We start from the raw sequence: 123,788 nt of genomic DNA on the forward strand, positions 1-123,788 counted from the left end.
TGTTTGCCAGGTTACTATAAATTTCTTTTCTTCTTTACATATTGTACTCTTAAAGCAAGTTACTAAGCACAATCCATACTCGAAAGGTGGAGAGTTAAGCTCTATCTCCTTGAAGTGGTGAGGGGCGGGGGGTATCTACATAATTATTTGGGCTTTTTCTGTATAGGAGAGATGCTACCGCTCCATCAGGTCATATACACACATGGACTCATGGGTACTTACTTTATCCTTTGGGTTATAATCCTAAGGTGCATTATGTACTTTGTTGCTGAGATTTGTTTCATCTTTGGCCATTGGGCATTCTATCAGTTGGCTCCTGTGTCCCTTTCACATGCCTACATCCTTGTTTGTGGAACACTTCTTTACTTTCTGGCACTACAAGATGCCCTAGACCCAGAATCAGCCATTTCTGTAGGGAGCCCTGATTCCTTTTCTTGGAGAATGGTATTAGAAAACAAGATCTGGGCATTGGATGTACCCGTTGCTGCTGGCGTGTCTGCTGCTAGGCCCTCTCAGTGAACAGAGATATATGCCTGTGTAATAACCCAAATAGACACACATAATTGTAATTACTTTCTGAATCCTTCCGGAAAACACAATTTTTTTTAACTAGTAAAATATACATAAAACTTGCTGTTTTAACCATTTTTAAGCGTACATTTCTGTGGCATTAAGTGCATTCACATTGCTGTGCAACCATTACCACCATCTGTCACCAGAATTTTTCATCTTCCTCCAACACAAACTGTACCTATTAAACACTGACTCCCCATTCTGCTCTTCCTTAAGCCCCTGGGAACCATCATTTTACTTTATGCTTTGACTATTCTAGGTACTTAGTGTAAATGGAGTCATACAATATTTGTCCTATGTATGAATGGCTTATTTCACTTATCATGTCCTTAACTTTCATCTATGTTGTAGCATGTGTCAGAATTTGTTCTTAAAGCTGAATAATATTCAGTCGTATGCATATACCAAATTTTGTTTACCCATTCATCCATTGATGGATACCTGGGTTGTCTCTACCTTTCGGCTATTTTGAATAATAGGGCTGTAAACACTGGTGTACAAGTATCTGTAGAAGTTCCTGCTTTGAATTCTTTGGGGTATATACCCAGAAATGGATTTGCTGGATTATATATGCTAATTGTTTTTTTTTCTTTTTTAAGAAATCACCATACTGCTGTACCATTTTACATTCCCACCAACTGTGTACATGGGTTCCAGCTTCTCTATGTCCTTGTCAACACTTGTTCTGCTTTTTTGATAATAGCCGCCTTAATAGGTTTATAAAGTGGTATCTCATTGTGGTTTTGATTTGTACACTTCCCCAGTGATTACTGATGTTGAGCTTTTCTTGTACTTATTGGACATTTCTATATCTTTTTGCAAGAAGTGTCTATTCAAGTACTTTGCTCATTTTTTCAGGCTTTTTATTGTTGCAGGATTTATTTGCAAATGTTTTCTCCCATTCCTTGGGTTGCCTTTTCATTCTGCTGATAGTGTCCCTTGATGCACAAATTTTTAATTTTGCTGAAGTCCAATCTGTTTTTCCTTTTGTTGCCTGTGCTTTTGGTCATACCCAGGAAATTACTGCTAAATCCAATGTCATGAAGCTTTTCCATTTTTTTTTTTTTGAGATTGAAAAAAAAGACAGGCTGCTTTTTTCTGTCTTTTCTTGCTCCGTCGCTTAGGCTGGAGTACAATAGCGCAATCGCGGCTCAGTACAACATCCGCCTCCCACGTTCACGCAATTCTCCTGCCTCAGCCGCCTGAGTAGCTGGGATTACAGGTGCCCACCACCACACCTGGCTAATTTTTGTATTTTTAGTAGAGACGGGGTTTCACCATGTTGGCCAGGCTGGTCTCCAACTCCTGACCTCAGGTGATACACCTGCCTCGGCCTCCCAAAGTGCTGGGATTGCAGGCATGCACCACCACACCGGGCCAATAATTCTTTTTCTTCTTTTTTAAAGAGTTTAATAATTCTAGCTCTCTTTTTTCTTCCAACCTTAGTGGATGGAGCTAGTTCTTGATGGATTTTAAGTTAATATTTGTATATGGTGTAAGGGTCCAACTTTTTTTTGTATATAGATATCCAGTTTTCCCAACACCATTTGTTGAAAAGACCCTATTTTCTCCACTGAATGGTCTTGGCACCCCTGTCAAAAATCTGACTATATGTGTAAAGATTTACTTCTAGGCTCTTTATTCTATTCCATTGGTTTATATGCTAATTTTTATGCCAGTACCATACTGTTGGTTACTGTAGTTTTGTGTTAAATTTTGAGATCAGTAAGTGAAGACTTCCAACTTTGTTCTTTTTCAAGATTATTTTGAGTATTGGGGGGGGGGTCTCTTGACATTCTGTATGAATTTTAGGATTGATTTTTCTATTTCTGCAGAAATGCTGGGATTTTCATAGGGACCATTGAATCTGTAGATTACTCTGGGTAGTACTGACATCTTAACAATATTAAGTCTTTGACTCCATGAAAATATGATACTTTTTTTTCTTGGCCTCCCAAAGTGCTGGGATTACAGGTGCGGGCCACCGTGCCTGGTGAAACATACTTTTATGTCTTCATTTTGTATGGCAACATTTTGAAGTTTTCAATGTACAAGTCTTTGCCTCTTTGGTTCAGTTTATACTATTGTAAATGGTGAAAAGCACAATTGTAAAGGAAGACAGATAGGCATACCATTAAGTCAAGGTATTCATGACTTGGTCTCCTTGCTTTTGTGGGAGGCTGCCCTGTAACTAAAGATCTTTGGGACGTTGTATAAATTTTTTTTTTTTTTTTGAGATGGAATCTCACTCTGTTGCCCAGGCTGAAGTGCAGTGGTGTGATCTCGGCTCACTGCAACCTCCGTCCTGGGTTCAAATGATTCTCCTGTTTCAGCCTCCCCAGTAGCTGGGATTACAGGTGCACACCACCACACCTGGCTAATTTTTGCATTTACTTCTTATTTAGTTAGTTAGTTAACTTATTTTAGTGGAGATGGGGCTTCACCACGTTGCCCGGGTTGGTCTCGAACTCCTGACCTCAAGTGATCTGCCTGCCTTGGCCTCCCAAAGTGCTGGGATTACAGATGTGAGCCACCGCGCCCAGCCTAAATTTTTTTAAGGCTAATATTTATGTGTAATTCTAAGTAAAGTATCAAGTGACTGTTCCTCCTTATATTGTGTTACAAAGATCTTTTCAAATTAATTTAAAATTAATTATAAAATAACTTTTGCTAATTTAGGGCAACACTCCTGTAGTCCATTTTTGTGCCCCACATCATGTATAGCACCTAAAAGAGTGCTAGCTCATGTAGGTGGCCAAAAAATGAGAGTGAAGATTCAAAAAAGAAATGTTATTTAGGGTAAAAAAAAAAGACAATCAACAAACTAGGCTGGAATTACTAGATTTTATTTTTCCCCAGAACTCTTAAACTTCAGCTTCACCAAGTAACAGGCTGACTTTTGGAATAACAACTCTTTCCCAGGCTGTTAACTCTTTCCAAGAGACAGAATTTATTAAAAAACATGGTTCCAGGATATTTCCACCCCAGAATTCTAAATCAGTCACAGAATCATACCTTCTTAGGTCTTGATTAGAATGAAACAATCTATAGACACATGTAACAGAATCAAAATAGTATGTAATGTTTTTTGCCTTCTCTTGCTCAATACACTTCCCTCTTTTCCCCCAAAGAGTTTGTTCCTCAAAGATAGATATGTAAGTACAGTCAGCCCTCCATATCCATGGGTTCTGCATCCATGGCTTCAACCAACTGCCAATCAAAAATATTCAGAAAAAGAAAAATTCCACAAAGTTCCAAAAAAGCAAAACTTGAATTTACTGAACACCAAGCACTATGTTGAATCCATGCAAATGAAGTGATGTGTAGGTATTTTATTAGGTATAAGTAATCATCTTCAGATGATTTAAAGTACACAGGAGGATGTATGTAGGTTATATGCAAATACCATATAACCCATTCTCTATAATGGGACTTGAGCACCCATGGATTCTGATATCCAGTTGGGTTCCTGGAACCAATCCCCTATGGATACCAAGGCATGACTGTATTGCCCTTTTCAAGAAAGCATCTATCAGCTCTCATTCGTGACTCACTCAGAATAAGGAATTCCTTATTCAAAAAACAATGTAAGTATTCCGAGCTAACTGTTCTCAGCCATGAACAAATAATTAAACTTGGCCAGGTGTGGTGGCTCATGCCTGTAATCTCAGCACTGTGGAAGTCAAGGTGGGAGGACTGCTTAAGCCCAGGAGTTTGAGACCAGGCTGAGCAACCAATGAGACCCCCTCCCCGGCCAAAAAAAAAAAAAAAAAAAAAGCCAGTCCCAGCTACTTGGGAGGCTAAGGTGGGAGGACTGCTTGAGGCCCGGGAGAACAGGGATTCAGTGAGCTGTGATTGCACTACTGCCCTCCAGCTTGTGCAACAGAGCAAGACCCTGTCTCAAGAAAACAAATTAAACTTATTTTACTCTATATTTGACTTTGCTTTAATCAATATCTTCTATTTGCAAAAGCCAAACCCTATTTTTAAAACTTACAATTTCCATTATGACTTGGAGAGGAAGATGGAGGGAATGGGGAAGAGTTGGCTTGTTTTCTGGAAGGAGATTCTGAAAAGGGCAGTTATTTACTTTGAAGTCATAAAGTAGAAAAACAAATGTTTTTTTTTTTGATAATGAAAACCCTTGTAGGTAAAGACCAGAAAATTCTGGTCCTGAAATTATAACATATTACAATATTGTTTTTAATATATTCAGAATTTATATTACTTTTTAATTTCTTTTCCCTGAGATTGGGTTCACAGTTTGGTAGAAATACTTTAAAAAGAGGTAGTTAGCAGGGGTGAAGAGGAAACAATGTTTATACTAACAGCACCTGGAAAAATAAGTAACAACTGTCATTTTGATCTCAGCATCTACCTCTCCCCCTTGCATCTGCAAATGCTATAGAAGGAGATGATCATTTTCCTTTTTATTCTTATCTGCCTGGATTCTCTCTCCTATTAAATCCACCCCAGTATCACTAATCATAAAAATGAGTTGCCCTTCCAAGGATATGCTATAAAGCAAACCTTCAATATCAGGTTGTTTAGATTTAGAAGAGAAAGGCTCAAGTAAGTTCACTTTTATTCGTACAGTCATTAGAGAAAATGAGCAAAATTTCCAGTAACCCCAACCACTGCCTTTTCTCCCTGGACCTAGTAAATTCCTACCAACTCTTTAGTTGACTCTAAGAACTGGGCTCTATGAGATCCTGACAGCTAAAACACAGGTACAGAGGAGCCTGCATAAACGTTTTGGTCCAGGTCTTGGCCTCCAGTCTTATGATGGGCTGGTAGAATATTGCTTCATCAGATGCTTGTGACAGGGATTGCAAACTCGCTCAAGCTTGATACTTGAAGGAAGAGGCAGTTCATTTGTTGAACAGGCATCACAGAAGGTTCCGCTGCAGTTCTTACACACATTCTATGAGAAGAGGAGGTTAGGCGGGGAATAGAAGACGAGCAAGGCATAAGGATTCATGGGATATAAAAAAGCCAAATATGGCAAATGCTCAATGCCTAATCAAACAATGACTGAATGTTTACTATGTGCCAAGTAGTATCTGAACACAGGCCCAATCTACAAAAAAGTTCACAGTCTAGTTTTTAGATTTAAATGAAAAGAAGCAGTGCCATAGAGTTAAAAATAAAAACAGGTAACATACAAGTCACTTATCTTTAGAATATCCTTCACACATCTGTTCCCCATACTCACTTTGAGGTAGGTTAGTTTTAAAATTAGTTTGCAAGTACCTGCGCATACTCCAAATAAGGCAGTGAAAGAGCAATGGATTGAGTGAACAGGCTAAGATTTAAAAATGTCCAGAGTATGAACTGAAAGTATAATTCCTAATAAATACACTTATGTGCTTTATGCTTTCCTGTGGTCTCTGGTGCTCTGTAAGCACATCCACTGGGTTATCAATGCAGCAGGAGCACAACTTCCTGCATCTTGTTCATAGGGAAATTATTTTGTTTTCCTAAATGTTTTGCATCTTTAATGGTCAAGCACAGAGAGCAAGAAGTCACTATAGCAATGTCAGCAGTAAGGCTGTGATAGGGTGGTATACACAAAGCTCCAAGGGTCCTATATAAAAAGCTGTAAAGAATAATTTCTCCCATGAAGTGCTACCTTCATCCCAAATAATTCATCTTCCTGAGGTTGAGAGGAGTAGGGGGTTGCTTTTATCTGAAAGCCTAAGAAGAATTTTTGTCTGACATACAGAAGCTAATATTGCATGGCTTAGAAGAGGAAAGCCAGAATTAACAGTTTGTTCTACTTTGTAACATATTTCTATAATTGTAACTTCCAGTTCTATAAGGGCAGTTCATTTGTTATCTGATTCTGTGAATTTAAGACTAGGTCATATTATAATTTATTAAAATTTTGCATGATCACAGATGGTGCTATGCAGGTTGTGATCCAGAATTTGAGCCTGTTTCCTGTATCTCTTCCAAGCATGTGTTTCATACACTCATTTGTACATAACTTTTCTTGAGGATCTACTATGGATTGGGTACCATATTAGATGCTGGGGGATTCTGTGAACAAGACACAGTTCCAGCTATCAAGGGCACTCATTCTTTCTGAATACTTCCTTAACTCTGCCTACTCTAGGATAACAAACTGGGAAGATGCTCAGGCAGACACCCTTGAGGATCGGGTGGAAAACAAGTGGTCTAGCAGGGAGAGCTCATATCCTGTTCTGAGCAGGATAAAGTGCTGAAAGGACTGTGGACTTTGGAGTGAAAGCTAGGTTGGAAGCTGGGCTTCATCACTTATGACTTAATTTTGGGAAATGTAGTTAGCATTAGATGTTCAACGTTCTTCATCTATAAAATGACAGCTATGAAGGACATAAGCTTGACAAGAACAGAGACTTGGTCTACTTTGTTCATTACTCTTTCTCCAGCACATTCTACACAGCAGGCACTCAATATTTACTTATACATTTCTATCTGCTTATTTGCTTTATTACATAATTATTTTTGTTTATTTATTTACTTATTTTTAGACAGAGTCTCGCTCTGTTGCCCAGGCTGGAGTGCAATGGTGTGATCTTGGCTCACTGCAACCTCCGCCTCCCGGGTTCAAGCGATTCTCCTGCCTCAGCAACCTGAGTAGCTGGGATTACAGGCCACCATGCCCGGCTATTTTTTTTTTTTTTTTTTTTTTTTTTTGTATTTTTAGTACAGACGGGGTTTTACCATGTTGATCAGGCTGGTCTTGAACTCCTGACCTTGTGATCGGCCCGCCTCGGCCTCCCAAAATGCTGGGATTACAGGCGTGAGTCACCGCGCCTGGCTATTTATTTTAATGGGAATTTTCTGACATGAATTATTATGACTGAAAAAAGAACAGGTACCCAGTAAATGCTTGCCCCTTTTGCTTTTCACCCCACTCCCAGCACTCTGCATGCACTCTGCACTCTATGCGGGAAAGTCCCTGTTACTCCTGGGGAGGGACTGGGGGCTGCTGTAGACATCCCTATGAAAAGCCTGTCCGTTTCTCATCACAGTTACCTTTGTTAGGCTGCCGTCTTCCTGGCATAGCTGACACACCTGTGGCTTTTCAGAGAGCAGCAGCTGATCCTAAACCACACAGGGAACTGGTTAGTTTTTCTTAGTGCCAGAAATATTAGTACTTTCAGAATATGCATTTTTTACCTACAATATTAATATAATCACACTATAGACTATCTGGAAACTAAATAAACCAATTATAAATAGGTAGTCCTACCACCATAATACAACTCGGATAATCCTATCATTATGCTTCCAGCTCTTAATTTTTATAATAACATGATTTCTAAAAAGAAAATTCAAACACATGCAAGTATAGAGTAAAAAGTTTTAACACTATCCCATTCCTCTTGTTCACTCTACCATCAAGAATGGAAAGCACTGGGGACTGGGCCTGGTGGCTCACGCCTGTAATGCCAGCACTTTGGGAGGCCAAGGCGGGTAGATCACTTGAGGTCAGGAGTTCAAGACCAGCCTGGCCAACATGGCAAAACTCCATCTCTACCAAAAATATATATTTAAAAAAAAAAAAGTTGGACATGGTGGTGGGCGCCTGTAATCCCAGCTACTCGGGAGGCTGAGGCAGGGGAATCACTTGAACCTGGGAGGCGGAGGTTGCAGTGAGCTGAGATTGTGCCACAACACTCCACCCTGGGTGACAGAGTGAGACTCTGTCTCAAAAAAAAAAAAAAAAAAAAAGGAAAAAAAGAATGGCAAGCATAGGGCATGGAAACTCACACCTGTAATCCCAGCACTTTGGGAGGCCAAGGCGGGAAGATCACTTGAGCCCAGGAGTTTGAGACCAGCCTGGGCAACACGGTGAAACCTAATCTCTGCAGCCCTAGCTACTCGGGAGGCAGAAGTGGGAGGATTGCCTAAGCTCGGGAAGTTGAGGCTTCAGTGAGCTGAGATCGTCCACTGCACCCCAGCTTGGGCAATGTGAGTAAGACCTTATCTCCATTAAAAAAAAAAAAAAAAAAAAGGAAAGCAGTAGGACTTATTTTATTTTATAACCTAAGAGGTAAATGACAGGGTGACTCAGACACAGTAGCATTCACTGTCTTTCTCATGGGCTTATCATATACTATTAGATTAACAAAGTGTTTTACAATCATTTATGTTAGCTTATTTCTAAGTGATCAAAACATCTTTTTTCTCTCCATTTTATGTAAGGGAAAACTAGAGGAAAGGGACATAAAGTGAGCTCTCCTAGATCTTATGTCAGGGATAATTTAAAATAGGTGAGAACTGATGTTTACTTAGTAAACTGCTCAAAGCTGTGCTACTTCCTGTGTAAGCTTCAGGCAATACATATTTGTTCAGGGTATTGTTAGAAGGATGGCACACTGTATTCACTCATCTTCTGCCCATGCTACCTTATTTGCTGGCTAGGCACGGTACAACCAACTTCATAATTTATACAAGATGTTTTGAAACAGGAGGCTCTGTTACCTGTTCATCCATAGGGTGGGGTTGCAGCCTACAATGGAGAAGTAAAAAATTGTGACAAATAGGAACTTCATGTATTTTCATTTATATCATTTCAATAAAAAGCTCAGAATACAAACATTTTTTTCAAACAAGAAATACTGTAGGTCTTTTATATTACTTAGAACAACATAATTATTAATTTTGACCTCCAAGGAGAGGAAACTTTGCTTCTTAAAATGAATCACTAGAATCTGACCCTTGACTTATTATATAAGGGTTCCCATTTAAAAATAGATTTGAAGTTATATTTTACATTCCTTTTTGCTATCAAAATAGTTAGCATTTATGTTTCCCAATGTGTAAAACTCCAATGGTTCACTGGCCATATATTTTAGTAGCTTTTTTTCTATTTGATATTATGGAAATCTATCCATTATCCATTATCACATGTTGTGTATCAGTCCCAAATATTCTTAAGATGTGAGCTTTAGCAAATTAACCCAAGAAGGGGAAATGAATGAGACTGTCACCAGAAAACCCATTCAGGTTGAAATATTTCTTCATGAGGGACTAAGCTGAGCTAACTCCGATGTTCCAGCATGGACTACAGCCTAAATGAGAGGTGAAGCAAAGCCCGCTCTCGGTTACAGGGAAAATGCACTACAGATTGCAATGGTTCTTATTCTTTTCACTTGAGTAGCAGTGTGACCACCAGACATACACCATGGGGTGACCAGGTTTTCCGATGTTCCTTGCCATCATAATCCCAGGAAGCCTGGTATGTCTAACAATTGCAGCTATGGCCAGAATAAGTCCTGGAAGTTGCTAATAGGTAGTGCAGAGCCAAAGGACTTAAAAACAGTAGACATGATAAACAGAGGCAACTTGGATAAGTCACCCAGCCTCTCTGCTTCTCAGTTTTCTCATCTGTAAAGTTGCATTAGGTACTTTTGTAAGGAATACTGAATCATAAGGAGATAATAAATGTGAAACAAATTCTAAGTTGCAGAGCACAATTCAGATATAAGGAAGCACTGTTCCATATTCTCAGGACCTAAATCAGAAGTTGGCATTTAAGACACTCCTGGTTGCTCAAGTAAATGATTTAATTTTAGTTTGGAACGAGGCTGACCCTGAAAGGCACCTGGAAGCCCAGGTTAATTTTATGGCCCTTCTAGTTCCCTTCTCTTTGCTTATGCCATTCTGTAATGTGAGATGGGTGATAGTTTAAGGTTAGCTCTGGATCAAACCATGCTCTTTGGGAGCAAGGCCAGAAAGGGACATTTAGGCCAAGCACCTGCATAATTAGCTTACTATTGGACTGTGTGTTTTCTCTTCTCCAGCAGCTACTTTTGCTCCAGATGACACACTACCTCATTCTTAAGGTGACAAAGCCTGGCTAGGGACAGCTGTATAGTTCTCTCAAAACCTCACTGTGGTATCATTCCTCATCACTAACCTCTTCCTCCACCTTTTAAAGTAGACCTTTATGTTTAGAGCAGTTAGGTTCACAGTCAAATTGAGTAGAAAGTACAGAGACTTCCCACATGCTTCCTGCCCCATCCCTGGCCTCTTTGTCAACATGCTGCACCAGAGTGGTACATTTGTTACAACTGATGAGCCTACACTGACACAACATCATCACCCAGAGTCTATAGTTTACATTAAGGTTCACTCTTGGTGGTGTCTAGTCTATGGTGTGGTCAAACGTATAATGACATGTATCCACCATCATAGTATCATACAGAGTAGTCCACTGCCCTAAAAATCCTCTGTGCTCCACCGGTTCGTTCCTTCCTTCTCTTACCACTGGCAACCACTGATTTTTTTTTTTTTTTTTTGTCTCCATAGTTTTGTCTTTTCCAGAATGTCATGTAACTGGACCTCCTTCACTTTTTAATGCAGTGGCACTATGTAATATTTAATTATATTTCTAACCTGCTAAAATAACTATAAAAAGTCAGCTTCCTTGAAACTATCCTATGCTCTTCATCATGAGCAAATCAGACAGAGTTAGGATAAAGAAATGAAGTTAAGCTGTTTGAGATTCTCAAGATAAAGGAAAAATGAGAGATGAGACATAAGAGAAATCAGAGTACTTATTTGAACTTTTTTTTTTTTTTGAGACAGAGTCTCACTCTATTGCCCAGGCTGGAGTGCAGTGGCGCTCTTGGCTCACGGCAACCTCTGCCTCCTGAGTTCAAGTGATTCTCCTGCCTCGGCCTCCCAAGTAGTTGGGATTACAGGCAGGTACCACCAGACCCGACTAATTTTGTATCGTTAGTAGAGACCGGGTTTCACCATGTTGGCAGGCTGGTCTCGAACTTCTAATCTCAGGTGATCCACCTGCCTCGGCCTCCCAAAGTACTGGGATTACGGGCGTGAGCCACTGCGCCCAGCCACTTATTTGAAATTTAGCACAGAGGTAGAAACAAGTCATACTCAAATATATTTAAGAAGTTAAGAAATGCTATGTATGACTTATACTTTATTTTCCTGGGATACCAATTCAGTAAAGGTGGGAAATAACCTCTTAAGTGATAATCTGAGCTTGGGAATTAATCAGGGAAGAGAGAGAGGACAGCCTGATTGATCATCCTTCTTTCCTCTGAAATGGCCTAATGGGTTTGGTTTAATACATGTTATACGTTTTATTATTAACTTCCACTTCAAATGTCTTCCTGGCATATTAATATTATAAGTCAGTGTCTGGTCGGTGTCAATGCCAATGTATATAAAGAACTCCCTCCTTCCCACCACCCCAGAATAACTTTACATCTTAGTTAATACTTGATTAACAAACACCTGTGGCTTTCTTCCAGGGGCTTTTTTAGTTTAATATTTTCCTCTTGCATTTTGTGCTTCCCATCCTGCCAAAAGAAAACAGCCCAATTTATTAATTATTCAGAATGCTAAATAATGATATTGCAAATATTTTCTTCTGCAATGCCTTAGTTTGGGCATAAAGCTAAGTAGCTTTTTTTATTAGGGAAGGGATCTAACTTTCAAGCTATGTTTCCTCATTCTTTGCTCTAAGTAGTTTCTTAACTATTCTGACAGTTTGTGACAAATGATTTTCAAAGTAATATTTTAATTCTTGAGATTCAAATAAAATTCAGAATGTATTCTACTTACTTGCAAAGTTGGCTCCAGATATCAGTTACTTCTTAGGGAAAGTATAATTTTTTTTTTCTTTTCCCCAGACTGAGCTCTGAAAAACTGGTAAAACCAAGGATGGCCATATACAGCAGACTATAATCCTCTGGACGTTCAATCAAGTTGATGCCCCAGTGCCACAATATTTTTCTTTCTTTTTGGAGACAGAGTCTCGCTCTGTTGCCCAGGCTGGAGTGCACTGGTGCCATCTTGTCTCACTGCAACCTCTGCCTCCCGGGTTCAAGCAATTCTTGTGTCTCAGCCTCCTGAGTAGCTGGGATTATAGGCGTGCACCACCATGCCTGGCTTATTTTTGTATTTTTACTAGAGACGAGGTTTCACCATGTTGGCCAGGCTGGTCTCGAACTCTTCACCTTAAGTGATCCACTTGGATTCAAGTGATTCTTGTGCCTCAGCCTCCAGAGTAGCTGGGATTACAGGCACACGCCACCATGCCCAGCTAATTTTTGTATTTTTAGTAGAGATGGGGTTTCACCACGTTGGCCAGGCTGGTCTCGAAGTCCTGACCTCAAGTGATCCACCCGTCTCGGCCTCCCAAAGCGCTGGGATTACAGGCGTGAGCCATCGCACCCAGCCCAGTGCCACCATCTCTATAGCCTGTTCAACTCAAGGAATTTTCTACTTGGCAGGACAGATGTAAAGTTTCAAACTGCATTTCTTTTTTCTTTTCTCTTTTTTTTTTTTTTTTTTTTGAGACGGAGTCTTGCTCTGTCGCCCAGGCTGGAGTGCAGTGGCATGATCTCGGCTCACTGCAGCCTCTGCCTCCTGGTTTCAAGCGAGTCTCCTGCCTCAGCCCCTGAGTAGCTGGGATTACAGGCGCCCACCATTGATGCCTAATTTTTGTATTTTAGTAGAGACAGGGTTTCACCATGTTGGCCAGGATGGTCTTGAACTCCCGACCCAGGTAGTCTGTCCACCTTGGCCTCCCAAAGTGCTGGGATTACAGGCGTAAGCCACCACGCCCAGCCTCAAACCGCATTTCTACCAATACTCTTAAGCCTTGCCTGGGCAAATTTTATTTGTTTTGGAGACAGACTCTCACTCTGGCACCCAGGCTGGAGTGCTGTGGTACGATCTTGGCTCGCTGCAACCTCTGCCTCCTGGTTTCAAGCGATTCTCTGGCCTCAGCATCAAGAGTAGCTGGGATTATAGGTGCACGCAGCAAGGCCCAGATACTTTTTTGTATTTTAGTAGAGATGGGGTTTCACCATGTTGCCCAGGCTGGTCTCAAACTCCTGGGCTCAGGCAATCCACCCGCCTTGGCCTCACAAAGTTCAGGCATGAGCCACTGTGCCTGGCAAGGTGCTGGGCAGTTCTAAGGGCTACATTTTTTTCTGATGCACACACAACCACTGCTGCTTGCCTTCGACTGCTGCCCATGTGCATCCAAAAGTGGAATGTGTTTTCTTTTTGTTTGTTTGTTTTTTGAGACAAGGTCTCATGCTATTGCTCAGGCTGGAGTGCAGTGGCATGATCACAGCTCACTGCAGCCTCAACCTCCTGGGCTCAAGTGATCCTCCTACCTCAGCCTCCTGAGCAGCTGGGACTATAGGCACGAGCCACCACACCGAGATAATTTTTAAATTTTTCTGTAGAGATGAGGTCTTCCTATGTTGCCCAGGCTAGTCTCTTACTCCTGGGATCAAGCAATCTTCATGCCAACGGCCTCCCAAAGTGTTAGGATTACAGGTGTGAGCCACCCAGCTGAGATGTGTGTTCTTACACCACTCAAGAATCAAGGAAGAGAGGTCAATACTTATCCTCCTGGAAATGCCACTGCAGGCAACAACTGAAGACTGAAAAACTTAAAACCTCATTGGAAAAATAGGGTGAGATAGGCCAAGATTTTAAATAAACTTTTGTAAGCCTTTTAGATTTTATGTTCACTAAACTAAAATAATAAAGATAGCATGCTACACAGAGTGTTTTATTTTATTTTATTTTTATTTTTTTGAGATGGGAGTCTTGATCTGTCACCCAGGCTGGAGTGCAGTGGCTCAGTCTTGGCTCACTGCAACCTCCACCTCCCGGGTTCAACCAATTCTCCTGCCTCAGCCTCCCGAGTAGCTGGGATTACAGGAGACTACCACCATGACCGGCTCATTTTTGTATTTTTAGTAGAGACAGGGTTTCACCATGTTGTCCAGGCTGGTCTTGAACTCTTGACCTCATGATCTGCCCACCTTGGCCTCCCAAAGTGCTGGGATTACAGGTGTGAGCCACCGCGCCTGGCCTAGAGTGGTTCTTTGTACACTTTAAATTATTAGTAGTGGTACTATTTAATAAATTTCCACATACCATTGTTTTCTATTTGCCAGTAAATTAGCAGCTCACTCTCTAGAAATTTTAAATAGTTTATGAACTCTTCCTGCTTTGTTATATACTAGAGGTATTCAAAAAGTTCATGGAAAACGTGTATTATGAAAAGACTGTGCATGGACTTCAAAAATATTTCACACCAAAATAAACGTGTACTAACTTATTTTAATATATCTAATCAGGATTTGGTTTGAGTCACTAAAAAGGATAAGACATCAGTTTGAAAAGAACCCCGGGCTGGGCACGGTGGCTCATGCCTGTCATCCTAGCACTTTGGGAGGCTGAGGCGGGCATATCGCTTGAGCCCAGGAGTTGAAGACCAGCCTGGACAACATGGCAAAACCCTGACTCTACCAAAAAAATACAAAAATTAGCTGAGTTTTGTGGTGTGTGCCTACAGTCCCAGCTACTCAGGAGGCTGAGGCAGGAGGATCACCTGAGCCTGGGAAATCGAGGCTGCAGTGAGGCATGATTGTGCCACTGTACTCAGTTCTAGGTGAGAATGAGACTCTGTTTCCAAAAAAAAAGAAAAGAAAAGAAAAGAAAAAAGAGCCCCTATCAGAGTAACATGAATTCTGCTAAAATTGAAGCAAGAACAAACATCAAATTGATGGTGAAGCATGGATGGAAGAATTGTGAAATTATTGATGCTTTACGAAAAGCTTTTGGGGACAATGCTTTAGGATTGTCCCCAAAGAAGTCGGCAGTTTACATAAGGATAACTCACTTTAAGAAGGGGCCAGATGATGTTGAAGATGAAGCCTGCAGTAGCAGACTATCCACATCAATTTGTGAGGATCTTGTTCATGCTCTAATTGAAGAGGACCAACAATTAACAGTAGAAACAATAGCCAACACCACAGATATCTCAATTGGTTCAGCTTATACAATTCTGGTTGAAAAATTAAAGTTGAGTAAACTTTCTACTTGATGGGTGCCAAAACTGTTGTGCCCATATCAGCTGCAGACAAAAGTATAGCTTTCAATGGAAATTATAAACAAGTGGGATCAAGAACCTGAAGCATTTGTTTGAGAAATTGTAACAGGAGATGTAACAACTTCATAGTACAATCCTGAAGACAAAGCACAATCAAAGCAATGGCTATGAAGAGGTGGAAGTGGTGCAATCAAAGCAAAAGCAGACGGGTCAAAAGCAAAGGTCATGGCAACAGTTTTTAGGGATGCTGAAGGCATTTTGCTTGTTGACTTTCTGGAAGGCCAGAGAATGCCAACATCTGCTTATTGTGAGAGTGTTTTTAATTTTTTTTATTTTTTGGGACAGAGTGTTGCTCTGTCACCCAGGCTGGAGTGCAGTGGTGTGATCTTGGCTCACTGCAACCTCTACCTCCCAGGTTCAAGTGATTCTCATGCCTCAGCCTCCCAAGTAGCTGGGACTAGAGACTAGAGGCATGTGCCACCACACCTGGCTAATACTTGTGATGAATGTTTTGAGAAAGTTAGCCAAAGTTTTAGCACAAAAATGCCCAGGAAAGCTTCAACAGAGAGTGCTATTCCACCAGAAATATGCTCCTAACTCATTCCTCTCATCAGACAATGGCAATTCTGTGAGAGTTATGATGGGAAATCATTAGGCATCCACTTTACAGTCCTGATTTGGTGCCTCTGATTTCTTTTTGTTTCCTAATCTTAAAACATCATTAAAGTGCACCAATTTTTCTTCAGTTAATAATGTAAAAAAGATTGTATTGATATGATTAAATTCCTAGGACCCTCAGTTCTTCAGGGATGGCCTACATGACTAGTATCATCACTTACTAAAGTCTCTTGAACTTGATGGAACTTAGGTTGAGAAATAAAGTTTATATATCTTTACCTTTTAATTCCATTTCCCATGATCTTTTTGAAGTCGCCTTGTATAATATGTATACACAGAAGGCAATTTTTTCACTGTCTTTTACAGAAAAAGTTATTTTATGTTTTTCTGATTTCATTATTTCCTGGGCCCCAGAGATGATCTTACCCAATTGTAGCTCCTTCACCACTGGAGGTGCTGGAGGGGTCTCCTTCTAAGATTATTATGTAGAAATTTCTACTTTTGCTCTTTATTCTGTATTACCTTCCTTTCCTCAAGCCTAATTCCCTAATTATTCCCACGAGAAGTTCCTTAAGGATACTCAAAATGAAATCCTCATGATTTGAAAAAGGTATACAGAAGCAAATCCACATTGAGGAAAATTCTGTTAAAGGGGAATTCAGGGTTGGAGAGGGATTATTATACTATTTTATTAAAATTATTATTTAGCAGAAATCCAAGAAACATATATTTTTGTTAAGACACCAAAATAATCTTACTTAAAAAATTATTAAAAGGGAAATAGGGTCACTGTGATTATTAAAATCCCCCTTTCCAAATGAAATCAAGTTGGAGAAAGTATCCTAGAGGCAGACTCAGAATCAAGCTTTCGTTTGTTCACATAATTACTAGTTTGCTATCTACATACTTGAGGACACAGCCACTAAGTATGTGATCTGTAAAGGAAAACTGACAGGACTATCAAGGTAGCCTCTAAAATTTAAACTGAAATTAAGTAAAAGAACAAGGGAATAGCAAATATTACCATCTTGGATTCTGACTTCTGGGAACCCCTTCCTGGGATGCTCCTGTCGTTTTGTAATCTTCTTTCTTTTTCCTGTTTTAGTTCTAACTCAAGCTGGTTCCTGAGGCAAGTTGGAGAGGAAAAGGATGAAAAATTGGAATTCTATACAGACATATTCTCTAAAGAATGCCAACCCCTTGTCTTAAAGTGCAGTAATTAAGAATGGTTAAGGGCTTGCTATCGGAGAGACAGGTTTTTAAATGATAATGTTGCCACTTCTAAGCTTAACTGTGTGAATCTGGACACATTTAACCTGTCTAATCTCTACCTTTTTTTTGAGATGGAGTCTTGTTCTGTTGCCAGGCTGGAGTGCAGTGGCATGATCTCAGGTCACCGTAACCTCCATTTCCTAGGTTCAAGCAATTCTCCTGCCTCAGCCTCCCGAGTAGCTGGGATTACTGGCACCCACCACTATGTCTGGCAAATTTTTGTATTTTTAGTAGAGATGGGGTTTCACCATCTTGGCCAGGCTGGTCTAGAACTCCTGACCTCAGGTGATACACCTGCCTCGGCCTCCCAAAGTGCTGGGATTACAGGCATGAACCACTGCGCCCAGCCTTAAGCTCTACTTTAATCTGAAAGTGGAGGCAATAATATCACTAATAGGGTTGATATGAAGATATTAGGAGAGTTTGCATGTGAAGTGCCTAAAGTATCTGGCACATAGTAAGAATTCAGGAAATATTACATATTATTATTAGTGTTATTTTGGCTAATAATTACTATTTATCTGGGATCTTGGGCTCTAATTTCCTAATTCTTTAATCACAAAGCATGTTGATCGGATTTGGGGAATGTTGAAGTATGTGAAGCTTTCTGAATTCCATTTCCAGAGAAAGGACATTGCAAAGACAGAGCCAACCTGGCTGGAAGTCATGAGACCCCTTTTCTTGCTGTCTACCCTAAGAATTACCCATGACCACCCTGTCAGCTCAAGCTGCCCCCTCTTCACCGCTGCCTGGTGAGCTCCTCGACTTCCAGCTGCAGACTGTTGATCTTGTCTCCAAAGTCCTGTTTGAAGAGCCGGTTGTCCAACTCAGCAGACTGGCGGCTTCGCTCAGCCTGGCGCAATCTGGATGTGAGCCACATGAACTTGTGATAAAAAACAAAAGCCATGGTGGGGAAGAAGACCAAGTTCACAACACAAAATAAAATAACCCAAGGAAGAATGCACAGAGAGACAGAGAGAGGAAAAAAACTTTGCAGGACACAGGTGAAGAAATTATGGGGGGGAAAAGATGGAGAAGAAACAAATTCTAAAGAAAAGTAAGATGAAGGTGAACCAGGCAGAGGAAAAGCTGATTTTCCATTTTTTTTATTCTAGTACTACAGTTTACAGCCATTAGATGATAAACAATAAAACATCACTTTTTAGAAAATCCATATCCAAAGCCAACCTCAAGTACACAGTAATTTAAGTTAAATCCACTTTTTAAAAAAATTTCCTAATAGGTTTGGTACTTAATTTTTCTGTTTTACACACATAACTGGAACTTGTAAACGGGCAACTACCTTCTTATATGTGGAGTTATAGTTTTTTCTTGTCCTTTCCCCCAAACCACATATATTAAATCATGGGACATTATATATCAACCCTCACCTAGGCTTTGGGTTATTCTATAAGGAAAAGCCTTTGTCAGAGTTTGGCTGTCTCCTTCCTTTCCCATTCCCACAAAAGATGTGTGACTAAGTGGACAAAGAACTCAGCACTGGGCCTGTTTAAGACTCTGACCATATTCTCCAGAAGATTCTGATGGATGTTTTCTTCTAAATATCTTATAACTTTGCACCTATAGAGAAGCATGTTTTAGAAGGTAAAGCACTTGGGGCTTTATATAATAGAATTTAAATGCATGCTATGTGTAGGTTTTAGAAAGTTCAATTTCGGTATTTGATCACTCCTTCCAAATGCTCATAGAAAAGGCAACCCATCACCACAAAAGGTTGATGAAGAGAAGAATACAGTAGGAGCTTTGTTTATATAGGTGCAAATTATAAGAATTAAAATAAGTTCAAGAGCACAGGATCTTCCACTTCCATGAAGTTGGTCTAAACATATGTTCTTTGGACTTAATTTTGGTTCAAGTCCAATCTGTGCAGGGACCTATATAAGCACACATGGAATCTATCTTACACTCTTAATTCTGGTTTTGCCAAGAAAAAGATAAAGAATTTTAAGAGCTGGAAGCGAAGGGGTTATCTGTGTCCCCACCAAAGCAGCTGAAATGCTGCAAAGCATACCAGAATGAAAAAAAGAGAAAAAAAAACAAGTATTTTGTCAGGACCTTTTGAAGGAATGAAGGCTTATGTAAAGCCTGTCTCTTCAAATCAAAAATCATCTTAAAAAATCAAACTGTTTATAGGATTATTTACAATGTTAAAGCCTAGAAAGGGTTAGTCTGTGGTCACTTAGAAACAGAAGCCCTGCTAATATTGCTTGTGGATATCTACTGGGAATCTGTATTTTTGTACTAAATAATAATAAAGAATATAAGTTTATCATTTACTTCCTATTCTGAAATGTTTTTCTAATAATTCAATTATTAGCTTCCCAGAACCTTTAGCAAATCCCCATCTGAACAAAAAGTAACAGAAACTCTTAAGTAAATGTTTCCAGGTAAGAAATGACAGGCCAGGCAGAATATCATCATTCATGTCTATACCCTGTCCTTTTTACTCCAATATAAGAAAAGCAGGATATGAAAAATGGGTACTGCATCATTTTTTGTTAATAGGAGAGGAGTGTTTTTATTAGAATTGTTCTCTCTGAACTGCCTAAGTAGGAAGCAGAATTGCAGGAAAATGGCAGAGGTAGAAGATGACAAACATGAGGAGGGTTTCCCCAGGAGTCCACATTATTATGTTATCATAGGTTACCTAATTACTAACTTTATCTCTATGTATTTTAAAGAAATATAAGGATGCTGCTTTTTCTTTTTTTTTTTTTTTTCAAAAGTCACCAAGGCAAAAAAAGTTGCAAGCAATCTTGGTTACTGAGAATAGAAGTGTAGTGAAATACTAAGTACTATCCTTGGCTTGGGGATTAAACCTATATAACAAAAGTGAAAAGGGGTCATGGTCTAAGAGACACAGAACTATTTTAGAAGAGTTCAAGTTCACATGGTAGTTACCTCTAGTTCATCACACTGCAATGGCAGAACAGGCTTGCAGATACAGACATGAACAATGCACCGAGAATCTGGTATTATCAAGGACTGGGTTGTAAAGGCATCATTAGTATATGTACAGAGCTTCAATTCCCTAGGCTTTTTTAAAGAAAGTGGTATTTTTATTTATTGGTCAACTCAGAAATAATTTCTCAAAGTTTATTCAGCTTTTAATTAGGAACTTATACCAATTTTTCTAACCCTGGGGAGAAAACAATAAGAAAAAAACCCAACCTATATTTCCAACTGGTTTTTTAAAAGTCCAACAAATTCAAAGTCAACTTTTTGGTGACATTTTATATAGAATCAGAGCTTAAATGTAGTAACTTTCAGATTTCTTCCTTTTACAATTAAGTTGTGATATCGGACTTGCGACGTGACCAACTTAAAAATGCCTAATGATGTTTTGGGATCAGTTTATTTGCTGCACTATTTAAGGTCTTTGCCTGTTTCACCAAATCCTTTTCACTAAATAAAATAAAAATGACAATGAAGTGAAAGGGGAATGAGAAAATGGATAAACAGGAAACACAAAAATAGCAAGAGAATAAGTCAGCTTAATACTCAAAGAGATAAGTCATTATTCTCTTTTTGTTTGCTTTAAATTCCAAGTCAAAACATCATTGAAAAGAAATTTGATACATTTCATTTCAAAAGCACAATTTATGAACAGTAAAATCATTTTGTTAAATCCTAAACATATAACTGTTTATGAGCAAGTACCTAACCATCTTTCCTAGGTAGACTGATACATTTGTATTTGGCTATGTAAGAGGTTTCAGGCTTATTTATAAATTTGCCATTAAGTTTTGAGTTAACATTAATATGCACTGCTGTTCAGGACCCTTACTGGTTAAGAATCATCTGAATATAAGAAATCACCCATTAATCCATTCATTCATATATCTACTGAATGAATGCTTGTATATTCAAGGCACTGCAACAGATCTAATACGGGAACTTAAAAGATTCGTTAACTAATCTCAGGGAGCTTACACTCGCATCGGAGGAGACATATATAAAGAGTTAAAAGGTAAAGTAGACAGTGAGAAGTGCCATAAGCAGTACAGATAGATATGAATATGAAGCTATAGGAGTTCCCAGAAAGACAGATCATTTCTAGCTGCAAAGAGGTATCAGAGGAAACTCTGGGGAGGTGGCATTTGAGCCTAAACTTAAAAATGTATCTGAAGAATAAGGGAGTGGGAAGAATTAGGACATTTCTAATTGGTGGAACTATTAGGAAAGAAATAAATGGGAAAAATGGGAAGTACAGGGACCAGCAGTTTAGTTTTGCTCAAGTGCAAGAAGGGTGACAAACAGGTGTTAAGGGTAGAAACATCAAATGACCTTGGGTACCACGTCACATTCATCCTTGAAGACTCAGCCATTTCTCTTGGCTGCTGAGTTGCCAGAGAGAAAATGGTAGTTTCACATAAGCACAGAAAGAGAGTAGTATAGGAAGAAGATGTGCTTTGGGCAGACTGAATTGTAGATACTGGTGGAAGATAGCTGCCCAAAGGATGAAAACTCAAGACTGGTCTCCAGATGAAGGTAAGAGCTGGGAAAACACACTGGAGGTGACAGTGGAAGCTACAGAACTACCCAGGAGAAAGAAAAGGGAGATAAGAGAAAAGGGTTAAAGAAGGGAGAGAAAGATCCAGAATAGATCCTTGGAGGACACCTATCTCTCTCAGTGCCTCTATATCCCCTAGCATCCAAGTATTCAAAGACTTTAGTGATGAACAATAAAATCACAGAATTACATACATACATTTAAGAGTCCTTCCATGCTTTTAAGTATCCTTCCTCTAACACATGACTCTGACATGGATTAAGAGTTCTGATGTTCAAAACAGTCATAAAAGGCTGACCTTTCCTTTTTTTTTTTAAAGGCTAGTCAAGTGATTGACATTTCCTAAAAACATTTCAGTCATACCTTAGAAAACACACATAACATTCAACTGGCTTTTTTCTACCAGAATGTCTGATGCTAATTTGGAAGAATTTCATGTATTTTCTATTTGCCGAATGTACAGCACATTCTTTTCACTTCAGCACTGACAATCCAAAGTGTTTCATTAAAGAAACAGGACTTTTACCTTTGTTCAAGTTGTTTAATGGTAGCAGCCATCTGATTAGTCTTCTCTTCCAAGCGACTGTTTAGTTCACTTTTCTGTTTTACTCCTAAGTCTGAACTCTGTTATGGAAAATAACGATAAACAACCTGTATAACATAAATCCTAAAATACAACCACACATGCCTTTTGAATCTAATGGTAAATGGGAAAACAGAAATGTTCATATATTTCAATATCAGTTAATCCTGAAATGGAAAAAAAAGCAATTTATCTAAAGTTAGTATTGTTATACGCAGTGTTATCACAGTAATAGTTCATCAATGTATCACATCCCAGTGTAAAAGCTAATAGAATATATAACTTAGCTGGCACGGTAGACTGCAGAGTAGAAATTACCCTATAGGATAAAAAAGACCCTCATCCTCTACTATAATGTGAAAAGTGGCCATGGTTTTCTAGAACAGCAATACAGGATATCCCATGGTTGTCTGATTCTGAAAGTAGTTTACTGGCAGCTAGCATCAAAATGAGATGTGATTCTTTCCTCTTGTAATTAAAGTGTGATTCTGGAGGATAAGATGGGAGGAGGGGAGCCCCAGGATTTTAGAGAGCCAGTGAGTCTATTCCTCATATTTCCCCTACCTGCAGCTTAAAGGCAAGTTCATGCTTGAGAGCTCTGAGGTCATCCAGCTGCTGCCGAAGAGATACCAGGGCATCCTGCTTCTCACAGACATCCTTCTCCAGCATCTTCATAGCCAATTCCATCTCCTGCCGCATGCTGATCTGCATCTCCAGTTCTTTCTCAACATCCTGCCCCCAAAGGTAAGTAAATTGCTTACACTCTGTTCCTTCAACTAAGTACAAACCATAATATTTCACAGGAAAAAGTACACCAAAACTCTCAGGTCTGAATATTCTGGCAAAATAGCTTAAGCTACCATTCATTTTCAGAGACATTAACAATAATTAATTAATAATTAACAATAATAATTAGGATATACAATAACATTTGCCCAATAATGTACAAATCTGAAAAACCTGCTAAGCCAAAGATAGTGCTATTTAATACGTCTAAAATATATACATATTTGAGACACTTCAGTAGACATTACGACAACTGATGGTCATATCTTATTATAGGAATATACCTACAGGGTTACAGCAGTCAGCACAAAATGAAGCAGTTGCAGTCCTCCTAAATGTGAATGTTGTTGATATATTCAAGAGCCCAGGGAACCCAGAGGACTATCTGGGTCCCTGGGGTAACATCGCAATTACTGAGGATGACTAGTATGGTTACGAGGCTAACAGATTTTTTTTTTTTTTTTTGAGACAGAGTCTCGCTCTGTCGCTCAGGCTGGAGTGCAGTGGCTCAGTCTTGGCTCACTGCAACCTCCACCTCCTGGGTTCAAGCGATTCTCCTGTCTCAGCCTCCTGAGTAGCTGGGACTACGGGTGCATGTCACCATGCCTGGCTAATTTTTTGTATGTTTAGTAGAGACGGGGTTTCACCATGTTGACCAGGCTGGTGTTGAATTCCTGACCTCGTGATCTGCCCGCCTCAGCCTCCCAAAGTGCTGGGATTACAGGTGTGAGCCACCACACTCGGCCGCTAACAGAATTTTTAGTTCACTTAACACGAAACCTCTTTTTGTTTCAACCATTATTACTGCAACGTTATGTGGGTGATCGAAGATACAAAGACCTGAGGATCTTCTGCATCTGCCTTGTGCCTTGGGCTCACCTAGGACCTCGCCTACTTTCTTAGTTTCTTTCCTTCTTAACAAACATTTGTCTTACTGTGATAAAAGGATATGAAAAATTTTAAGATTTTTATTATGTGCCACTTCACTGAGATTCTCATTTTACTTGATTAGCATTATAGAAAACGAATCATACCCCTTCTTAAAATGCTGACATATATTATTTCTGCGACCTTTCTTATGAAAAGTATTATATTTTGAGATCTCATTCACAAATACATAGAAGGCAAATGCTAACTATTTTAAGGATGTCAAAATAATATCGCTTTGTTTTCAAAAAATCTGAAATTCTGGCTGGGTGTGATGGCTCACACCTGTAATCCCAGCACTTTGGGAGTCTGAGGCAGGCGGATCACAATTACAAGGTCAGGAGTTTGAGACCAGCCTGGCCAACATGGTGAAACCCCATCTCTACTAAAATACAAAAATTAGCTGGGTGTGGTGGCAGGCGCCTGTAATTCCAGCCATTCAGGAGGCTGAGGCAGGAGAATCTCTTGAACCTGGGAGGCGGAGGTTGCAGTGAGCTGAGACTACACCACTGCACTTCAGCCTGGGTGGCAGAGCAAGACTCCATCTCAAAAAAAAAAAACAAATAAATAAATCTAAAATTATGTTATATACTGTCAATTTGTTTTATATATATATATATATATATATATATATATATTTTTTTTTTTTTTTTTTTTTTTTTTTGAGACAGGGTCTCACTCTGTCACCCAGGCTGGAGTGCAGTGTGATCTTGGCTCACTGCAGCCTTAACCTCCTTGGGCTCAGGTGATCTCCCTCCTCAGCTTCCCAAGTAGCTGGGAATACAGGCATGTACTATCAAGCATGGTTAATTTTGTAATTTTTGTAGAGATAGGGTGTCCCTATGTTGCCCAGGCTGGGCTCAAACTCCTGAGCTCAAGCGATCCTCCCAAAGTGCTGGAATTACAGGTGTGAGCCATGGCGCTTGGCCTGTAATAATTTTTTAGTACAAGTTAAGTCACCCCTTATTTTCAGGCTCCTCCTTATTCTTAAAGACATTCTGGGGAGGTCCTTGTGTTTGTTATACTATCTAAACTCCAGGAAGAGTTAGTATGTGAATACCAGGGGTTATTAATATAATAACACTAGCACCTGGATAAAATCTAGTACAGGAATAGTATCCCTTATTATAAATTCTTTTTAAAAAAAGTATGACTGACACATAGTAATTTATGGTATAGAACATGATGTTTTGATAATATAAAAATTGCGTAATGACCAAATCAGAGAAATGAATGTATCTATCATCTTAAACATTTATCATTTGTTTGTGATGAGAACATTCAAAAGCCTCATTTTTTTCCAGCATAAAGAAAAGACAAATATTTAAGGTGATGGGTATACCAAGAACACTGATTTGGTCTTTACTACATGAGTATATTAAATTATCATATGAACCCCAGAGCTATGTACATCTATTATGCATTAATTAAATAAAGAAAAAAAAAAGAAAAAAAAAACCTTTCTTCTAACTATATTAAAATGTGTATTATTGTTAACTCTAGTCACCCCACACTATGCAACAGAGGACCAGAACTTATTCCTCCTATCTAACTATAGCTTTGTACCTGTTGACCAATCTCTTACTATCTCCTGCCTCCTCTCCCTCTGGTAACCCCACCTTACTCTCTACTTTTATGAGAACAACGTTTTAGATTCCACGTATGAGTGTTATCATATGGCATTTCTCTTTCTGTGTTTGGCTTATTACACTTCACATAATGTCCTCCAGGTTCACCCATGTTGCCACAAATGACAGGATTTCATTCCTTTTTATCGCTGAATAGCATCCCATTGTGTATATATACCATGCTTTCTTTATCCATTCACGTGTTGATGAATACTTAGGTTGATTCCATATCTTGGCTACTGTGAATAGTGCTGCAATAAACATAGGAGTACAGATTCTCTCTGACATACTGATTTCGTTTCCTTTGGATATATCCCCAGTAGTGGGATTGCTGGATCTTTTGCTAGACTGATTTTTAATTAATTTATTTTTTATTTTTTGAGACGGAGTCTGGCTCTGTTGCCTAGGATGGAGTGCAGTGATACAATCTTGGCTCACTGCAGCCTCCGCTTCCCAGGTTCAAGCAATTCTCCTGGTCAGCCTCCCAAGTAGCTGGGATTACAGGTGCATGCCACCATGCCCGGCTGATTTTTTTTTTTTTTGTATTTTTAGTAGAGACGGGGTTTCACCATGCTGGTCATGCTGGTCTCGAACTCCCGACCTTACGTGATCCATCCGCCTCAGCCTCCCAAAGTGCTGGGATTACAGGTGTGAGCCACTGTGCCTGGCCCGATTTTTAATTTTTTAAGACAACTATGTTTTCCATAGTGGCTATACTAATTTATATTTTCACCAGCAGTGTGTAAAGGTTCTCTTTCTCTACATCCTTGTCAACACTTATCCTTCAATTTTTTGATAGTTGCCATTCTGATTAGAGTGAGATGATATACTCTCTATCTATATATTGATATGTATTTTTTTTAATTTCTAAAAAAAATCTTAAGAATAATACTGGATGATAAATTTTCCATTTATATCTAAGACCAATAATAAATCAGAAATAACAGCTAAAAATAAAATAGAGTAATCCTACATTAATGATTCTTTGTAAAGAAAAGAGGAGCCACCACCTCCAAGAATCTTTGCAGGGATGAGGACTTAGGTAGGAGTGAGACGGCATAGTTTAAAAAAGTAGGTTCTGTATACTTAATATTCTTGTAATACAAACCATAAAAGCAAAAAAAATAAAGATTAACAAAATCTTATTGTTGAGAATACTCAGAAAAAGATTGAGAAAGTATGATAAGGAATGTGGGTTAAAAAGAGATGAACCATTTTATAGGATCTAGAATTTTTCAGAACACTACTGATATTCCTAATCTTGGTCTGTATGATAAAACCTCTAAGTGGGCAGTTACCTTTTAATATATTCCTGAACTATTAGAAATTAAGCAAAGTTTACCAATCGTAATTGTGTCTCTTCTTTTAAATGCTTTCTTGCTTCACTTAGTGCTTGCCCTTCTGCAGTTCTGTCTTGCTTGGGACCCTTGAAAAGATAAATAACATTGTACATATTTAAGGATTTAATCTATACAGAATTAGACACTAACACTGCTACTTAGCAAGAAAAAAAGATCATACTGAAGCAGGTATAATAATGAACAAACATAACAAAGAAATTGAAGTCTAGTACATTTTTAAAGGTTAAGCTGAATTGGGGGCTTCCTGACACTTTATTTAAAATCCTAAAATAGGTTACCAAACCAGATGGTAGAAGTTTTAAAAATCAGCCTCTAAAAATAACATAGCATTCATTTCAAAATATGAGTTGGGTTATAGGTTTTTTTTTTTCTTTTTTGAAACGGAGTCTCACTCTGTCGCCCAGGCTGGACTGCAGTGGCTCAATCTCTGCTCACTGCAACCTCCACCTCCTGGGTTCAAGCGATTCTCCTGTCTCAGCTTCCCAAGTAGCTGGGATTATAGGCGTGCGCCACCACGCCCGGCTAATTTTTGTATTTTTAGTAGAGACGGGGTTTCACCACGTTGGCCAGGCTGGTCTCGAACTCCCGACCTCAAGTGATCTGCCTCCTTGGCCTCCCAAAGTGCTGGGATTACAGGCATGAGCCACTGCACCCAGCCCAGGGGCTATAGGTTTAAATGTTAATACATTCAATCTCCAGAGAATTCGCAACTGGTTATCTTCAACTATCCAGCAAGATCACAGATAAAAACAAGCAGGTCATAAAAAAATTATTCTGAGCAGTCATGAAGTCCATGCATTATTAAAGTCAATCACTTTACTCATGGAAAACTGCTTTTGTACCCTCGCAGAGCCTAGTAACTCTTTAAGAACAATTTTAATAACTATGGATTTGAATTCCTAGGGAGAGTAGATTAGAAGCATGAAGATAAAAGAAAGTAGAGATCATCCTAAAGATAACACTGAGCATCAGTAAAAAGTAAGAGATGCTATTGAATACGTAAAAGACAGGAAAAAAAACCATCCACAGAAATCGGGGAATATTTAAGTGTAAGTGTCAGAAGCTCTATCAATTTCAATAGCCTCCTAAAGTGGCACTATTATAATTTAGTAGGGAATTGTCAATGTTGGTAATTATGATCCTCAGTCATCGTAAAGGGCTAAATGTATTAAATTATGTCCTTAATTAAGAAGGCTTGGAATTGTACAAAACATAAAGGTTTACAAAATTCTAATTAGACATGTATAAAAAGTTTGATACTTTAAGGAATTAAGTTATGTAGAAAATACATTTATATGGTAGCTCTTTCCCAGTGATATATAAATAAGGTGTCACTTCTTACAAAACAGTAACATGCTATAAAAGTAATAGTATGTTTAACATAACAAATTATTAAATACTGTTTGAACCATTAGTACATAAAAACAAGAAACTGAATTAGACTGTTTCTTGAAGTCTCTAAACAGATGTAGGTGGCCGTGAAGCCAAGAAGCATCTTGTAGGAAAAGGCGCATAACCCTCCCACAACCTTCATCACACAATTATGCATGGAGTCTAAATAAAAAGTGTGCTTGATACAGGCCAGCTGCTTAAAATAGTCCTTTAGAGACTCCCCTTTACCACTAACAAGTTGATATGCTCTCAGTGAATATTTTATAAATCCAGTAAGATTAACCTTCCGATTGGATTCCAGTATGTAGGAACTTTCCTCTTTAACTCGTTCCATTTCTTCTTGTAAGGTAATGATCCTGTTGTTTGCAACTGCAAGCTGTGGATAAAATTTTAAAAATAATCTTTTATCTTTCTAAAATTAACATAGTATAAGATAATTCACGATCTGCTAGGATGTAATTCTCAGGCTTGGATATTCTTAGAAATCAAGGAAGCTATAACCCAATAAAAATGTTCTTATAAGAACTCAAGAGAAATATTTTTCTTTATTTTTCTGAGACAGGGCCTCACTCTATTGCCCAGCCTGGAGTGCAGTGGCATAATCTCGGGTCACTGTAACCTCTGCCTCCTGGGTTCAAGTGATTCTCACGCCTTAGCCTCCCAAGTAGCTGGGACTATAGGCATGCACCACCACGCCCAACTAATTTTTGTATTTTTAGTAGAGACAAGGTTTCACCATGTTGGCCAGGCTGGTGTTGAACTTCTGCCTTCAAGAGATCTGCCCACCTTGGCCTCCCAAAGTGCTGGGATTATAGGCATGAGCCACTGCGCCCGACCAAGAAATATTTTTAGAGCAGTCTAAATAAAAATAAAAAATATCTCCTTGGCCAGGTGCAGTGGCTCATGCCTGTAATCCCAGCACTTTAGGAGGCTGACGCGAGCGGATCACGAGGTCAGGAGATCGAGACCATCCTGGCCAACATGGTGAAACCCCATCTCTACTAAAAATATAAAAATTAGCTGGGCGTGGTGGTGTGTGCCTGTAGTCCCAGCTACTCGGGAGGCTGAGGCAGGAGAATAGCTTGAACCAGAGGTTGCAGTGACCCGAGATCAAGATCGCGCCACTGCACTCCAGCCTGGTGAGAGTGAAACTCGGTCTCAAAAAAATAAAATAAAATAAAATAAAATATCACCTTATTGCTACTTTTATACGAAAAGTGTTAACTTAAGATTATCTCAAGGGTGTTCTTATAGATGTACACATATTTAGTAAGAAAAAATTATTTATTAATAATGTCTATTTCTAAAATGTTTAATAAAGGGGTCCTGTCACACCATGGAACCCATGTGACAAACGCTCTATAAGATCTTTTATAGATGATTTCTTAAAAGATTAAAGACATGAACTCCAAAGTTCTCATGCTAAAAGATCCCATTAAGCATTGAGGAGATTTTTCATTTCAACACCTAAAAAGATCAGGTAATGTTATTAGCAGTCAACTGCTACGGGGAAACATTTATATCTCTTTCTTAGAAGGAAAAAGTAAGGTGGAAACACTTTTCTTCTCTGCATCTACTAAACTCCCGGAGAATGTGAAGGTGCCTGCATGAGGCCGAGAGGAATAACCAAGCAGGCTCCTCTCAGCCAGGCTAGTCTCCTTCTCGATTATTATCTCCTCATTAGCAGTGGGTGCAGGCTCTGCTCAGTTCCTGTCCTAACATGGTAAGCACAGAGAAGCTCATGCTTTCTGGGGGCAGGCCTGGAAGCCCAATTCTCTCTCAGATACTGTGGCCTAAAAATGTGCACGAAACCAATTCTGGGCAAGTAGGTCTCCTCTCTAGATTCAAGTATGCCCTCAGGCAGGTCATTCCAAAATCTTGATTTAAGAGAAACTATTGGGAAACCTGATTGTGGCTGCAGATCACAGGAGGCTTTCCAATTCAGCTTTACCAATGATGAAGTAGACATTTATTTATCTATTTATTTATTTGAGACAGGGTCTCCCTCTGTTGCCCAGGTTGGAGTGTGGTGGCACAATCTTGGCTACTGCAGCCTTGGTCTCCCAGGCTCAAACAATCCTCCCTCCTCAGCATGCCGAGTAGCTGGGACTACAGGTGTGCACCACAACACCCGGCTAATTTTTTTGGTGTAGAGATGGGGTCTCACTATGTTTCCCAGCCTAATCTTGAACTCTTGGCCTCAAACGATCCTCCTGCCTTGGCTTCCAAAGGGCTGGGATTACAGGTGTGAGTCACCGTGCCCGGCCTGAAGTGGATATTTATATCTTCATCTGCTTAATTCTTCTTAGTTTGTCATTCAGATTCAAAACCCAGGAGGGGAAAAGAGGTCTGCTATCTTTTTTACTGGCCCTTTTTTTTTTTTTTTGTGAGATGGGGTTTTGCTATGTTGCCCACGCTGATTTTGGAATCCTGGCCTCAAGCGATCCACCCACCTTGACGTCCCAGGTGTTGGGATTACAGGCGTGAGCCACCGTGCCTGGCCTTACTGGCTTTCTTAAACCCAAAATGGAAATGAAAAAAGGCAGAACTAATGAGCCTCATCTACTCTCTTAGAGCATATTTTCTTTAAGAAAATAAGTGCTATTGGTAAAATAAATAAGTCAATGAATAAATATTGTTAGTATTAATATGACTCTAAGGAAGACAAGTCTTATGACTGAGGGAATAAAATTAACAACTATATTTATTGAGTGCTCATGATGTGTTAGGTACTGTTCTAAGCCCTAATCATGTATTAAATCATTTCATTCACACAGCAATCTCATAAAATGTTATTATTGCTATTTCCATGTTATAGATAAATAAATCAAGGAATAGAAGCTTAAGTAATTGGCCCAGGATTAGAAGACTAGCAAGTGGCTGGGTACGGTGGCTCATGCCTGTAATCCCAGCACTTTGGGAGGCCGAGGCGGGTGGATCACCTGAGGCCGGGAGCTCAAGACCAGCCTGGCCAACCTGGTGAAACTCTGTTTCTATAAAAATACAAAAATTAGCCAGCTGTGATGGTGCATGCCTGTGGTCCCGGCTACTCGGAGGCTGAGGCAGGAGAATTGCTTGAACCGGGAGGTGGAGGTTAAAGTGAGCCAAGATGGCACCACTGCACTTCAACCTGGGCGACAAAGCAATACTCTGTCTCAAAAAACAAAAAACAAAAAACAAAACAAAACAAAACAAAACAAAAAAACAAAAAACTAGCAAGTGCCAGAGCCAGGACATGAACCCAAGTAGCCTAACTTTAGAGATCATGCTTAATTGCTATGCTGTACTGCTTCAACATAGTAGCAGCAGAATAACAGTAAAAAATCTGTGCTGAACATTCCAAAAGCCTATGTGATAAGATTCTAAGGACCCTAAGCATAAAGTTTTAAGATATATAAAATTTAAAAATTTTTGTCCAAAAGTGAAGGTCACAGAGTTGAGTAATAAAAAAGGTATTTTAAAACTATAATAATGAAAATGTTCATTCTAAAGAAAAACTGATTAAAAGCATCTTCCTGACTAGTGCTTTAATTTGATTTTATTTAAACTAAATTCATCCCATGGGGTGTAAGGGCATCATTACAATTAGAAATAAAGAAGGTGGGCCAGGTGCAGTGGCTATGCCTATTATTCTAGCACTTTGGAAGGCCGAGGCAGGCGGGTCACTTGAGCTCAGCAGTTCAGGACCAGCATGGGCAACATGGCAAGACCCCCTCTCTACTAAAAATAGCCAGGTGTGGTGGTGTGTGCCTGTGATCCCAGCTACTTGGGAGGCTGAGGGTGGGAGATCACTTGAGCCCGGGGGGCGGGGGTTACAGTAAGCCCTTGTGTCACTGCATTCCAGCCTGGACAACAGAATGATACCCTATCTCAGAAAAAAAAAAAAAAAAAGAAAAAGAAATAAGGAAGGTAAACTCTTTGCCATCTGGACAATGTTATTTAGTATTTTTCATAAAATCATCTAATGCTATTTAAAGAAAAAATATCTGTAGCTAAGGCTTGGCAAGTTAAGGAAAAAAATATTTTTATTAGAAGTAAAACACGAGGTTATTTTTCTGTTCTTATTTTAGGGACTTTTCTAAGAGTTTTCATATTCTTATCTGATCTTCAGAGTTAATTGTGAGGCCGAAAAGGAAGTGTATTGTAAACACTCTCATTTTCCAGTGACGGAACTCAGCCTCTTGGAGGTCAAGTGGCTGACTTACTCAGGAGCACATGAGTTACATAAGCATGATTTGTAGGCAGGGATTACTGATCTTCTGACCAGTACTCTTCACCTTATCTATGTAACTGTCCCAGGAAGAAAACAAGGACATAGGCGGTGGGGAGTTTGCCAATCTGGAACATAAATCAATGCCTGGCACATATAAATATTTGTCTAGCTCTTGCACATAAACTGTGTGAAACGCTTACTGAATGAATAAATGATGAATATGCTATATGCTAAACATTTAATCTGGGCTAGCCCAGACAAAACATGCACACGAAAGAAACCAAGATACTCCATCAACCAGGCAACATGCCCCTACACAGTCTAATTGGGTAAATGAGATCCTGCAATAAGCCAACTGGGCCATTCTAGTCAGAATAAGGAGTTATGGGCCACGCGAGGTGGCTCACGCCTGTAATCCCAGCACTTTGGGAGGCTGAGGCGGGTGGATCACCTGAGGTCAGGAGTTCAAGACCAGCCTGACTAACATGGAGAAACCCCGTCTCTACTAAAAAAATACAAAATTAGCCGGGGTGGTGGTGTATGCCTGTAATCCCAGCTACTCGGGAGGCTGAGGCAGGAGCATCGCTTGAACTTGGGAGACGGAGGTTGCAGTGAGCCAAGATCGCGCCACTGCACTCCAGCCTGGGCAACAAAAGCAAAACTCCATCTCAAAAAAAAAAAAAAAAAAAAAAAAAAGAATAAGAAGTTATGTACTACAGTCAATATTATTTGAAAAGTCAAGTTCTTTCTTTCCAAAGTTACATTAAAATTATTGGTTCTACTAATGCATATTAAATTCTGTAAGTCAATCAAAGAATTTCCAAAACTTACCTCCTCTGTCAGTTTAGTGTTGGATTTTTCTAATGCATCTACTTTTGCCTGAAGGTTGTTTACAGTAGCACTATAATATAGAGAAGAAAAAAAATGTCACTTTTGAAAAACAGACAATACTCTGTACCTTCCTTTTTAAACCCTTCACACTTATCCTTCAGTTCATTGTCTAATGTTCATAATTTTTTATTTTATTATTATTATTTTTAGACGGAGTCTCGTTGTGTCGCTGAGACTGGAGTGCAGTGGTGCGATTCTCGGCTCACTGCAACCTCTGCCTCCTGGGTTCAAGTGATTCTCTTGCCTCAGTCTCCCGAGTAGCTGGAGACTACAGACATGCACCACCAAATCCAGCTAATTTTTGTATTTTTTGGTGGAGATGGGGTTGCACCATGTTGCCCAGGCAGGTCTCAAACTGTTGACCTCAAGTGACCCACCTGCCTCGGCCTCCCAGAGTGCTGGGATTACAGGCATGAGCCACTGCGCCAGGCCTTAATGCTCACAAATCTTGACTTCTAGGCTTACAAAAGGCTATTATCTTTGGCATTTGAGTTTTAATTCAGTAAGTATTTATTCAATGAAATAAAAGAGTTCATTCCCTACAGAATAAACTTTGTTTATCTACATATGATAATAACAGTCTATATGAATTAAATACTTACATGCACCAAACCCTCTTCTAAATTACGTTATTTGCGTTATTGCATTTATTCCTTTCAACAACCCTTTATGTTAGGTATTCTCATTTACAGATAAAGAAACTAAGGCATAGAAAGAGTAAATAATAGTGCCATTGTTTATATTTCATTGTTAACTGTAACCATATCTTTGCTTGGCTAACATCTCCATAGTTCATTAAAGTCATTATATTAGTTCTTGGTCCCCAGAGAAAATGTACTTAAATTGTTTTGAATTTGCTAGGTGGAACCAAGACTACTTAAAATTTTACTGACAGTAGTATAATCATATTATAAGTTTTACTTAAATTAAAAATGTCTATTTTTCATAAGAGAACTAGAAACAAGATAATTAATGAATATATTAATTATTCTTCAAAATTATTCAGTAGTCTTAACATAACAAGAACATCAAAGTACTTGAGAATACCAATAGCTTTTGGATAGCTCTTCTCAGGAGAGAGGAAACTGTTTTATGTTCTGGAAAATTCTGAAAATACAGTAGTCCTCTCTTATCTATAGTTTTGTTTTCTGTGGTTTCAGTTACCTGCACTCAACTGTGGTTCAAAAATAGGTAAGAATAGTACAATAAGATACTGTTCTCCCTCTGGGACTTCCTTGGGCAAAGCTGGGCATGTATTTTTTTCTTACATGTAAATAAGGATTTTGATAGACTCATGTATAAACGTATTTGTTTAAATCCCACATAAGATGTCCAAATCTGATTTGTGCTCTCTATGACACAAACAATAGAGGGAAGTATGAGCATGTTTAAAAAACACACATAAATAAGGATTATCCAGTAAGGACTTTTACTTCTCCTAAGATAAAAAAATAAACTGTGAACATATATACAACACTGAATTGTCGTAAGGACAGTGGCCCTTAGAAAATCTTTTGGAAATAATGATTTCTCAATGCACAAAATCTTGAAACTGGTATTTCTAATGCTTTCTTTCTCTAATTTTTGTTTTGTTTTGTTTTGTTTTGAGACGGAGTCTCGCTCGGTTGCCCATGCTGGAGTGCAGTGGCGCGATCTCGGCTTACTGTAAGCTCTGCCTCCCGGGTTCACGCCGTTCTCCTGCCTCGGCCTCCCGAGCAGCTGGGACTACAGGCGCCTGGTACCACGCCCGGCTAACTTTTTTTTGTATTTTTAGTAGAGACGGGGTTTCACCGTGTTAGCCAGGATGGTCTCCATATCCTGACCTTGTGATCCGCCTGCCTCGGCCTCCCAAAGTGCTGGGATTACAGGCGTGAGCCACTGCTCCCGGCCTCTTTAATTTTTAATTAAACTTTAATGTTTTATTCACTGTGCTCAGATATAGAATAGCCATAGTCATTTAAGGACAATAAGAAATATAAATACAGAAAACTGAAGGGGGAAAAAAACCTGAGAAAACTAGGAAGAAGAAGTTCAATGAAAACGAAATAAAAGGATGTGTTGATTTTGAGGGAGACACTACATTCATATTACTTTTATTATAGTGTATTGTTAAAGTTGTTTTATTTTATTATTGTTGCTAATCTCCTACCTTGCCTAATTTATAAATTAAACTTTATCATAGGTACATATGTATAGGAAAAAACATAGCATATATAGGGTTTGGTACTATCTGTGGTTTCAGATATCCTTTGGGGGTCTTAGAATGTATCCCCTCCACATAAGGGGGAACTACTGTACTTTGTGAATACTTGGTGAATTAACTGTAAAAATGGCAAAGAAATTCAATTTATATATTAAATTAATGCTATTAATTCAATGTATAAATGAGAAATGCAGGAAAACAAAGCATGTATCTTTTTTTTGTTTGTTTGTTTAAGACAGGGTCTCGCTCTGTAACCCAGGGTGGGGTGTAATGGCAAGACCAGGGTTCACTGCAGCCTCAGCTTCCCAGGCTCAAGTGATCCTCCTCCTGTCTCAGCCCCACAAGTAGCTGGGACTACAGGCACATGCCCGGCTAGTTTTGAGTTTTTTAATAGAGACAAGGTCTTGCTATGTTACCCTAGCTCATCTTGAACTCCTGAGCTAAAGCAATCCTCCCACCTTGGCCTCCCAAAGTGTTGGGACTACAGGCTTTGGCCCAGCACACCTGGACGATATGATTAATTTAAAGGTACTAATGTAATGAGTGGTTTACCCAAGATCAGTTCTGAAATATGCAGCTATCTCTACTAAACTGAAAAAGCTACCAATTTCAACTGTATATGTCACATATTTTAAAATTCTTAACTGAATGTATTTACGTATTTATCTATTTAATCACTAGAGTTATAATTACATACGTAATATTATATACTATGTTATTATATATTATATATAACATTATATACTGCCTTTCACTAAAGGTCACCAAAACTGTTAAATGCCATTTATTTATCTAGTGCCTAACTCAGTGCCTGGCAAGCAGGAATTCTACATATATTTGTTGAACACTGTCTGAATTTATCCTCACTGCGCATCATCTTACTCTTCCCTTCTCCTTCAACAATTCCCCAGTAAAGTAATATATTTATTCATTATTTACTTCAAATGTCTGTTCAGTTCTTCTACATAGTTCTTCTGGTCCAGAATTGCAGTAATCTGACCGTCTCTGGGGGAAGGGGAAGAAAATAGAAATAAAATAAATAACATAAGAAATACCAAGATCCCAACCCCACCCCACCCCATCTTTTCATAAAACATGAGAAAAAAATTGTGGCACAGATACACCGAACCATAAGACAGATTTGATGTAAAACCCTCTTGACATAGCAACAAGAAAGAGTCAGGAGTTTAAAAATGACAAAACCCCTCACTAATAAAGCTCTTGTGATAGCTTACAAACCTCAGTATTAATAATTTAGGTCACAGGTATGATGTTGCAATCTATTAGACGCATTTAAAGGATAAAAATTTTCTTGTTAATAGGTTTTTCAGCTTCACTAGTAGTATTTATAGTAACAACTTTCCAATTGTCATAGGACTTGAATTAAGCTCACTCTGATGTAATATAGCTGTTCTCAAGGGCTAAATATTTGTCTGTAAGTGCTATTTAACATTTAAAGTGAATGGTTAAAAAGGCTTTCACGAAGATTGAAAGTTTATTTTATATATATATATATATATATATATATATATATATATATATATATTATTTTTTTTTTTTTTTTGAGGCGGAGTCCCGCTTTGTCACCCAGGCCGGAGTGCAATGGTGTGATTTCGGCTCACTGCAACCTCCACCTCCCGGGTTCAAGCAATTCTCCGGCCTCAGCCTCCCAAGTAGCTGGGATTACAGGCACCCGCCATAATGCCTGGCTATTTTTTTTTTTTTTTGTATTATTGTAGAGATGGGGTTTCACCATGTTGGCCAGGCTGGTCTCAAACTCCTGACCTCAGGTCATCTGCCTGCCTCGGCCTCCCAAAGTGCTGGGATTACAAGCATGAGCCACCATGCCCGGCCCAAATGTTTATTATTACATGAAAAATTAAACTGTGGATAAAGAAGGTTCACGACTACAACAAACTAATCTATAGTAGACAAAAGATAAACAGCCAGATTTTTCAGCTGTAAGATAAAATTAAGGCCCCAAACCTATACAATTACTAAAAGAACAGTGAGATAATCTTAGCTCAATGTCAAAAATTAAAAATCAGACTAATTATGCTTTCAATGGCTAAATTTATAAAAAGAATAGATGTGCTTCTGATCTCTAATTACTAAGTACCATAATGAATATTTTAAAAGTGTTTAACACAATTTTAGATTTACAAGAAGAGGTATAAACGCAGCACAGAGTTCCCATGTACCTTCAATCAGTTTCCCCTAATGTCAATATTTTACATAACCTCACAGTGCATATTTCATATTGCCAATTTTAAGCAAACTGAGAATGCGACTCCTCTGGTCAAAATGACCATGTTTTTAAACCCTACTATAAGACATGGAGAATTGGAATCCTTTAGAAAATTTGTATTTTCTTTGCCCCTGAACCACATAGCAGGAAAATCATTAAAGAAACAAACAAAAAAATCCTTTTAGGGTTTAGAGGTAGGCATAATAGTCAGATATTTCTGGCAAGACTTTATTAAAGCTATATGATCAGAAATTCTTTCAGCACGTCTGTTAAAACAGTATTGTTGTAAACTTTAAGTACTACCAAAGGAAAAAAAATGCTACATCAGGAGAAAAGAAATCTAATTTTCTTTGTACGTACCCTTCAGTACCTTTACTGCTGTTCCCGTCCTTGAGATACATTGAAAAATCTATAACTCCAACCTACAGAGAGAATTTTCAGGTTTTAATATAAAATTAGATATTCTTTACAAGGCATAACACAATGTCTCCTTCTAGGCACTCAAAACAGTAATACAGTCATGACACTTACTAGAAATTTACGATTAAAAATGTACTGTTTTACTTTCAGTTTAATCAAGAATTAACAAGAGTTGGAAGTAAAGAATCAAGATTATGTCAATAAGACTAGAAGACTAGATCACAACTAACACAGTCAACAGAATACTTAATATAAATAAGGTCTAAAGTTTCTTTCTCTTTTGCTTATTTCGGGTATTCTGCTACTGAATCCCTGTTCATTTTTAGAAATAACTTTTTAAAAATTAGCACATTTCCCCTGTAGAAGTTTCAGAAAATACAGCTAAAAAAAAGGGGAAGTAATATTAAACACTCATAATCCCAACCACTGAAGATGACCATTGCTAACATTTTGGTGTCTATTCCTCCAAACTTTCATTGATGTACACGTCTTCATTTTTCAAGATTGCCATTTTACTATTTAGCTTATTTCTTTTTAAAAATCCACACCAAAGGCCGGGCGCAGTGGCTCATGCCTATAATCCCAGCACTTTGGGAGGCCGAAGCGGGTGGATCACCTGAGGTCAGGAGTTCGAGACCACACTGACCAACATGGAGAAACCCTGTCTCTACTAAAAATACAAAAATTAGCTGGGTGTGGTGGCACATGCCTGTAATCCCAGCTACTCGGGAGGCTGAGGCAGGAGAATCGCTTGAATCCAGGAGGTGGAGGTTGCGGTAAGCCAGGATCTCACCATTGCACTCCAGCCTGGGCAACAAGAGCAAAACTCCGTCTCAAAAAAAATAAAAATAAAAAAATAAATAAAAAATCCACACCAAAAAATCTTACTTCCCTTCCTATTTTACCAGAATAAAACATAACAGAAGTTTGTCATAGTATTTCATACAGAAAGGGTGAGAAGTAATTAAAGTGAAAACATTATTTATTGGGCAATTAATGTGTACTAGGCCCTGTTCTAACTGCATTACATCAAGAAATCTGAAACAACAAGAAACTAAGTAATTATAAAATATATTCAGCTAGAAAATGAGGAAGCCAGAATCCAAACCTAGGCAGTTAGCTTCAGAGCCTTTACTCTTAACTACCGTGCTTTAATGGCCTTTAAGTACAGTTCGCTCTCATTCTCAGCAAGTCCTAGAATCCAAGGACGCAGACGGCTGACTGTAAGGGCTTGAGCATTGTGAGTGTTGGTATTCATGGAGGTGCTGGAAATAATCTCCTTTGGACACTGAAGGACAACTGTACAGTTGATTCTTGAACAACACGACTTTGAATTGTGCGAGTCCACCTATATACTATATATATACACAATATAAAATATATATTTATATTTATATTATATTATTTTATTTCTGAGACAAAGTCTCACTCTGTCATCCAGGCAGAAAAAAAAAGGTTTTCCTCCATCTCTGCCACTCCTGAGACAGCAAGACCAACCGCCTCCTCTTCCTCCTCCTCCTCATCAACCTGGTTAGTGTGAAGACCTTTATGATGATCTGGTTCCTTTATGATAATCCATTCATTTAAATGAATAGTAAATATATTTTCTCATCTTTATAATTTTCCTATAACATTTTCTTGTCTCTAGCTTACTTTATTGTAAGAATACAGCATGTGAAATATACAATAGGCCAGGCGCCATGGCTCATGCCTGTAATCCCAGCACTTTGGGAGGCCGAGGCAGGAGGATCACTTGAGCTCAGGAGTTCAAGACCAGCTTAGGCAACATAGCGAAACTCTGTCTCCACAAAACAAAAAAATTAGCTGGGTGTGGTGGCATGTTCCTATAGTCCCAGCTACTCTGAAGGCTGAAGTGGGAGGATCAATTAAGCCTGGGAGGCAGAGGTTGCACTGAGCTGAGTTCACTCCACGGCACTCCGGCCTGGATGACAGTGAGACTTTGTCTCAAAAATAAAATAAAATAAATATAAATATAACTATTTATAATATACAAAATATGTGTTAATTGACTGTTTATGTTACTAGTAAGGCCTCTGGTTAATCGTATGCTATTAGTACTTAACGTTTTTAAGGAATGAAAAGTTTTAGGTGAATTTTCTATGTGGGATGTTTCTACCATGTGGAATGCCTTACTCTGTTGTTCAAGAGTCAACTGCATATATTTTAGTATACACACACATGCACACACACACACCTCATTTTATTGCACTTTGCTTCACAGATATTGCATTTTTTACAAATTGAAGGTTTGTGGCAACCCTGCGTCATGCAAGTATATTAGTGCCATTTTTCCAACAGCATGTGCTCACTTCATGTCTCGGTTTCACATTTTGGTAACTCTCACAGTACTTTAAACTTTTTCTTTATTATTACATCTGCTATGATAACCTGTAATCAGTGATCTTTGATATTACTATCAAAATTATTTTGGGGCTCCATGAACTACGCCCATATAAGATGGCAAGCAATCCATAAATGTGTATGTTCTCACTGCTGTACTTACTGGCCGTTCCCCCATCTCTCTCCCTTCTCCTTGGCCTCCCTATTCCCTAAGACACAACAATACTGAAATTAGGCCAATTAATAACCCTGCAATGGCCACTAAGTGTTCAAGTGAAAGGAAGAATTGCACATTTCTTATTTTAAAACAAAAGCCAGAAAAAATTAAGCTCAGTGAAGAAGGCATGTCAAAAGAGAAGACAGGCCAAAAGGTAGGCTTTTTGGGCCAAACAGCCAGGTTGTGAAAGCAAAGGAGAAGTGCTTGAAGGGAATTAAGTGCTACTCATGAACAAATGAATGACAAGAAAGCAAAACAGCCTTATTGCTGACAGGAATAAAGTTTGAGTGGTCGGTATAGAAGATCAAACCAGCCACAACATTCCCTTAAGCCAACACCTAATTCAGAGCAAGGCCCTAATGCTCTTGAATTCTATGGAGATTGAGAGGTAAAAAAGCTGCAGAGGAAAAGCCTGAAGTTAGCAGCCACTGGTTTATGAGGTTTAAGGAAAGTGTCTCCATAACATAAAAGTACAAGTTGAAGCAGCAAGCACTGATGTAAATAATAGAAGCTGTAGCAAGTTATCCAGAAGATCTAATTAAGATAATTGATGAAGGTGGATACACTCAACAACAGATTTTCACTGTAGTCAAAACAGCCTTCTATTAGACAATGCCATCTAGGACTTTCATAGCTATAGATGAGAAGTCAATGCCTGGCTTCAAAGCTGCAAAGGACAGACTGACTCTCTTGTTAGAGGCTAATGCAGCTGGTGACTCTAAGTTGAAGCCAGTGCTCATTTACCATTCTGAAAATCCTAGGGCCCTTAAGAATGATGCTAAATCTACTCTGCCTATGCTTTATAAATGGAATAGTGGGCTGGGCATGGTGGTTCATGCCTGTAATCCCAGCACTTTGGGAAGCCAAGGCAGGCAGATCACTTGAGGCCATGAGTTTGAGATCAGCCTGGGCAATATGGCAAAACCCCATCTCTACTATAAATAAAAAAATTAGCTAGGTGTGGTGGTGCATGCCTGTAGTCCAGCTACTCAGGAGGATGAGGCATGAGGATTGCTTGAGCCCAGGAGGCGGAGGTTGCAGTGAGCTGAGATGGTGCCACTGCATTCCAGCCTGGGAGACACATTAAGACTCTGTCTCTAAAAAACAAAAAACAAAAACAAAAACAAAACAAAAATAAAGGGTACAGCAAAGACAGCACATCTGTTTACAGCATGGTTTACTGGAGTATTACATAAACTTAGTTGATAAAGCAGCAGCAAGATTTGAGAGGACTGACTCCAATTTTGAATGAAATTCTACTGTGGGTAAAATGCTGTCAAACAGCGTGGTATGCTACAGAGAAATCTTTTGTAAAGGAAGCCAATTAATGTGGTAAACTTCATTGTTGTCTTATTTTAAGAAATTGCCACAGCCACCTCAACTTTCAGCAACTAACAAGATCAGTCAGCAGCCATTAACACTGAGGTAAGACCCTCTACCAGCAAAAAGATTACAACTCACTGAAGGCTCAGGTGATTGTTAGCATTTTTTTAGCAATAAAGTATTTTTAAGTTAAGGTATGTACATTATTTTTTACACTTACACTATCACATACTTAATAGACTACAGTATAATGCAAACAAACTTTTTATTTAAAAAAATTTTTTTAGAGTTTTATTTTGAGACAGGGTCTCACTGTCACCCAGGCTGGAATGCACAATCATGGCTAACTATAGCCTCGACTTCCCAAGCTCAAGTGATCCTCCTGCCTCAGCCTCCCAAGTAGCTACACAACCAGCTAATTTTTTATTTTTTGTAGAGACGGGGTCTCACTATGTTGCCCAGGCTTGTCTCAAACTTCTGAGTTCAAGTGATACTCCCGCCCCAAAGTGCAGGGATTACAGGTGTGAACAATCGCACCTGGCCTAGTATAAACAAACTTTTACATGTACTGGGAAACCAAAAAATGCATGTGACTTGCTTTATTATGATATTTGCTTTATTGTTGTGATCTGAAACCAAACCTGCAATATCTCTGGGTATACCTGTGTTTGTGTGTGTATGTATGTGTATGTAAATGTGTATGTGTGTGTGTGTATATGTATGTTTAACAGAGAGTACAGCCAAGACAAGAATCTGAAAAACATTCGTAACGTATAAATGAGCCAAACTGGAAGGAAAAACAATCTTTTTTTAATATTCCCATCAAAATGGAAGGAAATCCTGTTTATGACTCATAGAATATGGCCTAATTTGGTTGGTATAACCTAATCAAATCCACTTCTGAGATAGCAGAACTCAGAGTGACACCCATGGGAATGAGTCTCTTTCCCATACCTGAGAGTCCAAGTCTTCTCCTTTCATACAGAAATTGGCATCAATGACATTCAGACCCACCAACAGACCAGCAATTATGGCTCCTTCTTCTTCCATCATGAGGGCATTGGGTTCGTAGAATTCACTGTAAGAGAAATCCACAGAATTCCTTATTGTAACAAAAATCTCAAAAATCCAGAGACAAGGACAAAAATGGTTGATTCATGGTTGAATCATAGTCATCATGGTTGATTATAGCCATCTACAAAAATAGTAAAAAAAAAACTACAAAAAGAAAGGCTTTAGTAAATATTTTACTTTTAGAATAATAGGTGGATGTTGGCAAGTGGCACTGGAGAAAAAATTTTTTAAAAGAAAAAAATAATAGGCGCATGAATAGATTCTTTAGATAATAGGCTGGCAGAAAGACGTGATTGAACAGTATTGTGGTTGAAGCAGGTATTCAGACTTTTCTGACATATTTGTACTTGTGATGCACCATCAGATAATTTTGCAATCTTTTATGCATCTTAAAACATTTGTTTGGTAGCTCGGCATGGTGGTTCGCACCTGTAATCCCAGCACTTGGGGAGACCAAGGCGGGAGGACTGCTTGAGCCCAGGACTTTGAGACCAGAGTGAGCAACATAGTAAGACCCCATCTCTACTAAAAACAAAAAAAAAACTGAATGGATAAAAATTATTGGCTGGGCACGGTGGCTCACGCTTGTAATCCCAGCACTTTGGGAGGCCGAGGCAGGTGGATCACTTGAGGTCAGGAGTTCAAGACCAGCCTGGCCAACATGGTGAAACCCCATCTCTACTAAAAATACAAAAATTAGCTGGGTGTGGTGGTGCACACCTGTAATCCCAGCTACTCAGGAGGCTGAGGCAGGAGAATCGCTTGAACACAGGAGGCAGAGGTTGCAGTGAGCTGAGATTGTGCCACTGCACTCCAGCCTGGGTGACAGAGCAACACTCTGTCTCAAAAAAAAAATTCGTGAAGACCCATAGATAATTAAATACTGCTTATAATGCACCTAAATTACTAATACACACACAAAAAAACCAGTGATGTAATTCATATGATCTAACTATTGCATTCCTTGGTATTTACCCAACTGAGTTAAAAACTTACGTCCACACAAAAACCTGCATACATGTGTTTATAGCAGTTTTACTCTTAATTGCCAAAATTTGGGAGCAACCAAGATGTCCTTCAGTAAATGAATGGACAATGGCATATGACTTAGCACTAAAAAAAGGGAGCTATCGCCAGGCGCAGTGGCTCACGCCTGCAATCCCAGCACTTTGGGAGGCCAAGGCGGGTGGATCACCTGAGGTCGGAAGTTCAAGACCAGCCTGACCAACATGTAGAAACCCTGTCTCTACTAAAAAAAAAAAAAAAAAAAAAAAAAAAAATACAAAATTAGCCGGGCATGGTGGCACACGCCTGTAATCCCAGCTACTCAGGAGGCTGAGGCAGGACAATCACTTGAACCTGGGAGGCGGAGATTGCGGTGAGCTGAGATCGTGCCATTGCACTCCAGCCTGGGCAACAAGAGTGAAACTCTGTCTCAAAGAACAAAAAAAAAGGGAGCTATCAAGCCACAGAGGAAACTTAAATGCATATTACTAAGTGAAAGGTGCCAGTCTGAAAAGGCCATATACTCTGTGATTCCCACTACATGACATTCTGGAAAAGGAAAAACCACAGAGACAGTAAACCCCTGGTAACAACAGTACAATCACAGTACGATCAGTGGTTATTAGGGGCTGGAGGACAGAGAGATGAATAGGTGGAGCACAGAGGATTTTTTAGGGCCATGAAACTATTTTGTATGGTACTATAATGACATATGGATACATATCATTATACATCTGTCAAAATCCATAAAACATACAATACCAAGAGTAAACCTTAATGTGAACTATGAACTTTGGGAGATAATGATGTGTCAATGTAGGTTCATCAATTGTAACAAATGTACCACTCCTGTGGGATGTTGATAATGAGGGAGGTTGTACAGGGGGGAAGGGTATGTATGAAAAATCTCTGTACCTTCTACTCAATATTGCTATAAATTTAAAACCACTCTAAAAAATAGTCTTTTAGATTTTTTAAAAAAATCGAAACAGGCGGGTGCGGTGGCTCACGCCTGTAAACCCCACACTTTGGGAGGCTGAGGCAGGTGGATCACTTGAGGTCAGGAGTTGAAGACCAGCCTGGCCAACGTGGTGAAACCCTGTCTCTACTAAAAATACAAAAATTAGCCAGGTGTGGTGGTGCATGCCTATAGTCCCATCTACTCGGGAGGCTGAGGCAGGAGAATCGATTGAACCTGGGAGGTGGAAGCTGCAGTGAGCCGCGATTGCACCACTGCACTCCAACCTGGGTGACAGAGCGCGACTCTCTTAAAGCAAAACAAAACAAAACACAAAAACCCAGTGACCCGAAGTATTCATTTTCAGTCAATTTGACATCATGATTAAAACAACACTGCAATCAATTTGTTTTCAACAAGTTACCTGGGGGTAAAGGTCAACCTCAATCACTGTTAACAATCAATATAATTCACTGATATTAGTTCCTTATTTCTTTTCTGATTCACTGTAAAAGATATTAATAGGCTGGGCTCACGCCTGTAATCCCAGCACTTTGGGAGGCCAAGGTGGGTGGATCACGAGATCAAGAGATCGAGACCATCCTGGCCAACACGGTGAAACCCCATCTCTACTAAAAATACAAAAATTAGCTGGGTGTGGTGGTGTGCGCCTGTAGTCCCAGCTACTCAGGAGGCTGTGGCAGGAGAATCGCTTGAACCCGGGAGGCGGAGGTGGCAGTGAGCGGAGATCGCGCCACTGCACTACAGCCTACAGCCTGGTGACAGAGTGAGACTCTGCCTCAAAAAAAAAAAAATATTAACAAATGACAAAATAGCACAAAAACAGCAAGTGAATGAGCTGCAAATTTACTGTTTCTCTCAAAAACTGATCACATGCTATTTTTGTTCTTTGATAGCCTCTGAAGGAAACTGAGTAGAACTGGAATGAACAAGGTTCTTTGACAGTTTATTGTCCCAAAAGCCTCACCTTATGAACTGTTCAGAAGTGGAATATGGCTGAATTCCAACATTCACACATTTCCAAATCTCAGCTAACTGTTAGTTCCATGAACTTTCACAAAAAACACATCTATCTGTGTAATCACTATCATGATCAGGAAAGAGAACAGTACTGAAATCCTAGAAATCGGATTCTTTCTCTCTTCCAATCTCTACCCCCACCTCTCCAAGGTAACTATTATCCTGATTTCTATCACCATAGATTGATTTTACCTAGTTTTGACCTTTATACAATGGAATCATATAATAAAGATGGATAAAATAATGTTGTTTTGCCTCTCCCAGTTGTATCTATGATCTACTGGAAGATTTTGTGATTTTACAAATATATATATATATATATATATATATATATATATATATATATATACACATTTTTTTTTTTTTTTTTTTTTTTTTGAGACAGAGTCTCACTCTGTCGCCTGGGCTGAAGAGTGGTGGCACGCTCTCGGATCACTGCAGCTTCTGCTTCCCAGGTCCAAGCGATTCTCGTGCCTCAGCCGCCCAAGTAGCTGGGATTACAGGTGTCCACTGCCACGCCCAGCTAATTTTTATATTTTTTTAGTAGAGACAGGGTTTCGCCATATTGACCAGGCTGGTCTCAGACTCCTGGCCTCAAGTGGTCTGCCCACCTTGGCCTCCCGAAATGCTGGGATTACAGGCGTGAACCACTGCACCCGTCCAATTTTGTGCTATATTTGAATTTAATGCTACATGTCAAGTTCTTGTCTTATTGAGCCTGGGCACATGCTAAGGTGCCTTCTGTTTTCTAGAGGTAAGTCTTGGCCTGCCTTGGAAAGGACCAATATATGCCACAGTGACAGACAGAACACACATAACATAAATCATCCATTTGGGAGGATATGTGTGTGAGGTATGAGAGAAAGTATCAGTGAAGCTGTTATGAATCAAATGTTTCTGATCTACAAAAATGGTGAACTTATATGGTTTGACTTTATACGATGTAGAACATACCAAGGAAAGAAGAAAGTTCAAGAAGGTGTTCATACCTGAGAAGTTCTTTCTTATTGATCAAAGCTTTCATATATTCTGAAAGTTTCTTTTGCATTAATGCCAAACGAAGCCAGGCTCTTCCTCTACCTACTGGTGTCCTACAAAAACACAGAAATCAAACAACTGAAAACATAAGCACCAGAAGCAAAGGCTACAGTAGAATCAGTTCACTTATTCTTGCTAATGGTATTGCAGTGTAACAAGCACACTGAGGTGCTCCTCAGGACCTCTCCCAGTACATTCCCATGCAAGGAATTTTTGTGTGTGGGCTAATGTGACCCGGGACAAATGCTTTCAAAAAGAATTACTGAATGTAACTACAATTTGAAGACACAGCCTCTGGGAGACCCAACTAAAAATGTTCCATCAGATCAATAATAGCAAATCCTTATAAATTCAGTGTGGATTATATAAATGTCCAAAGCATGAATGTGGACACAGGCAATCTAGGCCTCTAACTGATTAAAATTAAACCAGTCTCATTTGGGAAGGTGGTCACTACTTTATAGTTCTAAGGCAGGCTACAGTCACTAGCTCTTCAGGTTAATTTGACAGCTGTTTTAATCTTGACTCTCAAACCCACTGAATACCTTTTTTCCCTAAGTCAAGTACAGCATGCCACCCCCTTAGATACGATTCTCCCAAGTGCTTTAAAAAATAAGCAAATGTTTGGCATTTCAACAAAAAGACAATCTCTCTTAGATGAATAATTATCCCTCAAGAGCACATTTTTCTCAATATTCTGTATACCAATTCTCTCCTGTCAGCACCTATTCATGACATCATGCATTTTGGATTGTTATAAAATAAATTATTCGTACATAATTGTCTTTAGTCTTGCTCTTCAAGGGATAGTTAATAAGAATGCTGTTCCTGAGAAATGGAATTCAACCTTAGACTTACTTAAGTCCTGGAAGATCTTTAACACTTGCTGTTATCTCTGCGGCTTCTGGAACAAGCTTTTCTACCAGTTCTAGAGGCCCCCAGAAGGATTTATTTTGTCCAAGAAAAGTTTTTTTAGCTAAGGCAACAAAAATAAAGCAGTATTTTAATATTCTTTACAACATAAGCGCACTCTCAATACACACACACATACACACACAACTTTTCAGGAAACCAATCCTAGATTATAAGATGGTTTTGGATTCATTCATGCTTTTAGAATAGATAATATTTTGTGAAAATAAAAAATTCTCTACTTCCCAAGACTCAGCCCTTCTTCTTTCACAAACAGTTTGTGGCCTAGCCCTATAATATAATAAAACATTTTAACAATTTAGTGCCTAAAATTGTGTGGTATTAATGAAGAAAACAGCTCAATAGAAAAGAATATGTAATCCAGAAATAGGCTATGGAATATTGGGAAGTTGGTAAGCATAGGCATACAGATTTAAAAAAAACAATCAAACAAAAAACAACAAGAAAAGAATATTGAGAAGGCAAGAAGAAAGGAAACAAGGGTGAACAAGACCAGATACTGCCCTCAAAAGCTTATAGTTAAGTGGAAAGAACACTGACCCAAGAGTCGGGAGACCTGAGTTCTAGCACCTACTCTGCCACAACTCAATGTGTGACCTTGACCAAGTCATGTCTCATTCTGGGCAGGCCTATTTCCACCTGTCAAACAGAACTACTGTACTGTACTTGATTACTTATAATGGCCCCTCCAACTGTAACATTTAATGATCTGTATTTTTAAAGCCCTATAAGTCCATTGAGTCAACCATAACCCTGCTCCTATAAAAGACTGCATTCCAATGGATTAATATTATTAATTCAAGCCTCTTATTCTTTGGCTCCACAAAGAATGCTTTCTTCTATAGTATGCATTGCTAGAAAACAGCTGCATGCATATTTGCATTTTGGGGTGATGGCCTACCTTTCAAGCCATGTTTCAGACAGTGCTCCATCACCACAAAGAATTGCTGGAGAGGTGCATAGTCAGAGTCAAGAGTCCTCCCCAGGTTCAGAGCTGATTCAATCAAGCCCTTGATACTCAGCTTGGCCATGTTCATGAGGTTCATGCGTTCATTAGCCATGAGATAATTAGGATCTGCAGCCAAAGGGGAAGAAGATGAAGGCTGGTTACTAGAAATAGCACATTTTAAAATTCAGTATTAGTTGTATTCTTCTCCACCATGTACTCACTGTGAAAAAAAAATGCCAGTTTCCTTTAAGAATATCCTCAATGAAGCAGTAAAATGAACTATTTTATCAAATCTCAAGCCTTGAGTAGTCTTTTCTTTCTTTTTTTCTTTGAGACAGGGTCTTGCTCTGTTGCCCAAACTGGAATGCAGTGGCATGATCATAGCTCACTGTAGCCTCAACCTTCTGGGCTCAAGTAACCCTTCTGTCTCTGCCTCCCAAGTAGCTGGAACTATAGGCGCACACCACCACACTGGCTAATTTTTGTATTTTCTGTAGAGACAGGGTCTCACTTTGTTGCCCAGGCTGGTCTTGAGCTCTTGAGCTGAAGCGATATTCCCACTTCGACCTCCCAAAGTGTTGGGATAATACGCATGAGCCACCATGCCTGGCTGAGTAGTCTTTTAATAGTCTCACCACCACCTCTGCTATCACCCTAACCTGAGCATCTGTCATAACTCCCTACTGTACTACACTCACACTGCTCTCTCTGCTTCCATTCTTGCCTACCCCTCTTTTCTCTGCATAATTTGTGAAGTGCTCTAAAAATAAAGCCCCAATGTAGGAAAAAAAGGGTAAAGGGCTTAAACAAACTTTGCATTATGGTATTTTATTATTCTTTAAACTATGCACTAGCATTATTAGTATAATGCAGTACTAGAACTTAATCAACTCCCACATTTTTAAGTCTTAGCATACAGTGTATGGCTCTCATCAACCAGACGGATAAACTATTTGGGGAAAGGGGCTAAGTGTCACATTTTATTGTACTCATTACCTTCATTTATTGGTGCTTACACTGTGCCAGCACTGTGGGCTGCCTCTTACAATTATGATCTCCATCTCTCCTTACAACATGCTATGAGACAGTCACCAATACAACAATTTTACAGGGAAGGAAAATGAGACTTAGAGAGTAAAGCTTCAGCTGCTCTGCCCTGACTCACTGTATGACCTTGGGCAAGTCACCATCCCATTTTAGGTCAATCAAATAGTTGCAGCCGGCCCATGGGCACAGACAGTAATAAATGACAGAGCCAGAGGCCAGACTCCTCCTGACCATTCTTTTACATGATTATTTTACCTACTTATTCTCTCATCATATTTAGGTATTCTCCCTTCTTTCCGGTGCTAAAGCAGGCCCATAATAGCTAGGTGGTCCAAGGTGTAACAGTTTATAAGTGGCAGAATCTGGACCTGGATCTGACGTGAAAGCTAATGCTCTCTTTACCTTATGCCATGTATATCCTCCCAAACACCAAATATACCAAATGTGTACTGAAAACTAAAGAAGGCCTAGAGCTCTATGATGTATTCCATTTCTTCTTAGGAAGACTAAAAATACTAATAAGGCTATGCTTCCATAATACAAATAAGCCACTTAGCAAAAAACAGACTGTTTAATGCAAATTATCCCAAGCAATTTTCTTCATACAAGGTTTTTATTTATATCTGCTTTCAAAGTTAAATGAGCAGAGTCAAATGGTCAAATTCTAAATTAATCTTCTCATTAAGTTTAAGGACTTACGGATTTGCAATTCCAACTATATAAATCTTGGTTTGTTGTTATGTTGTCTGAGGTTACTTTTGGAGAAACACTTTATGTGAGAGTCAGAATTGGTATATATCACCATTAATTCTTTCTTGCATAACAACAAATGTTTTAGGGCCATAGTTTAAATGTGGCCATAGCTTAAATGTAGATCAACTTGTCAAGGGTAGTATTCTCACAAGAGGACAGCAAAATACTTGGAAAACTATGCCCTGAAAGACAGCCATGAAGAAAACTATCAGATATTAATTTCCATTTATTACCAGCATGTATGTACATTCTAGTGTTTCTGACCTCCTATAATTACTCGAAAAAAATAATAGAGCTGGGGTGTGGGTATGAATATGTGTAGAGGGCTACTAGCCTTCCCACCTGACATCTCCCAATAGATGGCAGGAGACTATGGTTGGTACTAGATAACTGCCTGCCCATAACTTTGAGGCATTCACTCTGCCTCAAGCCTGTAGACCATTAATTCAGGAACTTATAACAAGATTAAACAATGCTGCTAGTCAAAGTTTACAAGCTGATTCCAACGTAGTGAGAACTAGTCATGTGGGGAGAGAGAGACTTGGGTTAAGTAAAAAATATCATATTGAGACATTTTTCCAGAAGTAGTGATAGATTTATACCAACCCATGTACATTTTCTCATCTTGTTCTTCTTATAATCTGCAGCAGAAATGTTTAAGACATCTGGCTGAGGTCTGGAGTGCATGAACTACAGACAGGTTAACTAGCATCTATGGGAATTAAATTTCTGATATCATGGACTCCATTAGTAAGGTGCTATAATCTATTTAAACTAACTTCCATCAAACATAAACAACCTACCCATTCTTTAAAAAACACTACTGGCACTGTTGACATTTTAAGCTAGATAATTCATTTTTATGGGGCTCTGTTCTGAAAACTAATTTTCACAGCAACCCAGTAGTGGGTAACACTAGATGTCAGTAGCACTGACAACTGTTTTTGGTGGGTTAAGACAACCAAAAATGTCTCCAGACACTGCCAAATATTCTTTGGGAGATTAAATCAGGTCCTTCCACATTGAGAACTACTAATCTAAACAAATGAAAGTGAAACAAAAATCTGTTATAGTAATTTGATTGTTAGAGATAAGAGCTTAAAAGTAACAATTCACTCAGAATGGCTATTACTAACAAGACAAAAAATAAAAAATGCTGGTGTGGATGCAGAAAAAAGGGAATTCTTATACACTGTTGGTAGGAATGTCAATTAGTATAGCCTTTATGGAAAACTGTACGGAAGTTCCTCAAAAAACTAAAAGTAGAACTACCATATGATTCAGCAATCCCACTACCAGATGTTTATCCAAAGGAAAGGAAATCGATATAACAAAGAGATATCTGCATTCCCATGTTTAATTCAGCACTATTCACAATAACCAAGATATGAAATCAACCTAAGTGTCATCAACATGAATAAAGAAATGTGGTATATACACACACACACACACACACACACACACACACACACACACACACACACACAATTCAGCCATAAAATGAATGAAATCCTATGATTCATGGCAAGATGGATGAGCCTAAAGGACATTATGTTAAGTGAAATAAGTCTGGGACAGAAAGATAAATACCACATGCTCTCACTCATATGTGGAAGCTAAAAAAGTTGAGCTCATAGAAGTAGAGAGTAGAATTGTGATTATTAGAAAATGAAAAGAGTATGGAGGAGGGGAAGATAGGGAGAGGTTGGTTAACAGATGCAAAGCTACAACTAGATAAGATGAGTAAGTTCTAGTGTTCTGTAGCATTGTATGGTGACTATAGTCAATAATTTTCTTTTTTTTTTTTTGAGACAGAGTCTTGCTGTCGCCCAGGCTGGAGTGCAGTGGCACGATCTCGGCTCACTGCAAGCGCCGCCTCCCAGGTTCACGCCATTCTCCTGCCTCAGCCTCCCGAGTAGCTGGGACTACAGGCACCTGTTGCCACGCCCGGCTAACTTTTTGTATTTTTAGTAGATACGGGGTTTCACTGTGTTAGCCAGGATGGTCTTGATCTCCTGACCTCGTGATCCGCCCACCTCGGCCTCCCAAAGTGCTGGGATTACAGGCCTGAGCCACCGTACCCAACCTCAATGTTCTTTCAAAAAGCATGTGATTCTTCACTGTATCTCTTCAAGACTGCTAATTTCCATATAAGGGTATTTTAATAAACTTTACAGAGTCATGTAGCTCATTTAGTTAATAGTGATGATAAAAGTGACCTGAAGTCATATAGCTAACAGTGACAGTGAGTCATATTGTTCTGAAAACAAATCATGTCACCAAGGTGCCATTTTATCTCCTTATAATGCAATGACTAATGTTCATACAGCAAAATCTTGAAATGTTTTCTAAATAACTGAAGGAAAAGAAAGATATATTTAATATTAGTATTAAGTATGTTATACCCAATTCTTGGCAGAGAATAATTGATATTAATATGTAGCACAATCATAGTTATTCTTCAGAATTTTCTTATTATCTAACAGATTAAAGCTTTTATCTTATATAAGAAACAAAATGGTTATCACACAGAAGACTTTTCAAAGATGTGTAAGAGCTTTTGGCTGGCCGCAGTGGCTCACGCTGGTGGCTCACGCGGTGGCTCAGGGAGGATCATCTGAGGTCAAAAGTTTGAGACCAGCCTAGCCAACCAGTGAAACCTCGTCTTTACTAAAAATACAAAAATTAGCTGGGCATGGTGGCAGGCGCCTGTAATCCCAGCTACTAGGGAGACTGAGGCAGGAGAATCGCTTCAACCCGGGAAGCGGAGGTTGCAGTGAGCCAAGATCACACCACTGCATTCCAGCCTGGGAGATAGAGTGATACCCCCGTCTCAAGAAAAAAAGAAAAAAAAAAAGCTTTAATATGAGATTAAAAACAACAAACTAACAGAAACATATAGAAAGAAAAGCTTACTCTATGTTGGGAATGACTGAAGAACAAAAATTTTAAATAAATCTATTTTGAACTTTTGCAATAATTGTTCTTAGAGTATAAAACTGGACAGAAAATGAGTCCTTGATTGTGAAAGAAAGAAGTGAAAGTACTAAAAAGACCTTAGCGTATAAAACTGGACAGAAAATGAGCCCTTAATTGTGAAAGAAAGAAGTGAAAGTACTGAAAAAGACCTTGTAATAAAACACCATTTAGTTAGCCTGATGACACTTATTTGTATGGGACAATCATGAACTTTTATTCTATCCTCATTTACAAAAAAAAAAAATTATAATAGAGTCTTAGGACCCTTAGAATATCTATATATCTATATCCATAACTATATCTATCTATTCTTAATGGCATCTCAGGTATCATATTTCTACTCAATAATAAGAAAATTTACTTAAGTAACATTTTCTCTGGATTGAAATCTGTTAAAGGGATTAGTCAAAAAAAATTAACCAGCCAGGCTTGGTGGCTCACACCTGTAATCCCAGCACTTTGGGAGGCCGAGGCAGGTGGATTACCTGAGGTCAGGAGTTCGAGACCAGCCTGGCCAACATGGGGAAGCCCCATCTCTACTAAAAGTACAAAAGTTAGCTGGGTGTGGTGCCAGGCACCTGTAATCCCAGCTACTCAGGAGGCTGAGGCAGGAGAATCACTTGAACCCGGCAGGCGGAAACTGCAGTGAGCCAAGATTGTGCCATTGCACTCCATCCAGCCTGGGCGACAACAGCAAAACTCCATCTCGAAAAAAAAAAAAAATTAACCATAAATTTACTTGTCCTCATTGCTACCTTTTCTTGGTAACAGTATAATCAATGATGAACTTCACTGAGTTAGGACTTGTCATCAGAAAGGATTAATATACTCATCCATGGAGCCAATTAACCTATTATATGACTTCAGGCAAGAAATCTCACCTCTTTGAAGCTTCAATTTCCTCATCAGTAAAATGAGAGGGTTGGGCTTGTTCAGTTTTTTCCCTTGGAAACCATGCACATTCGTAATAGTCATAATGACATATAGCAGCACTGATTCTCAAAGGGAGAGACATATTAATATACCTGGAACCAGAGAAATGACATGTTCTGTTTGGAAAATCCCACAAATGATTGATACCAAATGAACTAGATCCTTTCTACTCTCTGGTCTTGGAACATCAACACTGGCATAACCAGGAAAGCTTTTAGACAAGGGAAGCTGTAGACTTCAACACTACCACTGAATCAGGTTTTGCCCTTTAACTACATCCCCAAGCAATCTGTATGTGCATTAAAGCTTGAGAAGCACTGGCCTAGATCACTCTCCTAGCTAGCATATTACAATTCCATGATTTCACAGTTGGCTTCATCAAGGGCAACTAACATACATGTATATAAGTAGAAAGCCCTAGGAGGAAGGAAATAATAAAGATTAGATCAGAAATAAATTAAAAAGCAAAAATAACTACTGAGAAAAATCAATAAAATCCAAAGTTGGCTCTTTGACAAGATTAACAATACTGACATTTAGCTAGACTGATCAGTAGAAAAGGGAGAAGATTCAAATTACTAAAATCGGGAATGAAAGAGGGGACAGTAGTATTGACATTACAGAAACAAGGATTATAAGGGAATACTACGGACAACTGTATGTCAACATATTAGATAATCTAGACAAAATGGACAATTTCTTAGACACAAACTACCAAAACTGACATAAGAAGAAATAGGAAATCTGAACAGACCTACAACAAGTAAAGATCCTGAATTAGTAATAATAATAAAAAAATAGCACACAGAGGAGGCCAGGACCAGATAGTCTCGTTGTTAAAATCTACCAATCATTTAAGGAATTGACACCAATCCTTGACAGACTATTCCAAAAATTAGAAGAGAGAACTTCCGAACTCATTCTATGACAGTAATATTATCTTGAGACCAAATCAGATAAAGATATCATAAGAAAACTATAGATCAATACTCCTTATGAATACAGACACAAAAATCCTTAACAAAATACTGGTAAACCAAATCCAGAAACATATAAAAAGGATTATATAACTGGACCAAGTGGGATTAATCACAGAATGCAAGGTCGGTCCAACACACAAAACTCAATCAGTGTAATACACCAAATTAACAGAGTAAAGAAAGACATCACATGGTCATTTCATTAGAAGTAGACAAAGTACTCGACAAGTTCCAATATCCATTAATGATAAAAACATTCAACAAACTAGGAAGAGAAAGAACTTCCTTAGCTTGACAAAGGGCATCTACAAAAAACTCACAGCTAACAAACTTGATGGCAAAAGACTGAAGGCTTTCTCAAAGATCAGGAACAAGACAAGGATGCCCACTTTTGCTACTTCTAACCAAATTGTATAGGCGGGTCTTGCTAGGGCAAGTAGGCAAGAAAAGGAAATGAAAGGTATCCAGTTTGAAAAGGAAGAAGTAAAACTATATTTGCAGATGACATGATCTTGTATATAAAAAATCCTAAGGAATTCACACACACACACACAAAGTATGTAAATAAAATGAGTTTGGCAAGGTTGTAAGGTACAAGATCAATACACAAAAATTAATTATATTTGTATACATTAGCAAAAAACAATTCGAACAAGAAATTTAAAAACAATTCCATTTACAATAGCACCAGAAAAATATTTACCAATAAACTTAACAAAAGAAGTACAAGACTTGTACATGGAAAACTATAAAACTTTGCTGCAAGAAATTTTAAAAGATCAGGCTGGGCGCGGTATCTCACGTCTGTAATCCCAGCACTTTGGGAGACCTAAGTGGGTGGATCACTTGAGGTCAGGAGTTCAAGACCAGCCTGGCCAACATGGTGAAACCCCATCTCTACTAAAATTACAAAAATTATTATTTGCAACAAATGGTGGTAGGATAATTGGATATCCAAATGCAAAATAATTTTTTAAAAAGCTCAAAATAGATCTGAGACCAAAGTGTAAGAGCTAAAACTATAAAACTCTTAGAAGGAAACACAGGTCTAAATATTTTATAACCATAGGCTAGGCAATGGTTTAGCAACAAAAGAAAAAATAGGTAAGGTGGACTTCATCAAAAATAAAAACATTTGTGTTTCAAACGACATCATCAAGAAAGTGAAAAGACAACCCACAGAATGGCAGAAAATATTTGCAAATCAGATCCAATATCCAGAATGTATAAATAATTATTATGATTTAACAACAGAAGAGAAATAATCCTAGTAAAAAAGAATGGGCAAAGGCTTGAAATATACATTTCTGCAGAGAAGATAGACAAATGGCCAGAAAGCATATGAAAAGATGCTAATTAGAGAAATACAAATCAAGATGAGATACCTTTTCACACTCACTAGGATAACAATAATAATTATTCATTGAAGCAAATGGTATTAGCAAGAATGTGGAAAACTGGAAACTTTTGTGCCTTGCTTGTAGGAGTGTAAAATGGTTCAGCTGCTTTGGCAGTCTGGCAATTCTCCAAAAAATTAAACATATGAGTTATTTGACCCAGCAATTCAACATTTTCAATATGAAAACATGTCCACACATCATAAAAATGCCAACAATAGACACTGAAGACTACTAGAGGTGGTGGGAGGGAAGCAGAAAAACTAACTGTTGGGTATTATGCTCACTACCTGGGTGACAGGATCCATCATACCCCAAATCTCAGCATCACACAGTATACCCATGTAACAAACCTGCGCATGTAGCCCCTGAATCTAAAACAAGAGCTGAAATTATTTTAAAAATATATCCACACAAAATGTATGCATTAATGTTCACAGTATTATTCATAATTTGCCCCAAAGTGAAACAAGCCAAATGTCCACCAACCAATAAATAGACAAAATATGATATGCCCATACAATATTATTAATCCATAAAAAGAAATGAAGTTACGATACATGCTACAACATGGATAACCCTTGAAAACATATACTAAGTGAAAGAAGCCTGACACAAAAGACCACATATTTTATTTTTGTTTATATAAAATGCCCAGAATAGGCAAATCTATGGAGAGAGACATATGTAAATACTTGAAGAAGCCCCTCAAAAAAAATCTGCAGAGACAGAAAATAGACTAGTGGTTGCCAGCGGCTGGGAGGAGGAAGAATAGAGAGTGGTTATTAATGGGTACAGAGTTTCTTTTTAGAAAAGGTGATGAAAATATGCTGCGATTAGAGAGTGGTGATGGATGCACAGCTTTGTGACTATACTAACCACCACTGAATTGTACACTTTAAAGTGGTGACCCTTATGGTATGTGAATTGTACCTCAATAAGGCTATTATTAGAAAAAAACCACTAAAGTTTTTAGACATAATAATAATATATATCTTGTATGTTTCTTGATTCATATAAACCAACTATAAAAAGACATATTTGAGACAATCAACAGACTTTGAAAATGGGCTGAGACACTATAAGACTTTGTTGTTAATTTTGTTAGCTCTGACACTGAAGGATTTACAGGTGCTGAGATGTAATGTTTGGAGTTTGCTTTAAAATGCTCCAGAAACAAAAATGGAGGTATTAGATTAAATAAGATTGGCAATAATTACTGAAGCTGGTGATGGAGATATTTAAGTTCATTAAGCTATTCTTTTTACGTACTATAAAAAGTTGTATAATTAAGCTGGACTTGGTGGTACACACCCATAGCCCTAGCTACTCGGGGCTGAGGTAAGGCAGGAAGGTCACTTGAACCAAGAGTTCAAAGCTACAGAGAGCTACGAGAGCTATGATCATGCTACTGTACTCTGGCCTGGGCAACAGGGTTGAGACCCTGTCTCTTTAAAAAAAAAAAAAAAAAGTTTCATAATTAAAAGTAAAAAATTTAAAGTAAAAGTAAAATTCTGGCTGGGCACAGTGGCTCACACCTGTAATCCCAGCACTTTGGGAGGCTGAGGCTGGCAGATGGATAGCTTGACCTCAGGAGTCAAGACCAGGCTGGGCAACAAGGTGAGACCCCCTCTCCATAAAAAACACACAAAAAATTAGCTGGGTGTGGTGGTGCAAACCTGTGGTCCCAGCTCCTTGGGAGGCTGAGGTGGGAGGATGGCTTGAGCCTGGAAAGTGTAAGCTGCAGTGAGCTGTGCCACCACCTTCTAGCCTGGGCAACAGAGTGAGATCCTGTCTCAAAAAAAAAAAAAAAAGACAAGACAAGAAAAAAGTAATCCTGCTTTCTCTTACTCCAGGTCAAGGTTTAGCTGCTGGCCTCCTGTAAGAAGGTAAGAAGAAACTAGTGTAGTTTCTTCTACCTCCGTATATAACCAAAAAAAAAAAAAAAAAAAAAAAACCCTTTTGATGGGCTTTAGCATTGAAATGAGTCAGCTTACTTAACCAAAACCATTATTTTCATATACTCTTACTCATTCTTGGTTAGGTATACATTTCTCTAATCTTTAATAGATTAAAAAAATATATATTAGCTTGCACAAGAGTTCCCTAGGAAACACACTGATTTCTTCTTCATTGGGCTCCCATATCATAATATAATCAATTTTAGTTTTGGAAAGTTTCCCAGACTTCTTCAGTTACCTTTACCTGAGAATTCCATGCTGCAGAAGAATACCTAGAAGATTTCTGGAAACATTTAGAAGTTAGGACAAACCTTCGTTGTTTTGATACAACATAAGAAATTTAGGTGGTAAATACAACCCAAGAATTCCTTGGTTTGCTCAATTTATTGCATAGAAATAATTTAAATGTTTTGGGCTTTACCTAGGTATAAAAAAAAGAAAAGAAAAGAAAAGAAAAACAATGTAAATGGATGTGAGAGGGCAATCGCAGTTAGATCTATGATCTAGAAGGGTTAGGTCTGTCTCTCTCATATTCCCTGAGTGATGTTGGGGGAAATCCTCATTCTTCTGTGTCATCTGTAAAATGTTGGGGAAGACAATCCTCCTTGGACCTCTTGGGCACCTACATTTCTTTACTGGGTTATGTCAAGACTATAAGGCCCTGACCACTCTTTCCTGGGCCATTTATGAACCTGATAATGAGAGACGAAGCTTTCCTACTGCTTCCTATAAAAACAATGGGTTCTCCCAACTTGGCCTTCTTCATCTGCAACACAAACCTACCACGTGTGAAGCATGTCACTGAGCCATCCAGTGTCACCCCATGGGACTCTGGTCCAAGAAGAACTGGCACAGATATGCAGATGCTCAGGCTGCTTGCACTGTCATGAGTAATAAAGTCCTTTATCTCTGACCTAGGAGTCTTGTGTCTTTTGCCAGCATCCAAGAAACAGTAAGAGGCTTTATTAATTTGTTAAAGCAGGTAAACCTCAGACCTGACAAAAACCAGGAATAACCACTGTCCTTAGTTTAACTCCCTGGAATATTGTACATTTGTACTTCAAATGAGATAACACCAAAAGTAATATGAATAAAAGCGTGATAAATCTCAATATACTGCAGTACTTGAGGTAAATCCTAAATGTTGTGGTATCACAGAACACATGAAGGACGGTATTCCAAGTGGTTGGAATGGGTGTGTGAAGTCAGGTGGAGAAAATAAGAGTGGAAGAGGGAGTTCTTACTGGGGAGAACTGGAAAACACAGGTAGGGTAGAGTCAGATAAAGAGGTCTCTGAAACTAGACTTGGATATTAATGGAGGAAGCAATGGGAACCACTGTAGTTTTGAGCAGAGAATCAGCGTGCCTAAAATTTTGTTTGGAGATGACTAATCTGAGAAGATTATGCAAAATGAATTTGAGGGAAGAGAATCAAAATGGTCTGCCACGAAGAACTGTAGTGATTCAAGTTTAGATAGTCATAGAAAAGATAAAGGAAATGAAGGGGTCAAGAATAACACCGACATTTTTGCCCTGAGAGACTGGAAGAGTGTGCTATAAAGGGAAATGAAAAAGTTGAGTAACTGTTATGGAGATAAAGGGCAAAATAAACTTGGTTTTGGATATCATAAAGGATATTTATGTGGAAGGATTCTCAACATATTATTTTTAAAGACAAGGTCTCACTATGTTGCCCAGGCTGGACTTGGACTCATGGGCTCAAGCAATCCTCCCACCTCAGCCTCCTGAATAGATGGGTCTCCAGGAATGCAACCACCATGCCCAGCTTTCAAGATATTTTTGATCACCTAGTTGTAAATGCAAATGGAAGTTTGGACTTAGAGAGTCATCAGCATAGGACAATAATAGCAGTTATGAGAAAAGATGCTTTCACAAGGAGATGCTTTAAAGAGAAATAGAAGGATGCAAGGTTACTAGCCCAGCCTTTAAAGTATGCCCACAATTACAGGCTGGAAACAGAGCCAAAACAGTCCTTTCAGGAATTTGTGTTTTTTTTTTTTTGCACACACCTAGACAGTGGCTACCATACAAATGGATGTATATACCAGAGAGGCAGCACAGGATACTGGAGTGTCTTTCAAACAAAGGTCACAACCCTTTAGTGGGTCACAAAATCAATTTAATGTCCTATATAGTGAGGCTATGTATTGTTTCATGAAACTTTTGTTTTAAGATACATACAAATAAATGATGTGTGTACTGAGTTCTGATGAAGATGTATTTTTACAGTTGTTCTTGTGTCAAATAAGTTTAAAGAATTTTGGTGTAGTGGTTAACAGCACAAGCTCTAAAGCTGGTCTGTGGGAGTTTGAACTCTATTCAAACTCTTCCCTAGCTGTGTGACCTTGGGAAAAGTTTTTTCTCCTGTTGCATTTTCTGTTTTGAGATAATTGAGGAATCACATGAAATTGTAAGAAATAATATCGAGAGATACCATGTACTTTTAACCTAGTTCTCCCAAGGGTATCTTGCAAAACTGTAGTACATTATCACAACCAGTATACTGATGTTAAATTACAGTCAAGACACTGAACATTTCCATCACGACAAGGATCCCCCATATTGACGTTTTATAGCCATGCCCACATCTCTCCTTGCCCCTACTCCATCCTCAACCCATGCCAACCACTAATCTGTTCTTCATTTCTATACTTTCATCACTTCAAGAATGTTATGTAAATAGAATCATATAGTATGCAACCATTAAAATTCACTTTTTGTTATTCAGCATAATTCTCCGAAGAATCATTCAGGTTGTTGCATGTATCAGTGGTCTCTTCCTTTTTACAACTGAGTAGTATTTTGCTGGGAAACTTTCTTAACCTCTGTATGTGTCACTTTCCTTATCTATAAAATGGTGACAGGGTTCTGAAGAGTAAACAAGTTCTTATACGTAACCATTTAGAAGTGCTTGGAATATACTAAGGAAAAAAGTTGTTAGCTACTGCAATTATTATGGTCTTCCATATACATAAATTTTTTTTTTTTTTTTTTTGAGACAGTCTTGCTCAGTCACCCAGGCTGGAGTGCAATGGTGCAATCTCGGCTCACTGCAACCTCCAACTCACAGCTTCAAGTGATTTTCTTGCCTCAGCCTTCTGAGTAGCTGGGACTACAGGCACCCGCCACCATGCCTGGCTAATTTTTTTTTTTTTTTTTAAGGAGTCTTGCTCTGTCAACCAGGCTTGAGTGCAGTGGCATGATCTTGACTCACTGCAACCTCCGCCTCCCAGGCTCAAGCGATTCTCGTGCCTCAGGCTCCCAGGAACTGGGATTACAGGCACCTGCCACCATGCCTGGCTAACTTTTTGTATTTTTAGTAGAGACAGGGTTTCACCATGTTGCCCAGGCTGGCCTTGAACTCCTGGCATCAAGTGATCCACCCACCTTGGCATCCCAAAGTGCTAGGATTACAGGCGTGAGCCACCACGCCCCGCCAATTTTTTTGTTGTTGTGTTTTGAGAGGGAGACTCACTCTATCGCCCAGGCTGGAGTGCAGTGGCGTGATCTCAGCTCACCGCAACCTCTGCCTCCCAGTTTCAAGCAATTCCTCGCCTCAGCAATTTTTTGTATTTTTAGTAGAGACGGGTTTTGTCATGTTGGCCAGGCTGGTCTTGAACTCCTGACCTCAAGTAATCTGCCTGCCTCGGCCCCGCAAAGTACTGGGATTATAGAAGTGAACCACTACTCTAAGCCATTATAACAATTTTATTTAACTTAATAAGCTTATTGAATGATGATGTGGCACAGTGCTAGAAGCTAATAAAATCTCTTAAGATATGTTTCTTCTGTTTTTCAACATGCATCAAGTCTTAACACCCTCTGCCCCCAAATGCCAAGGAACCAGTATGCAATTTTGGTAGGTAATATTTTACACAGGTATATTATTGCCTAAATTCAAGTACTGTCCTGACCATTTTAATCCTCAGAGAGACGGGCAGTAATCTGGGCCACTGCAAATTTACAAAATCTGTTCAAAAGGCTTGTAATGAGTACAGACAGAAATCCGATATTTATTGAAAAACTAAAGGTAATAAGCTATGTGCCTTTCATTATTTAATTTAATGTTCATAATTTCCCTAGTGAGTTTCAAAACATTTTAGACACAAATTACTAGCATATAAGGAAAGGAGATGCAATATAATAGGTGTTGTACATCATACAATTGTACCCTAAGAAGACACTTCATATTCTAGTAGATATAAGTTACAAACACACAGAATATGAAACTAATCATCACTGTAAAAAATAGTTCAGGCCGGGCGCGGTGGCTCACACTTGTAATCCCAGCACTTTGGGAGGCCAAGGCGGGTGGACCACGAGGTCAGGAGATTGAGACCATCCTGGCAAACATGGTGAAACTCCATCTCTACTAAAAAATGCAAAAATTAGCTAGGCATGGTGGTGTGCACCTGTAGTCCCAGCTACTCAGGAGGCTGAGGCAAGAAGAATCACTAGCAGAGGTTGCAGTGAGCCGAGATTGCACCACAGCACTCCAGCCTGGGCAACACAGCAAGACTCCCGTCTTCTAAAAAAATTCAAAAGGGCTGGGCACAGTGGCTCATGTCTGTAATCCCAGCACTTTGGGAGCCTGAGGCGGGCGCATCACCTGAGGCCAGGAGATCGAGACCAGCCTAGCCAACATGGTGAGACCCTGTCTCTACTAAAAATGCAAAACTTAGCCAGATATGGTGGCATGTGCCTGTAGTCCCAGCTACTCAGGAGGCTGAGGCAGGAGAATTGCTTCAATCTGGGAGGTGGAGGTTGCAGTGAGCTGATATCATACCATTGCACTCCAGCCTGGGCAACAAGAGTGAAACTCCATCTCAAAAAAAAAAAAAAAAAAAAAAAAAAATTCAAAATAAGAAGCTTCAATTGTGACAGAACTGAAACAAAAAACAAAAACAACTACCAGTTCAAATCTGCAACCACTAGAGTCTGTTATTTTAAAAATTTTTAGGAGGCCAGAAGCCAGTGTTAACACTCTATCTATTAAAAAGCAAACTATAGCCGGGTTCGGTGGCTCAAGCCTGCAATCCTAGTGCGTTGGGAGGCTGAAGTGGGAGGATCGTTTGAGCCTAGGAGTTTGAGACCAGCCTGGGCAACAAAGTGAGACCCTGTCTCTACATACATACATACATACATACATACATACATAAAAATTAGCCAGGTGTGATGGCACATGCCTGTAGTCCCAGCTACTCAGGAGGCTGAGGAAGGAGCCTGGGAGTTCGAGGCTGCAGGAAGCTATGATCATGCCACTGCACTCCAGCCTGGGCAACAGAGTGATACCTCGTCTCAAAAAAATAAAATAAAATAAAATAAAATTTTAAAAAAGCCAACTGTTATGGCCCATCTGCAATAACAGATGAGAAACATCATTGAAAACAGCTTAGCAGTTGAAGGTCTCCAGAAAAGATCTGAGCCTGCATATATCATCAGCTTTTTCTGAGTCTGAAATGAGGATTCTTCCCAGACCCTGAATTGCTATTGTGTGTTATGTGCAGGTAATACTCTATAACTTATTTCTTCTTAGTACTAGCACTTATTTATAACATCTCCAAGTTACGTAATACAGTTGTATGAAATGCTGGAATTTTACATAACTGTTATTGAGACCATGAGGCAAGAAAAGCAGAGAAGGATATCAAGCAGAATGAAATTATCAAAAGAGTTAAAGTGAAGCCATCTCCCTCTCCCCATTCTCATTTTTTTTTTTAAACTACTTTTCAGAAAGACTTTTCTGTAAAGCGGATCTTCATCAACATTACCATATATCACTTGACTGGAAATCTATTAAGATCATGAAGGTACTGACATAATCAACATTTTCTGTACTATATTGTTAAAGTTCATCTTCTCTCCCTTTTGGAGTTCACCTATAATAACCATCGACAAAAATCCCAGCAAAAACAAAATTAAAAAAAGGAGTCTGACTCTCACAGTAAGCTTGACCCTTGCATTATTAATACTTTGTATTAAAGAAATAGAATCTTGCCTGTGATGAGTCATGGTAAAGTTCTTAAGAAGGGGATAAACTTTATGTAGCATTTTCCTTTAATATCTAGTCTATCAAAGGAATTAAAGCCTTAAACCTGGTGGTGCCTAGCCAATAATTATTAATAATAATAATGATAATAGGCCAGGCACAGTGGTTCACACTTGTAATCCCAGCACTTTGAGAGGCTGAGGCAGGTGGATCACTTGAGGTCAGGAGTTCGAGACCAGCCTGGCCAACATGTTGAAACCCCGTCTCTACTAAAAACACAAAAAAATTAGCCAGGGATGGTGGTATGCACCTATAATCCCAGCTACTTGGGAAGCTGAGGCAGGAGAATTGCTTGAACCCCAGGAGGCAGAAGTTGCAGTGAGATGAGATCGCTCCACTGCACCGCAGCCTGGACGATGGAGTGAGATTCCATTTCAAAATAAATAAATAAATATAATAATAATAATAATAGCAGCTAACACAATAGTAAACATTACACACTAAATGAATCAACATCCTTCTCTTTTTTCTTGTCTGTGAACTGTCAATCAACTAGACAATACTGATTTGTTCTTTCACTGAACTATATGTAATCAGTTATATTAAAAGCAGAATCAAAGATGGCATAAAAATAGTTTGACCAAAGGAAAAGAGATGACACTCAGGATTTCAGAATTCACACATTCAAAGGCAAGGGCTGAAACAGAAGATACTCCTGGGCATCAACAGAGAGGGTAAAGCTGCCTTGATTTTGTTTGGTAATGACCAGATCTACTGAGGGCAGTACTCGTCCCAGGTCTGATTAAGGATACCAAGAAGTTTAAGACAATCTCTGTTCTCAAGGAGTTTACCCTTTAACTAGGTTGATAAACACACAAGAATTAGAGAATAAGTAAAAAGCCTTCCTTAAGCTCCAAGTTCTGCAGCAGCAAGTGAATGGAGAAAACAATGTGGGCCAAAGCTGTCAAAGAGTAAATTGTGGAAATCCCATAAGGACTGAAGGGTTCACAGGTGGCACAGGCGGAGGGGGAAGGGTATAAATACATGAGATGTCACAGGAACAAAGTAGGAGAGGAGGACGTGGGCAGAGAAAGGTCAGTCTGGACAGAGTGGTGGATGTGTGTTTGTCAGGGGTATGTGCTAAAGCAAAGTGGGAACACGTAAAATGATAAAGTAGATTCAAATCTCAATTTTTCTATTTTTAGTATAAAATGTGTAAATCGCTCTGAGCTCCCTATAGTTAGCTGCCTTGATACAGAAGAAACACTGATTGGTTTGGGGAACCTTTCCACATTAGAACATATGTGCTACTTAAAAAAGATAATCACACCATTCCATGTTTCAGTCTCTTGTATGAAGAAGAAAAAATTAACAAAAAATAATTACACCAGAAAAGAATGCTATGACATGACAAAGCTTAAAGTGTGTAATGTTACGGAAATCTACAAATCAGAGCAACATTCCAGGCCAACCACTAGATTCCTGGGATCTGTTTGCTTTTGGCTGCTGTGAAATTCACAGAAATATATATACATATATTTGCATGAGTAATAAAATTTACACTTTCTCAACAAACAAGTGAAAAAACAGCCATGGCAAAAACTTGATATAATCTTGAAATAATGTCCCTTTTAAACACGTTATTCAGCAAATATCTTTAAAAAGCAACATAAACATACATTGACACTATTTTACTTGGAACCAAAACATTAAGATTTCCACTTATTGCCATGTGAAATAAAACCTAAAGCTGACATTTCCTCTTACGGAAAACAATTAAAAGGTGGTTAGAAAATTTTAAAAAGCAAGGAGAAAAAGCTGAAAGATGTTGGTGTGGCACGCACCTTCTGTATCATCGCGCATTTGCTCCACCAAATCTGTCAAATCCTCCCAAGAGTCTTTGCAAACGGCAAAAAGAAAGGAAAAGAAAGATAAAATGTCATGCAAGCCCAGAAAGAAAAGTGCTATTAAAAACAAGATTTCCAAAGGGATAACTGAAAGGGAGGTTCCTAGGATTCTTTCTACTTATCACAGCGATTAACAGTGACAAGGGCTGGGAGTATAACCAAATAAGCAGAGATAGCAACTATGGTTATTAAATATGTTTCAAAGCTAAGATTAGTAATTTCAAAGTTTCAAATAAAGGGAAACAAAGATGCATATCCTATTAAAAAGCAACACAGATTTATTTTTCTATTGAAAATCAAAGGCTCTTTGTATTCTAAGTGTAGGCGACATTAATCTAACTCAACTATTATTTTGATCACTTCAGGGAACTGAAAAGTATGTGCGATATATTTCTTTTAGATTCAGGACAAATATTATGATGCAAACTAGTGACTTTTCTTAAAAAAAAAAAATCCAAATACTTTTTCCAACTCCCCCTCCCCCAATTCTCCTTCCCCAAAACAAAAATAAAGGAGGCTACTTTGAAGATACACAAAATAAATCACATATAATTCAATAAAGCCAGATGTTTATTCACCATACAGAACTAGCAGGATCTGAGGCAGTAACCTACAATCAAGCACATTAATATTTCTGCAGGAAATGAACATTCAGATTAAGTAGAATAAAGACTATAAATAGCCTCAAGTAAATTCACATCATGTTGTAACACCAAATAAGTTCAGGCAAATTTGTGAAAAATGCTTTTCATTTCCAGAGGTTTTTTTAATTTTGGAATTATGTGTCTATATATGTAAAGCAAATGGAAAGTGTCTCATACAGAAAAAAAATACTGTGAGTTGGCTACTATTATTTTATAGTAAATTAGTGCTGAAATACATTGTATATAGACATATTTGCAGAAGTCATTTTCAGGTTCAATCCTTTGACAATATAATGTGCCACAAATCTATATTATGTAGGATTAACAGATTCACGAGAATGGACTCTTACCATCCACATTATTACTTTATAGACTTGCTGTGACCTTGCAAAAGTCAATAGAGGGAATATTCCCATTTTGTTCTTTATTGTATTGTATTTAATTAGAAACTCTATTTGTCACCTATGAAGATAAAAGCCTACCTTAGTAAAGCAAAATATGAAGAGCCTCCAAGATTTGTATAGAAAAAGGCTCTGGAAAGTGAATTTCTAGGTAGGAATGCGTGGTGGATACCAGGGATCTCGGACTTTTCCTTGGGCATATCCCATCTAGAACATTTTTCTGTTACAACCAGACATATTTTCTGTTTTCTTCTTAAAACAGAGAGTAAAGTTTTAAGTATCAGAGTGATGCAATTAATTTAAGAGAACTTTTCTCCCCCAGAAAGTAAAAGGTCTGTCTTTTCCATGTAAAGCTGTTCTCCACTTTACCTTGGCATGCTCAGGACTTTACTACAATAGGTAACATGCCATTCTTTTATACCTCAAGGTCCTTTGAGTCACTATGTACCTTAAGGGTAGATGTTTACAGTGCCACCAGCTTAAATCTTTTCAGAGCTACATAATTAGTCTATTGATTTTTTTTCATTCTTAGACCTGAAACAGGTCTATGGGTGTTTCATCTTTTTTTTTTTTTTTTTTTTTTTTTTTTTTTTTTGAGACGGAGTTTTTCTCTGTCACCCAGGCTGGAGTGCAGTGGCACGATCTCAGCTCACTGCAGCCTCCGCCTCCTGGGTTGAAGCAATTATCCTGCCTCAGCCTCCAGAGTAGCTGGGATTATAGGCGTCCGCCACTGCACCCGGCTTTTTTTTTTTTATACTTTAAGTTCTGGAGTACACGGTCTGGTAGAAGGTGACCCTGGCCCCTCTTGTACTTCTTTTTTCTCTGGATGAGGCAACTGGCTGAATGAAGCTCCTTTTCTACAGGGAAGTGCTTGAATGGGCTAAAAAATGCTTCGCCTTTGTTTATGTATCCATGGTTGTGAAATCTCTTCTTGAGGTAGCCTTTCTCTAGCAGTATTGCTATAGGCAACCAAGTGACAGATTTTACAAGGCCTGGGGGTTATTTTGTCCCCTTGAGACCAAGTGTCTTTGATTTAGTGTTAATTTTTAGAATTTTATTATGGTTTCTTAAGGCAACACCTTTCTGAAGCCCCAAACCCAGACACATCACATATAACTCCTTGAAGGGCTATTGTGAAAATAAAAGCTAATAAATTTGAAGTACTTAGCAAAGCATAGGTACTCAATGTCAACTTTACACTTACAACTGGATTTCTCTATATTTGCCATAATTATTCAAAGACAATAGAGTGAATGGAATTTTAAAAAGCCAGCTAAGCTAAATATTAAAAACAGGAAAAAAAATTAGTCAACCTAAATAAACCAAATGACAAATTAACAGCTGAGGTGCTATTAAACTAACCATAGTATTATTAGCTTGGTAACAAAGCAATTGTCATATATTAATTTTCATAAATGCTTTGAGGTTTTGTTCTAATAAACCAGTAATTTGGGCCAAGGTCTACTTTCTCCACAAAAATATCAGCAAAAAAAAAAAAAAAAAAAAAAAAAAGACAAATAGCCCTAGAAAAGGTAACACATTAAGTCATCAACACTTCAGCCATTTTAATTTTACTGAGGCTAGGTGTGGTGGTTCATGCCTGTAATCCCAGCACTTTGGAAGGCAGAGGTGGGCGCATCGCCTAGCCCATGAGTTCAATACTCCTATACTCAATATAGGGAGACCAGGCTACTTGACAGACTGAAACAGGAGGATCACTTGAGGCCAGGAGTTTGAGGCTGCAATAAGCTATGATCATGCCACGGCACTCCAGCCTGGGTGACAGAGTGAGACCCAAAAATAAATAAAGTAATATAAAATAAAAACAAATAATATAAATAATAAAAATAAAATAAAATAAAATTTATTGAGCATTTATGGTGAGCAAAAGACTTTACTAATGCAATGGAAGTTAAAAAGATGAAACATCTGGCTGGGCACGGTGGCTCACGCCTGTAATCCCAGCACTTTGGGAGGCCGAGGCGGGCAGATCATGAGGTCAGGAGATCAAGACCATCCTGGCCAACACAGTGAAACCCTGTCTCTACCAAAAATACAAAAAATTAGCCGGGCGTGGTGGCGCATGCCTGTAGTCCCAGCTACTCGAGAGGCTGAGGCAGGATAATTGCTTCAACCCGGGAGGCGGGGGCTGCAGTGAGCCAAGATCGTGCCACTGCACTCCAGCCTGGGTGACAGACTAAAACTCCGTCTCAAAAAAAAAAAAAAAAAAAAAAGATGAAACACCCATAGACAATGCCCTTGAGATCTAAATAAGTATGACATAAGCTTTACAAGGAATTAAGGCTGGGCGTGGTAGCTCATGCTTGTAATCCCAGCACTTTGGGAGGCCAAGGCAGGCAGATCGCTTGAGTCCAGGAGGCGGCGACCAGCCTAGACAACATGGCGAAACCCTGTCTCTGCCAAAAATACAAAACAAATAGCCAGGTGTGGTAGTGCATGCCTCTAATCCCAGCTACTTGGGAGGCCAAGGTAGGAGGATTGCTTGAGCCTGGGAGGTGGAGGCTGGAGTGAGCTGAGATTGTACCACTTGCACTCCAGCCTGGGTGATAGAGTGAAACCCTATCTCAAAAAAAAAAAAAAAAAAGGAATTAATAGGCTGGGCATGGTGGCTCCTGTCTGTAATCCCAGCACTTTGGGAAGCCTAAGCAGGCAGATCACTTGAAGTCAGGAGTTCGAGACCAGCCTGGCCAACATGGTGTAACCCTGTCTCTACTAAAAATACAAAAATTAGCCAGGCGTGGTGGTGTGTGCCTGCAATCCCAGCTACTCAGGAGGCTGAGGCAGGAGAATTGCTTGAATCCAGGAGGTGGAGATTGCAGTGAACTGAGATGGTACCACTGCACTCCAGCCTGGTTGACAGAGCAAGACCCTATCTCGGAAAAAAAAAAAAAAAAGAGGAATTAATATTAGTGACATAAGTGAAGATAAAACAGATTCTTAGGTGAGCAGCTAGGTGACACTAGAACGCTAAGGAGGGCTGAGCCTGATGGGGAGTGAGCGGATGAGGAAAGGAAGCCCTGACCAGTAGACCCTTTGCTCTCATGCTGGAATGGCTATGCTGGCAGAGATAATGTCTCTAAAATACTTTAGCTGGGAAGCTGCTGTCCACAGGACTGGACACTGTGGGATTCTCAGACAAAATGTAGTACATCTCACATACACTCTAAGTTTTATATCTGTATAAGAAAGAAAAAGGAAATCCCGGCATGCAGCTTTTTCATCCCAAAAAGCAAATTCTAGCAATCTTAGAAAAACATGCAGTTTCTCATTGCACAATTAACAGTAAAAACTCTCTTTTGCTTAGGACACTACTGTTAGCTTAAAAAAAAAAGTAGAGAAAGTAATATCATGAGGTTTTCAGCTGCTGAACCAACTGTCTTGAAAACCACAACTGTATCTTTTGGAAACTTCAGATGTTAATACAGCATGAGAAAAACGCAACCAACTGCAGCAGGAAAGACAAAACCAAGCTTTTATGAGTAGCTAATATGAAAGTTTATGATACCATGCTATCCAAAATTTGTTTTAATTGTTTAAAGTAGTTTGGCAATGTGTATAAAAATTAAAAACTAAAAATTGGTTAAATATTCAAGTTATACACATAACAATTTTTCTAAAACTGTCTTGGGTAGAAAAATTTAGAAACAACCTAAATGCCTGTAATAAAGAAATAGTCAAAGAAATTATGGCACATCCAGGCCAGGCGCAGTGGCTCACGCCTGTAATACCAGCACTTTGGGAGGCCAGGGTGGGTGGATCACCTGAGGTCAGGAGTTTGAGACTAGCCTGGCCAACATGGTGAAACCCTGTCTCTACTGAAAATACAAAAATTAGCCGGACATGGTCGAAAGCGCCTGTAATCCCAGCTACTTGGGAGGCTGAGGCAAGAGAATCACTTGAACCCGGGAGGCAGAGGTTGCAGTGAGCTGAGACCATGCCATTGCACTCCAGCCTAGACAATAAGAGCAAAACTCCGTCTCAGAAAAAAAAAAAAAAAGAAAAGAAATTATAGCACATCCAATAACTGAAGACATTAAACAAAATGACAAAAATTTCAATTTACCCATATGGAAAAATATTGCAGAGGAAAAAAGGCAGGTCACACAGCACAGGTGTGGTATGATCTTACATGTATAAAATTTTGAGTTTGCAAGTGAACCTTCAGTGTATACACTGAAAAAGTGTATACATTGAAAAAGAGAATCTGATACTAAATCTTAACAGTGGTTATCCCTAGGTATTTGAAATGTAGGTGCATTCTATTATTTTGCATTTTATACTTTTCTGTATCTTGTGACTTACAATGCAAATATATCACCTCTATAACTAAAGTTGTTTTCATTAAAAATATCTGTACATAATAATGCTAAAGACATTTCTTTCTTTTCTTTTCTTTTCTTTTTTTTTTTTTTTTGAGACAGGGTCTGAACTCTGCCACCCAGTGGAGCACTGTGGCGCAATCACAGCTCACAGCAGCCTTGACCTGCTGAGCTCAAGTAATCTTCCCATCCTCCCATGTCAGCCTCCTGAGTAGCTGGGACCACAGGCATGCACCACCACACCCAGCTAATTTTTTTTGAGATGAAGTTTTGCTCTTGTTGCCCAGGCTGGAGTGCAGTGATGTGATCTCATCTCACTGCAACCTCCACCTCCTGGATTCAAGCAATTCTCCTGCCTCAGCCTCCTGAGTAGCTGAGATTGCAAGTATCTGCCACCATGCCCGGCTAATATTTTGTAGTTTTAGTAGAGACAGGGTTTCACCAGTTTGGCCAGGCTGGTCTCGAACTCCTGACCTCAGGTGATCCACCCGCCTCGACCTCTCAAAGTGCTGGGATTACAGACATGAGCCACAGTGCCCAGCAGCACCCAGCTAATTTTTATTTTTATTTTGTAGATATAGGGTTTTGCCATGTTGCCCAGGCTGGCCTTGAACTCCTGAGCTCAAGCAATCCGCCTGCCTCGGCCTCCCAAAATGTTGGGATTACAGGTGTGAGCCACCACGCCCAGCCAATATTTTCTTTGAAAACACTATTTTCAACACACTGACATACAATTTTGAGAATATTTAATTATGATGAAAAATATATAATTACTTAGCAGCCATTTGGGAAGAAGTCTTTTTCACTGTTCCTCTACACATGTATTTCTAAGCTCATCAAATCCTTCTATTTGTTCTCTGGAAAAGCTCAAATACCAAAAATTGCAAAGGAACAGATTTTAGTATTTACAGCCCTGTACTCAAAAGCACTTCATAGTAGTCACAGTTGACTGGTGGGGACTAGAGGAACCACAATGAAAAAACATGCCCAATTATATACTCTCCACCTCCCCCTCAGGAGGGGCACCATCAAAAAAGCAAAACACAGAACAGCTACTGAAGAGTACAGAATATGGTGGATGTTCTCAGACGACAGCACTTGCTCTTTCCAACCAGATCTTGGTTGGTACTCCGGCTTGGGAATCTGACAACGTGAATTCCGTTCTGAGCTCTATCACTGAGTGGCAATTATCTTATCTGGCACAGCATTTCTTTTTGGAAAATGATTCATATTTCAGTGATTAGTTTAGGACAAATGACTCTTGGGTGTCAGAAGCTGATAACTCAAAGAAGAGTTAATGTGAGTTCTGTTATGAAGGGCACAAATTAAAGATTCAAGTAGAAGCTCTGTTCCACGAAAGGTCCAGAAAAGGCTCACCAATAGAAGAAAATACTGTAAGGCACTGTGGTTAATGACAGTGCACTGAAGCCAACGCTAGTGCAAGAGTATCAAAGAGACAGGAAGAAACTGAAAGTAGTCCTGAAACAGGAAGGAAAAGCTGATTTTATGCAGAGTATGTTACGGTCAGCTCAGAGGCAGCATGCACCTCTTTCGTGGTTTAGATAGGAACTGGCATACAAGTACAGAGCTACTGATATTTCTCACCCAGATTTAGAATTTTACAAAATCCTGGAAGCTAAGTGGGTAAAACTTACCTTGAAAGGGTGACTAGCCAGGTTATTTTCAGGGCAGAGCAACAAGAAGGGATGAACCTTGTCCAAAAAACTTTGTCCCATAGGCTTCTGAGACTGTATTAAAAGCTACAACCTTCTCACTTTGAGAAGTTCACTGAGACTGCCTTCTGAACACATAATCACAGCTCAGAGAACCTGACAGTGTAAATCTAAGGCTGACTGCACTGGTGGCAACAAATGTTTCTGTAATCTCACCAAGGGCCAATTACAAAAGGGGGTGTGCCACAGTGAAAGCAAAGAACAATAACACAATTCTGTGAAAAAGAGAATCCCAATGACTCAGGTTTTATTTTCCAAACACTTAGGAAAGGAATAAATCAAATGCTGTAAATGCTTCTAAATCTAGACACTGTGGGCCACCCCATACACTGCAAACAGCATTTAAACAGCTATGAAAACAGAGCATGCCAGTAAATAAACACAGGTCTGTGTTTGAAAAAACCCAAAATAAAATGCCTAATAGAAATATTAAAAAATTATAATGGAAATTGAATCTAAAGCAGTAGCTCTGCTGTGAGGCAAATGTTCCCACTCACAGATGTGTGAAACTGTCATAGAAGGTACTGATATATAATACAAATATCTGTTGGATGGATGATTGCACACCCGTTAATTTTCATAAAGATTTTTCCTTTGAAAAAGGAACATTTGTTTTCTTATTAGAGTAATATGTCCTCTTGTAGAATATTTGGGAGATATAAAGAAATATAAAGAATATTATAAAAATCACCCATAATTCCACTATCCAGAGATAATCAATTTTTATATTTTTGATACATTTCCTTTTACTTGTGTTTATGTATACCTACACTTAAAAAAATTGTGACTATAGTAAATATGCAGCTTAAGAGACAGCTTTTAAAGTTATATCCAAACATTACCCTACACATCAAATATTGTTCCACAATAATTTTTAGTGTAAGGTGTTCTACAACTTATTGAATAATTTTCCTCTTACGCTATTTAAGTTGCTCTAAAGAGTGTGTTACAGGAAGTCAGAATACCGTGATAAATATACAGTACATACATAAACTTTTTGTTTGTATCTCTTATTGTTTCCTTAGGATAGGTGTCTGGTACAATTACTGAGAATTAATTTTTTAAGGTCCTTGATTCACAATGATAAAATGATTTCTATAAAGGATGTACCAATGCACATTCCCACTAGCAGAGGCCCCAAGTCGTCCCATATTTTTATCAATACTACGTATTATTAGGATATATTTAAAACAACAAATTATTACATTATTCTAAACTTATATTTTCCAAATAATATACAGTCGGTCCAGAATATGAGATAAACAATTAAAAATAAAGAAAACATTAGAAACCATAAATTAAATTGTGTGTAATGGAGGAAGACAAAATCCATTTTTCTTTCTTTCTTTCTTTCTCTCTCTCTCTCTCCTCTCTCTCTCTCTCTTTCTTTCTTTCTTTTGAAATGGAGTCTCACTCTGTTGCCCAGGTTAGAGAGCAGTGGCACGATCTTGGCTCACTGCAACCTCCGCCTCCCGAGTTCAAGTGATTCTCCTGCCTCGGCCTCCCACATAGCTGGGATTACAGGCGCCCACCACTGCACCTGGCTTTTTATTTTTATTTTTTTTAATACTTTAAGTTCCGGAGTACATGTGCAAAACGTGCAGGTTTGTTACATAGGTATACATGTGCCATGTTGGTTTGCTGCACCCATCAACTCGTCATTTATATTAGGTATTTCTCCTAATGCTATCCCTCCCCCAGCCCCCTACCCACCGACAGGTCCCCAGTGTGTGATGTTCCCTTCCCTGTATCCATGTGTTCTCATTGTTTGACTCCCACTTATGAGTGAGAACATGCGGTGTTTGGTTTTTTGTCCTTGTGATAGTTTGCTCAGAATGATGGTTTCCAGCTTCACCCATGTCCCTGCAAAGGACATGAACACATCCTGTTTTATGGCTGCATAGTATTCCACGGTGTATATGTGCCACATTTTCTTTATCCAGTGTATTATTGACGGATATCTGGGTTGGTTCCAAGTCTTTGCTACTATGAATAGTGCCGCAATAAACATACGTGTGCATGTGTCTTTACAGTTACATGCAAATCCTTTCTTTTAAAATGATTTTATGGAGTAACAGGGAATCACTGAGTTCACCAGAAGTTTGTTGGATATCTACGATAAATAGTACACAGTACCATGGGGCCTTCTGAAGAATGCCAAAGAAAAGGTTTGCCCTGAAGAACTTTCTATATAATTTCAGAAATAAGGAATCCCATGAATTAAATAACTGGGGAATGATTTCTAGCATATTCAAACAAATGTCCCAGATGCTAACCAGTGATTCAGGACATGAAAGGTGTGAGATCTGTTAGAGAAGGACTTGTAGATGAAGGGAGTCAGGGGTCCATTACCCTTCCTGATATAACACGGGCATGAAGAATCACAAGTCGGAATAGTAAAACAAAAAGAATAATCAGGATTTTACTGAAGCACAGTCTGACTGGAACAGGTAAGTATGTTGAAAAGGAGTTTGAAAAAACATTGAAAAAATCATCCAAAGAAGGGCATGAGAATGCTTGGCTAAAAGAATAATGATTACCTGTAGCTACTATTTCAAACAATCCATAATCGTGAATATTACTGCTATCACAAACTGCCTTTCAGGCTAAGTGCGGTGGCTCATGCCTGTAATCCCAGTAGTTTCAGAGGCTGAGGCGGGTGATCGCTTGAGCCCAAGAGTTCAAGACCAGCCTGGCCAACATGGCAAAACCCTGTCTGCACTAAAAATACAAAAATTAGCCGGGCATGGTGGTGCACATTTATAGTCCCAGCTACTCAGGAGGCTGAGGCAGGAGAATCACTTGAACCTGGGAGGCAGAGGTTGCAGTGAGCCGAGATTGCGCCACTGCACTCCAGACTGGGCAACAGAACGAAACTCTGTCTCAAAACAAAAACAAAACAAAACTGCTTTTCTTATTGCTTTTGTACATCTGCTTCAGAAAGCTAAATTTAGCATATAGAGGTGTCACTTGCCAGCCAGGTCAGTTTCAGCAGTGTACTATTTTTGCTGTTTGGTAGTATATGCACGATTATGTAAATATTTTCATTTACTTTATAAAAGTGAGTGAAAAGAGGAAAAAGAAAACATGTGGACAAAAAACTCAGTCTCCACTTTAACAGATGGCAATCACTGGCCGGGCTTGGTGGCTCACGCCTGTAATCCCAGCACTTTGGGAGGCCAAGGTGGACAGATCACCTGAGGTCAAGAGTTCAAGACAAGCCTAGGCCAACATGATGAAACCCCTTCTTTACTAAAGTACAAAAATTAGCCGGGCATGGTGGCGGGCACCTGTAATCCCAGCTACTCAGGAGCCTAAGGCAGGAGAATTGTTTGAACCCAGGAGGCGGAGGTTGCAGTGAGCCGAGATCGCGCAGCTGCACTCCAGCCTGGACAACAAGAGCGAGACTCCGTCTCAAAAAAACAAAAAAAAAAAGATGGCAATCACCAAGCATGTCCCAGCTGGGATGCTTTTGGCCTTATCTGCATGCTGACTGTACTTAAGCTGCCAATGCTGTGTTCAATTGTGTATAAAACTTCTGCAAATATGTCATCAGAGACTGGGAAGAAGACTCCTCTTATTACACGCAGGCCTATTGTTGGACTTACACTCTAGAATTCTGGGACAGGAGTGTTGTGTATGGGTTGAGCCATTGGTTGTCTGAGTTTGAATCCTGCCTCTACCGGTTACTACACCCTTGAATGTCAGCTTATTTTACTTTTTTTAATTTTTGAGATGGAGTTTCACTCTTGTCGCCCAGGCTGGAGTGAGTGCGGTGGTGCAATCTCGGCTCACTGCAACCTCTGTCTCCCAGGTTCAAGTGATTCTCCTGCCTCAGTCTCCCAAGTAGTTGGGATTACAGGCACCTGCCACCACGCCCAGCTAATCTTTTTTTTTTTTTTTTTTTTTTTTTGTATTTTTAGTACACCATGTTGGCCAGGCTAGTCTTGAACTCCTGACCTCAGGTGATCCACCCGCCTCAGCCTCCCAAAGTGCTGGGATTACAAGTGTGAGCCACCGCGCCTGGCCAAATGTCAGTTTATTTGTAAATTGGGGGTAATAGTTGTACCTAGGCTCAAAAGGTTGTTGTAAAAATTAAATGAGAGAATACATTTTTAACACTTGGAGTAAATAATTCCTGGCAGAAAGTAACTAATCAGGCCAGATGTATATTTTATTGCATTCAACTGATCATCTGTGCATCACCTCTCAATGTCAGATTCCTTATCCCTAAAAGAAGGTTAATAGAAAAGCACATATTTTGGCTGGGTGCAGTGGCTCACGCTTGTAATACCAGCACTTTGGGAGGCCGAGGCGGGTTCAAGGAGTTCAAGACTAGCCTGGCCAACATGGTGAAAACCTGTCTCTACTAAAAATACAGAAATTAGCCAGAAATGGTGGTGGCTGCCTGTAATCCCAGCTATTTGGGAGGCTGAGGCAGGAGAATCGTTTGAACTGGGGAGGCAGGGGTTGCAGTGAACCGAGATTGCGCCACTGCGTTCCAGCCTGGGTGACAAGAGCGAGACTCCATCTCAAAAAAAAAAAAAAAAAAAAGAAACAAAAATGCATATTCCTGGATAACTGATAACTTGTGGATTTTTAATCAATTATTTTCTTATTTATAGAGGTCCAAGAAAGGACAATGCTAAAACTTGAGTTTAAGCTACTACTAATGTTCATCTTTAGTCTGATAAATAACTTGTTCAGACTACTCTATAAAGATAGATATAGAAATAGAAATATAAAATAAAATGGCAATGTATTGAAGAATACGGCTTAAACTGCTGTGGCTTCAGCTACTGCTTCATGAATAACTACTAATATAAATAGCTACCATTTATAGGGTGCTTTACATTAAGTATCTCATTTAATCCTCCTAACCTCTGAAGTAGTTACCGTTAATATTCCCAGTTAAGAGGAGAGAAAAACTCAAGCATGATGGCTCACATCTGTAATCCTAGCACTTTGGGAGACAGAGGTGGGCAGATCACTTGAGGTCAGGAGTTCGAGACCAGCCTGGCCAACATGGGGAAACCTCGTCTCTACTAAAAATACAAAAAATTAGCTGGGTGTGGTGGTAGGCGCCTGTAATCCCAGCTACTCAGGAGGCTGAGGCAGGAGAATTGTGTGAACTCAGGAGGTGGAGGTTGCAGTGAGCTGAGATCGTGCCATTGCACTCCAGTCCAGGTGACACTGTGAGACTCTGTCTCAAAAAAAAACAAAAAAACTCAAGCATGAAGTGATCACTTGTGCAACGTCACATGACTACTGAGTACTGGGTAAGGAACTGAATCCAGGTCCAGGTCCAAGTCCAAGCCACAAAATCCATACTTTTAACCACTATCCTATATTATCTCTAAATTAATGACCATCACAGTAGCTAAAACACGAATTGCCAAATCAACCCCATTATTGTACTAATTCCTTTACTGTTCTCAAATATACCCCATATTGACAGCAATAAAGTTTTCCATTGACTAATTTATCCACCCAACTCTAAAGAGACTCATTAGGTATCCAGCAGATTTCTTCAGTCATTTTGAATTCTGTGTCAAAATTCTACTTAGAAATTTCCAAATCTCAAGGCCTCATTTAAAAAAAAAAAAAAAAAGAAATATCCAAATCTCCACAACAAATTTCCTTTTGTAATCGGAAAAAAGTCTTATTTTAAAAAATCCAACTTAGCTTCACTTTGAAAAGCGCACAAAAATTATTTTAAATTGCGATTTTTAACTTGCCTGCCACTGAAACCATATAAATATCCGAAAAATGATAACAGAGAGTAGGAATGTGAAAGAAAAAAGAAAATAGACCAAAAGCTGGACATTTAGTTTAAGAACAAGGAATTGGACTTAGATCACAAATTATATTTTAAAAAAATCTGTCTGAAACACTTTACAGAGTAAAGGCAGTATATGCAAAATAACATTTTCTTTTTTGAAATACGATACTACTGCTGTCTTTTAGGCTAATTTCAATTTACAGACAGTCCCTGGCTTATGAGGGTTCAACTTACGATATTTCAACTTTACAACGATGAGAAAGTGATATGTGTTCAGTAGAAACCCTACTTCAAATTTTGAATTTTGATTTTTTCCCGAGCTAGCAATACGCCAGGTGATCCTCTCTCACGATGCTGCGCAGCGGCAGCAAGCCGCAGCTCCCAGTCAGCCACACCATCCTAGTCAGCCACACGATCAGCCACACATCAGGGTAAACAACCAATACGCTACAGGGTACTGTGCTGCCAGATGATTTTGCGCAACTGTTGGCTAATTTAAGTCTTCTAAGCATGTTTAAGGCAGGAGAGGCTAAGCTACTTAAGCTATTAAGTTCAGTAGAGTAGGTGTGTTAAGTGCATTTTCATTTTATGGTATTTTCAACTTAGGATGAGTTTCTCAGGACATAACCCCATCTTAATTCAAGGGGTATCTGTAGTCACTTGAGACAACAAATGAGTCAGGATTTCATTCTTTAAAAATCCTCTTTAAAGTGTCAAAACTTTTATTAACATATACATTTCTAAGTAGGTAAACTTATTAAGGGTAAACGTGTTATAAACTGAGTCATAGCTATAGTTGGTTTTGTTGTTAAACATTCAATAATACTGAAGGTAATACTATAGCCTGCCCTTCACGTATGTGGACATGCGTATACATAACATGTATTGGTGAATTTCTTTAAAAAAATCTTTTTTTTTTTTTTTTTGAGACAGAGTTTCTCTCTTGTTGCCCAGGCTGGAGTGCAGTGGCACGATCTTGGCTCACCGCAACCTCTGCCTCCTGGGTTCAAGCGATTCTCCTGCCTCAGCCTCCCGAGTAGCTAGGATTACAGGCACCCACCACCACGTCCAGCTAATTTTTTGTAATCCCAGCACTTTGGGAGGGCAAGGTGGGTGGATCGCCTGAGGTCAGGAGTTCAAGACCAGCCTGGCCAACATGGTGAAACCCCATCTTTACTAAAAATACAAAAATTACCCAGGCGTGGTGGCGCCTGCCTGTAATCCCAGTTACTAGGGAGGCTGAGGCAGGAGAGTCGCTTGAACCTGGGAGGCAGAGGTTTCAGTGAGCTGGGAACTTGCCACTGCACTCCAGCCTGGGCAACAGAGTGAGACTCTGTCTCAAAAAAAAAAAAAAAAAAAAAAAAAGTTATTACTTTCCTGATCCTAGAATTATATGTAACTTGTTTTGAGAATGTTACTCCAAGAAATTCAGATACATATGAGCATGTGACTTAAAAAAAAATCGCAAAAATAAAATATACCACTTCATCTCAGTAATAACACCATTTCTGAAATTAATATAATGATGCTTAAAGGTCTAACTGAAGTGTTCTGCTTCCATTCTTGAAAAAAACAGAGAAGACATGTTCTCTAAAATTTTCATGGTGCTTTAAAAGTTCCTTTACTTTGAAATTCCACTTACTTCCAACATTGCTTTGGTTTAAAAAAAAAAAAAAAAAAAAAAAAAAGGAAAGAAATCCCACTACGCTTTCACAAAGTAAAACAAACAAACAAAGTCTCTGAGAGGTTATTTCAACGGTGGTACATGTTTCCCTAAATTAAGAAAATGCAAAATGAATTTTCTATAAACAAGGCTGCTCCTCTAGCACTGACATGGCACAAGCAAAGTAAGAAAGTAAGCCACATTCTCACATCTCTGAATGTCCATTTAAGTCTCACTCCTTTTATCTTCACCCCCGCCTTTCCATGTGAGGATTCCAACTCTTAATGTAAATTAGGGTACAGACTTAAGCCAGGATGTGTAATCTGGAAAAGTATAAATCTGATTAATGCTTCTGTGGGGCGGGTAGAAGGCTCAACTGAAAGAGTAATGGGCGGGGCACAGTGGCTCATGCCTGTAATCCCAGCACTTTGGGAAGCCGAGGCAGGCGATCACCTGAGGTCGGGAGCTCGAGACCAGCCTGACCAACATGGAGAAACCCTGTCTCTGCTAAAAATACAAAATTAGCTGGGCGTGGTGGCGCATGCCTGTAATCCCAGCTACTTGGGGAGTCTGGAGAGTCTGAGTTAAGGAGAATTGCTTGAACCTGGGAGGTGGAGGTTGCAGTGAACTGAGATAGCGCCATTGCACTCCAGCCTGGGCAATAAGAGCGAAACTGTCTCAAAAAAAAAAAAAAAAAAGAGTGATGGTAGTGCTTTTGTTAGTCACAATCTATTAAGCATCAACAACTCCAATGTTCTCTTCCTTCTATATTCCCTACTGGTAAAGGGAACCTAGCTTCTGCAGCCAGAAGTTGGAGAGTCATCCCAGGCACTGCCTTATGTTCATTCTCCAGCCACCCAGCCCCTCAGTCATCGGGTACATTCTACTTTTCCAGGGATTGTTCCTTTGGTGTTCACTCTTGCTACCTTAATGTGAGATTGTCATCTCTTACCCAGACCATTTTCAAAGTTATAGTTAGGGGTCCCTGAGAGCTTATATCCTTCTGATCCATTCACTACACTGTTGCCAGAAGTGATCATTCCAAACACAAATCTTATTTTATGTTACTCCCAGACATAAAGCACCAGTAGCTTTTCACTACAGAATCAAGTGCAGGCTTTTCAGTATGAATAAGATTTCTACAGTCAAGCCCCTGCTTATCTTTCCAGTCTTGCTCCCTGTTGTGCCAAACAGAAGCCCTCTGTGCTCCTGTTTGCTACTCCCTGGCTGGGCCAGCTCACTATGTACTGTTTGAAATGCCCTCCCTATGTCGGTCTGGTGATCACCTGTTTATCTCTTAAGGTCTCACTTAATGAAGCCTCTCCTGACCCTTCTCCTGTTGAGTCAATCACAGGCTCTTGCCTTTAGGGGAAATCTATTTGCAATTAAACTTGTTGTAGATTTGCTGTTGGCTTTTGAAAATAAGAGTATATAAGCCGGGCACGGTGGCTCACACCTGTAATCCCAGCACTTTGGGAGGTCAAGGAGGGTGTATCACCTGAGGTCGGGAGTTCGAGACCAGCCTGATCAACATGCAAAAACCCCGTCTCTACTAAAAATACAAAAATTAGCTGGGTGTGGTGGCGCATGCCTGTAATCCCAGCTATTTGGGAGGCTGAGGCAGGAGAATCGCTTGAACCCGGTAGGCAGAGTTTTCAGTGAGCCGAGATTGCACCATTGCACTCCAGCCTGGGCAATAAGAACAAAACTCTGTCTCAAAAAAAAAAAAAAGAGTATATAAGACAAAAGAGAGATAATCCCTCATTGACCACCAATAAGCATTGAGATAATGAAGTGAATGCTTTTATTTTCATTTATTTAAGGGTTAAAGTAGGCAGAAACTCTAGGTCCAGGCCTATACTGTGGACTGCTCAGTGAAGGGCCAGGAACTCTGGTTTTAAGAAAATAAAATATGGAAGCCACAGAGCCTCTATTGCTGAGTACACACAGTCAGTCTACATCATTTTAAGAGGGAACATTATGCTTTTTGCCTATTTTCTTTTGTGGGAGTGAGGAGACTTCACTCTAGGATTTGGGTGGTCAGATGTTTTTCCCTCTGTGAATCAGCCCGGAAAGCAGTCTGAATACTCCCGCGTCCAGACATCAGGAGTTCCATTTTGTGAACAAGGTGAGATTCACATAATCATGGGCCTGGTGACCACCACTTAAATGCTTATAGCTAAATTAAATCTAATAACTATCAGTGGTATTAACATAAAAGTGGGTATTTCTTGGGACCAAATGACTGTTTAAATATCCAGAGTTTGGTAATGGAGCAAGGCAGTAATACTCACAGGCTTTCATGGGCCTATGCTTTCTTTATTTTCATTTCTAGTAATTTAAAATAATAGCTTTCTTGCCCAATTTAAGGCAGAATTCTAAAATGCACTGTCGGCATTTCTCTATTTTCTTCCAAATCCTCTATAGTTGATTAAAGGTCTTGGAAACTCTGTATTTATCTGATTTCTTTAATCAGCAGACATACAATTTATTGCTTAGATTATAGCTCTCACACATTTTCCATACTGAGAAATGTGTTGCTACAGATTTCTCTATGAAGAATTCAAATGGCGCTGCTAAAAACGCTTACATGAACCAAACAGCTCACTTTTGCTTATCCACAGGAATCCTGCTCCCAAAACATATATTTGAGGTGTTAAAATTGTTAAAAATTATTTTTGAGACACTGGTAAACTAGATTTCATGATAAAGGGAATATTTCATATTGTATAACTCTCAAATTGGACGGGAATACATTTTTTTCAAACAAAATATGTAAACTGAGGCAGTTGCCAGAAGACTTCTTGGTAGCCTTCTAAAACTGTATTTTTCTTCCCTAAAGACTTTTAAAGCTTTGGAGGCTGTTTTAAGTAGTACTGGAATTGTTGGATGTAACGATGTTTTGATGAAAATATAGAATAAAATAATAATAAAAAATAAATAGTACTGGCATTGCATGGAATTTCAGCTGATGTCTTATAACTTGTGCACATAACGAAACATACAGCCAAAGAAAGCTGTCTAATTAACAAACCAATTGTTAAAAGATGCAAAGGGTCTTAAAAACCACTTAAACATTGTTCTTAAAGACACACCCAAAATGACTGCTTTGTGTTCTGTGTTATTAACCATCCCTAAAACTTTCTCAAGGCTAAGGCTGACTGGGAAGATAAAATGCTTATCAAACACAATGGGCAAATTCTGGGTCATGATAAGATTTCAACTCAAGGTCAAAGGCAGAGAATCACCTTTCCTAACCCCATCTGCTAGGTACAATTCACCTATGGTCTTCTTTGTCCTGTCGATGTGCCTAACTATCAGGCAGATGTTTATAAAGAATTTCTCCTCATATGCAAGCGTTTTTTGTTTTTTTTCATCAGTATAAGAAGCAACTATATTAAAAACAAAACGATTTGTAGCTATGATTCAAATCAGCTCTCTTTCTGTGGTATTAAGAGAATTAAAGGGTAGAAGCAGAAAACCTCTCATAAATTAGGAAGAGTCCTGGAAAAAAGTCGCAAGTCAAGAGACCACAAAGATCTCAGAGGTACTGACAGTGGAAATCTCAAATGGATCATAATAGTTACCACAAATAATTTATAAAAAGCAATGGCCAATAGATTCCAATATTACCATTCTATTGTAATCTATAGGGATGCCATATTAATCATATTTAACCTTTCCAAGGCATTATGCTTTCTTAGGAGTCCATATTCAATAAATAAATGCTGAAAGTTATTTTCTCATCTAACCTAATAATCCATATTGTTAAAAAAATATTTTATCAAACATTTCCTAGATGTCATAACTTGCTTAAAATTGTATCCTCATATAATGGTGAGGATACCATTACCAAATACCCTGGTGTTTCTACTGTATTCATCATGTACAATCCTATAATTATAGTCATGTTGTCTTAACTTAGTGTTATAAATCACTACAATTTCTATAACATTTTCATATATGAACAAAATTAATAGCTTTCTCATTATTGAATAGAATCAGATGTGATAAGTGACCTCAAATGTTTTATTTACAGGCTTAAAGACAAAGAACTCTAAACGAGTATCCAGCATCTTTTGAAAGGATACCTCAAGGGGCAAGAAAAAAAAATTATTTTTCCCCCATGAGCAAGAGAAGGGGAGCTGGGTGGTAAGTAAGGATGCAAGGTTTTCAGGACTGTTAACAGTTGAGAGTGTAGGTTCTTTCTACCTCTCCCTGATCCTCCCAGCCCTCCCCCATAACAATGAGGATGCTGGTGAAATACTAGCGGACAGGATCTGACCATACCTTCATGGGTAGGCTCTGGGTCAGGTGTAAGTGAGATGTCATCCAGCTCTCGCAGGCAGAGCCATTCTCCATCCATGGACACTCGGAATTTGCAAAGGTAGATGGTCTCCATGGCAGCCTGTGTGATCTTGTCAGTGGTGGGGGTTGGCATATCGGTCGGAGGCGTCAGAGCAGACATGATGACTCAGCTGGGACCACAACACACACACAGACCCACACACACTCACACACACACACCACAAAAGTAAATACAACCTCCTCACCAAAAAAACCCAATACAAAGCTCTGAAACAAAGCTTTCAGGAAAGGGGTGGGGGAGGTTTAAAAAAAAAAAAGGAAAAATACCTTATAGGTTAAGAACAAACTGCTCAAGATAAACAATTCTACACTATCTTATAGACAGTTCCTACCACATAGCAAAATAAGATGATGCTTGTCTTCTCCCAGCTTCCTCTCCTTTTATCTTCCCTTCCCTGCCCCCCACCTTTTTTTTCAGCTGAGCTATAGGCTTTAAATCCCGCACAGCTGATGCTGCCTTAGCTGGCTTTAAAAATCTGGCTTCGATATGAGTAAGTGAAAAATCCTCCTCCTTTGTGCAGAAAAAAAATATAAAAGAAAAACCTGAACAAAAAATAAACCTATATTTTCAATGTAGCTTAAAAAAAAAATCCTGAGCTGCAGAAATCACTTCCAGGATCTGCTCAGATGAGCTGGGATGCTGAGTTCTCATAGGATTGGCCGTGCGCAGTAAGCAGGGTGTTGACCAAAATGGCTGACTAATGAACTGAACTGAAAATTCAGGCTCATGTGACCAGCTGCTCTGAACGTAGGACAAGCAATTCCCAGGATGCTTTATAGATGCTGCTGATGCTGGGAGAGCAATTAGGCTTCTCTCTCTCATCCTGTACAACCCACTTCCAGACTGTGCTAGTCAAACTGTGATCAGACATAACACAATGCACATATCCTCATCAATTCTTCTTACTTTGGGATCAAGGACTGAATAAAAGGATGACAATTAATACCGGATAATAATCTATAGTAAAGATGGTAAAAGAGGCAGTTAGATTAATTTAACAAGCATATAATTCACCTCTTTCATTCTTATCTACATAGCTATTAAAATTCTTTACTATGCTAAATGTTATGTTTTAAGAAAAGCTAAAGCATAAAAAATTGAGGCTCTCAGAGGGAAAAAAAACAAAAAGATAAAAAGAAAAGCTAAAGTACATTTTCAATTTAAATATCTTATTCTTGGGCATTTATAATTTCCTTCTCCAAGGTACAAAAACCTGACCTTTTAGGTTAGGCAGAAATGCAAAAAAAACCTTCAAGTTAAAAAAGTAAAATCTTTCCCAATTAATGGCAATTTCCCCCCTTTTTGATTTTGTTGTATTTATCAAGTTTCTGTATTAAGCATAAAATACGTTTCTTTTTTTTTCTTTTTTCTTTTTCTTTTTTTTTTTTTTGAGACAGAGTCTTGCTCTGTAGCCCAGGCTGGAGTGCAGTGGCGTGATCTCAGCTCCCGGGTCCAAGCAATTCTCTGCCTCAGCCTCCCGAGTAGCTGGGATTACAGGCACCCACCACCACGCCCAGCTAATGTTTGTATTTTTAGTAGAGACGGGATTTCACCATCTTGGCCAGGCTGGTCTTGAACTTCTGACCTCATGATCCTCCCACCTCAGCCTCCCAAAGTGCTGGGATTACAGGCGTGAGCCACCGCGCCCAGCCTTAAGCATGAAATATGTTTCTAAGCAGATTAAACCATGTTATATTTTTAAAATCCTCCCATTCGATAAGATACTGAAGACAATTATATTTTCTTAATACACACACACACACACACACACACACACACACACACACGGCCCTATATTATCCAATGAGGCATTTATACCTTGGTAGCAAAAGGGCAGGTACTTGCTTTATGAACTACATAAATTACAAAGAGAAGAATAAGAATTTTCTTTGAAAATGTTTTGGACAATTGAAAGAAAGTGTTTGTTTGTTTTTGTATTGAAGGGTTCCAATTTTAAGGAGGAACATACAAATTCAAGAAATATGACCTGAGACTATTCCTTTCTAGGGATTGTTATCAGAGGGACATCTTGATTTACCTAATTTCTGAAAACTAAAAAAATTCTCCTTGAATATTGTTAAAATCTCAAATGCTTCATCATAATTTGAGACTGAACTGAAAGAAAAAAATGCTAATAATCAAATTCTGTAGAGAAACTGGCATTTTCATATTGTTACGAAGACAGGGCGGATGGCTGGGCGCGGTGGCTCATGCCTATAATACCAGCACTTTGGGAGGCCAAGGCGGGCAAATCACCTGAGGTCAGGAGTTCGAGACCAGCCTGGCCAACATGGTGAAACCTCATCTCTACTAAAAATACAAAAATTAGTCAGATGTGGTGGCATGTGCCTGTAATCCCAGCACTTTGGGAGGCTGAGGCAGGTGAATGGCTTGAGCTCAGGAGTTTGAAACCAGCCTGGGCAACATGGCAAAACTCCATCTCTACAAAAACAAAAATTAGCAAGGTATGGTTGCGCGCACATGTGGTCCTAGCTACTCGGGAGACTGAGGTGGAAGAATCACGTGAGGCCAGGAGGCAGAGGCTGCAGTGAGCCGAGATCATACCACTGCACTCTACCCTGTCTCAAAATAAAAAAAAGAAGGAGGGTATACTGGTACAATGTAAGAAGGCATATATATAGGCTTATTTATAATTGGGGAAAATCAGTAAGTTACTAAGGAAAGCAAAATACTCCTGGTTTTATTTCTATCTCATTCTCTCTCATCATTACCCTACATCTAGACTCAGAGCCATTCATTCATTCATTCATTCAACAGATATTCACTAAGAGGTGCTCCACATGCCAGGTAGTGATCCAGGCACTAGGCACGCAGCAGTAAGACAGAAATACCTTTTCCAGGAAACAGAATTTTCATATCCAAATACTGAACACAAGCCTTCATTTAACACATTCTCATTTAATTCAGTTCAATTCCTTTCTAGCCAAAAATATTCCCATATTATATATTAATAAGGGGACAGTTTATAGATTCACTTTATATCATGCAATACTTCAAAACATAGTAAGTAGTCATTAAAACCTTCAAATTACATGGGACATTCCTGGAACCACAACTCCAAACAGCCTAGCTATCTGTATGTGTGATATCAAAACTCTAGATCACTGATATGTTCTTAAAACAGAACAAGGAATACATGAATAAATCCGAATGCCATGTGATTGCCTGGGGTCCAAAACCTGAATTTGGCCTTGTCACAAACCACAACAATCTCTTCACCCCAGTAAGCATTTACTGACTTGAACAGATCTAGATTGATTGCAACATACCAACACAACAGGAACATCAAGGTTAGTGAGCAAGAAACTTGATTAACATTCCTTCGGAAGATCCATCCCACCCTGCCTCTCTCCAGGTAGAGGACACAGAGGCAAGCCCAAAACAACTAAAGTTTTTGGCAAGGAAAGAAAAACATGCCTGTATTGGTATCCTTGAATTTCCCAGATCTACCAGTTTGAGGTGTTAGCAGCCATTTCAGAAATAAGACCCGGGGGTGGGCAAGAAAAACTGTACTTCTACGCTGTTCTTTAGGTAAACACCATTGAGTCTTCAGCACGAACAGTTATCCATTGTTCACAGGCAAAGAAGTTACTATGAAAACAGTGCTATTTGTAGAAACTTATAAAAACAATTCTACGGCCGGGCACGGTGGCTCATGCCTGTCATCCCAGTACTGTGGGAGGCTGAGGCAGGCGGGTCACCTGAAGTCGGGAGTTCAAGACCAGCCTGACCAACATGGAGAAACGCCATCTTTACTAAAAATACAAAATTAGCTGGGCGTGGTGGCACATGCCTGTAATCTGCTACTCTGGAGGCTGAGGCAGGAGAATCGCTTGAACCTGGGAGGCGGGGGTTGCGGTGAGGTGAGATTGCACCACTGCACTCCAGCCTGCAAAACTCCGTCTCAAAGAAAAAAAAAAAAAGATTTTAGATATTGCTTAGTACCGTTTTTACATTTTGGTCTTTACTAAGTAAACATCTTAGCTTTGAATATGAAGATAAAGTTAAGCCATCAGTAAGATATTCAAACCTTGATTTTTTTTCTCACATACAGAGTAATTACTGTATGAGCTGTATTGAACTATTTTCTCATTTGATCCCATTTGTGAGTAATGGCACCTATTTGTAAGATGGTTATGAGGCGGGTGGGAGTTCAGTCTGTGGCCCTAAAAGAATAGGCCTGTGTGAAGTTCAAATCCAAAATGAAGATCCAAAAAATACTACGTTCTAGCTGCTTAAACAGTCTGTATTTTCCACATTATGATGGATTCAAAGCAAATAAGAGTCACACTTCAAAGTCAGAAGTTACATTCCTCTTAAAGGATATTTGTACTCGGCTGCTACTATAAGACAAAGATTAACTTGACAGGCTCAATGTCTCTGTTATATATTGTGGAAAAATTACCTAAAATAGCTATCATTTATTAAATTTCTATTTTCTGTTAGGTGCTTTACAAATGCCATGTAAAGGGCCGGGCGCGGTGGCTCACGCCTGTAATCCCAGCACTTTGGGAGGCCGAGGCGGGTAGATCACGAGGTCAGGAGATTGAGACCATCCTGGCTAACACGGTGAAACCCCGTCTCTACTAAAAATACAAAAAAATTAGCTGGGCGTGGTGGCAGGTGCCTGTAATCCCAGCTACTCAGGAGGCTGAGGCAGGAGAATGGCGTGAACCCGGGAGGCGGAGGTTGCAGTAAGCCGAGATCACGCCACTGCACTCCAGCCTGGGCAACAGTGTAAGACTCTGTCTCAAAAAAAAAAAAAAAAAAAAAAATACCATGTCAAGTCTTCACAAAAGCACTGCAAAGTAGAGATTGATACCTTCTCTTTATACACAATGAAACCAAAGTTCAGCCACGTAACTGGCCCAGAATCACACAATTTGCGAGTAGCAGATCTGTTACTCCAAGCTACTTCTGTCTAGATACCTCCAAAGTCCATGTTCCTTCTACACTCTGCAACTTCAGCACTCTATCCTAACTCTTCCTCATCCCCAGACGTTAAATTTTACTCAGAGAAAATAAAAAGACATTTAAAACACACACACACAAACACACACACACACACGCAAAGTCTCTTCATGAAATTTCCTAAAGATGAGTTTCAACAAATTTAAGATTTGAAGAAATTTTTTTTTATCAGCCTCCATACTTTACACCTTAATGCTGCACAACCCATATCTTCCTCTAGGCCCCCCAACTTACATATTAAGTTCAGGCTTTTAGTAAGTGGGCACATTCTGACAAACTGAGAACCCAGTATGGACTTTTCTGTCATGTGCTCACAAAGGGTAGATAAAATGCTTCCACTATGTACTTGGTTCACCCTACTACCACTCTGTCTCTGAGTTCCCTCCACATTTACATACTAGTTGGATACATTAAGAACACCTGATAAATTCCGAAACAGAAAAAGATAAATGAAGGGGGAATCACTTTCTAAAATGATGCATTGTACGCTTTTTAAAAATAGCAAACTTAATGTATAATTTTAAGTCCTTAAAGAATATAACCAATATCCCTGAAACCCTTGCTCAACTGGAGAAATGGACCAACATATGTACTTATGTGCTCCTTCTTGCTTCTAAACTCCTGCCTCTCATTTCAAGGTAACCTTCTGAATTTTGTGTAAATCATTATCTTATTTCAAAAATATTGTCACAAATATATGAAGGTCTAAGCAATATGTTTAGTTTCAGTTTTTTTCAACTTTCTTATAGAAAGTGTTTCATGCTCTATAAAACTTTCTAAGCCTTTCACTCAATGCGTATTTTTTCTTTTCTTTTTTTTTTTGAGACAGAGTTTTGTTCTTGTCATACAGGCTGGAGTGCAGTGGCATGATCTTGGCTCACTGCAACCTGTCCCCTCCCAGGTTCAAGCAGTTCTCCTGTCTCAGACTCCCGAGTAGCTGGGATTACAGGCACCTGCCACCATGCCCAGCTAATTTTTGTATTTTTAGTAGAGATGGGGTTTCACCATCTTGGCCAGGCTGGTCTTGAATTCCTGAACTCAGGTGATCTGCCCATCTCGGCCTCCTAAAGTGCTGGAATTACAGGCATGAGCCACCGCACCTGGCCTTCAATGCTGTATTTTCTAAGATTCATCCAAACTGTAGTGTGCATATGTAGTTTATCCTTTTGGCTGCTGTATTATAAGGTAGTGTTCCAATGCATGTACAAAAAATTTCTGATTCGGCTGGGCGCGGTGGCTCACGTCTGTAATCCCAGCACTTCGGGAGGCTGAGGCGGGTGGACCACTTGAGGTCAGGAGATCAAGTCCTGCCTGGCCAACATGGTGAAACCCCATCTCTACTAAAAATACAAAAATTAGCCAGGCAATGTGGTACGTGCCTGTAATCCCAGCTACTCAGGGGACTGAGGCAGGAGAATTGCTTGAAGCCAGGAGGCGGAGGTTACAGTGAGCCGAGGTCATGCCACTACACTCCAGCCTGGGCAAGAGAGAGAGACTCCATCTCAAAAAAACAATAACAAAAACACATTCTGATTTATTTTCTTTTTTTTTTTTTGAGATGGAGTCTCACTCTGTCACCCAGGCTGGAGTGCAGTGGCACGATCTCGGCTCATTGCAACCTCCACCTGCCGGGTTCAAGTGATTCTCCTGCCTCAGCCTCCCAAGTAGCTGGGACTACAGGCGTATGCCATTCATGCCCGGCTAATTTTTTATATTTTTAGTACAGATGGGGTTTCACCGGGTTAGCCAGGATGGTCTTGATCTCCTGACCTCGTGATCTGCCCGCCTTGGCCTCCCAAAGTGCTGGGATTACAGGCATTGGCCACTGCGCCTGGCCTTCTGATTCATTTTCATGTTGGTAGGCATCTGGGTTATTTCTGATTTTCATAATGCAGAATAGAAACTTCTTCCTAAAATTTGTCAAGTTGTGCAACTAAATTTGTAAAGCTCACAAAGTTCTGTTTGGCACCTTCCTGAATCACAGTTTCATAATTTAAGAAGAAAAATCTCATTTACCCCCTATTTCACTAGTTTTTCACTAGTTGCTGTTAGCATGAAAGGGTACCTTTTTTTTTTTTTTTTTTTTGGAGACAGTGTTACTCTCACCCGGGTTAGGGTGCAGTGGCACGATCGCGGCTCACTGCAACCTCTGCCTCCCGGGTTCAAGCGATTCTTCTGCCTCACTGCCTCAGACTCCCAAGTAGCTGGGATTATGGGCACACACCACCGGACCTGGCTAACTTTTGTGTTTTTAGTAGAGACAGGGTTTCGCCATGTTGGCCAGCCTGGTCTTGAACTCCTGACCTCGAGAGATCCACGTGCCTCGGCCTCCCAAAGTGCTGGGGGATTACAGGCATGAGCCACCGCATCCAGCCATGAAAGGGTATCTTTGATGAATCATCATCATGATGACATTGGTGGAAAGCCCAGATGTTTCTGTTAAATTATATGATTATTCAACTCAATGATCATGATTATTTCACATGCTCCAGTACACCCTCCCACCTCCTTTCCCAGAACCACAATCTATTATGTCTACCTCTGATTTCAAGATTTCTTCAATTTTAAGTTTATACACTTCATAGGCTCAGTGTCACTTTATAGATATTAACCAAAGTTGACAACAACTATAAACTGATATACTCAGAAAGTTGATTTATCATTACTTTGTTAGAAACAAACACTACCAGGAGTATTATAATGCATCATCTTTTCACTTGTTAAAATTAACCAGCATAAGATTAAAAATAACCTCTACCCTGAAAAGTAAAACTGATTTCATGGCTCAGTGGCTGCAGGCAATAATTTACACAGACGTAAAGCTAGCAAAAACTTAGTAGGTGACCTTGGGAAATTTATCCTCCTCTTGCCTCAATTTACTCAGTTGTAAAATGAAACTAAATAACTAGCTCCACAAAGACCAGAAGCTCCACCAAAGAAATATGCATTTTGCATACCTCTTACGTATCTACTCAAAATAGTACCTACCAAATACCAGACGCTCCACCAAAGAAATATGCATTTTGCATACCTCTTATGTATCTACTCAAAATAGTACCTACCAAATACCAGACTCTCAATAGATACTTGCTGGTATAGATATGTATATAGCCTTGCAATGGCATTTTTCCACCCTCATGTTTCACTTCAATTGTGAAAACCCCCAAATTCTATAAAATCAAACCATATTTATGCCCCAACAAACAGGTCAGTCTAACACTGGCTTCATTACATGTACATAACAGATTAATTCACTCAACATGTACAGGGTACCTCCCATATGCTAGGGATGCAGAAGAAAGAACAAGGCAATAGACAAGAAACAGACAATTTTAGGTGTTTAGTAAAGTCTTAATGTCTGTTATAAATGGACCTATTCAGCGTTTTTTACATATACAACCATTTTTTCTATCAGATTGGTGACTCTTGAGTTTCATTAATTTACTCATTTTTAGTAAATAGGGCATTAGTGAGTAGAATATGGAACCAGAGGGCTGGTTGCCTGAAGACGTGCCTCTAATCTAGGACCTGATTCCAGTTACGGGAGGTGATGAAAGAGTGTGACACAGCAATGTGGACTCTGGAGTCAGCATGCTCACAGTGAATCCTAGGTCCACCACCTAGCTGCTGAGTAACCTTGGCAAGTTACTTCTCTGTGCCCATTTCTACATTAACAAAATGGGGATAATAATATTAACTATTTCGGAGTTAAATGCTTAGCATGGCACTTGGCACAAAGTAAGCAGTAAGTAAATGTCACCATAACTGCACTATGATAAGTGCTTCTCCTTTGAGAGTTCTGGAAAAACCCTATCAATACATAAAATGAAAGTCAGTAAGAATAAATGTTTATGGGACAGAGGCAAAGGAAAGTAAAAAGGAGATGTGAGCAGAGGGTTACAGTGGTATCTCTCAGATTTTGAGGAAGGAAGAGAGATGGGTCAGAATTTTACCAAGCATTCTCACCTCAAGTGATCAGATTTCCTAAGTTCATAAAAAAGACAGCAGAAGTAGATAAATGTCTGTGGAGAGTCCCTAAACAGATTCTGAAGTTAGAAGAATCACACTCTAAAAGGCGACATGCTACAACGACTTCAGCTTTCCACCTGCTTTTTGCTGTCTTGGCCCGCCAGGCTCTCCTTTCCTACACATCATAAGGTTCCCACACCTTTCTTCCAAACTTTCCCACCCCCGCCCCACCACTCCCTCTGACAAAGCTGAGTATCTTGTCCGGTCGGTAGGGAGCATGTCAGATAAAAAAGGCTTTGCAAAGAGAGGGAACGCCACCTTGGCCAGCAGCCCTGAGAAGTTTTAGGGAGACTATGAACCTTTTCACAATTATTCAAATACAGTAGGGGGCATGGCCATATTGCTACTTACCTTCTCAAGTACCACTGCTTTGCTTTGTAACTCTAAAAACATTTCCTGGCCAGCCATGGTGGCTCACGCCTGTAATCCCAACACTTTGGGAGGTTGGGGCGGGCGGATCCCTTGAGGTCAGGAATTCAAGACCAGCCTGGCCAACATGGCAAAACCCCGTCTCTACTAAAATACAAAAATTAGGTGGGTGTGGTGGTGCATGCCCATAGTCCCTGCTACTCAGGAGACTGAGGCAGGAGAATCAGCTAAACCCGGGAAGCAGAGGTTGCTGTGAGGCAAGATTGCCCCATTGCACTCCAAACTGGGCAACAAAAGTGAAACTCCATCTCAAAAAAGCAAACAAAACAAAAAAAAATTTCCTTTCACACAATTTCAAACCAATTTTTTAATGCTTATGGTGTGCTACTGACTTCCCACAACAAATTCTACAGCTCATAACCTGAGCCACTTCACAAAGTAGGGAGTGTGTTTCAAAATTAGTAAGGATTGAGTAGACATGTAATAGGTGTGATGTCCTGTAAAATTCATCAAAAATGGGATTCTACTTTTATTTATGTTGGCTACAGGTTGCCTATTGTGCAATGATAAAGGGGCAGCCCATTTTTTAGTTAGTTCTTTTAATTATTTAAGGAATTTTGAAAAATATTGCCAACAAAAAAATTATTTCATCCAGTTTATTCTGCTACACTTCCATCATCATACATCTAGACTTTTTACTATCTATAGCCCATACTAGAAAAATATGGTCTCTTAGCTTCTTGATAAAATCCTACCTCTTAAACATGTAGATTTCTATGAAAAATTTAAAAAAAGGGAAAAGATACAAAACAGAATATAGTCAAGTGAATATGTTTTGAGGCCAATACTTGTCTTTTAGTCCCCAAAGTTGCTTTCTTTGCCACCTTTCCTCTGCTATCCCTCCTACCCAGCAACCTTTACTGCTCTCCACTCAAACCAGCTTCTTTAAGACCTTGGTGGTGAGGGAACGTACAGTGATTAAGAACATGCGCTTTGAAGGCTGACTATTGAGAAATATGAATTCATTCCCTGGCTTCAGTTCAAAAAAGTGCTAAGTACTATTACATGTGAAGTTTCTAGCTCTCTGCACGGCACACAAAAATATCCCACAAATGGTGGCCACTAGTATTATTATTATTTTACAGTCACATCTTTTATTGGTAATTGTTTGGGTTTCAGAACTACAAAAAAAATTTGTTATATAATGAAGAGCCTTTTAGGACACTCTAGTGTCCAGAATCAAACTAAGATGGGAAGAAAAAAGAAAACTCTGTCTACAAAGAATGAGTCTATGATTATCAGAAGGGGAGCAACCAAAGAAAGACTCAAAGATTACATCTGATATTCTGAAATTGTTGCTCTGTCAATAAAAAGGGTGATTTGACTTTTTGATAATGCCAGGCCAGAATAGGTGCAACAAAAAGGTGGTGGCAGAAAAGAAGGGGAGAATTGGCTGGGAAGACAAACTGTGAGAGTTCAGGGAGCCCTGCTCACAAAGGCAGAATCAGGAAGGCAAGCAGAGTGTTTAGTCGTGAGGAAGGAAATGGGGGCATGACCCAGCTACCTGTCCCTCAGTAGCTCAGGAGGTCCAAGGTCATGTCAGCTGTGTGTGGAAGGAGCCAACTGCACCAAGACACTGAACACCTAAACTCCAGATCTCTGGCAGTTACACATCCTTGGAAAGATGCTACATTTCTGAGGTTTGTATATGGGTGGGTGCTTTTTATCTACTATTTGACAAAAGGCACTTAATGGATCAGAAAATGGCTCTTTGCCTTCTTAACAGGGTTGGAAAAGAGCAGAGGGCTAACAGATTTATGAATCACAGAATGGTAAATGAGGACACTGATCTACATTGAAAATACCGAAAATCTGTGTTTTAAAAAGTCACACATCACTCTGCTGTTTCCAAAACTACTAGTATGAAGGTAACCATGCCCAATCTTTTGGGGTTCTGAAAGTTTGACCATTTCCCTCATATGTTCCAGCTTGGGCAGATGCCTCTATGTTTACAAAACACAATAAAGTACTTTTGCCTTTTCAAAGTTTAAAGAAGCATACAGCAGGTGAACTGATTAACACGTGCTTGAGGCCGGACATGGTGGTTCATGCCTGTAATCCCAGCACTTTGGAAGGCCGAGGCAGGAGGATCACCTGAGCCCAGGAGTCCAAGACCAGCCCGGGCAACACAGTGAGACCTCATCTCTTTTTTAAAAAAATTGTTTATTTTCACTTTGACTCTTCTTTGACATACTTCTTTTTTTTTTTTTCAGACGGAGTCTCGCTCTGTGGCCCAGGCTGGAGTGTAGTGGCGGATCTTGGCTCACTGTAACCTCTGCCTCCCGGGTTCAAGCGATTCTCCTGCCTCAGCTTCCCCAGTAGCTGGGATTACGGGCGTGCACTACCATACCTGGCTAATTTTTTTGTATTTTTAGTAGAGACGGGGTTTCACCATGTTGGCCAGGCTGGTCTTGAACTCCTGACCTCAAGTGATCCACCTGCCTTGGCCTCCCAAAGTGCTGGGATTACAGGCATGAGCCACCATGCCTGGCCCATTGACATATCTCTTTATATAAAATAAAAATTTTAATAAATAAAACAAAAAACATGTGTTCAATTCCTGACCAGGTATACTGTTTTCTTTTTCTTTTTTTTTTTTGAGACGGAGCTTCGCTCTTGTTGCCCAGGCTGGAGTGCAATGGCGCAATCTCGGCTCACCACAACCTCTACCTCCCGGGTTCAAGTGATTCTCCTGCCTGAAACTCCTGAGTAGCTGGGATCACAGGTGTGCGTCACCATGCCCAGCTAATTTTGTATTTTTAGTAGAGACAGGGTTTCTCCATGTTGGTCAGGTTGGTCTCGAACTCCCGACCTCAGGTGATCCGCCCGCCTTGGCCTCCCAAAGTGATGGGATTACAGGTGTGAGCCACCGCACCCGACCTTTACTGTTTTCTAGAGTACTACTAAACAATTAAAAAAGAAGAGAGACAATAACAGAAATGTCCACAGAGGAAAAACTAAAAAATATATATTTTACACAAACACATATACAATCTACATATACATGCATGCATGCATGCAATATATATGATATATACATATCTGTATACTTGTGTGTGTATATATGTTAATGAAATTGTAAGCATAAATTTTCTCCCCTTAAACACTAATTCCTGGGTTTACATGTATATTTCGAACCTCCTTCCCCATACAATGGATTTTTCAAGTGCATCTGTCAGAGACAAAGGCTTCTAGGTACCTCATTCTCTGCACTATCAGGGGCTTAATCATGGCACTCGCTGTTAAGTATACTCAACTTTGAAGTGGGTAGTCATAGTAACGCTGCCAGTCCTTTTCAAGATTCTTTTTCTTCTATTCCTCTTCTAGCCTTCCTCCTATCTCAAAACAGCACTTAAAAATACAGAAAGCTGCTACTTGGTGAGTGGGACACTTTTTTGGACACTGCCTTAACTGGGAGAGAAAAGACAAGGGCAAGGATGTGGGCTATTTGCATAGCATTGCCTTGAACAATGTTTGCCGTAGTTGTGGGAGTTGGAAGGAGAAAAGAATAACTAAATAGAAGCTGGTAACTGTGCAAACAGCAGGGTGCCTCTTCCATCCAACACTAAAGGGAAGCCATCTTTTGTCTATCCTGTCCATTCACAAGACGATCTCTAACGGCAGGACGGAAAAGGAAAACATTAAAAGTATTACACCATGGCCTGCAAGCAGATCCTCCTTACAAATTGTAGTTGCTGAGAAACTGGCATGGAAGGTCATACATACACCAAGAGGATAAAGCCACCATGAAATATAAAAACATACATGTCTGTAAATGCATGAAAAAGTTCAGGATGAAAACTCCCCGAACTCAAAAGTGGGCATCCTCCAATAAGGAACCGGGGGGAGGGTGCTGGAGGTCCACAAAGAAGAAAGTTCACTTTGTAACTGTACTTTTGTATTATGAAACATTTAAACAATGAGCATAGAGTCATGTATTACTTGTACTTTTTATAAAATCAAATTTTAAAAGGCATGGCAGAGAGTTTTATGAGATTTAAAGTTAGAATCATAAAAACCTAGCAGATTACCAGCACTCAAAGACTCAGAAAGAGACATAATCCCCAACAAGGCACATCAGAAGTCTCCTTTCACACTGCATTGAAGCATACTGATTTCATGGATATTATATCCTGCAAGATTTTGGAACAAAACAATTCATGTGACAAACCCTGAAAAGTTTAGGCTACCTTCTATTTACAAACTTTTTTATGAAACAGCATCTTGCTCTATTACCATGACTGGAATACAGTGGTGTGATCACGACTCACTGCATCCTCAACTTCCCAGACTCATGCCATCCTCCCACCTCAGACTCCTGAGTAGTTGGCACCAGAGGCATGTGCCACCATGCCCAGCTAATTTATTTTTAATTAAAAAAATTTTTTTTTTTGTAGAGACAGAGTCTGCTTATGTACAGGCTGGTCTCCAATTCCTGGGCTCAAGTGATACTCCTGCCTAGGCCTCCCAAAGTGCTGGGATTGCAGGCTTGAGCCACTGTTCCAGTCTCACACATTTTTGCTATTCTTCAGCACTGTTATTTAAAAACAGAGCTTCTGAACTCAAATGTAAAATTTAATTTTTAAAACCTCTAAGTACACTCAAGATTTCTAAAATAAAAAGATAATACCACCTTAATACACAGTCAAAGCTATAATATTTTATGAACTTTTGGCAAATACATTACTGAGAGTTAAAAATTGGGTTGCTAAAGAGGCAGATGCCAGTCATTGTAGTATTCACTAGGCATTGAAGTTGAGTCCATGTACCATTCTCGTAATTAAGAAGTCTTTTAAAAACTGTTTGGGGCCAGGTGTGGTGGCTTACACCTGTAATCCCATCACTTGTGAGGCCGAGGAGGGTGGATCGCTTGAGTCTAGTTCGAGAGCAGCCTGGCCAACATGGTCTCTACTAAAATACAAAAAAAAAAAAATAGCTGGGGTAGTGGTGCGCACCTGTAATCCCAACTACTTGGGAGGCTGAGGCAGGAGAATCTCTTGAACCTGGGAGGAAGAGGTTGCAGTCAGCCCAGATTGCACCACTGCACTCTAGCCTGAGCACAGAGTGAGACTGTCTCAAAAACACAAAATAAAAAACAAACAAAAACTGTTTGGTCTCAAGTGTTCATGTATTTTATTTTTATTTTTTTAAAAACAGGGTTTCATTCTGTTGGTCAGGCAGGAGTGCAATGGTGCAGTCACAGCTTACTGCAGCCCTGAACTTCTGGACTCAAGTGATCCTTTGCCTTAGTCTCCCAAAGGGCTGGGACTACAGGTGTGAGCCACCAGCACCTGGCCTGGTCTCCAATTTCTTAAATGAGTAGTCAAGAGAATCAAAGTTCTGATATCCAGATACATTACAGAAAGCAATATTCCATTGACTCTGCAGGGTAACAAGGAACTTTTTATTCATATCTAGAGTGCTCCTTTCTGTAAGTATGCTTACGTTCTAAAGTACATATAAACGTTAACAGGTAAAAACAAAAACTCAGTCCAAAACAAAAACTATTTTGAATCAATTTTATATTTAAATAAAACATGTAACGGTGATTTTTTTTTTTTGCTAATATGAAATGTTCTCAGTCACTAATCTTTAAAAGCAGAGGAAGTGGGACACGTATATATTCCCACTAACTTTTCTGAACACATACACATCAATAAACTATTTCAAAAATAAAGACCATGAGGAAATATTAGAACTTACGTGGTAACAAAAAACACCATACTGGCTGGGCACGGCGGCTCACCCCTGTAATCCCAGCACTTTGGGAGGCCGAGGCAAGCGGATCATTTGAGGTCAGGAGTTCGATAACAGCCTGGCCAACGTGGTGAAACCTCGTCTCTACTAAAAATACTAAAAATGGTAGGTGCCTGTAATCCCAGCTACTCAGGAGGCTGAGGCAGGAGAATCGTTTGAAATCGGGAGGCGGAGGTTGCAGTGAGCAGAGGTCATGCCACTGCACTCCAGCCTGGGCGACAGAGCGAGACTCCGTCTCAAAAACAAAAAAACACCATACATTTGCTAGTATCCTAAGGTAGAGACTGAGATCACGCTCATAAAACTTTAGCTTTAAGTCCTCTAGTCCCGATCTTGATCATGCTTAAGCAACAGTATTAACTGATAAGAGTAACAAAATACTGTTATTTTCTACAATAATTAATAACATAAAGATAACCTTTAACAATGAGGGAGTCCAGTCAACTGAAATTCAGGTAATTCCCACAACTGATACTGTTCAATAGTTGAAAAGTTCCTCTACATCAAACCTTGTACCATAACTGTTACAGAGAAATGACAGTCTTCTTTCTATAGTAGCATGCTTAATATGTAGATTACACAGAAAGAGAACATTTTTGGTGCAAACAAAAAAAGAGGCGGTGCTTAAAGTACAAAGTAGAAGGATTCCTCAGAAAACAAAAGCAAAGTCTCCTTGAGAAGATTCTTATTTCTGCCTCCTCTGTATAGGAAGACTCACTTCTGCCATGAGCTGACAATCCATCTGCACATTAGTGCAGACCACTCCAACACACAAACTATGGCTTCACTAAGACAGTCAATGGTCAGTGTCTGCCCACTGACTTATTACTCAGTAAGTAGTAAGGAGGTGTGAACACTGGGCAACCTCCAGCTGAATCCCATAGACCCTTCCTGTTAACCTGTCACCCACCATCACAGTTTTGGATCTCTTGTTAGATTTAAAGAGCATGGGTTTAGCAGAAAAGGAATCTGGGTCAACTGCATTCCTTCTCTTAAGCTGTTACTTGGGATAAATCGAGCTTCCGCATCTGAAAAAGTGGCATTCAGTTTGGCGCACACAAACTTATTAACCATGATTATCACAGCACATGCACATAGGAAATAATCAATAAATATTATCTTTTCCTAGGAGATGGATCGGGGCAGAAAAGGTGAGTCAGGGTTTCTTGGCAGGGCAGAGCAGCTAAAAGATTTGTACTTGTGCTTTAAAAATATAGGGTGTATGGTGGGAAAGGTCCTTCCCTCATTGCTTCAGGCAAGTTTCTGTCTCCCTTTTCAGAACTCATACAGCAAAGTATTTGGCACTTACAGCATGCCTTGTATCGTCAGCCACATTTTCATACTTTAAGAGCTTGTATTTGAAAATCAGATTTAACATTCCTCTAAGAGTCCTTATATTCATTGACGACTCTAGGGCCCTACTCATTTGCCAGTACAGTAAACAGTTCACTAATAAAAAATACAGCACGGAGTGTGGGTCAGCTGCATTCAGAGCGCTCGCGTGTGCCAGTGGCTTTAAAAGTGGAGGCCTCTTCCCGACAACCGATATAACCCTGGGAGGTACCCTTCCAAAGCCACACATTCCCTTCTTGTCTTCTCATGCACCGCTCCGATTTCTCTTTCCACTCCGGGGGACGGATCTGTCATATTTACCGGCATGGAAGGAACGCTCGTAAAAAATTAGTTACTAGTATTACTAAGGCCGCACTGGCGGCGGCGGCGCAGCGGCCACACCTACTCAGCTGCCGCGGCGCCGGGAGCCCGAAAAAGGCGGGTCAGAGGGGCCACGGGGTCTCCGGGCGCCGCCCCCTCTTAGACTCCTTCGGGGAAGGTTTCCAGCCCAGGACCCGGGACAGGGCCAGGGCGCCCCGGGTGGAGGGGGGCAGGCGGGCCGCTTCTTGCCCCCGCCCAAGCACGTGGGAGGCCGGCGAAGACCAGCGCCCAGCCCAAGACGGGAGAGAGACCAGGCCAGGCAGGAGTCGCGGCCTGGGGAGACGCGGAGGTAGACTCCGGCGCCCGAACCGCGGTCGTCCCGCTGCCTCCTCACCGGGCGCCTCGGGACAACAGCTTCCCGAGGGCAGCCCCTAGAGCCCCCGCCTCCCGGCCGCCCGGCTCGGGTCACCCCGCGGGAGGCGGAGCTCCGCGGGGGCAGGGCCGGCCCTCCCCAGCCGAATGCCCCCTTCCCCGCGGGCGTCCCCATGCCCCTCCGCCACTCACGGTGCTTGCCGCTGCCGCTGCCGCTGCCGCCGCCGCTCGGGTAGCTCAGCAGCAGGAAGGGCAGCGGAGAGCCGGGGGACGGCGGGGTCCTCCAGGAGCGCTGCTGCTGCGGCGGCGGGCGCACTCCGAAGCCGGCGCCTCCATCGCCGGGGTACAGCAGGAAGAAGGGGGCGGCCACCGGCGAGTCGGGCTCCGACTGCCCGGCGGGGGAGGCCGGCGGCGGCCCCGCCTCGCCCTCTCGGTCCGTGCCCCCGGCGGGAGCGCGGCGCGGCTCCTCCGGCCGCCACTCCCCGCCCCTCGCCGGCTCCTCGCTGCAACTTTCGGCACCAGCGGTGGGCGGCGGCGGGGTCTCAGCCATGCTCACTCCTTCCTTCGCCGCAGCCTCCGATTCGCGCCCGGGCCTGGGCGGGGGAGCAGAGGGTCAGGGCGAGGAGCCGCCGCCCCGTCCCGTCCGCTGCGCCGCCACCGCCACCTTTCTTCTCGGCCACGGGCTGGCGCCTGGGCTCCGCCGCTCGGCCCACAGCCCGCCCCGCCAGGGTCCAAGCCAGCTGGAGGGACCGCCCCGCCCGACGGCGCGGCCTCGCTACCGGCCGCCTCCTCCAGCCCCTCCCGCCCCGGCCCCCAGCCTGTGACTCGGCTCCCCTAGGGGGCAGCGTCCTCCTCTTCCCACTCCCCACCTTCCGCTTCCCTCCGGCTGGGCTGACTCCCTCCCGACCCTCGGGCCCTGGGCCTCTTCCTTACCCGCCCCCGCTGGGCCCTCTAAGGCGGTCAGGTGTCTAGTGCTTGAAAGGTGAAGACCTGGCGAAATACCTGGCGGCGTTTTGTCGTGTAACCGCCAACTTTATCGGTAGCACGAAGGCACAAAGATCTGGGTTGAAGAAGAGGCGAAAGCTGATTTTAAAAAAGCACCTCCCTGCCCCCGGGTATTAAACTGTACCATTTGCCTTTCACACACTGCAACTTCAACCGTTGATTCACTGTTTTGAGTATTGAGCTCTTTATGTGAGAAACCAAAGGTGGGTGTCTTCCTTCCACCACCTCTTTTGTTCCCGTCTTGTGCGCTGTACTGAAATCCTGTATTTGCTTTGACTTTAACTCCCTGGTTTTCTAGTGCCGCGGGTGCGCATGAGTGCATTTTAAATCAAACAGCTTAGAATTCATACGACAAATGTCAATTACAGGTCGACAGTTTTCTCTTTCACAGTGCCCGTGTCTCGCTAGTAATTAGCCACCGTTGCTTTGAGAATTCGAATCAATGATTACTGATCCAGTAATTCCCTTAAGTAAACATTTCTTTCGGCAATAAAGACAATTTCCAGTTACTCTCATGGTTCTTTATCCTGGATTCCTAGCTGATTAGCCTTGTGTTTAATGCTGGCGTAGAAGCCATGTTGACTCATAATTAAAAATCACTGTTGTGTAACATTTTGCCCACCTGCTTTTTCCTCTTCTCTGTTCAGCCCTTCCCTGTGTAGAGGAAGTTGTACTTCTTTGAAAGGAAAAGTAAACATTTTTATTACTGTTGTTATTCTCTGTAAATCACTCTTGAAATTACTACTCGCAATTACCATGAGACTTACAATACTACTTTTCACTGAGTCTTTTAACAAGAAGCATTCAAAAAGGAAATGTTTACAGGATAGCTTCAAACAGTCTTAGAAAATTTCTTAGCTTTTCGGTTTCTGGCATTTCCCTGACCTGTTGATCCCAGTCCTACTACCTATTTGAGTAAGTTATTTGTCTAGCTCTGTAAAATGATTATGTTATTCATAGATACTGTGAGGGCTAAATAAGAAATAGAAATAAAGCGTTTAAAATACAACTTAACATTGGGGTAAATAATAATTATTATGGCCGGGTGCGGTGGCTCATGCCTGTAATCCCAGCACTTTGGGAGGCTGAAGCGGGTGGATCACGAGGTCAGCAGTTCGAGACCAGCCTGACCAAAAAGGGGAAACCCCGTCTCTACTTAAAATACAAAAAAAAATTAGCTGGGCGTGGTGGCGAGTGCCTGTAATCCCAGCTACTTGGGAGACTGAGGCAGGAGAATCGCTTGAAACCAGAAGGCAGAGGTTGCAGTGAGCCGAGATTGCACCACTGCACTTTAGCCTGGGCAATAAGAGCAAAACTTCGTCTCAAATAAATACATAAATAAATAATTATTAGTAGTAGTACTCACTTCAGCAGCACATAAACTAAAATTGGAACGATACAGAAAAGATTAACATTTCCCTGCACGAGAATGACCTGCAAATTTGTGAAGTGTTCCATATTAAAAAATAATTATTATTAGGGATATTTTATCATTTTGGCAAAATAACATTTAACTTACAATAATAAAAACATACTGAGTTGGGGGGGAAAAAGCCGTTTCATTATATCCTTAGCATTTTGAAGGTGGTTTGGGCCTTAACTCTTGGTGCTGGTGAGAATCTCAATAGGAAGACATATTTGTCTTTTAGGAATTGCTAACTGCATGATACCTTCATAAGAAAAACCGAAAGCATTTGACCCAGCAATCTCATTAACTGGGTATATACCCAAAGGACTATAAATCATTCTACTATAAAGACACATGCACACGTATGTTTATTGCAGCACTATTTACAATAGCAAAGACTTGGAACCAACCCAAATGCCCATCAATGATAGACTGGATAAAGAAAATGTGGCACATATACACCATGGAATTATGCAGCCATAAAAAAGAGTGAGTTCATGTCTTTTGCAGGGACATGGATGAAGCTGGAAGCCATCATTCTCAGCAAACTAACACAGGAACAGAAAAGCAAACACCGCATGTTCTCACTCTTAAGTGGGGGTTGAACAATGAGAACACATGGACACAGGGAGGGGAACATCACACACTGGGACCTGTGGGGGAGTGGGGGTAAGGGGAGGGGAAGCATTAGAAGAAATAACTAATGTAGCTGATGGGTTAATGAGTGCAACAAACCACCATGGCACATGTATACCCATGTAACAAACCTGCACGTTCTGCACATGTATCCCAGAACTTAAAGTGTAATTTTAAAAAAAGAAAAACTGATTGACATGTATTATATGGTTTTAACACTCATCCTTAACTGGATCCTTTATCTTGTTTTTACATGCAGAAATTCCAAAATATTATATTCTCATCAGGTTCCTTCACAGAGATGTTTTGCAATGTTTTGGTAAAGAATTTGACAATAATCTACACTTAACCACGGTAGGTAGAAGAAATGAGAGCAGAGTCCTCACAGATGATTCTTGAGAAAGGCCAATAATCAACCAAGGGAGTCACCAAGTTAAAATATGAAATATTATCTAGTCTGAATTGCCAGCTTTCTCCTTTCTTGTTAGTCAAGATACCTACAGGTATAGAAACATTGACATGCTGTGAAATCATTCAGTGTATTGGATTTTTGTGCCTCTATTTTTAAAGAGTTTTTTGTAAAAATGTAGAACACTTCACAAATTTGTGTATCATCCTTGTACGGGAACCATGCTAATCTCTGTATCATTCCAATTTTAGTATATGTGCTGCTGAAGAGATCACTGTGCCTCTATTTTTAAAAAGAGTTCTATTTATGTTTTATGTAATTAATTAAATGGCAGTAAAATTAATACAGAAAAATCAACTGAAATATGAGTTCTTACAATTTATAGACAAGGCTATTTATGAACTTTTTCTTTAAAGGTGGATGGTACTCCAAGTTCCTAGTTTCTTAATGCTTTTAGCTTTTGAATCAATAATACAATCACAGTTCCGCATTAGCTTTAGTGACATAAAGGGCTGATTCAGCTGCTATACACATTTAAGGAAGCCAAGATTATAAAAACAAGTTTAAACATGTTGCTCCTTCTTGAGAATGCACAGAGCATCTCCCTATACTGTTTTAAAGTGACAACATCCAAGCACTATAATTAAGAATCGAGCTCTATTAATTTTCTTGTGAAATAAAGCAGGAGGTGCTTTTCAACTTTACCTGCATTTTATTTTTAGTTATCCATGTTTGGTTTTTAAAAAATCCTTTGGTGGGCTGGGTGCGGTGGCTCACGCCTGTAAGACTGAGGCAGCAGAATCGCTTGAACCTGGGGAGGCAGAGGTTGCAGTTAGCCGAGATCGCGCCACTACACTCCAGCTCGGGTGACAGTGCGAGACTCTGTCTCAAAAAAACAAACAAACAAAAAAATCCTTTGGTGATCTTACAGATAGATACTTAAAAATATATTTTAAAACTTTTTAAAGATCACTGTTAGGGACAAGAATATATTTTTAGTACAGTATAAGCTTCTTAAGAGCTGTGAATCAGACCAAGTGTGGTGGCTCACGCCTATAATCCCAGCACTTTGGGAGGCCGAGGCAGGCAGATCACTTAAGGCCAGGAGTTCAAGACTAGCCTGGCCAACATGGCAAATGGCAAAATGCCAGCTCTACAAAAAATACCAAACAAAAAACCCCACAAGAGCTGTGAAGCAGAGAAGATACCACTTGAGGCCAGGCACCGTGGCTCATGTCTGTAATCCTAGCACTTTGGGAGGCTGAGGCCCAGCTAAGATTGTGTCTTCTCTGGGCTGTCTTCTCTGATATACTTCTTTCCATGAACATCTAATAATCTCTCAACTCTTCCTACGTTAGGGATTTCTAAACATTTTCTCCATTGTGTTAAGATTAGTTATGTACTTGTCTTAGCCGGGCGTGGTAGCTCATGCCTATAATCCCAGCATTTCGGGAGGCTAAGACAGGCAGATCACTTGAGGCCAGGAGTTCAAAACTCCTGGTTCAAAACCATGGAAGTTTCACCATGAGGCCTGGCCAACATGGTGAAACCTCTATCTCTACTAAAAATACAAAAATTAGCCGGGTGTGTTGGCACGCACCTGTAGTCCCAGCTACTCGGGAGGTTGAGACAGGAGAATTGCTTGAACCCAGGAGGTGGAGGTTGCAGTGAGCCGAAATCGTGCCACTGCGCTCCAGCCTGGGCGACAGAGCGAGAATCTGTCTCAAAAAAAAAGGCAAAAAAAAAAAAAAAAAGGGAAGATACCACTTGAGAAGTGTTGATACTCTTTTTCAGTATAGTATATAGATTTATTATGATTTTAAAATAATGGTTTTCTTGAGCTGTTTATTTTACATTGTATGGCACTTGGGAAACATCATAGTTGAAAAGTGTACTCAATTTAAGCCTTTGTGTTAAACTTATTTTAATAAATGTAGAAATGTATTGATACTAATTAATATAATGCCTTATTGTGAAAGCTCTGAGTCCATTGTTCAGAATTACTAGATTTTGATGACTGTAACTTAATGACTTATTTTTTCAAAACATTCATTATAAAAACACTTAATGACAACATTATAGTGTGGGGATAAAATAATGAAAAATTTTAAAATATATATTTAAGGCCAGGTGCAGTGGCTCACACCTGTAATCCCAGCACTTTGGGAGGCTGAGGTGGGTGGATCACCTGAGGTCAGAAGTTCGAGACCAGCCTGGCTATATGGCAAAACCCCATCTTTACTAAAAATACAAAAAAATTAGCCTGTCATGGTGGCGGGTGCCTGTAATCCCAGCTACTCAGGAGGCTGAGGCAGGAGAATCGCTTGAACCTGGGAGGCGGAGGTTGCAGTGAGCTGAGATCGTGCCACTGCACTCCAGCCTGGGCGACAGAGCAAGACTCCGTCTAAAAAAAAAAAAAATATATATATATATATATATATACACACACACACACACACACAGACATACAAAAAAATATATATACACACACACCCACATATATATATACATATATATATACCTAGTCAATTTATATCTCCTCTCTCTATATATTATAGATACTCTTAAGAAGTAAAAACAATATATTTATCTACCTTGAGTGGGATGAAGAAAAAAATAAAAGTAATATATTTAGGTCAATCGATAGTTTTCTTTGGGTGCAGATATATGGATACATTTTTCCATTTTTCTACTTTTCTGTATTTGTAAGTAGTCTGTAATGGCTGCATTGCTTTTAAATAGAAAATAAAACACATTGAGGGGCTATTTTAATTCATAGTTTCATAATTATATATTTTTTATGAAGACCTAACAGCAAAGTTGTGTTCCTTGTATATACTGTGGAGAAATAGGGTTCAAGAGGAGCTGATCATATTTGTGTCTTTTTTGAGTGTTTATTATTATTATTTTAGAGATGGAGGGTTTCACTATGTTGCCCAGGCTGCAGTTGAACTCCTGGCTTCAAGCAATCCTCCCACCTCAGCCTCCAGAGTTAGTCCAGATATTCAAAAATATTCAAGAACAATATTCAAATAACCTAATCATTGATGGAAACCCTACTCAAGTTCCTACTACATATAATTTCCTTTGCCAAAAGTTGAGATGATCCTTACTATCAGATTTCTAATTAAAATAATGTCCTTGGACATAAATGGAAATATTTAGTTTATAATAATATCATACTTAAAGGTCAATTATTTCTAGTATTATGAATCAGAGAACTGAAGAAAGAAGACTTCTCCTAGTTCTATATCACTGACAATACATTGCTTCACAGGTCTAAAGAGACTCCAGGGACAATTCAGCCTACAGTGTAGCTGAGATTACAGGTGTGAGCCAGCAGGCCCAGCTAGTGTTTATCTTAATAATGTTGCTGGCCGGGCGCGGTGACTCAGGCCTGTAATCCCAGCACTTTGGGAGGCCGAGGTGGGCAGTTCACAAGGTCAGGAGTTTGAGACGAGCCTGGCCAACATGGTGAAACCCTGTCCCTACTAAAAATACAAAAAAAAAAAATTAGCCGCGCATGGTGGTGCGTGCCTGTAGTTCCAGATACTCGGGAGGCTGAGGCAGGAGAATCACTTGAACCCAGGAGGCGAAGGTCGCAGTGAGCCAAGATCGCGCCACTGCACTCCAGCCTGGGTGACAGAGAGAGACTTCATCTCAAAATAATAATAATGATAATAATAATGTTGCTGAAGATTTCTATGAATGTATCCAGTAATTCTCATGCTCTCTCTTTCAGGTTCTTCTTCTCCTTCTTCTTCTTCTTTTTTTTTTTTTTTTTTTTTTTTTTTTTTTTTTTGAGACAGAACTTCGCTCTTGTTGCCCAGGCTGGAGTGCAGTAGTGTGATCTCGGCTCACTGCAACCTCCGCCTTCTGGGTTCAAGCAATTCTCCTGCCTCAGCCTCCAGAGTAGCTGGGATTACAGGCGTGCACCACCATGTCCGGCTAATTTTTGTATTTTTAATGGAGATGGGGTTTCATCATACTGGTCAGGCTGGTCTTGAACTCCTGACCTCAAATGATCCACCTGCCATGGCCTCCCAAAGTGCTGGGATTACAGGTGTGAGTCACTGTGCCCAGCCTGTCCTCTGCTTTAAAGCTTCATCTTTTCTTGCCAGTTATTATTGCAAAGGACTCCTCATTGGTTTCCCTGCCTCTGGTTTTAATCTATTCCAGTTGCCCTGCTCTACAGCAGCTAGAATGAGTAATTTACTTTTCTGAACGTTCACCTAATTATGCCACATCATTTCTTAAAAACCTGGGTTCACTTCTTTATGTGTGGGATACAATCTAAATGCATTAACTACCTAGTAAGGTCTTTCATGATCTAACCCCTTCCTATCTTTCCAATATTATCCTCCTATCTTGTCTTACCCCTTGTTGCCTTTGACTAAGCTTTAACATGTTTGGCATTACTCATATTGTGGTACCTATTCTTCCTCTCCCAAACTCTACTCAAACAAAGCTGTGATACTTTCTCTGCTCTCCCTATGTGGAAAGGTACATGCCATTTTTGAGGTCTCATAGTATCCTATTTAAGCAGTTAATTGTTTTAATTGTAATGAATTTATGCCTCTTCCCAAAGTTAGCATTGTTTTTTCTTCTTTTTACAATGCATAAAAGATTTTCTTTTTGTACTATTTGTTCCTTGTACTATTCCTAAGTAGTTATCAGTCCCTCTCACTTATTTTTTATTTTTTTTGAGACATGGCCTCACTGTCACCCAGGTAGTGGCACAATCATGGCTCACTGCAACCTTGACCTCCCAGGCTCAAGTGATCCTCCCACCTCAGCCTCACCACTAGCTGGGACCACAGGCGCACACCACCATGCCCAGCTAATTTTTGTATTTTTAGTAGAGATGGAGTTTCGCCCTGTTGCCCAAGCTGGTCTCGAACTCCTGTGCTCAAGTGATTTGCCCACCTTGGCCTCCTAAAATTCTGAGTTTACAGGCGTGAGCTACTACGCCCAGCCTCACTTATTTTTAAGACCCTTTCCTCTTAAGATCACATCAAAATTCTTTTTTTCTATCTGTGACCATCAGGTATCTGAATAAAAGCAATTCAAAAAAACTGGACTGAATAAGAAGCTTAAGGAATAACTTATTTAGCTTACATTTATATTTCCCTTTTTATGTATGTTCAAGTGTGGTGTGAATAAAAATGTAAGTATGTCTAAAAGAGGTCATTTAATAAATGTGAAAAAATTTTAGGTGCTAATTAAATTCTGCCATCTACTTAATTTGAATAATCCTCACCCCACCAGGGCAAAATTGTCTATTATATGTGTTAAAACAGGCCATATAAAACAATGCACAAGGGTAAAAGGTATAGCCCTTCTAGCATAAAGTTTTCTTATTTTTTCAGACGGAGTCTCACTCTGTTGCCAGGCTGGAGTGCAGTGGCACGATCTCGGCTCACTGCAACCTCTGCCTCCCGGGTTCAAGTGATTCTCCTGCCTCAACCTCCTGAGTAGCTGGGATTACAGGAGTACACCACCACGCCCAGCTAATTTCTGTATTTTTAGTAGAGGCGGGGTTTCACCATGTTGGCCAGGATGGTCTTGATCTCCTGATTTCGTGATCTGCCCTCCTCGGCCTCCCAAAGTGCTGGGATTACAGGCGTGAGCCACCACACCCAGGCTAGCATAAAGTTTTGTAACTGAGGTCTATGGACTCCTGGCTTCAGGGAGTCCAGGAACCCACTGTCATACGCAAAATGTGATTAGGACTGTGCTATGGTTCTGGGGTGGGGTGAGGGGAGGCCTACTGTTTTCAAGATTCTCAAGAAGTAGTCCCATGGTAATGCCGCATCATATTTCACTCTTGTAATTAACTTCATTCATATGCCTAATGTTATTAGCTGAGAGAAACCCAGAGCAGTGTTTCTCAAAACATATTCTGTAGACCATTTGGATCAGAATGATGTTGCATGCCTGTTAAAACAGAGATGACTGGATCCAACACCAGGAGAGTTGAATCAGAATCTGTGCAGGTAGGGCACAGGAATCTGTACTTTAAACTTACCAACTGATCCTTGGACATTCTGGTTTAAGAACCATTATGGTTGGCCGGGCACGGTGGCTCACGCCTGTAATCCCAGCACTTTGGGAGGCCGAGGCAGGCAGATCACAACGTCAGGAGATCGAGACCATCCTGGCTAACACGGTGAAACCCTGTTCCTACTAAAAATACAAAAATCAGCTGGGCGTGGTGGCAGGCGCCTGTAGTCCCAGCCACTCAGGAGGCTGAGGCAGGAGAATCACTTGAACCCACGAGGCGGAGGTTGCAGTGAGCCGAGACTGCGCCGCTGAACTCCAGCCTGGGCCACAGAGCGAGACTCCGTCTCAAAAACAAAAACAAACAAACAAAAGAACCATTATGGTAGAACCTAAGAGAAATTAACTCATTCAAGTGGAGTAAATTCGCTTTTTAAGACCGGGTCTCACTCTGCAGCCCAGGCTGGAGTGTAGTGGGGCCATCATGCCTCACTGCAGCCTCCACCTCCTCAGGCACAGGCAGTCCTCCCACCTCAGCCTCCCAAGAAGCTGTTACTACAGGCACGTGTGGTACCATGCCCAGCTAATTTTTTTAATGTTTTATGTTGCCCAGGTTGGTCTTGAACACCTGGGTTCAAGCAGTTCTCCTATCTGAGCCTCTCAAAGTGCTGGGATTATAGGTGTGAGCTACCACACCTGGCTAAATTAGTTTTTTTTTGTTTTGTTTTGTTTTGTTTTGTTTTGTTTTGTTTTGAGACGGAGTTTTGCTCTTGTTGCCCAGGCTGGAGTGCAATGGTGCAATCTCGGCTCACCGCAATCTCTACCTCCCGGGTTCAAGCAATTCTCCTGCCTCAGCCTCTGGAGTAGCTGGGATTACAGGCATGCGCCACCATGCCCGGCTAATTTTGTATTTTTAGTAAAGACAGGGTTTCTCCATGTTGGTCAGACTGGTCTCAAACTCCCAACGTCAGGTAATCCACCCACCTCGGCCTCCCAAAGTGCCTGGATTACAGGCATGAGCCACCGCGCCCAGCCAGTTTTTTAAAACTGGATTAAAAAAAATAGTAACGAACATGAAGCACTTACTACCTGTCAAGTGTTCTTCTAAATTGATATTACATGATTAACCATTTAAACTATTAACTATTATATATTATTCAATGTGAGGAAATTGCAGTACAGAGAGGTTAAGTAGACCAAAGACACATGGTAAGTGGGTGAAACAGGACTTTGAACTCAATCTGGCTCTGGAGGCCAAACTCTTCCCAATCACTTCCCTTTATTGCCTTTTTTTTTTTTTTTTGAGACAGCGTTTCACTCTTGTTGCCCAGGCTGGAGTGCAATGGAGCAATCTCAGCTCACCGCAACCTCTGCCTCCCGGGTTCAAGTGATTCTCCTGCCTCAGCCACCTGAGTAGCCGAGATTACAGGCATGCACCACCACGCTCGGCTAATTTTGTATTTTTAGTAGAGATGGGGGTTTCTCCATGTTGGTCAGGCTGGTCTCGAACTCCCGACCTCAGGTGATCCGCCCGCCTCAGCCTCCCAAAGTGCTGGATTACAGACGTGAGCCACCACGCCCGGCCCTATTGGCTTTCTTAAAGCAGAACATTTTACTAGTTTCCTCCAGGTCTTTTTGTTTTGTAGTTTAACAAATGTTGATTCTTGATACTTGCTATCATTTAAAACTTCACTTTGTAGCAAATGTAAAATCACTGGTTTTATTTTTTAATAGCTGAAAGAATCAAAATATATCATCTGGAATACATAGCTAAAGTAACTACCAATTAAAAACTCAGCTATGAGAAAATGTATCTTAAACAAAATAAAAAAATACAGACTAATATTTGTTGATGGGGGGGTATAAAGGTTCTATACTGTTTTTTTCTATTTTTGAGACGTAGTCTTACTCTTGCCCAGGCTTGAGTGCTCACTGCAACCTCTCCCTCCCAGTTTCAAGTGATTCTCCTGCTTCAGCCTCCTGAGTAGCTGGGACTACAGGAGTGCACCACCATGCCCGGCTGATTTTTTTTTTTTTTCAGTAGAGATGGGGTTTTGCCATGTTGACCAGGCTGGTCTGAACTCCTGACCTCAAGTGATCTGCCTGCCCGAGCCTCCTGCCGTGCTTCCAGGCATGAGTCACTGTACTCTGCCTGTTTCTGTTTTTTAAACTTTCAAAGGCAAATTATAATTTTAAGAATAAAAAATACAATCTGATTAGCTGAAGCAGCTTTTTTTTTCAGTGTGATTTTTGTTGTTGTTGTTTTGAGACAGTCTTGCTCTGTTGCCCAGGCTGGAGTGCAGTGGTGCGATCTCAGCTCACCACAACCTCTGCCTCCCCGGTTCAAGCGATTCTCCTGCCTCAGTCTCCTGAGTAGCTGGGACTACAGGCGTGGGCCATCACGCCTGGCTAATTTTTGTATTTTTAGTAGAGATGGGGTTTCACCATGTTGGCCACGTTGGTCTTGAACTCCTGACCTTGTGATCTGCCTGCCTCAGCCTCCCAAAGTGCTGGGATTACAGGCATCAGCCACCGCGCCCGGCCCAGTGTGATTTTAAATGCTAGTTAGAAACATGATTTTTTTTGGTAACATCTATAATTCAGTGTTCCTGTTCAGTACCTGTTCATCATTGTGATCTCCAAGATGTAAAGCATACTAAGTTCCACTTTTCTTGAATTATTCTGGTAATGTTAACTTGTATAATTTAACACGTTAACTTAAAATTATTTTATTTCATTGCAACTCCAGCCGTTCCTCAGATATATCAAATATTTTGTGTAAGATACGTGAATCAAATTAATTATTCCAGTTATCTAAGCTAGATTTTATCTTTTAGATCACAAAAAGTAATTTTCCAGTTTGCCAAAAACTTTGACCATTAGGTAGTTCTTAGAGGTCTGAGAAGCGAATAAAATTTATTTCTACACAAAAATTAAAGTGGCATGTTGATCTTATTTAACTTCTTCATAGGTAAGAATATAGGTAAGAAACTGGCTTAGAGAAATTGGCCCAAAGCCAGTCAGCTGATTAGTGGCAGAGTAAATGCATCACTAGCTATTTAGTGGATCACTAATTTGATGTTTTCTTCTACTTTAATTTTTAATATTTTGTATTTTTCATAGCTGCCTATAGTTTAATATACTGCCATAAAACTAACAGGTTGTTGATGCTTTGTACTGATGCCTGCTACCAGTAATGTACTTTATTGGAACTCTTACCCATGAAGCTCTCCAGTCTTCACAAAGTGAGTTTTTACAAAAAAAGATGATCACATTGGTTAACAACTTATTCATGTACAAATGACAGTACCCAGCACATCTCAGTGCTCTTTAAATGTTTGTTAAATATACATACAAATTTTGAAAGATGCGGCTGGGGGTGGTGGCTCTCGCCTGTAATCCCAGCACTTTGGGAGGCTGAGGTGGGTGGATCACCTGAGGTCAGGAGTTCAAGACCAGTCTGGCCAACATAGTGAAACCCCATCTCTACTAAAAATACAAAAATTACCTGGGTGTGGTGGTATACACCTGTAATCCCAGCTACTCGGGAGGCTGAGGTAGGAGAATCACTTGAACCTGGGAGGCAGAGGTTGCAGTGAGCCTAGATTGTGCCACTGCACTCTAGCCTGGGTGACAGAGAAAGGCTCCATCTCAAAAACAAACAAACAAACAAACAAAAAAAACACCAAAAAAATGGCCAGGAGCGGGTGGATCGCTTGAGGCCAGGAGTTCGACTGGGACTGTAGTCTCAGCTACTCTGCAGGCTGAGGCAGAATTGCTTGAACCTGGGAGGTTGAGGTTGCAGTGAGCTGAGATCACACCACTGCACTCAAGCCTGGGCGACAGACTGAGACTCTGTCTCAAAAAAACAAAAAACAAAAAACAAACAACCCCCCTGCAAAAGATCCAACCCGGCAGTCTTAACCGGGTTGTTCTTAACCACTGACTTATGGCTTCTCTGAGGTAGGTATAATAATAGAGACTCATACAGATGAAGAAAATGAAACTCAGAGATTAACAGAAAATCATCCTGTTAACTCCAAAACCTGTATTTTTTCTATTATATCAAAAAATAAGGAAGTATAGAATTGGGTTCTGAAGCCATAAAGGCTGGGTTGAAATCCTGGCTCTGCCACTTAATAGCTGTGTGACCCTGAGAAAGTTACTTCTCTTTGCCAGTTTCCTTATTTTCAAAATATGGATAACAGAATTTACCACATAAGGTTATGAGAAATAAGGAAATAAGCACAAAGTGCTCAGAAAGTTACCTTAGTAAGCACTGTTATTTCTATTTCCAACCTACCTCTTTTATTTATAAGGAAACAAAATAATTTGTCCTGTGTGCTACTCTGAGGAAGCAGCTGTAAGCCAGAGGTTAAGAGAATGAATGCTCAAGTTGGTTTGGGTTCAGATTTCAAGCAGATGTCCTTTAGAAAGTCAATCTTCCAAAATTTCAGCATCCTCATCTGTGGAGCACAGTATCACCTTGCAAAGTTATTGTAAAGATTAAATGAGGTGATGTACAACTAGCACATGGCAAGTGTTCCATAAATATTAACCAAGCGTCATCTCTGCATCTCTAGCAGCTAGCACAGTGTTTACTGAATAAACAGTGACACAATTAGGAAATTAGGACTTTTTTTTGTGGTTTCCTTCACTAGTCCTCTCATTTTCTTCCCTGGCAACATCCTATTTTTACATTTACCACCTCAACATCTTCCCCCTACTTAAAGACCAGTGTAGCAGCAAAGAAAAATGGCTAATGTTAAATGACGAGTTACAGGGTGCAGCACACCAACATGGCACATGTATATATATGTAGCTAACCTGCACGTTGGGCACATGTACCCTAAAACTTAAAAGTATAATAAAAAAAAAGAAAAGAAAAATGGAACATTGAGCTGGGTGTGGTGGCTCACACTTGTAATCCCAGCACTTTGGGAGGCCGAGGCAGGCAGATCACTTGAGGTCAGGAGGTCGAGACCAGCCTGGCCAAAATGGTGAAACCCTGTCTCAACTAGTAATACAAAAATTAGCTGGGCGTGGTGGCAAGCACCTGTGATCCCAGCTACTCAGGAGGCTGAGGCAGGAGAATCGCTTGAACCCGGGAGGTGGAGGTTGCAGTGAGCTGAGAGATCCTGCCACTGCACTCCAGCCTGGGCTACAGAGTGAGACTTCAATCTCGAAAAAAAAAATAAGAAAAATGGAACTTTGTTGCCACTTAAAGTTACCACTTACCTGGTAGTAATCATATCAAAGTTTTAGCAAATGGAGTGCAAGTACAAGCAGCAACCACTGCAAATCACCAGTAAAGAAGGGGAAATGGGATTTTTACCTTATTTGCCACATGAAGAACTATGAGAAAATATTGACAATTGATGTAATTAAGGCATATCTTTTCCTTTTTCTACTTTTAACCAAAGTTTCATTCCTATGCTTTTAAACCACACAGAACATATGAAATCCATGTTAACATTAAGCCCATTTATTAACAAGTATCTGGCCCAATAATTATAGTTAGGTAAATAAAATACTTCAGAACTATTTTATAGGCTGCCTTACAAATAAGATAACTGTCAAAGATGCATTCTCTTTATGTGAAAAGTTACACATGTTCTAAGTTTAACACTCCACAATGAACTGTGAAATTTCCCTAAGCTAATACTTAATATTGGAAAACTTCAACAGAATATTGGAAAACTTCAACATCATCTCTTTTCTCAAGCACCTTCATATTGCTCCCATAGTTCTTATAAATTGTCCAATAACCCAGACAAATTTCCTTGTGGACAAGAATTTTTAAAATTTAAAGTATTATATATTAATACAATGACTTTAGTTAAAAGTAAAAATTTATTGATCCAAAACTGCCAAAAACCTTATGCTAAGCAAAAACTTCATTTAAGCTTAATGCTCTTTTTAACTCCTGCACGAATGCCAGATAATTCACCACTATAACGTTGCTCTTCTTTACGAACTTCACGAACCTGGCCTCTTCTTCTAATTTTGGCTCTTCTGAACTTCTCCCTGTGTTTCACTCTGGGATTGCGATCAATCTTCTTTCTCCTAGGAGTAAGTCCCCTATTTTTAGCAATTTGATAGGTAATAGCTCTCTTTGCATTTTGATCTTCAAGAGCCTGTTCTTCAGTGCTATTTTCTTCTTTCTTTCTCTTTAGCTTTTGCCTGTCTTCTATTTCTTTATAGTACTTCAGTTTAGCTTTTTCATCAAAATCAGAATCATCAGAAAGATCTGTAACAGCACAGGCAGCAGCAGAAGTCTTTGAAACAGACTTTGGTTTGGGCTTGGTGGATTTTGCTTTCGGAATCAGTTCTTTCTTTACAGCATCATCCTTAAGTGTCAACAGATGACGAATTTCTGAGGACAGCTTCTGATCCACAACGGACAGCTTGTTGATCAAATTTCGGTAGGTAACAAGCCTTTCTATGACAGGATGTCCATGTGCTGGGACTCTCCTAGCTTTCAGGATCAAATAAAAACTGATGTTCGAGCAATAATTCAAGTAGAGGTTGTACTTGGTCCTCAAGTATTGGCTTCCTTTTCCGGGTGGAATGATCCCTTGTTCCACCAACTCTAACAATGGCTCCAGCTCATCCTTAACCTCTGTCAACTTGACTTTCAGGTCTTCTATCAGCTCCAAGAGTTCTGGTGATTCCTTTCGCAACATTTTCAGCTTCTCTTTCACTGAAACTTTAGCCAAATCCTTCACAACCCGTGTCTCAGCCTCATCTACCTGAGGCACTGGTTTTGCAAAGGCCTCAACCCAGGCGACACCAAAATCATCCTCTTGCAGCGCTTGGGCTAGGCGCCGCTGAATGATCTGTGCCTCCTCCTCCTCCTCTCTTTCCTCCTCCTCTGCCTCCTGTTGACTCTGCCGGCCTCGGGACTTGGAACCATAGTCCGTGTCATAGTAAAGTTTTTTCCTCTGACCCCACGACAAACTGGGATCCACAGAGGCCTCAGCTTCACTTTGCACGGAGCTCCCACCATCATCATCGGCATTCTCCTCCTCCTCCTCCTCCCCCGCACTCCCTCCATCTTCGTCGTCCTCATCGTCCATATCTAGGGCTAGCACCTCCTCCTCCTCCTCCTCGCCATCCTCCTCGTCTCCACTCTGTACTTCATTCCAGCCCTTAGCTAAGGCGGCCCGGGATCGTGCCTCATGAAAGTCATCTACCTGATCTTGGTAGTAGCTGGTGTCCCCTGGTGAGGGTGGCAATCCTAAATCATCTCCATTTTCGTCGGTGAGCGTGGGACCTGCCTTGGCTCGCACAGCTGCCCACTTAGCTGCTCCGCGCCGCCGGGATCTCCCCACCATGGCTCACAATCTCAGGTTTTACAGCGACTCCGGACTTTCGGCCACCACTGACTTCGGGGCAGGAATCAGGCGCTCCGGTAACTCGTGGCTTTAAACAGCAGCGCGCTCCCCTACCACCGGAGTTTGCAGACTCCTGATCGGCTACTGGAATTTCCTCTTCCTTCCGGCCCCCAGCATGCTCTCCGCGTGGCGTACGATTGAGGACTTCCGCTCGGTCCCTTAGTCGAGATCACGTTGATACCAACTTCCTTTTCACTGTGCCCTTTAACGCCAGTCGATTCCGGTGAATTAAAATCTTTCCGTGTGGAAACGATAGGATAAGGAAGTTCCGTTCCACAGAACGCTTTCTCGGGCTAATGCGCTTACTCTCGAGTGCCTGGGAGTGGCTGGGGGACGGAATCCTGACGGCACCTCCAGGCGAGGTCCCGATGGCCAATAGAGGGCGCTGCGCTTTACGCCCTGGAGAAGTCCCGGGGGCGTTCCATTGAGTTTTAACTGCGTGTGTACCCGGCGCTTGCGACCGGCAGTCTAGTGCTAGCGTAGTTTTCCTGCTCCCTTGTTTTCTCTTTTCTGCTTATCAGGCTGGAAGTTAATCAGATTGCTTTCCTCTCATTTCACCCCCACCCCCAATACCATATTTCTGGGTACCACAGCCTCAGGCAGTGCCGCTGGACTCCAGAATCCCACGGGAGGTTTCCGGGCGAGAGCGCAGGCCGGGCCTCCGGCTCGGGTTTACTCATCCCCATCGCCCTCTCCCTGCTCACAGGGCTCGGTGACCCGCTCCATGGGGATCGATAAAGCTAGATGACCCCGAGGCTGACAGTGGGAAGGCAGAGCCCCGCTGCAGGGTCTGACTCTTCTCAAGGAAGTCTGCCCTGTAATGTTAGAGTAATTCAGGGTGTAAGTTTTTAGGCATTACATATGTAAGGTTCAGGGTTAGTATTATTATACCTTTTAATGTAGGTAGTTGGAAGCTGAACTTTTGATACGTTGCTAAAATTAATGGTGACATGGCTGGGCGCGGTGGCTCATGCCCATAATCCTAAGCACTTTGGGAGGCCGAAGTGGGTGGATCACTTGAGGTCAGGAGTGCAAAACCAGCCTGGCCAACATGGGGAAACCCAGTCTCTACTACAAATACAAAAAATTAGCGGGGCGTGGTGGCGGGTACCTGTAATCCCAGCTACTCGGGAGGCTGAGGCAGGAGAATCACTTGAACCCGGGAGGCGGAGGTGGCAGTGAGCCGATATCGCACCACTGCGCTCTAGCCTGGGCGACAGACAGAGACTCTGTCTCAAAATAAATAAATAAATAAATAAAATAAAATTAATGGTGACAATTTCTTTTTCTTTTGTTTTTTGTTTCTTTTTTCTTTTTCTTTTTCTCTTTGTTTTTTTTGAGACGGAGGCTCGCTCTGTCGCCAGGCTGGAGTGCAGTGGCAATCTCGGCCCACTGGGACCTCCGACCCCCTGGTTCAAGTGATTCTCCTCCCTCAGCCTCCCGAGTAGCTGGCATTACAGGCACGCGCCACCACTCCCAGCTAATTTTTGTATTTTTAGTAGAGACGGGGTTTCATCATGTTGGCCAGGATGGTCTCCATCTCCTGACCTCGTGATATGCCCGCCTCGGCCTCCCAAAGTGCTGGGATTGATTACAGGCGTGAGTCACCGCGCCCAGCCAATGGTGACAATTTCTTTGCCGAAAGTATAGTGTCATTAGGTTAATAAAAATAATGCAAAATGTTAGAAAAGTGATACTTTGAAATAAACATTTTCCAAGTGCCTAAAGGTGTCTGAAACATTTTGAAATTTTTACAAGATTTTAGAAAATTAAATTAGAAAGTTGTGGGCAAAAGTTACGTTCTGATGGTAAGCATGAATTTATTTTTTAATGTAAATTTTAGTACATTTTGTCATTTAGCAGATATTAACTGCTTACTGTTTGTTGTAGAATGCTACAGACAATAGTGATGAATCAGCCAGTTAAGGACTGTATAATCAGGTAGAAAAGAAGACACTCATACAGATTACCGGAATACAAGGCAGTGTATGATGTAAACCCGGTGCTGTAAGAGAACAGAGGGATAAGAGATAACCTTTAGATTGCTGTTTTGGGAATATTGCTTAAAGAATATGACATCTATGCTGGAACTGTAGTTATTTCCTTACTTTAAATGTTAAATTTTCATTATTTAAACATTGTTGCATTTAGGCACATAAATAAAAATTTTTCATTTTTATTGCAAATTATTTGAGAATTTAGTGTCAGACTTCAAGACTAAAATGCATATACTATTATATATAAGTTAGAAAAATATTTTGGATATTTTAAATGGGAATGATCACATTAATATTATTTAGTTTATACTAAATGTTAAATTTCCTAACCAGAACAGAGTTGCAGTATTCAATGCATATTCAGAGAGTATCGTATTCTAACATTCTCAGATCCTTTGTTTTTAGAGACAGGTGCCTGCTGTGTTCCCCAGGCTGGGTAGAACTCCTGGGCTTAAGTGATCTCCTGCCTCAGCCTCCTGAGTAGCTGGGACTAAAGGTGCGTGCCGCTTCACCCAGTTTTTCAGATCCTTTTGATAAAGAACAATTGATTCTCCTGCCTCAGCCTCCCACGTAGCTGGGATTACAGGCACCTGCCACCACACCTGGGTAATTTTTGTGTGTTTTTTTTTTTTTTTTAGTAGAGATGGGGTTTCACCATGTTAGCCAGTCTGGTCTCAAACTCCTGACCTCAGGTGATCTGCCCACCTCAGCCTCCCAAAGTGCTGGGATTGCAGGTGTGAGCCATCGCACCCAGCCAATCTGAATCTTTATTTTATTGCGATGTCTGGCTCAGGAGTTAGCAAGTTACACTAATGAGAGCCAGCAGGTTAAAAAAAATTTTTTTTTGCCTTACTCTAAGCCCTTTATGGGATTTTCTTACTATGGAAATTAGGGAGTCTATGAATGACACATTAGGTGATGATACATTAGGATACTTCTTTCAGGGCATTTATTCTGGGTGTTGGAGGTATTGTATGATCACATTAGCTTAAACTAATCTTTATTTCTTCCTGGACTATTGAAACAATTATAATTAATAATAGCTAACATTGAGAGTGGTTAATGTGTGCTAGATACCATTACAAGCTCTTGAAACCATTATAACCCTGTGAAAAGTTACTATAATAATCTGTAATTGGAGATGAGAAAATTAGGCGCATATAGCTTAAGTGAGGTCATAAAGCTAATAAGTGTTAGAACTAGATTTAAACCAGAACAGTCCAGCTTCAGAATCCATGTTGTGCTATAACTAACTACTATACTATACTGGCTTTCAACTTTTCCTTTAATAGGCCTCCTCCTTTTAGTCTCTGGTACATTTGATCTGGTACATCAGATATATCTTCCTAGAATATCATTTCTGTCACTGC

General features: G+C 40.1%; 2 protein-coding genes and 2 non-coding genes across 17 annotated transcripts; 1 reads left to right on the forward strand and 3 right to left on the reverse strand.

Annotated features, from left to right (window-relative positions):
- Positions 1-3,499: 3,499 nt before the first annotated feature.
- Positions 3,500-104,309, reverse strand: RUFY3 (RUN and FYVE domain containing 3). 14 transcript variants are annotated; one of them, XM_055111449.2, is made up of 19 exons: positions 103,759-104,285; positions 67,340-67,393; positions 49,388-49,561; positions 48,412-48,529; positions 47,505-47,606; positions 43,392-43,515; positions 38,477-38,538; positions 36,808-36,873; positions 33,606-33,675; positions 28,845-28,937; positions 27,151-27,234; positions 23,032-23,199; positions 22,411-22,508; positions 18,094-18,213; positions 17,103-17,202; positions 11,833-11,897; positions 9,049-9,076; positions 7,597-7,665; positions 3,500-5,497 (listed from the first exon to the last, which is right to left on the reverse strand). In XM_055111449.2, exons 1-19 carry the CDS (start codon positions 104,114-104,116, stop codon positions 5,354-5,356), a joined length of 2,097 nt encoding a protein of 698 aa, XP_054967424.2. In that variant the 5' UTR covers positions 104,117-104,285; the 3' UTR covers positions 3,500-5,353. The 14 variants fall into 14 exon arrangements, 13 of the variants coding, with proteins under 13 accessions (XP_054967424.2, XP_008959393.2, XP_034814575.2 ...); XM_008961145.5 differs by lacking the exon at positions 103,759-104,285 and adding an exon at positions 86,256-88,463; XM_034958684.3 differs by lacking the exon at positions 67,340-67,393 and having other exon boundaries at positions 103,759-104,309.
- A 1,620-nt stretch (positions 104,310-105,929) lies between these two features.
- LOC112439662 (U6 spliceosomal RNA) lies at positions 105,930-106,035 on the forward strand. The gene has a single exon (XR_003027914.1). It is a non-coding gene; the product is annotated as a U6 spliceosomal RNA (small nuclear RNA).
- Positions 106,036-107,195: 1,160 nt separating this feature from the next.
- On the reverse strand, positions 107,196-107,299 carry LOC112439651 (U6 spliceosomal RNA). Its single transcript, XR_003027906.1, has one exon. It is a non-coding gene; the product is annotated as a U6 spliceosomal RNA (small nuclear RNA).
- Positions 107,300-118,487: 11,188 nt separating this feature from the next.
- Positions 118,488-120,617, reverse strand: UTP3 (UTP3 small subunit processome component). The gene has a single exon (XM_003808988.6). It carries the CDS (start codon positions 120,359-120,361, stop codon positions 118,922-118,924), a length of 1,440 nt encoding a protein of 479 aa, XP_003809036.1. The 5' UTR covers positions 120,362-120,617; the 3' UTR covers positions 118,488-118,921.
- Positions 120,618-123,788: the final 3,171 nt, after the last annotated feature.

This window comes from Pan paniscus, chromosome 3 (assembly GCF_029289425.2).
Source record: "Pan paniscus chromosome 3, NHGRI_mPanPan1-v2.0_pri, whole genome shotgun sequence".
Classification (NCBI taxonomy): domain Eukaryota; kingdom Metazoa; phylum Chordata; class Mammalia; order Primates; family Hominidae; genus Pan; species Pan paniscus.

What these genes read in the sequence shown, in the direction of transcription:
- RUFY3 (XM_055111449.2), bottom strand. Translation starts at nt 104,116, where the DNA reads ATGGCTGAGACCCCGCCGCCGCCCACCGCTGGTGCCGAAAGTTGCAGC. An exon ending in TCTGAAACATGGCTTGAAAG is followed by an intron (nt 48,530 to 49,387) that starts GTAGGCCATCAC and finishes TTGTTGCCTTAG; the next exon opens with CTAAAAAAACTTTTCTTGGA. An exon ending in GAACTGAACAGACATTTGAA is followed by an intron (nt 33,676 to 36,807) that starts GTAAATAATGAA and finishes TCTATATTATAG; the next exon opens with TGCTACTGTAAACAACCTTC.
- UTP3 (XM_003808988.6), bottom strand. Translation starts at nt 120,361, where the DNA reads ATGGTGGGGAGATCCCGGCGGCGCGGAGCAGCTAAGTGGGCAGCTGTG.